At 40.3% G+C, this 144179-nt stretch overlaps 5 protein-coding genes, 2 long non-coding RNA genes and 1 other non-coding gene across 10 annotated transcripts; 5 read left to right on the forward strand and 3 right to left on the reverse strand.

Moving 5' to 3' along the window:
* Nucleotides 1-13478: 13478 nt before the first annotated feature.
* On the forward strand, nucleotides 13479-27616 carry LOC145440984 (uncharacterized). 2 transcript variants are annotated; one of them, XM_080318775.1, is made up of 9 exons: nucleotides 13479-14592; nucleotides 14652-14794; nucleotides 15697-15892; nucleotides 18919-18997; nucleotides 19055-19124; nucleotides 20030-20162; nucleotides 20421-20610; nucleotides 23554-23725; nucleotides 24268-27616. In XM_080318775.1, the coding sequence occupies exons 1-9, from the start codon at nucleotides 14585-14587 to the stop codon at nucleotides 25557-25559; spliced, it is 2283 nt and encodes a 760-aa protein (XP_080174901.1). In that variant the 5' UTR covers nucleotides 13479-14584; the 3' UTR covers nucleotides 25560-27616. The 2 variants fall into 2 exon arrangements, with proteins under 2 accessions (XP_080174901.1, XP_080174900.1); XM_080318774.1 differs by lacking the exon at nucleotides 20030-20162 and adding an exon at nucleotides 20211-20343 and having other exon boundaries at nucleotides 13481-14592.
* Nucleotides 27617-36925: 9309 nt separating this feature from the next.
* LOC145441003 (uncharacterized) lies at nucleotides 36926-60262 on the forward strand. Its single transcript, XR_013915679.1, has 2 exons — nucleotides 36926-38439; nucleotides 59999-60262. It is a non-coding gene; the product is annotated as an uncharacterized LOC145441003 (long non-coding RNA).
* Nucleotides 60263-62906: 2644 nt separating this feature from the next.
* LOC145440991 (lysyl oxidase homolog 3A-like) lies at nucleotides 62907-105743 on the reverse strand. 2 transcript variants are annotated; one of them, XM_080318778.1, is made up of 18 exons: nucleotides 105725-105743; nucleotides 90119-90266; nucleotides 89823-90003; nucleotides 89597-89754; nucleotides 89137-89333; nucleotides 88201-88334; nucleotides 87996-88108; nucleotides 84383-84572; nucleotides 83281-83468; nucleotides 80115-80270; nucleotides 79866-80040; nucleotides 79714-79800; nucleotides 78457-78619; nucleotides 73206-73334; nucleotides 66177-66242; nucleotides 66017-66080; nucleotides 64090-64201; nucleotides 62907-63226 (listed from the first exon to the last, which is right to left on the reverse strand). In XM_080318778.1, exons 2-18 carry the CDS (start codon nucleotides 90212-90214, stop codon nucleotides 63168-63170), a joined length of 2268 nt encoding a protein of 755 aa, XP_080174904.1. In that variant the 5' UTR covers nucleotides 90215-90266; nucleotides 105725-105743; the 3' UTR covers nucleotides 62907-63167. The 2 variants fall into 2 exon arrangements, 1 of the variants encoding a protein (XP_080174904.1); XR_013915675.1 differs by lacking the exons at nucleotides 62907-63226; nucleotides 64090-64201 and adding an exon at nucleotides 67523-69813.
* On the forward strand, nucleotides 68963-69036 carry Trnan-guu (transfer RNA asparagine (anticodon GUU)). Its single transcript has one exon. It is a non-coding gene; the product is annotated as a tRNA-Asn (tRNA).
* A 722-nt stretch (nucleotides 105744-106465) lies between the features above and the next one.
* Nucleotides 106466-107273, forward strand: LOC145440999 (MICOS complex subunit Mic10-like). The gene has a single exon (XM_080318787.1). It carries the CDS (start codon nucleotides 106565-106567, stop codon nucleotides 106967-106969), a length of 405 nt encoding a protein of 134 aa, XP_080174913.1. The 5' UTR covers nucleotides 106466-106564; the 3' UTR covers nucleotides 106970-107273.
* LOC145440997 (alpha- and gamma-adaptin-binding protein p34-like) lies at nucleotides 107233-109285 on the forward strand. The gene has a single exon (XM_080318784.1). It carries the CDS (start codon nucleotides 107233-107235, stop codon nucleotides 108130-108132), a length of 900 nt encoding a protein of 299 aa, XP_080174910.1. The 3' UTR covers nucleotides 108133-109285.
* Nucleotides 108224-110752, reverse strand: LOC145440996 (ubiquitin-like domain-containing CTD phosphatase 1). Its single transcript, XM_080318783.1, has 7 exons — nucleotides 110542-110752; nucleotides 110272-110452; nucleotides 109533-109747; nucleotides 108822-108958; nucleotides 108600-108716; nucleotides 108408-108535; nucleotides 108224-108348 (listed from the first exon to the last, which is right to left on the reverse strand). The coding sequence occupies exons 1-7, from the start codon at nucleotides 110693-110695 to the stop codon at nucleotides 108324-108326; spliced, it is 957 nt and encodes a 318-aa protein (XP_080174909.1). The 5' UTR covers nucleotides 110696-110752; the 3' UTR covers nucleotides 108224-108323.
* Nucleotides 110753-112253: 1501 nt separating this feature from the next.
* LOC145441001 (uncharacterized) lies at nucleotides 112254-117056 on the reverse strand. The gene is made up of 2 exons (XR_013915677.1): nucleotides 115565-117056; nucleotides 112254-112592 (listed from the first exon to the last, which is right to left on the reverse strand). It is a non-coding gene; the product is annotated as an uncharacterized LOC145441001 (long non-coding RNA).
* Nucleotides 117057-144179: the final 27123 nt, after the last annotated feature.

The raw sequence follows: 144179 nt of genomic DNA on the forward strand, positions 1-144179 counted from the left end.
TAGACGTACTGTACACAATGTACACTAGCAGAATGGCATTCAAAACCACACATGGGTAACGCATCGTGAATGACGTAATAAATGCAAAATTTGTGCATTGGGTAGGCCTACCCTAGGTGACTGTGTAACTGCTAAGTACGCCCTACCACATAAGTTCGCACAAACTACTCTGGATCAATTTGCGTATTTAACCGGGAGATGACTGTAATATCCAGTGATCTGGTTATAGTTAGCCAGACGAAGTAACGATGCATCATCGTGATCTGAAATCGTATTGTAGATTGCCAACCCACGGATAGATGCGCAAGATGTGAGTCACGGATGAATGCACCGACAAACGTACTGCAGAGCCGGCTAAAAGCAGCAAACCTTGTAGTCCTAGAGCTGGCGATCCAAGAGTCTAAATTTGATGCATCTGGTCTTTATCGTACGCTATCGATGCACTAATTCCAAAAATACAAATTAAAATCTCGTCAGGGCAATGTAACTGCTCCAAAATAGCCGTTTAAGGCCGACTGTTTTAAAAAGTGAGAGCGCCGCAGCAGCATGACCACAACAATGACCAATTACGCCCAGCGATTGTTCAGAACAATGCCGATTCCAAGACTTTCACGACTATTTTGGGATGGTACCATTGCCTGGAAATATACTTTTATTGCGGAATCAGTGCGACACTAGCTTCCGATTAGGACCACACATATCAAATTTCGACGCCTGGATCGCCAGCTATGGGACTATCAATTCTGCTGCTTTTAGCCGGCTCAGCAGTTCGCTTCTCGGCGTATTCAATCGTGAGTCACGTGTTGAGAATCCATCCGTTGGTTAGTAAGCTAATAATTGTATACAATGGCTGCCGAGGCCAGCATAGCGGTAAAAATAAAAAAAACTTCGCCCGCAAGGGCGCAGTCAAGGGCTTCCGCAAATGGATCCATCAAATTCCTTGTCGACATTTAAAGAGAATGCATTATAAGTCAATTATTTTATGTTGTGCTTGTCAGGTCTCAATAGCAATTTAATGTAATTGAAATTGTAATTGAGCAAAATTTTTGTCAAATTACAATTACAATTACAATTACACAAAATAAAAATGCTTCAATTACAATTACATTACAATTACATTGAAAAATGTAATTAATTACATTCAATTACAATTACAAATTACAATTGATCCAACTCTGCTTTGTGATCTACTTACTTATTTTTCGCTATTTTCAGTTTGTCAGGTAGAAGTAGCTTAATCCACCAATACGAAACAGAGTCTGAGCAATTTCGGGGCTGTTTTTGCGGAGTACCAAGATTAAATATCCATAAAAGTCAAGTAAAGCCCAGAAATTTTGTTGCGCTTCGCGCACAGTAGTTATGGAGTGACAAATATGTTTTCACGAAAGTATCAGTGAATATAACTCATGTACGGGATTGCTTATGGTTCCGCTAACACCGCATTGTCGCCCATATCAAATATTTCATCACAGTATAAATATGGCCCTCTATAATAACGTTTGAAACTACCGTTTCGCAATCTAGCAATTACCTATCCTGTCGTTTTCTAGCAGCCCATGACGTGTCCTGTTAATCTGGAAAATCCAGCTTTTTGGAACTTACACCTTTGGTCACCTTTGAAGCTTTATGTAGAAAAGACATGAAATATATTTTCCGCATTTTAGAAGTGGTATTTGTATTTCACTTTAAATTCCGAGTATGATACTTGGAGTATCATACTTTGGGATCTAAATACTTTCAGTTCTTTTGTCTGCAGAACATACATGTTGAAGCATAAAAGCAAGTGTAGTAATGCCTCTATTCTCGGAAAATAAAGATGCACTATATATAAATTTTACAATCCACAATATTTGTCATTAACGTATAGTAGTCGCGAAAAGTGTTGAAACCATATCCAATACAATTTCTCAGTATTGCTCTTCACCTAAACTAGGGGCCTTTAAATATGGGGTAGGGCGCCATGCCACGGTATTCTCTAAAACGGGGTCTTCTTGTAAACCAGTGGTTCTTAACCTTTTTTCTTCCAGCGCCCTCTTTCAAAAATTATCGTGCTCCAGCGCCCCCCAACTTCATATTGTAAGGAATGTAATAAAGACAATGAGTAAGAGGGAGGGCCGTAACAGCACTTCATTAACCCCCCTAAAAACGATTGCCTTGCGCACCCATAGCGTGATAAACCGAACTTCTGAGGGCTTCGCCCCCACGAACCCCATATCGTGATTTTGATGGTCAGCAAAGTTTGTGTGGCCTGGTCGCCCTAGGTACCAAAATTTTCCATAATGCATGAATGAATAGGTGGTAATTACATATATAAGTCGCTATAAACTTTTTATCCTCTCAGCCCACGTAATCAGATTTACCAGTAGCACTGAGTGAGCTGTTGTATAGGAAAATAAAGGGCACGTAATTAATAATTAAACATATTCGGGCGTGCCCGCAGGTCCAATTATTCGTTACCAGGGCCGTAACAGCACTTCGTCAGCCCCCCCTAAAAAAAAAAAAAAAACGTTGGTCCTGGGCCCCCATCGGGTGATAATAAACCAAACTTCCGGGGGACTTCACTCCCAGACCCCCATTAGGCTGTCCGCTATTTGCTGATAGCCTATTAGGTATCTACATTGGGTGTCCATTTACTGAGGCAGCTATTCTCGCCTATTCGCGCGAAGTGCGAAAAATTTCACTAATTAATGATTGAATTGGTCAATATCATCGGGAATTGCATGTAAATTGAGATCAATTTTTATCCTCTCTCTGCTCACGTAAACACATTTACCGGTAGAGCTGAGTGAGGTGCAATGTTCCCTCTAAGCTGCGCACGTGCGCAGTGCTCACACGGTCTCTGCGCACAGAAAATCTACGTTGCGCACAACAAATCCGGAGTTATTACCTTTTTTAGTCGTTACGCACTGTTGTCCAAGGGTCAGCGCAGTGAGTTGTTGAGTGTGCGCAGACTCATCAAAACTTAAAGCGAACAGTGTGAGGTTTCTTGGAAACTGTATAGGGCCCGATACTAATAATTAAACATATTCGGGCGGGCGAACCCGTTGGTATGACTTCGTTGCATGATGTTATTTCGTGACCCCCTGTCTGCAATATCAAAATTTATAGAATCGCTCAACGGGGATATCCCCCAACAGGAATATCCCTGTCGCCCAATCGTACTAAACTAAAAGACGCACACGATTTCAGATTGGTATTTCTTCACTGACATATAATTTTTCCCTGCCAGATGGAATTCGTCTTCTGGGGTTCAGATTGCCAAGACAGGAACAGGAACATTCAGTGTCAGTCATTTAGGCGCCCATGGACAATTAAACCTATGTGTATTTTGAAGGCTATATGTAACGAAGTTTTCGGCGTTAATTTGCTCTGAATACTCATTAAGGATATGTCCTATCACCACATCATCTACTGCGAAGCCATTTTTCTCCAGCGCCCCCCATACCGCCCCCCTGAGCCCAGCGCCCCCCATATCGCCCCCTGAGCGTTTCCGCCCCCCTTCAAGATCGCCAGCGCCCCCTGGGGGGCGCTGGGAGCAAGGTTAAGAACCACTGTTGTAAACAAAGAGTTAGTATCGCATTTTCATATCACTACTATAATTTGCATTCCATGATGTGAAACAATGCTTATTCAGTCGAAAATTGATTCTTTCTTCCTGGGATGCATCAATACGAGTCAAACTCTCTGCACCTTACGCATAGCTCAATTTGCAGATTTTGACAGTCCATGCAAACAAGTTAAGACTGTTTTCAAAACTACTTACTTACTTGAGTACTTTTAAAGTCGGTCAATTCTACTTCTACTTCAAGCAGTTTTAGGTGGCTTATGGAAAAAGTACTTCTACTCGTACTTGAGTAGATTTTTTTCGTCGCTACTTCTACTTCTACTTGAGTAGCTTTCTTGACTACTTTGACCACCTCTGTATGCGAACCATTCGATTTCACCTAACGCGTGTTATAAAACGTGGGTTTACCAAGACGTTAACAGGAAACTGAGCAGTCAACACCAGAGTTAGATCAATTACAATCATTCAGTTCAATTACAATAACAATTACAATTACTCAATGCTAAAAATATCAAATTACAATTACAATTACTGTTATACATGTAATTAATTACAATTATAATTACTGTTAAACATGTAGGCTAATTGACTCGGTAGAAAGGTGTTCTTTGACAACCGTAGCGACGTAATTAGCAACAATTTCAAGCTATTCATGTTTCATTCACGATACGTAGAATACCCTTCAATAAAAAAAAATCGAACGTATTCGAACTATTCCTAATCATGAGTACTGAAAAATACAAAAACAGAAAAATGTTTCAAGCTACTGTTAACTACCAAAAGTTTGAGCGACTAACAGCGAATAGGCTACAGGACAGCTAATGAAATGCAATCAAACGATTATAGGCTACTCATAACTGAGCAAGGATAGTGAAATGTAATTGGTAAGGCGTCAGCGATAAGGAAGATACCGATAAGGTGTGTAAAATTAAAATAAATGCGAAAGGAAAGAACCTCCTGATAACTACGAATTACAACATTTTGGTTCGCATCTACATTTTCCCTTGCTCGGAAACTGTTAGATTGCATTTGATGAACATTAGGATGCGAAAAGTTTCTGGCTCCAGTAAATTTGACCAAGATTGGAAGTAAGATTGGGATAACATCTCTGCAAATGCGTGATCAAGTTTGATAAAGCCTTGGTTGGAAACTTAAATTTCTTTTTGCAATTGTTGCATCAAGCCTCCGTACTGGTCAGTGATTTAAAAAAAAAACTGACCGTGGCGTAGGAAATGGTTCAGCACAGGTTTCAGAAGAGTTTATTTGCTGTTCATCCATTTTTGAAATATGAAGATTTAGTTTAGCCCACAGGTTCTTTAACTTTTTTACTCACGCCCCTCTTTATGACAATGAAATATTTCGTGCCCCCCTTATCGTCATATCACACAATGAAACCAGAGTGTTAGCAATCCTTACAAATAGTTTGATGGTATGGAAAGTTATGACTGTTGATGAGAGAATTCTCCAATATGAAATTCGGACTATACTCAGACCAATAACTATGAAATGGAGGTGAATCGCGCCATGCGAGGAAAAATTTCAGTTTACCGGAGCTTCCCGCCCCCTTCATATGCTTTCACGCCGCCCAAGGGGGGCACGCCGCCCAAGGGGGGCACGCCCCCCAGTTTGAGAACCACTGGTTTAGCCTATATTGTAATTCACAAAGTTTTCTTTTGCTACTGAAGTATGGGAAACAGTTTAGCATGGCTGAATTATCTAGTTATAACGCAGCACGCGTAGAATAAAGACTCTCTCTCTCTCTCTCTCTCTCTAGAACACCGATGTAAATAGGCTAATTTTTACAGGTGGCGACTGTGAGTCTCAAGGCCTTGCGGGCGTGCGGCCCCTCGTCGTCATCCTGGTCCGTACCGGATTTTCACTGGTGTGACGAATAAATGATTGATTGATCATTTTATGTTGTGATTGTCAGGTTTCCATAACAATGTAATTGAAATTGTAATTGAGCAAAATTTTTATCAAATTACAATTACAATTACAATTAAACAAAATAGAAATGCTTCAACTACAATTACAATTACATGAAAAAATGAAATTAATTACATTCAGCTCAATTACAAATTGCAATTGATCCAACTCAGGTCAACACAATGAGTTGACTCGGACTCGAGTCATTATACAATGATTCGGACTCGACCCTCTGTTCAATGACTTGGACTCGGACTTGACTCGGTGGTGAATTGAAAATGACTCGACTTGACTCGAGTCAAAACTATAAAAGTGAGATTGACTCGTGACTCGGAGCCTTGTGACTTGGTTACAACCCTGATATCTAGTCAGTGTCCATTATTCGCATACATTCGATACCAACCAGTATCGGTGGAATGGGGCTGCGGTGTCCGAACTTCACCTTTACTGTCGACTACCCAGTTATCGTATTCCCAAATGGTGCTTGAATTTGTGCTTCTGTCACGAGCATTACCATGGACAGTGGTTGCCATGTAGGCCCTACGTCACTTATCTCCCCAAAATATTCGTCAAGTCAGAATGTCGTGTCGGGTACGTACTGTGTCCCCTGCTTATTTGCCTACTTTCACGTTGCATTATGCTACACCAGTAATATGTCTGGTCCTTCGAATAGAGAAAATATGCTGATGTTTCCCGTGGTGATATATACTAAGCTAGACGCCAATATTGCAAGTAAAGTGTTCAAATAGCAGTGTAGCTTTCAATACAATATCCATTGTAAAATAATATTTATTAACTCGAAGACTTTTCGGGTGCCTCTTTTCAAGAGTTAACGGCACACTAAAGGGATTTGAACAGATTTAAAAGCAAAACCAAAAAGGCAAAGTATGACGCAACAATCAAAATCACAAACCATGAAATTCGCATTGTACCAATATTGTACCATTGTACCAAATAGCAGTGTTGTAATGACTCACGTCATGACTCGACTCGAGTCCGACTTGAGTCAATTTCTGTGTATTGACTCGACTTGTACTCGAGTCCTTGTGCATGACTTCAACCGAGTCATATGACTCAAAACCCGAGGTGGTCAAAGTAGTCAAGAAACTACTCAAGTAGAAGTAGAAGTAGCGACGAAAAAATCTACTCAAGTAAGAGTGGAAGTAGCCTACTTCTTCCATAAGCAACCTAAAACTACTTGAAGTAAAAGTAGAATTGACTGACTTTAAATCTACTCAAGTAAGTAGCCTAAGTAGTTGCGAAAACGATCGTATTTCGTTCGCATGGATTGTCAAAAGGCGCAAATTGAACTATGCCAAAGGTGCCGAGCTTGATTCATATTGATGCATACCAGGAGACATTCAATTTTCGACAGCATGAGCATTCGTCCGCATCATGGGATGAAAATGATAGTATTGATATGGAAATGCGATACTAATCCTCTGTTTAATCGAAGAGCACGTTTTAGAAAATATCATGGTTTGGCGCACTCCCCCATATTATAAGGCCCGTATAGTTTAGTCGAAGAGCAATACAGGAAAATTGTATCGGCTACAGTGTAAACACTTTACGCGATTAGTAAACGTTAATAAAACATGCTGGATCGTAAAAATGCCATATTGTGTAGCTTTATTTCCAGAAATTGAAAGCATTAAACTGTACACTTGCTTGCATCCTTCATCATGTATGTTCTCCAGACAAAAGAACTGATGCTACTTTAGAACTCAAAGTATGACACTGGAAATTGAAAGTGAATTATAAATACTACTTCTAAAAGCGGAAAATGTATTTCATGTCTTTTGTCCAGAAAGTTTCAAAGGTCTAACAGGTCTAAAGCTTAAAAAAATTCAGAATCCACTTTTCCAGATTATGACACACCATGGACTACTAGATCACGATATGATAAGTAAATGCTAGATTGCGAAACATCAGTTTCACACATGATGCGCCATATATACTGTGATGAACTACTTCATATGGGCGACAATGCGGTGGGAACGGAACCGCGCAACCCGCTACCTAAATTATATTCACCGATACTTTCGTGAAAACATATTTGTCATTCCATACTGGTAACTACTGTGCGCAAAGCGCAACGAGAGTTCTGGGCTTCACTTTACTTTTATGAAAATTAAATGTTGGTACTCCGTGAAACAGCCCCGAAATTCCTCAGGCTATCACTCTTATTGGGGGATTAAACTTCTTCAACTTGACAAACGGAAAATATCGAAAAGTAAGTAAGTAGATCACAAAGTATTGCGAAGTAGAAGTGGAAGTAGCGTAAATCAGATCTACTTGAGTAAGTGCCAGAAGTAGGGGTAAACTACTTGAGTACTTCGAAAAAGTAGAAGTACTTCGTTACTGACTCCCTCTGCTCAAAACTAGGACGGCAAAGACATGCAGACATTCAATCGTAATTTCGAAGATTAGTCAAGCCACCACATTATTAATATTTCGTCTAACATACTGATACTTGGAAAATAGGTCCAGAAACTGTTAAGACTGAGGAAAATTACGATGTTATGAATGCGAGCCATCTACATCACTAGAACAGAGTTGAAAGAAGTGGGTTGAACCGGATCGGGGACATCTCGAACTATTCGATGAAACACTAGTTCTAGATATCCCTGAACCGGATTAAGCTAAAAACTGAACAGTGAACAGAATGACGTGGACTCGGACTCGAGTCACAACACTGTGACCCGGATTCGATCCTTCACGCCCTGACTTGGCTTGGTAGTGAATTGAAAATGACTCGACTTGACTACCAACATTCGTCAGATTATTACCAGTGAGTTTCTAAAAATATAGATTGATTGATTTAGCTATTCCTATTTAAATCACACTAACAAATTCATGGGGTTTACACAGGGAAATCTAGATATTCCTTGGTTGACAAAAAAACTTGAAATTTTTTAAAAAATTTTCCTAATAAATTAAAAATTTAAATTGGCTGTGCGGCGGCTTATACTTTTTAGAATCGAGCCAAATTTGGTGTGCAGTGTTTTTAGGGTAACCTGACAATTTAATCAGTGAATGGCTGGAATCCGAAAAAAAAATTATTTTTGAACAACCCTAATGCTCATCTCTGGTCCTGCTGCGAGACGGACTTTCAGCATTCCCGTGGCCACTTACTGGCCACGGATAATTTCGTGGCCGGCCACAGATATTCCGTAGCCGGCCATGAAAAGTGCCATTCCATGGCCGGCCATGGTGATTTTCAGGGCCGGCCATGAAATTTCGGTATGGCCGGCCATGAAATTTCCCTGGCCGGCCATGTCAAACTCATTCTCATGGCCGGCCATGACTAAATTTCATGGCCGGCCACAGCCAAATTCCATGGCCGGCTGCAATATATCAAGTTAGTATTGATGATAAGTACTATACGTGACCCAATCGTTGTCAAAATATGATCATTTATGTACTGTTATGGGTGAACTTACTGTACGTATGTAGTGTCGATAGCAACAGATGAAAGCGAGAATGTTTTGGTCAGTTTATTAGTAAAATATCAGACAAATTACAATACAATGCAATGAAATTAAGTGAAGAAGTCGCAACGACTTGAAAAAGTCTATCAATCAAATGATCGGCCTATTAAAAAGAGCAGTGCGCGCTAAATGAAATAGAAAACTGCATATCATAAAAGTGATAAGCCAAGGCCTAGACCAAGGTGGGTGTCTGACCTCAAAGACTACTCCACGTCGTTTCTGCATCTTCCTATCTTTTCATTGTATCGCAGTTTTTGTGGTGTTTAGAAATGATGAAATTATATATAAACCGATACTGAAGCGATGATGGCAAGGCACCTTTCAGACCTTGTGTCCAAATTTCGACCCCAAAATCTTTAAACGGTGCTATTTGGCTAAGTATTGATTTCAGTGATTTCAATGATGTGTTCACAGTGGGATAAATCCTATTCATTCCGTCTGACGCTAGTCAGGGGTGATCGTCAACAACTAGTAGATAATGGAAAGAACATTTTATAGAATGTAGATATGAGAAAACCTCTATAAGTTCCAGAAAAACTATGAAATCCACATCACATTCTGTGGCTGGCCACAGAGCAGCTCGCTGTGGCCGGTGCTTCCCCCGATCTGATATCTCTTTCAAACGGTAGGATATGTAGGCTAATTGCAAAAGATTGCATAGTAAATACAGTTAGTTATCTTTTGCAGAGCTGAATAGCTGCGGATTTTAATAATTTGAGGATGATAATATCCTTCTTTTCCCACAATGATGATGGTGATGGTGATGACGATGAATCTAAGATGTGAGGTTAATATTCATATAGCCGGAAAATGTAAGGTGAAATTCAAAATCTCGTGAATTGTACCAAGAAATTTATGAATCTTATTGTATTTATGAGTACTGTAACGGCAATTCACATTCATTCACTGCAAATATGCTCTACTTGTATACTTGAGCAGACTTAACTATACTACCATAGCCTTTATAAAGGCTATGATAAAACCTTGAATATGCTTCATCTAGAGACGTGACCGAACGGTATGTGGTCAGTTTACCAGTTGTTTTGATTTTATTGTTCTCGGCACTAACTCTCGTAAGGTAATGACCGTACCCGAATGAAACAATTATGGAACCAACGAACCAAGTAGCCTATATGGAGAATCTTGTAGAAATTCCATAAAAGCTATGAGATTCTCATAACTTTCTGTGGCCTGCCGCAGAACAGCTCGCTGTGGCCGGTGCTTCCCCCATTCTGATATGATATTTTCTGCAATATAGGATGTGCAATGTGCATTTGGATTGTGCAGCAATTCCAGGTAAGTATTCTTTACTGGTAATTGTGTGATTAGACATTTTGATAGTCTCACTGATCCATATAACATTGGGTAATTGTGATTTCCTCTTAACAACTACCGCTTTATTTTTCGCAAGGAGCATCCAGTATGACATATAGCCTAATATGACGAACCAGTTGCTACACCAGCCGAGTTTTCAGGTATTTAGTTTTATAACTGAGCATTTATATCTTGAAAGTCCACGAAAGTTTATGAAGTCGAGGGCCGTGATAAGGTTTAGTGTAATCGAGTTGGTATTGATGCAATTTAACTTCTGGTAATTTGTCTTCTGTTCCAATGTATTTCAACGTAATGTGTTCTTTCAATTTTTATCAAGACGCTCTTAAATCGTCCCAGTGACGAAGGAGCTGTTGAGCCACCAGTTAAGTTCTCAGTTATTAGGATAAATTTATTGTTGTCATGTTACAGGCATATATGATTTTGATGCAATTATATGTTTCCAGTAGGATTAAAACTTAGCTAGATTCGAAAGCGACATTATTTGGTTGTGCAGCTCAAATACTTCTCCTTCGTAGATATCAAAAATCTGTGGTTATCTGACCATTCCAACAGAATAGAAGCAGTTATAGGGAATATGGCTTTGGATACAAAGACTATACGTCTACTTTCCGGACAGAAATGGCTGGACGATCAGCTTATGCGGGCAGTTTTTTAGAGGCATACTAAGATGTCCTTACGATAAAATTTGTTTCAACATTTAGATAATCAATGCTGTGATTATGGCACTTTGCGTGAGGGTGACTACAGTGGTAATGCATGTCCATTAAGGCGAAGGTTAACCTATACTTATGTTCATTTCAGACAGATGACAGAGAGATGTTCTTGAATTGCCAGTCCTCCACGTGGAACGTGTCACAAGAAGTTGGTACGTAATTCTTGCACGATACTTGCATCTACCTCGACTTCAGGTAACTGGATAGATAGGCCGATAATAGATCGGTAGATGGATTCATCCGTCACACCAATGAAAAAGGAAATATGATTAATACCCTACAAGGAAGCGACTAGCGGCCTTAAGACTTATTATTGGTGTGTTAATAATCAAATGTATTTTTCGGCAGGCGATTAACCTAAATTCAAAAACGCTCTACTTGTACGACCCCATGGGTAATGAAGATACCGAAGATGCTTGAAACGTAATTGGAAGTGAGTAACTGACTATACTGAGATATTACTTATTGTCGACACCCTGCATATCTCTATGCTCCCAGGGACTTCTGGAACTACCATACAAATAGTTCTGCCACTGAGTGGAAAATCGTATCCAGGACTCATATAGTCAACAGAATGACTTGCAATTGCGAGGTCTTGGCATTGAAGGTATCTCAAAATTTCAAAAGACTCTTCTTCTGTAATCGCAATTGCTATTTCCGTTTGCCGAAAACTTTCTGAATGGTGACGAAGAATTCGACGTTTCTGCGTGCACTGAGTGTTGCCGTCAATATCGTCGGGCATTCGGGAACAGGCTTTCAGATTTTACTGGTATATTCGGATAATATTATTAGGTTTGAAATTTCACTTATTCATATATAGTTACTTTTACCACAGAAAAGGACGTATTGCAGAGGAGACGCGCCCGGTAATGCCTCGAAATACATTTTATTGTTTTCTTGATTCGTTAATCTGTGTATCAGACTAATAAAAACAATTGGTTTGCATAATAATTGATTCCTTGTGTATAATACGTCAGTGCGGTGATAATCCCAGAGAGTTCCACTAAAAGCCGTTTTAGCGATGGGTGGGCGTGTGGCGGGTAGTTCGTTCATGATTTCATTTACTTTTCATTATATGAAACTGGTATAGGAAGGAACTTTCTGAAGCAGAGCAGGATGATTTCAAGACAAGTGGACAAGTATACAGGACGGTTTAAGGAATTTCTGTTTGGATGGTAGTACTAGGTCGCATCTCACCTGATAGTCAGAGACGATAAAATACATTTCCGCAATGCATGCAGAAAAAGGGTAAATATGTGCCGAGCCGTTGAAATTTTAGACCCTTCCCGACGACATAATTTCATAACTGGCGATATTAGTGTAATTATAGTTCACAAACCAAACCGACGCAGTGCAAATAGAGGTGATCTGCTTCAGGTAGTCACAGTGATTGAGAGAGGACAGATTCCATCAATGACCAAAAATCATTAAAGACCTTCTTAGAGGTACCGAACTTCAATACGATATTCAAAAATCATTAACTGGCCACGAACTTGTGGCCGGCCACGATGAATCAGTATGGCCGGCCATGAAATACGCTGTGGCCGGCCACGAAATACCGCTTTTCCATGGCCGGCCACGAGATTTTCGTGGCCGGCCACAGATAAATCTGTGGCCAGTAAGTGGCCACGGAAAAGCTCAGACCCCTACTGCCTGCTGCTAGTCCTACTCCGGTTTCTGAACTGGATTGATGGCGACATATCTCGTGGTCCAATAATCTCATGCGCATGACATTTATAGTTTTGATGATTCCGTTAAGTCTAACAACTTGTGTGTACCATGTTTGGTACAACTGCATAACTGTACTTGTAATTAGCTGATTGACGCGGTTGATAAATGAAAAACTCTTCTCCCTCTCTCTCTCTTCACCAAACGCTCCGCTACGCCGACGTTGCACTCGCTGCGCTGCCACATACATACTTGCTGATAGGCTGGAATACTGGCCGTATGAATTATTTAACGGAGTTATATAACTTTTATTTGATCAAATTACGTTAAATTTATACAAATTACCAAGATAATATAAAGATTACAAACAACGAAAAATACATTTCCAAAAACAGATGTTTGGACTGTCATTAGTCTCGTAGCAGTCGCTGGGCTCAGCTCAAACTTTTGAGTTTAATTTACAATAGAATTTAAACTTTGAATTCTGTCGATTGGCTGGTGGAAAATGGTGATATAGAATTATAGATTGTTTGGCAATTTTAGTGACAGATCCAGGTAAATTTAAGGGATATGTGTATGAGTAGACTTCACTAGTTCGAGTTCTCAATTTTGCAAGGGCACTCAACCTAACGGTTGTCAAATGTTACTGTGGTAACAATGGTCTTTTCGACCGGATGCTTATCACTAGGGCAATTTCTTTTTGACATGTCAAAAAAAGTCAAAATTAGGTCAAAATTGTAGCGTTAGGTCAAAATTTGTCAAAATTGTTTACAAATTGAAGCATTTTTTGACCTCTGCATTTCGTTTGTATCGTAGATTTTGCGCTGTCGGTGAACTTATCATTTGATATTTTACAGCTTGTAGCCTACTTTATAGGCCTACCGTTGTAAACGGACCATCGTCTGCTCATTGTGAATCATAAATGGTCAAATGAAACAAATAGTGACATGGTTTTATGGTCAACGTACAGCAATATCCTAGCTGAAGCAAGACTGCTTGGCCATTGCATGGTTCCTATATCAAGAAGCGCAAGCTGAAAAATTGTGATATAGACAACATTGTCAGAATGAAGCAACACGGTTTGTCACAAGCAGTGTAAACACAAGTTGAGTGTTGACAGCCAACAAATGCTGCTGTTGAACGTTCTTTCTCCGTTCTTGGCAAGCTACGTAGTAAGGACAGACACTTTCTACCCGAGAATGTAGGAAAGGATCTTTCGTTATACTACAACAAATTTTTGATTATTTCCACCAGAATACGTTTTGTAACTACTGGAATTCTTCATAGGGCCAGATTTCGTTAAAATACTAGTTTTTCATGTAAGAATCAGTCAGTTTTTGAGCCAAAAACGTTTTTTCAGGCCAATCTACTTTGTAAGGACAGACAGTTCCAACCAGAAATGAAGATAAGTAGTACAATTTTAACATTATATGCGAAAACACCTAATTTGCATACGTGAGGTCAAAATTTGGTCAAATTTCAGTTTTTTTAGGTCAAAAAAAGTCAAAATTTAGATTTTTTAGGTCAAAATCTTCCGTTTTTTAGGTCAAAAAAAAAATTGCCCTACTAATCACACATCACTCCTATGTGGATTATCGATTATAAAATCTTCGTTTGGCAGAGTACCTTTCATTCTTGTGGTAATACTCAACTCAACTAGCGGGGTTTTAGCACGATAGTAGAACCAGAACCAGCTGCATATATACGACTTGTTACATTTTAACAGCGTCTCTCACATTTCCAGGGTGTATCTGATTGACCGCTGTGGTAATGGTGAGATTGAATTTGTAGATCTGTTGATCTTTCGATACCACCATCTTGCCAAGAGTCCCCGGTTAACGTCTGTGTTGGTTAGTTTTGGGGAATGAGAACAACTGCCTTGTGTAATGTACCGGTATGATTTCTGTGAATTACAACGAAATGTGTTGTCTGGATTGGTCTTGATATTTGCAGCGTACCTCCAACTTCACAAGCAGAACAAGTGAATGAACACACTGCACAAAGCCAAGTGGATACCGGTAATCCAGCATTATTGAATGGAAATCATGCGTACACAGGAAAGGAGTTCTTGAATGGGTCCACAGAAGTTGAATCGGGTAAATTTGATTTCATCTACTTCTAATATTGATATGACAATGATTGCAAAACATGCACACTTACCACAATCAATCAATCTAGTTTATTTGTTAATCATAATATAATAAAAGAGAGAGTTGCAGCTTTTGATTAAAACCAGTCAAGAAAAATATGAGGAAGGCTATGCATAACCTCCTATGATTACCATAAATAGTTTATAAATGATATCGTTAGATATGCCATAAAGTGATACAAAGACACAAATTAGCAGTAGGGTTCCAGGCTCCAGCAGCAGCAAAGAAATGGCATCGCATTTCAGACTGATTTCTGAGGTCACATTGATCTGAAATAATATCCATCATACTGTCATTGTTTCTAAAAAAATCTATTTTCATGGTTACCTTTTTTTGACGCTGTGTTGATGCACAGTCCATTATGTACATCAGCAATCTAGTACCGGTAATGCATAAGATGTGTAATGAAATAGATTATTGTTTTTGTGGCTCCGCAAAAATTTTGGGTGGCCGAAGACTTCCACGTTAGCATAAGCATTTCATTGTTTAATATAGGCGAAGAACCATCTGCATTACGGTATTAATACAACCCTCACTGACCTTTCCTCGACTAATGATGACTGAGCAATCCTGTAGCTGAAGCTCCTGTTTGTATTCGACAATATAGCAAGTGACCAGTGATGTTGATACCTTTTTCTTTTTGGTTAATGCTCTTGTGCTCATCACCTTGGTAGCATTATCAGATTTAGTCGACCGAGAAATAGCGTGTGGAGAATTAGGCTACTCCGCTACTGTACTATAAATTGATGTGTTATGATGTATTATAGCTTGACTCGTTAACATCTATTAGCGTAAAGCTGTATAAGATATTTTGGGACAAAGCTGACTAAATCTTTCATTTTCAAAAGCATATTTCAATGCACCTGCCGAGTCTCCAAAGACCAAACGTGGCCGGCCTCCAAAAAGTAGTTCGAAATTGGCTCCGGTCAATAAGGGAATAATAAAAAAGCGGGGCAGACCCCCCAAAGTCAAGACGGAAGACGTGCCCTCGAAACAAAGCAAAATAACCGACACCTTGAAAAAGACGAAACGAACTGTAAATAGGTGAGATATGTCTTGATGCAACATTACAAAATACTAAAATTTTATTTTCCTGATTTTTGCAATAAATATTTGCTGTATTTGTGGCGTTGAACTAGTATTGAGCCGGCCTACGTCGCAAGCACAGACACCAGGATTCTGTAGTTTGCCACACATTGTAGCGATGTTGTGAAGAGAAATATTAGATTTATTGGAACCTCGTGAATTATTTCTACTATTTCCCCCCTACGATGACATGAGCTGACGTATGCAAACTTGCAGGAGCATTGGGCTATGTGCTTCAATGTATAACCGTTTGAACTAACATGGACAAAGGCACATTATATTCTGGATAAATTTGGATTACAACATGCTGATTCAATGGGCAGATCCAATGATGAGGTAGTGTAACGGTGGAGCGTTTTGCTCAATTCTATTGGGTAAATTGTTGAATGGAGCCCTGACCTTGTCCCACAAAATGCTTGCATGTAGTACTGTTACCCACTGCTTCCTTGTTACCTTACGCGTTTGCCACTCAAGGATTGTGGGCAGAGAAAAATGGTGGTGCTGACTTGTTAACCGTCCTCCACATATTCATTGTCAGGCACCTAAAAAGTGCAGACTAAAATATTTGGTTTGAAATATCGACATATAAAAAAGCTAAATCCAGAAAAATTGTGCAGTGTGATTTTGAGTGTTTGATCGATGCGTTTCCTAATTCCTATTCTCATTGAATGAAATGACATTTCACAATATTATGAAATATCTAGGCTACCTCAACATTGAATATTAGAATGATGTTTGGTGGATATGACATTACTTTGCTTGCAATATAACATAGCCGACAGCCATTGCCATTACTGTCAAAGAATAAAGCATGTAAGCTCAGATTTAAGGCACAGAACTTGTTGTGATCAGGTGATTACTTGCCTTAATGTACTTCCGTTATAATTATGTAACATTTGATAACCTAGAGAACTACCACTTGTTGAGAATGACTTGTGGGCTAGTGCAATGCAACAAAAAGAAAGAGGAAAATGGGGTAGGATGCACTGTGCTGTACTGATGTACAGGTACTGTAATAATAAATTTATTGACGAATTGCAAGTGCAGTATATCAACAACGTTTCTACTGAATGATCTGTCACTAGTTTGCCATATTTGCCCTTCTGTGCAGAATTTGTCCCATTGACCTCCCGAAGTCTGTACTTGTTCCTAGATATATTGTGTAACTAACCTTCTGTTCTGCACCATAAGTGAGAATTTCAAAAACTTCTATTTTTACATCACCTTTTGCTATATTAACTTTTCTGTGAAGCTATTACACTTTGCTCCATTATGTATATTAATCATGAGACGCATACAAACTGCTCTTGTAGATATTTTAAATTTCATGCTGCAAAGGTCAGCGATTGCATTTGATGGTGGTGGGGTTGGGACATGTTTCAATAAAATACTTATATGTTATGGACTTATGGTAATGGTAGTGTGATCATATCCAAAAGTAAATGATCCACATTGAGTTGTGTGTTGTGTTGATTGGATCATGTTGTATTTTTCAACTTTTCCTGAACTAATTTGCAATTCTATGTTTCACTAGATGCTTCTTTAAACTTCTTGCTCGCAAGCCAACTACTGAATCAAATCGCTTAGCTACATATATGGCACAGTCCATCGGCTTTGTTTTGACCATCAAATCTCACCAGGCTATGTTTATAATCCAAAACTATAGCGGACTGGCATTCTTCGGGATCCTTTCTATGTAAAATGTACCATTTTGCCTTCAACGATTCTTATGCAATTTTCCATGAATATTCCATGATATTTCTTCAAACAAGCGATTTGACCTTAATTTCGGCTCATTAATGTTGAGTTCAGACTATTTTATTTGCAATTGTCCCATTTATGCATTCATGTCGAACTGAGAGCCCTTTTATTTGAACTTATGACGATAACATACTGAGAAGGCCTACTGGACAAATATATTATTGTTACCTTGTGCTTGCTTATGCTTATGAAATAAGGCCCACTTTCTAAAATGAACAGTGATGGCTCAAGATAATATGGCAAAACCCTATCTGATGATGCTGATTCTCCTTTCTAAGACATTCTGCAACGACCTGAGACATGAGTTCCCGCTAAATTTGCTGAAATTTCACAGCAGCTGTTTTTTAGAAGGATGTTACAAAGCATTTTTGCTAATTCAGTCCATTCAACCATATCCAGACGAACAGTGTTTACTGGCGGCTTGGTATCTGTATGTGCAAGTGTTCTTGTTAGAACAGGAGTCACTGCTTATGAGTCTTAATCTGATATTTGAATTATGAATACCTGATCTTATCCCAAGTTTGAGATAGAATTGAGTTAGTAGGCCTAATATATATTCTGTATTATTTGTCACTTGGAAGTCTCCCTGTGAGATTGGCTTGTAGCATACTCTCGCAGATTATTTTGATTAATCTCTATCATAAGTGTTGGTTCGTTGTGGACTAGGCCAGATAAGAAAGCTCATTTTTGCTTGTCGTTTCTTGATCTGCTAACTTTGGGTTCCTGTAGTGGCAAGCGATTGTCTTGGTGGTTTGAATTTCAGTTAGTCATAACAAGTGTTTGTCTTCACCTTGTTTCAACCCTATCCCTTCTCAACTATTGAACGCTCTGCTAGCTAGTAGCTAATATCCCTGTGGGTGTAATTATTGGGCATGTGAGTTTTGTTTGGTACATCACTAAAATCAAGCTGAGGACAGAAGAGTGTAGTTGAGATGTGGAGATTTAATTAGCACGGATGGATAATGATTTCTTATTAATATCATTTCAAATTTTCTGTTAATTGTGAAAATTCCTGCACCTTCATCTTTTTATGTCACAAATTCTTATTATTTGACTATAGGCTATTCAGGCAGACATGGGCTTAGCACATTTTGTATTCATTGCTTATTTTTATCCCAATTAGGTTCAGGGTTGAAGTGCTTTAGGTGTTTCAATTGTTGAGGTGAAATTGCAGTAGCTTGAATGCATATTTAATGCTTGTTTGTTGTTTCATATTTATTCAGATTTAAAGATGTAACAAAGGAAGAGTTAATGGAGAGGTTTTTGCCAGACCGTATCAAACATGGCCTTGATATCTTAATTGTAAGTTTGATGCTAATGTGCTACTGTTGTAGAATGTTAACTGACATTGCTCTTCAGATTGGGATTAATCCTGGTTTATTCGCCGCTTACAAAGGCCACCACTATGCCGGTCCGGGGAACCATTTTTGTGAGTTTGTGTGTTATTTGATAAATACTTTTCTCACTCAAAATGTTGTAGCCTGTTTTGTGGCTGTGCTATAATATAAATATACGGTATCATATGTTGAATTGCTGATGCAATTCCTCATATTGAATCGATTGTGAAAAATTGCTTTGATCCGAGTGAATCCAGCCCATGATTAAAAGTACACCGCAGGTCTGACATGCTATTTATTCATTTGTTGAATTGCGGAATTCTGAATCTGAGATCGGTATTTTGCATTGTTTCGGAACGGAAGCCTGATTGTTATCGAACCAAGATAGTCATGACTGGCTACTGCTTATCTGCTCTAATCTGCTATTGACCAAGAGTGAATACTCAACTTTTCAGCCCGATTGTACCTCTCGCGAAAGTCGAATCGTTTCTGTCTAGAGGGGGTCAACATTGATACTCGAGTAGAAGTAATTTTAGGAACTACTTTTAAGTAAACCCTTAATTTGTTTTATCAATTACAAGTAGATGTAGAAAGGGAAAGGATTGAAAGTACACAGCGGGTGCTTTCAACAAGTAGATTTCTTCTAGGAGTCGCATACTTTTAGCAGGTTAACGGATGTGGCTCATTTGGAAATTTCTATTTGTATCATCCCAACCAATTCAACATGACTAATGACATTATAATAAGTGCAATCTTCGGAAATATGTTAACTTATCGAGATACGGGGGTGGTTCTTACGACAATTTCACTGATAAAGTGATGGAAACTTATCACAGAACTACTGTCCCACTTTTCAAATTGTGAGTAAAGTCGGCAGATTAGACTTAATATCTTGTTGCGTACGAGTAGAAGTAATCTCAAAACTTGATCACTTGTTGTGTTTTAAGTAGTGCAAGCGTAGTTAATATTCGTTATCCTTGCGTTGTTTTCCGTGTAGGGAAGTGCATGTTTTTATCTAACTTGATTCCGATACCGCTGACCGGCATGGAAGATTTCAAAGCCCTCGATTATGGCGTCGGCCTCACGAATATTGTCGAACGGACGACCCGCGGCAGCTCTGACCTGTCCAGGTGACTTTTCACGCAAATGTTGTCATGACAACGTCCCTTTCGCTACAGGGAGTTGCATCAACATGTCCGGCTTCGTCGACCGTAAAATGACGTCGGACAATGACCTTGACCTTCTTGAATACGGAATTGGCTTTTCCACCATTGTGCAACGAACAACACCTGGCGCGAAAGACTTGTCGACGTATGTCATGACGATAATTTGTGGCGAGCGTTAGCTGCAAGGCTCGGGGATTTTAAATTCGATATTTCATTTGACAGCAAAGAGATAAAGGAAGGTGCCCAGAAACTAGTGGAAAAAATACAGCTCTACCGGCCCAAAATAGCGGTTTTCAACGGAAAGGGCATATACGAGATATTTTCGAAAGAGATATTCGGGCTCAAAAAGAAGGATTTCACGTCCGGCTTCGCATTCGGCACGCAGTCTTACAAAATTCCCGGCACAGGCACGGTAAGTCGCTCTATTTTACCTTCCCGCTTCAGCTGTTGTATTCTCTCAATGTGTTTCGAAATACTGTGGAGCATTAATTCAGGACACGCAATACATAGATGTAGTTTCGACCGTCCAGAATTATTTATGGCTTCATCATTCACGGTCATTGTTAAATATCTAATTCTGTCTCTTTCTTGCTCCTTTACAAATTCCACTGAATTTTCTGCGTGATAAAATCTTTGATCCTATCAATGTCGGCAGGAATTGATTCAACAAGATTTTTGTAGATTTATTGAGGCATTGCCGATATCTAAAATCCTGTTTTTCTTGTTACTCTACCCAATAGTTGTTTAACAGAATCAGATATATATATAAAATCTATCCTTTAATTTAATGCATAGCTTTCAATATAAACACGAGGAGACTGTAGTTTAGTGAATAGCATGCCTCCTGGATCATGCCTGCAGGCCGTGCTTGATTGAGATGTGTCACATTTGGTCTGTTATTTACTCCTTGAGCTATCCTATTTTTGTATTATCAAGTGGTCAGTAGGGTTGTTCAGATTTGAAAAATTGTCAGGAAATTTCGATGCTTGTGACCCAAATGATGGTTTAGTACATAAAAACACATATATGATCAATTTTGGTCATCTTCGTCGTGATCTTCTATCCCCGAAAGGCCCCCAAAGATGCACGGGGCAATTCTCCTTACTGCTTGATCTGTAGTGTTGACCATGTCACCGGTTTATAGCTTTGGTGACGTTATCATTCGAAAACGGCCATGTAGAGACGAGATATTGCAATAAAATAGATATGTTTTCAAAATGTTATTTAAATGCAGTCCTGTAAAGGCCACTTGCATCTCAGTTTTGCTCAGCAAAACCTGTCTGTCATGCTCATGGTAATCATGTATTGGTTGCACCATAGACATCGGTTTGATTTGGATCGTACATTGAAGAAGCGCCGTTGGGTTGCAATTCGTGAACAAATACTGATATTCCCAGCTAGTTTTCAGCCATAAGGTATTATTCAAAGGTATGTAATGTCAGTAATACTTTTCTCAACTTCAAATCGTAAAATACCGAGTTATCTTATTTTATGGAAGACTGCAATTTAGTTGAAGAAAAATGCCTGAAACAATGCATCAACACAATGTTCAGTGCTTGCCATATAGATATTCTTGTCATATTCCATACGTTGGCACAGTCCTGCGTTGTGGTAGTTTCGAGGCAATTTTCTTTCAGATATGGCGGATATAGTAGAACCTCATCTAGAGTCGGTTACTTGGAGTGACTAATGCACTCAGATAAATATCTGACCGAATAGTGACCAGAATATCAGACCAAATAGTGGGCAGACCTGAATATTGTTTATGGTTGGTCCGCAAAACCCATATCCGCTTTGTTTCAGACATTCTTCTGCAACTAAATTGCAGTCTACCATAAAATAGGATAACTCGGTATTTTACAGATGATTTGAAGTTGAGAAAAGTATTACTGACATCACATACCTTTGAATAATATCTTATGGCTGAAAACTAGCTGGGAATATCAGTATTTGTTCACGAATTGCAACCCAACGGCGCTTCTTCAATGTACGATCAAATCAAGCCGATGTCTATGGTGCAACCAATACATGATTCCCATGAGCATGATAGACAGGTTGTACAGAGTGAAATCGACAAGCATGTGGCCTTAATAGGACTGCATTCAAGTACGATTTTGAAAACGTGACTTTTTTATTGCAATATATTATCTCTACACGGCCGTTTTCAACTGATAACGTCACAAAAGCTATAAACCGGTGTCGTGGTCAACATTACATATCCAGTAGTAAGGAGAATTGCCCCATGGATCTTTGGGGGGTTTTCGGGGATAGAAGATCACGATGAAGATGACCAAAATTGCTCATGAAAGTGTTTTTATGTACTAAACCGTCATTTTGGTCACAAGCATCGAAGTTTCCTGACAATTTTTCAAATCCCCACAACCCTAGTGGTCAGTTGCATTGTTGGAATCGAATTCTTCGAAACAAAGACGTTTGTGCTTGTGGGAAACCAGCAATGATACCACTACAGGCATTATTGGCTTCGATTAAACGAAACGTGAGAGACGCAAGACGATTTTTCTACACTTGATGAAAAGAAGCATTCGATATTTTATGTCTACGGTGAATCATAATGCTAAAATATAGAAGTCATAAATGCATATTGAATTCTGCTTTTGATCTTCCACCTCCACTCACACACTTCCTGTTGACTATTTTTATATCATACTATAATACAACCTGTGAGTTCAGTGGCCGGCTGACAGTCTTGTTTATCAAAATGACAAAATCACTCGAAGCTATTCATGACCCATCGGGTGGAAATCGATGTCATTCCGTTTCCAGGCAATATTCTTGTATTTATCCCGTGTTTGGACAATCGTACACCAATCCGTAAGAAAAACAAGCATGAACGTGCTGATGGTGCTGTGATGTGATTTTTGAATAGTTATGTCGCCAATTCCGTCTTGTTATGTCATGGTCTGCCTGTGCATCGGAACTGAATTGTTACGTGCGCGATACACCCTTATCGATCACGGCAAAGGAGCTGAATGATTGTCGTATTACAGTTGTAGTTCAAGTTTAAACGTTTGATGGCTTTGACATAATGGCTGCATAACTTGTAACTGCTTCTTTTTGTGAACTTTAGTTGACGTACGGATTAGATCATTATGAGGTTTTCTTACTACCACCGACCAAATATCGACTCTATATCGGTTACATTGGTAGTTGATAGAATTTTTGGTAGTTGGCTCTTGAATTTCGGCCATCGTACTTACTATATTTCAGGGAGGAACCCATAAGAAACTGTATTAACTTGAAAAGTAACCGACGGCTGCTAGAATATAGATTTATCACCTGTCATTGCCTTTCTTATACATGCAACTAGGGATTGACTATGCCGCTTTTTCTTCAGTATATATTTGTAATGGCGTCGTCCAGCGCGCGATGTGCTCAGTTTCCGCGAGCCCAAGACAAAGTACACTTCTACGTGAAACTCAAGCAATTGCGTGACCAAATCAAAGGTTGCCAGGCCGACGACCCTATTCGCGAAGTGGGCTATTCATTCGATTTAGAGAAAGCGACAGGTATGTTGGATCTGCGATGTCTCGGTTGTATATGTATTTCGAATTATTCTATTTCATCTGTAACCAGGATTGCCCTCTGTCCGAGAATGTGGTCATTGTTTGCCATGAAAATAATATATTTCGGATAAGAACTTATTAGCAAGATTCATCGACTGTTAGCAAATTTTCAAAATAAAGCCATTCACTCCGAACATTGAGAGATAACGTGGTGATTGAGCGTGTGGCTTCTTGATTGGTAGGGTAGGTCGTTTCAAAGTTAACCATAACCATGGCCAAGATATGACCGAAAGAAAATGAAAACTTTACACGAACATAATTCTCTTGAAATGTGTAAATTGGACTTAAGCTCGATATAGATTTGAAGTTAAACAACAAATTATATATCGATTTCGTATTTAATCTAAAGCTGCGTGCAACCCATCCCCCCATAGCAAAATTGGAGGCAAAAAATCTTACCATATCATGAAATGATTTAGTGTCGAATTGTGAAGATGTGTACCTGTACAACTCCGCCTTACTGTAATCTGAAAATGATTTCACAGAAATTGCGAAAGGCCGGAGTATCAAGCAGGAAAGGTTCGACCCGGATTACGAAGCCCTGGACTCGACTAAGAATGGGGCGTTGTCGTACCCCCCGTTCGGCCCTGTCAACGGGCCGACGAATCAAAACGATATTGCAAACGCAAAATTCAGCACGGTCACCAACGGCACAACCGCACCGAACGAACAGCCGGGTACTAGCGGCCTGCAAAATACCACACCCGCCAATCAAAACGCCATCCCGCAAAACACCGATACCATCTCGAGCCGGCACGCAAACCTGGTCAGATATCTACAGCAGGACGTAGACGAACCAGACCCAGACATCAAGAATAGAGACGGCGTTGTCATGCCGACCTCGTTAAGCCCCGGCAACCCCAAATTGCAGGAAGACGTCAGCGAGGAGCAGAAGATCGAACGTGTGGGTAACTGGGTCCGGCAGCAGCAGAATCTGGATTACGAATCCGACCCTCCGATGGGGTTAGAAAGACGAGAAGAGGGACCGCCCGGGGTTCAAGAAGGGGCTGCCCCACAGGGCGTCGAAAACGACGGTGCTAGTCAGTTGAGCGCGGTGAGCGCAGGGGTGTCCGGGTCCACTTCGGAATCAACTTCCGGATATGGTTCTATCGATGCTAGCAGTCGGCGGGTACGTTTGGACCGGGTCGAAATGTGGGTCATGGAACAGCAGCACGTACGGCGCCCGGCCGGGCAGCAGCACCAGCAGGTGTTGCAGTCGCTGCAAGCTGCCGCCGCGCAGCAGCAGATCCCGGTCACCTCTCAAAGCAGATCGTCGCCTGTCCAGGTCAACGGATGGCTGCCGAACGTGTCCCAAGTCCCTCCCGTGAGCACTGTGCCGGTAACGGTCGCTGCGCAGAATGTCGCGGGTCAGGCATTTTTGAACGCGTCCAGAAGCCGTGGCGCACTCCCTAATGTCGTGTCTGATTCGATGGCGGGGCACTCTGCCTTGGGTGGCGCGGGTCGCACTTCTCCGTACGGTTTCTTGCGCGGTCAGCGTCGCGAAGGCGACAGCAACGGCGGGTTTGGTCTGTCGATACGCCCGCCCGTGCCTTTGTTCAGCAGCTGGGGCGGCGGGGAGTCGTCTGGCGGCTCGGTGGTGTCGTCGAATGCGGTCGCGTTCCCAAGTAGTACGGCGTCGCAGTCCACGCTCGTACAGCCGTTTGTAATAGCCAACTCTGGCGCCGGTCCGGCTGCGGGTGGCAGCACCATTTTGCCCATGTCGTGGCAAAGCACGTCCGGCGCTTCGACCGTGATGGCTCCTGATTACCGTTCGTGAACGGGATTTCGTCGGAATTAATGTCGTGCTTTTAGCTGCTTTGATTCCTGTACTTTTACGAGTCCGGTTGTGTCGTGATGGCACGTAGGGCTTGGCTTGACGATTCGAGTGGTCGATCCGAATCGAGTCTTAATTATTTCGAGCGGTGGAATTATATGATACTGTCGCGGTGGAAATAAGGTAGCTTATGTCCGCTTAAAATTTTGAGATACACTTTTCAAATTGGTAGAAAATCAAGTCTGTGTAAAATTTTCTCATTTTTTTCGGCCATATCTTGGTCATGTTCATGTTTGAATATGACATTGTGTATTTTTGTCCTTTGGTTTTTTGCGGCATATACACCGACTCATGATAGACGTGCACACGATATCTGTGCATATGCATAGCATGAGTGCATGATGTGCATATGCCGCTGGACAAAGAAGGTCCAGATATAACCTTGTAAGGCTTTCTAAGTGTTGCACCACCCCTCCACGCGAACCCGGTAACCTAAGCACCAAGCGAGGAAGACATGGATACCAGTGTTACTAATCAAGGTCTTGGGTCCGACCCGGCCGTGGATCGAACCCACGACTTACCGATCAAGAAGACCGCCGCTCCCCCCTTATTCTATCCACGCTATATTGACACATTGTTTCCAAGTTAATCATGATTAAGATTCGGCAAAAAGTAAATGAAACTTTAGCTAAGTTGACTTTTTCAAAATGGGTACACTGGACATAAGCTCCTTACACTCCACAGCGACAATACCTCCTTTTCGATAAGAGTTGTGTAAATGTGTAATCACCGTGGGTTACAATGTCGGTGCTTTTTCCAAAGCTTTGAAACTTTGATTGGTCGTATCGCGGCATCCAAAACGTGTAGTTCAAATTTCTGTGGGTTAGTGAAAATGCCGTGGACAACGCAAAACACTGTCACCACAGATATAGTAGAAAAAACTACCAAATTATCTTTAATGTGGTGCACGACTGGCTTGTTTTCTTTGCGACCGCGTAAATGCTACCTATTTGAACTTGCACTTCACCCATGCTGTTATGTCATCATAAGGAATGATACTTTAATCCTCGACTCGAAGCCTTATACTCTATTCGGAATCGAGTCTCTGAAGTACGCGATTTTCCCCTGCTCTATTCGTACTCGTGCTCTAGCCTCGTCCTGCGTTACTGTAGTAAATCATTTTCTGCGCCATTACGCGGCTACTTCTGGGCGCTGTGGATGACTTTGCTACTACTCGGTAGCTTCATGCCATCGCTATATATCTGCACATGAAAATATCCCGCAAGAATTTCTCACTTATTTATGCTTGCAGAAACCCTGGCCTAGGCAAGCGCTCTCTCACTATTTAATTGCGGACTGCTTCCGCATTATATTTGTCGTTTTTATTCTGTTTGTTTCGATAGCTTGAACCATGTCTGATTCCCGATCTCTTACTTGTTTCGTGTGACTCGAATCCATTCGATTGATGAAATCAACTCTGCTGCTTTTGTAAGAGATTGAATTCTGTCTCATGCGTCCACGGTTCAAATTTCGTAACGAAGCCCTTGTGATCTTTGCGTGTCACTTTACTGGGTACGCTGTCACTTTTAAACACAGCTTATGAGTTCATATGGGATGAATATTTTTGAAATTGCATATCGTGTATGTCATTTCCATGAATTTATATAGTGTACCTCGAACCGTGTTGACTTTTAGTTATAGATGTTGAATACCACAGACGACGATCAATGTATGTTTATGTGTATGTTTGCATATCTTTTTAAATGGCTATCCGATGAAGATTATCGAGTTGACTGCTGCATTATGACAACCTCACCACTTCAATTCCGTGCTAGCTGTCAAGCTATTTATTATTCAGACTTCTATGTTGTCGGTCGTTATCGTGCATGTCTGTGTTATGTTCTTGAATGTTTGCTGCCATGCATATGTCACTTGGTATGCCCGAAACACACCCCTTGTGGACGTATGTGAGCGATTTGCTCTCACTGGCTATTTTCATTTCTGCTGGTGGTACTTGATTGCATCTTGGGTCAGACTTTTTCATAAATTTCATCAGTGGTTATGGGCGTTTTCGATTCGGGATTGGTAGTTGTCTTGTCAGTACTGCAACTTAGAGGCGGACAAGTTATAAGGGACTTGCATTGGGTAGCATCCGTTACATAATGGGAAGACTCGTGGTCTAATATGCACCACAGCTGCAAACATGCTCGTTCAGCTGTGTGGTTTTGTAGAGTTCGCTCTGTTTTGTCAGGCTCATTGGCGCACTGCGGATTAGAGATTCTAAATCCGCCCGCATGTTTTGTTGCCAAGAACTTTTTAACATTGTCAGGGTATTTTGAAGTTGCTTAATCCAAAAGTACCTGTTTTTCATGAATCAGTACTAATTTTTAGGGTGTTTCATAGTTTTGTGACAGAAATGCTTTGAATAGTTTGTTTTCCTCCGAGCCACGAACTACATGGCATAACTACATAGCAGAGTGTTAGTATTTTGTACGAGCTACGTTCAGCACATAAAAATGTCAGAAAACTGATCCGTCCGAACTCCCAACCATCCGGTGAGTTTGACATCGGAGGTCAATTGATAGGCCTACTACATATATTTAGCTAACTCGATGACCAGGCATTTTAAAGTGGTGATATCGCTACGAGGCTGTTTTTATGTTGCCTATTATTGTAAACTTTCGATATACGAATAAAAAGATCTGTCAGTCTTCAGCTGAGTCTGATGTCGTTTGGAGCATGATAGGCCTATTCTCCAATCGCATGTCAAATTTGGAAAGGAACCAGCGACATATTTCGATTTGGGCATCCATGATGATTTGTGAGCCTTTTGGGACGGCATGGTCAAGGAGAAATCGGAATTTACAGAACCAGCTGCACATGGCTATGTGATAGCCCACCCATTGGGTCACTGGGTGTGTGTGTGGTATGATTGTTGGTTGCTGGTGTGAGACTCTGCCGGCGATAAAATAGGCGTGTGACTCAACTTAATATATGTTGCCGCCGAATATTTTGAGAATTGAAAAGTCGATCAGTATTTAGATTTTCGGAATCAATGCGACAGTTACATTGGGTTAATATCAGTTATAATAAATTCTAAGCTATTTACGATGAATTGCATTATCAATGGTGAGGTCTGGACCGTCTGTACCTCATCACCTCTCGTTTCGTGCTTCATTTTCGAACAATAAAATGCAAATTGTGTGAATTTGGGAGAAAAATGTTCAAAATATATTCATTCATGAACATCAATAGAAAATACCAAATTTAAGGTTTAAAAATTTTCGCTAACAGCTTAGAGTGGGTAGGCCTATATAGATTGCTGCAGTGACCATGTTTGGCTCCACCTACGTAAGTGATCATGGGTTCTCGCATTTGAAAGAAACATCACGACGAACCTACGTTCTCGTAACTAAAGTTTCGCATGCTCAAGTAAGGCAACCAGCATGATTAGGACGAGTTTTTACAGAGAATGTGGCGGACACGACGAAACCCGTGTAGTGAGTTCGAAATCAGGGTTGCCAACTGCTGGTGGTCCAAAAGAGCCAAATTGCTCTCCAAAATGTGCCAAATAGCCCTTCAAGAAGCCAACTATTTCCGATTTCAACCAATATGCTTATAAATTACACCTAAAACACAAAAATGATACGTTGTCAACAGCCTGTGCACTTTTACATCAGAATAGAGTGAAAATAACTATTTTTTATGTGAAAAAAGGGGGTTCTTAAATCCCGACAAATGACCTGAAACTGCAATAAAAATTGACTTTAGGAAATTGCACCTATTTTCCAGCCGGCAACCCCCAATTTCTGCGCACGAGGGGGTAAAATTGCACAACTCGACAACCAATGCTCTTAGTCATGAGATGTAGCTCAAAAGCTGCCATAACATCATGTTTCTATCTGTCTTAAGAAGAAAAATTTCTCTATTGTCAACACAAAATGAGTTACAGCCAAAAAACGGTAAATATTGAAGTTAGGCTACACCCTTTGTTGGCCACGCGGGCGGGGGTGCAATGCATCAACGTCCTAAAGGGGTTCTCCCTGAGTGGGCCTGACGTAGGAACTAACTCTGGGGAGCTGGTGTGGAATCGTAGGCTTCCATGCTATAGTCCAGTGCTTTTCAACCTTTTTGAGCTCCATTCGCCACTTTTTTTGTGAAATAAATTTCATTCGCACCAACTAATCGAAAATTGTTATACAAAAAGAAAATGAAGATATGCCCACTTAACAGCATTTTTTTTCAGATGTGCAGCAAATTGGCTAATGTGCAGCTTAAGCTACCAATTGTCTCATTAAAAAGGCAACTTTTTCGCTCGTTTTGCTTTAAATTATTTCACTAAAACCCTTCTCGTCCAAACAATGTTGTTGAGAATTTGTACAAGAACGTCTACTAGTGCTTGAATGACCAGATCTTAAAATCTGTTCTGCACTCCTATCCAAAATACAGCGCATTTTTCGCGAGTGAAAAATGCTTGCTGGCAGAAATCGATTTTGAGAGCTGACACAAAGGTCCCGCGAGGCTCCAGTTTGTCGAAAGGATGAATAACCCGCATGTTTGTGTTGAGGCTTTTGTCCTATGGCTTTGGAACATAAGGTACAAAACGATCAAGGAGAGTAGGCACATTAGAGCTCGCTACTTGATGATACGTTGCTCCAACTTCTATCTCACAAGTTTATGAGAAGAGAAAATAACTCACGGTACTGTGTCTTCTACTCTTTAGCTCAATCTAACTTGAGAATTCATAGCAGTTTAATACCGGTAAAGCAGTTAGACTACCACTAAAATCTGAGTTTTTTGTGGGATCTCGCGACCCGAGCCTCACACATGAAAATGAATTTATATTTAATATTACAGTTGTATGTTACGATTTTACGGGCATGTACGACATACAGAATGCGCACATCACAATTCTACCCAACACAGCTCTTCAAAACATGACTGACGCACACAATTTTAAATTACAGCGAATTAAATTCCTCTGCGTATCGCAGTTTACTACTGTCTACTCAGATTGCAAGAACGGGACTATTCCGCACGTGCCGACAACGGGTCATGTCCAATTTCTCGAAAGGTTTGGCCATCCAGCATCTGTCATTTTTAGACCGAGGTTTTGTCGTCGCTAATGTTTTTGGCACCGCATTTTATCAGCGGTATGTTTGCAAAAACTTTACATGTTCTTGTGCCCCGACACAGAAGGGGTTGGCCTCGAAATGAGTGAGTCTCAAAGGCCTGAACTCGCGCGTACTCCCCAGTACACTATACTTCATCCCAACGGTCTTCGATCATGTTTTCCAGAAGAAAAAAAACAGTCGGACAAATCTTATCATGAAATCTCATGATAAAGCCATATTTACTGCGTGTCTCGCTTATTGGCTACAGTGCCCAACATAGTGACTTTGGATATGTAAAAACGATCGCAGGATTTTTTGCAATAAATTCAATAAATATTACATTAAGAGATAGATCTGGCACCTTGTCGACCCAAAATTATACCCTTTGCGGTCTTGGAAGGGGTAAAAATTTGGGTTACAGTATACTTGCAAATGTGAGTCTGTAATGATGCTATTTACTACTATTCTCGTGCCTCGCGCTAATCGAACACGACGAACAGTTATTACGAACATCTGATGATTGTTTAGCGAAAGAAAGCAGAAAGTCAATTTGACGTCATTTTTCTAGCCCGTCGCAGTCTCAGACGGGCTGATATACTGTATGTCTGCCACTATAGATTGTAGAGATCTCTATACTGCCACTATACACCAGCTTCCAAACCAGGCTTTTGGTTACGTAATAATTATAGTGCGGGAATATTAATTTACTACGGCTTGTAAGAGCTACGATTAGTGGTGCGTCTGCGTCGCACAGTCGCAACTACAAAAGTTACACTGATCCTAAATTTCTTATTAGGTTTATTTGAATTATTCCACGTCAAAAAAGTTAACAATTAATGACGATTTTCATTCGCACTTGATCCGTATTTTCATTCGCACCATTCGCACCACCTTCGTCATTCGCACTTGGTCCGTATTTTCATTCGCACTATTCGCACAACCTTCGTCGTTCGCACTGCAATTTTTTTCATTCGCACAAGTGCGTACCGTCACACAGGTTGAAAAGCACTGCTATAGTCTATGAAACTTGTAAATCTAATATAACCATTGAAGACCTCACAGGTAGGGGCTGGCGGGAATTGTCCTGCTGAGAGCTGACCGAGGGTTGGGAGTGGACCTCCTTGAAGGTGCCCACAACGCCCAGCCATTTCCTTGTCTGGCCCCCGACCTCAAGGTCGAGGAGTCTCTGATCAACATGTCCCTGTCTGCCCCCGACCGAACGCCTCTAGGTCGGGGGGCCTACAGATCCCTCTCGATGTGAACCGGTTGAGAGTTGGGTCGATGCTCCGTCTAGAAGGGTATACGCCGTGGAGCCTGCGGGGGGGGGGCAGGGTCGAATGCTACGTCGTCACGCAATACCCGAATAAATGACGGCTATGTGTCCGCCCGTCTGAGCATTCGGACCCGCCCACTGGTCTGAGCCCTGAAAGAGATATTGCGCCCGCAAAATCAGAAGCGGAGAGGGGGATGAGCCGAGAATCGGCGACAACTGCTGGTGGTACGCCCGCTCCTATAATTCCTGAAGTCGAAGCTCCCAGACCGAACCGGATGAGCACTTGAGCAGCTTGCTGCCATCAGCCTACGAAGGGATCTAGCCCACCCCATGTGATAGAACTGGGCAAATGAAAAAGGAAAGGACGTAGTTTATTTTTCTCCTTGATGTTTTTGCAGCATATACACCGACTCATGATAGACATACACACGATATGTACATATGCATACCATGAGTGCATATGCCGCTGGACAAGGAAGGTGCAGATATAGCCGTGTATGGCTTTCTAAGTCTTGCACCACCCCTCCATGCTATCCCAGTAATGCATGAGCGCCAAGCAGGGAAGTCATGGATACCACCAGTGTTACTAATCAGGTCTTTGGTCTTACCCGGACGGGGATCGAACCCACGACCTACCGATCAAGAAGCCGGACGTTTCACCATTACGCTATGTTGTCGAACTATTTAGGTGCAGGCATGGCTAAGGTGATTCTTGCATCTATTCGGTGTGACCAGCTTGGCCAGTGACCGTTGCCTTTATGATTAGTGTGATTTACACAAAAACAGCTAAATAAATCAATCTCATTGTTTAAAAGCTCTCCATTTTTTTAGAACAGGTCCGCGGGCGACTCATCTGGTCCTTGCGGGCTACTTTAGACCCGCGTTGGTGACCCCTGATCTAGAATATGGAGCACGAGAGAAGCACTGTCACTGCAATAAGCCGCTTAAATGATGACATAAGCCCGCAAATCCTAATATCCAAGGTTAGAACGAGAACTAAAGAAGAGCGATTCGACTTTACATCAGTTTCAATTGTTAAATAATTTTATAGTAAAATGCGCCAAATTGGAGCCAACGCGCCAAACGTCATTTTTCGTTGCCAACCGACCTTTAAAAGAGCCAAATTTCGGAAATTTGGTTCCCAAATGCGCCAATTGGCAACACTGGTTCGAATTAGTGCTACCATGACGTCAGGAATTTTCAATTGTGACGTAACAGCTGATTGACATGTATGGCAGACATGGGGTGATTACTTCATGAATGTAATCGATTGCGATTACGATTACTTCTGAATCACGCGATTACGATTACAGCAAAATCAGGAAGTAGTCGATTACGATTACGATTACATTGGAAAAGTAATCATGATTACTCACGATTACATTTATTTTGCTTCTTAGAACTAATCTCAGAACAGGGGTGGGCAATTATTTTCCTCCGCGGGCCAAATGAGAAGTAGTAAATACGTTGGCGGGCCAAGTGAAAAATTCTAGCTGTATTCCCAGCGTATTTTGATTTTATTTCTAAATTACATTGTTAATAAATGCTGCTCAGTAAATGTGTTGATGTTAGGTAATTAGAAAATGACGGTATATCTATTTGCCGTCATGATTCGAAACAATGTTAAACCTGATACATTTTTAAATCTCTTTAAACCCCTATTCACGTTCTTCTATTAAGCCTCTAAAACAGTGGTTCTTAAACTTCTTTTAAGCACACCTCCTTTTCTGATAGTAAAAAATTTCGCACCCCTTATCATGATATCACAAAATACTAAAAAGCGCAACCAGAATGCTAACAATACCAACGGATAGTTTGATGGCATGGAAGGTTATGGGTGTTGCTGAGAGAATTCTGAAATATCAAAGTCGGACAATACACAGGGCAACAACCATAAGCTGGGATTAAATCGCGTGGAGTGCGAAAAAATAATCAATAAACTTCGGCTTCGCGCTCCCTCCAGATCAGTGGTTCCCAACCTTTTTCGTTGGCAGGGCCAAATTTAGAATTTCAGAATACGGCCAGGGCCGCACGAATACCAAGGCAATGAAAGGAACCCAAAATAGTTACCGAAATATGAAAATTGGCATTGTTCCGATCATTCGCTTGACGCCATTGGCCATTGTGTTGCCGCGCTCCCGTTGTTCAGAACAATCAACCTTTGCTGCCTATTTCAGAGTAGTTTTATTGTCCTGGCGAGATTTCAATTCGTATTTTTGGAATCAGGGCGACACTTGCTTTCGATAAACACCGACATATCAAATTATTCGGACGCTTGGGTCGCGAGCTATAGGACTACCAATTATGCTGCTTTTTGCCGGCTAAGCAGTACGCATCTCGGCGTATTCAATCGTGAGTCACTTGTTGCACATCTGTACGTAAATTAGTTATCAATACACAGGGCCGTAACAGCCCCCTCCCAAAAAACGTTTGTCTTGGGCCCCCCATAGGGTCATAAACAGAACTTCGAAGCCCCCAGACCCCCTCAGGCTAGATGGCTGTTTACCGCTATTCATCATCTAAATCGGGTGTCCGTTTTAGGCAGCCTCTCTCGACTAATTGACTATAATTCATGATTGAATCGGTCAATATAATCGGGAATTGCATTGGTATCAATTTTTATCCTCTCTCTGCTCACGTAATTAGATTGACCGGTTGAGCCGAGTGAGTTGTGTTTGAAAAGGTAGGACCACTCAATAATAATTAAACATCTTCGGGCGTATACCCGTTGGCAGGAACGAAACAGCACTTCGTCAGTCCCCCAAAAACACTTAGGTCTTGAGCTCCCATAGGGTGATAAACCGACCTCCCGTCCCGTTGTTCGCTTCTGCCACGAAATCAGGATCCCCGTTTAGTGAGCCAGCCTGGAGCGCGAAAATTTTCGATAATTCAAAATAAAATAGGTCAATAACATCGGGAATTGCATATATATTGCTATCAATTACGTGTCCTCTCTGCTCACGTAATCAGATTTACCGGTAGAGCTGAGTGAGGTGTCTTGGAAACTGTATGGCCCTTAAATAATAATTAAACATATTCGGACGGGCGGACCCGTTGGTACGACTTCGTTACATGATGTTATTTGTTATTTCGTGACCTCCAGTCTGCTATATCAAGAAATATAGAATCGCCCAAACATATAATTCATATAATTCTTCCCTGCGAGATGGCAGCCTATTTGTCTCGTGACGTTCAGACTGCCAAGACAGGAACATTCGGCGCCAGTCATTTAGGCGCCTATGGTCAATTATACCTATATGTATTTTGAATATATAAAACGAAGTTTTCGGTCAGCGTATGGGCAGTCCTTATCGGCCAAGGTTTTCTCGCTGCCGATCGTTCTGGCACACTTCATGGAGTCGCATGTTACATGGCCTAAAACTTTATATGTCTTTGTGCGTCGTGGCGCGGTAATGACCAACGCCGATATTCCCACTTCTATAAATCTTGCGTATTTTATCTTGGTCGAAGAGTACCCAATAATTAAGGAACTTGGAAACTTGAAATCGCGCAGCGCGAAAAATCTTTGAAAAAGTTGCATAAAATTTCATAAAATACTCTATAATTTATGCTAATTCACTAAATAATTTTGGCCCCCCTTCGAGCTCGCCCCCCCCCATTGGGGGGCTTGGGGTGCGGCAGTTACGGTCTTGTCAATACCTATATCTATAGGTACTGCCCGTTCAACTGGAAAGTTAGGGCACATTGCATTGAAACAGCAGTGACGTAATCTTAGCAGTCTACTCACAACTTTCCTGCAATCCTAATTGAAAACTCCAGACTCCAAGCCAAGCAAGAGTATTTTATAATTATAATTTTTTTTCATAAATCGATTTCCCAATATTTTTGTGGGGGCCGCAAGAAGGCTAGCTGGGGGCCGCATGCGGCCCTCAGGGCCGCGGTTGGGAATCACTGCTCCAGATGCTTTCACGCTCTCCCTCCTAGTTCGAGAACCATTGCACTGAAGTGTATATCGATAGTACAAAGCTTATTGTCTTGGTCGCTGCATTCAGAGCAGTGTGCAGAGTTAATAGCATTGTTGTTGAGCGAATCTTGCAGTTTTTCTGAAATTTGACCTCCCTGGACCGAGTGTTTCGCGTTTTCGTCATAAAACCGACTTCAATTAAAATCCTTAATCTCGGCGACATGCTAGGCAAAAACTGAAGGGACTGGTTCACCCCGACTCCAGTATACAAATATTTGGTTCTCTAAACCAGTGGTTCTTAACGAGGGCGATTTTGAGAAACAAGGGGTGAAAATACCAAAGGGATCGACTGAGAGGCGACGGGGGCGAAAATGTTAGAACGTCTTGTGGGATATATTGAACTACCACGGCCAAAAATGCAAGCGAAGACGGCTAATTCTGCATATGATTCGAAAGTTGACGAAAAAAAAGTCAACTCAATGGAAAGTAGACGCGGAAACCGGTTTTCGGAGCACCTACTAGGAAAAATGACCTTTCTTTTTTAGTCAATTCACCAGCGATATGAGTTTGGTGAATAAATATCCCGTTGATACGCCCCGTTTATCGGATCCGTAAATACGGGGGGCGAAAATTTGTGTTGAGCTTGATAAGACGGCGATGAGTCGGAAAAGGCTGGGAACCATACTGCTCTAAACCCTCTTTGAATTTAAGTTTTCGGCTTTCTTTTTTACATGCCCGTTCACGTTCAGCCTTTATGGGTGATATATATGATGATTCATGTAGTAATCGCGAGAACTGATTGACTTGTTTTACGAATTAGGGATTTGGAAACGTATCACGGAATGCGTAACGAGACAATGACAACAAAGAAGGTTTGAAAAAATATATATATGGAAAGAATGATTTCTTGTGACCTCAATTGCTACTCACACTTTGCCACATTGCCAATATTTTGAATCTGATTTACGCACGCGAGGTACGTATAGGCAGCCTAATCGTGGCATATTAATGAACACGCTTCAAAGGAAACGAATTTCCTGTTCAGTTGATACATACATCCTATGGTTTTAGTCATTTAAAAAGCAAGTTTTATGTTTTGAATTCCAAGCAACCTTTCGCGGGCCGCACAGAATAGCTTCGCGGGCCGCACTTTGCCCATAGGTCTGTCTTAGAAGATATATTGAAGACAATGTAAGGATTGCGATGAGAAGACCTAATAATATGACACCTTTCTCTATAAATCAGAGGTCTCAAACACGCGGCCCGCCAGAGCATTTTGTGCGGCCCGCTACGACATTTTAGATTTTTATTAATTTGACAACATATAAGTGTCACATATCTTTTCAGGTTATAAAGTGAAAATTCCCTCTTAAATTGCTCCGAAAGCCTGAAGGTATTAAGTAAACTTCACTATTGCATCAAATGCAAACGCTACTATATGCAGTGAAAGATTCACTATTTCGCCACATTTCCCATTCATGATGACAAAACCTGACCCTTAAACGATTCGTGACTGAAATTTGTGAGTTGGACTTGGACGCGACCTTTCTTAGAATTACTCAGACTCGGAGTGACTCGGAATTCCGTGAATTTGTTAGAATCATGGACACAACAAACTAATCGCGTATCAGGGGAATAATAATAGATCAGTAGGTGGCAGATTGGTATTTCGCTAACTAAGCAAGTGGTATGGCAACCATTGGCATTCTGTTAGTTACATCTTTGGTCGCTAAGCCATGTTATTAAGGCCACTTAAAGGTACCGAGTACCTAATGTGGTACGCTCCAACGATGTAACAACAATGGGACGTTCGGCGTTCCGACATCTCAATAACTTGGACACATTCATTAATATATTTATATTTTTTCTGGTCCTATATTTGAAGATATTTGACCATGAGATTAATGGCCCACTTATCAGAAGTATACCCGAATCTTGGATCGGAATCACAGCTCAACCTAAAAAGGTTTTGATATCAGATCTATTTATCAATCTGTTATTCAAAATATTCAATAGTAGGTGCAAAATTTTGACCCGATAGCTTTTATGATGGCATCATACATTTGTCCGCCCATATGGTGTCTATATCTTATAATTAATATATATCAAGTACAACAACGATTCTATTCAAATAGTTATAAATGTGATGATTCTTTTCGTGCCAGGCCTGAATTAATACAATAGTAAATCACATTTTGACGATGTGCTGTGTTTACTGTCAGTCTGCTGGATCGGCTCACTTTCAATAGGACAATTCATTCCCGCCAAATAAGGCCTATACTTGGAAAGACATAGATTATCCTATAAATGCTGCGGCCCGCGGCGTTGTCAAAACTGGAAAACTGGCCCGCGAGCACATTTGAGTTTGAGACCTCTGCTATAAATGATGCGCCATTTACTTGTTACGTCATAACGTACCTATATTGCCCAACTTTATAAGGAACGATTTATCGCACCCTGCGATTTGCATTCTTACCAGGTTCGTAACTGCCGCACCGCATACTCCCAAATGGGGTTGGCAGCGTGCTCGAAAGGGACACGAAAGCAGTGACGTGCGGTCCAATGAGGCAGGTGAGGCAGTCCCTTACGAAAGTATTTCGAAAATCAACATAAAATAGACTTAATAGAGTATTTTCGAGAGATTTAATTACCTTTAAAATTTTCTTCGAGTTTCGCGATTTAATGTCTTTATATAGCTTGATTTTGAAACGCATATCTCTCCCTCCTCCAAGAAAAAAAAGCATACATCATTTATAGGAATAGGCATTTCGGTCCAGGTCATTACTGCGCCACGACACACCAAAAGACAAATACAGTTTCGGCAAACACGAGACTCCACGAAGTGTGCTACCAAAGAAGGACCTTGGCCGAAACATAAGTTATCGATTGTCAATAGCAGAGTTAGGAGGGCGTGACGAATAGTCATGTCCTTCCAATCTGAGCCCCACAATTCAAATCCCACCCGGGGCACCCACAAGGAATGAAGACAGGACAACTTGTGTGAGCGTCTCACAAAGTTTTTCTTTTATTCTGCTACGTTTTGGCGGCTACAATATTTTTTGATTATATAACAGATCGGGGGTCACAAATTAACAACTTACTATAAAATAAATTATAACAACATACCGGGTGTTATAATTATGAATTACGTACCCCAAGCTCTACCGGTAAATTCGACCATCGGGGCTATGGGAGAGGATTAAAAATTGATAGTAGCCTAATATAAAGAGATTACCAATATTATTGACACAATTCAGTCATCAATTTGACAATTGACCACCCTATGGGGGCGTAAGACCAACATTTGGAGTGAAGAGACGAATTGCTGTTTTGGTCCCTATTCTTGCTACAACTCACGCTAACATTGTGTATAAGCAGATTGCTATGGCCCAGGTCCAAATGTTGAGTAAATAATTGCGAAATAGCGATTGACCATTTCATATAGAGTCATATGAGAATTAGATACAGTGAAATGAACATAAAATTCTGCCTTCCACTTGATACAGATATTTCTTGCTGCTGTTACTAGAAACGGCAACGAACGGCTCGGTTATGATATATATCAGCAGTTTTTTATTTTAATGCTTCGTTGTAGAAATCGTAATGTTTCATGTGACGAGTACAAAATTTTAAATCTTTGTCCGGCGAACGTACGTACGTTGCCTAATTGTATGACGCATACGTAAGTAGTATAGTCGATCGCTCGTGAGGTGGGTGGGGTTCTTATGGCGGGGGTGGCATATCGCCTGGAAACCCGGGGTGGCATATCGCGCTTTTAGACCCCCCTCTCGGTCGCACATCGCCATTGGTTCTTATGGGCGGGGTCGCATGTCGCACTTTTAGATATAGACATCTCTCGCACATCGCATGGAAAACTCGTGGTGGCATGTCGCACTTTTAGATATAGGCATCTCTCGCACATCGCATGGAAACTCGGGGTGGCATGTCGCACTTTTAGATATAGACATCTCTCGCACATCGCATGGAAACTCGTGGCGGCATGTCGTACTTCGTGTTGAATATGTATCAAGTAAATAGTCATGTGATTGGTCCTTAGGTAATGTGTATATTCCAAATTACGGCGAGTACGACAATGATATATCGTTATTCTTATGGACGCGGTCGTGATTCGCACTTTCGAGTATCTCTCGCGCGGTGTTGAATATGTACGAGTCACCAACAATAACCGCACAAACGGAAACGTGGTTTGTTGCGAGGATTAAGCAGTGCGACCTATATTTCTAATGACCTGTGTGTGGAATTGTTTCACGGCCAGCCGCGTGCTACTATCGATTATTCCACTAATCCAGTAAGTACTATTACATACAGGAGTATTCAGTATTCAGCAACGACACGAAAAGCAACCAACAAATAACCGCACTCGTAAATTAACACCTAAAAAAGTGTAAAATTGATTGCAAATCCCGCGATCGCTAACAAGATAATGTCTCGGGCATAACCATTTTAGTGACTTGGTGTTACAAACATACCGATCGCGCACAAGGTAATATTTCGGTAATTAGTTTGTCACAGAGCCGTCGTAGACGGTGATTCGAAAACCAACAATTTGACGCTTTCTGGTGCTTGCTATATGTTTTGACACTTAGGAACGTGGTTGACTTTAGTTGTATGATAAGAATCATGTGAATATACAAGTAATGTATCAATTTGTCAACTTGAAATGAAACTTACTACACAAACCAAGTTGATTCGTATTTGAATGTGTTAATTCGGTACAATTCTAATTATTTTGAGAAATCTTTTCGTGATCTTTTGATTCGACCGTAACCTGAATATTACTGACGCCGACTTTCAGCCGCATCGAATTATTCGCACATTCCGCGCCGCTGTTTTCACACTTATAGAATCAATACCAACTATAACTCTACAAGAATCACAAGTATGTGCATTACACAGTTATTGTCTTATCAACTTGAAATCAAACTCTTAACAAAAACACGCAACTAATCATTTGCCAGCTCTAACATTATGAAAATCCTCGAGTCTTTATTTTTAAGAATGTTATAGTACGGTGTCGGAATCGATTCGCGGGGTGTACTAAAGCTAAATCCAGATAATCCAAAATGAAATATTTGGACTTTGACATAGTGTGACTTGAAATAGGATTGACAAACATGACTACCAACTTTGATCCAGCCACATTTCAAGATCATACTTTGAACCAAGTAATGTAACATTACAACTCTATTCACGATCCTGCTTTCCGTTTGTTAAAGAGATATTTTAACATCTTACCATACTCAAAAGAATTATTCACAACATTAACAATTGTTAAAAATCTAGTTTTCACTTACTTGATTATATCACTGCAACTCATAAATTTGAATTAATTCATCCTGGTTGTATTCGTATGCTCGGTCTTTTTTATTCAATTGTAAAGGTTGTTACTATTCTGAAGACAAACTATTTACTAATCGGTGCATATACAATTTGACTTGGACATATTATATTTTGAATATACGAGATTTGAACGTCCGAACAATAACTGAGAAATAATTTATCACAATTAAATCCGTAATATTACAGCGTAAAAGATATTGGAATGTCAGCAACTCTGTAAGGTCATAGTTACTACCACATTACCTAATTTACCCGACCAACTCGTCATGATCATTCCTGAAATCAACACAAACGTGACCACTGACTTGAGTTAACCACAAAACAGCATCAAGTTTTAAATCCACTTGTAGCTTACAGCTTATTTGAATGCGGGTTATGTTTTGTTGTAATTGAGTGTACGGAAATAGTATTACGTCTCGACATATCACCATCTTACCATATTCAAAGAGTCAACCACGAAAACATTGGCAAGTAAATCCGTTTGTAACTTACCCGACCAACTCAAGCAGTTAGCCAAGCATACACGAGTCCATACAAACACTAAAACCTAAAATCCATAGCAAGTTCGGTTGTACTCATATCCCTACGACACCTCATTTTTATTCAACTTTAAAATTCGTTACTATTCTGTAAGAAAGAGAAATTACTACGCGGTATATTCTGCAAGACAAAGTAATTATTACTCGATATATTTTATAAGACAAAAGTAATTACTACCCGCTGCAGGTGACTTGAGATTAACATAATATGTTTGAATATACGAGATTTGAAAGTCTGATCAACGTAGTTGCGACTTCATTTCTTACAATCGAACGCTGGTGTTATATTCAAAGTTATGATATCAGAAAATATTTTACAAATGTAATTGTTTCCAGTACCCAAGACTAAAGATGTAATAGTTCCAGTATTCATACATTGAACAACCGATGCAAAATGCTTTATTATCCCGATTCCCAACGGGTAATTGAAACGACTAAGTGTAGAGTCAGTATATCACAATATCGTTACTATTGAATCCAGCAATTGATACGATTTATTGTCGGAATTTGTGACAGAGAATTGAAACATATGCACTTTACAGAGTGTGAAAATATCACTTTGAGTATCGAGTACCGTTCGAAGCCGGCGATCAATTCTTAATCATTTCAGTAACTCCCCATTGTGCGTGCTAAATGTGAAATATCGCGAGGTTATACACTCTAAGACTTTGATCATTACAAAAGTAAATTGTGATATGTTTGTTAGATGCATCCAATTCAACTAGAAGTGTCTAGTGCCCAACACTCGTAATATCAAAAAAGTACTTGCTACACTGTAATTCACTAAACGTGTTTTGTATTGTTGTTCATTTGTAGTATTGATTGAAATTGTTTTTGAACCCTCAAATAATAATTCCCGACATGAAACTAAGCCACCGAAAGTCGTTACCATCACAAAGAAACAATTTGCATGATGTTTACTAAATGTGTCCTATAGTTAGGTGTGCTGGAATTATTTGTAAAACACACACACACACACACAGGATCAGAGAAATTGGAAATTTTTCCGTTGTTATTATCTAAAGTAAATGTCATCACAATACTCTGCCACTAAAAGACGTTACTTGTATGTGATTGAATCCCTAACAATTAACCCACTATTCCAAAGAAATTTTACTCACTCGACAGATATGAAACAGCGTCACTTAATCGGTCTATCGTTTTTCTAAAGGTAAATCATATCCATCCAATAGAAAACAATTTTCACTAGCTTGGTAATGAAACCGAAGTCTCCATTCGATATTTTGTTTGTGTCAAATACTTTACAATGAACACATTTGAGTGGTTGAGCTTTACATCATCAAGCTGTTATTTGTAAATCAAGATTTCGGTAAACTTGTAAATGTATCGTTTAACTAACCGACATTTAGTGATTGCTGAACATACCACTTCGAAATACTGCGTTGATCTCAATTCCCTTTATCCTGATAATCGAAGTACTTTTGTTTTGAATTCATAACAATCGGCTTTTCTATGACATGATAAATTATTGACAAGTTCCGCTTAGAAGATTGGTTGCATTTCACGAAAAATAATATACCACACATATTATTACTGTTACTCTATTCATCGATATTTTTTCCGTTGTCGATTTTCAAACGAGTAAAATTTATTACTTGAGTTGCTCTGCTTACTATATTTAAATGTAAACTCGCCCGTCTTTCAACAACAAACAATGTTAAAAAAGTATGCAATCAAACACAACAAGTTTTACGATACTAATTATTATCCCACATAACCCATTTCTTACCGATGACATATGAAATATATTCATGTTACACGAAAATATTCGCTCATGCTACAAACCTGTACAATGATTGGTGGTGCTTTCAAACTGTTTCGATACCTCAAGAACTTTATTGTCTGAATGGTTGTTCATGTATCGTAATAATCAAGTAGTTCAACACAGAACTAGTATTAACAGAAACACCAGAGTTGTTTACACAAAAGTTTGTATGTGTACAGTATACGAATACCATGTGTAAGTCCAGCACAATTGTGGTATCCATACGAGTTTAGTTAACACAATTTACGACACCGAGGTCGCGTCATCTTTCGTAAGACAACAAACCAAGGCTTCAGGATATGTCCATGTCATAGCAATAAATCAGCTACTCCTACAACAGAGTGCATATGTTTTCTAGTTACGGTGCTTACATCTTACACACAAATCAATCTACTTTGCTAACGAAAAGTGGTGAGTCGTCACAACAATACAACTATCATACAAAATGGCCGTTATAGTTTGCACACCAACGATACATCGTACAAGTAACAAGTCTCGAGAATCCAGTTATTCAAAAAACGTGAAAATATTTCTACACCAAGTCGTTATGTTGACGAAAGCGTATATTGTAATATCATGATCGATTTGCATTCGTTGGTCACAAACTGTCACTACTCTAAATAATTCTTTTTCACTCAAACACAAACGCATACTTGTCACCATTCGTTTTCATCAAGCACGAGTTCAAGAAACTTACTTACTACGACATGAATTTTTATTTTTATGTTGTGTAAATAGGTAATAATTAATTTTAGTAACACTATATCAACATCATCGAGTTGCGCGAATAGATTTACATGTGGTCTTGTGGTTTTAATCGAAGTATACAGCACGGTCTAATGTAGAGTCATCTCTACTGTACAGCAACTCGGTAATCGAAATGCATTAACATGTAAACAACGATCTTGTTTCGTCACACCAAAAATATGTTCACTGTCGCGATACTCCACACAAGACGTGCATAGCCTTTTCACACTCGTAATAGTATACCAACGTCAAGCGATAACGTTTAACAAGACCAACGACACTGAACCCACGACGTTTAGCTATGTAAAATTACCACTTTCACTTACCAGTCCATCGTTTACCTGACTAAACATATTATTTTCCTTTCGAGATCTGACGTTTACCCAGAGTAAGAAACCATTTTCACTTGTAAATATTTTTTTTCCTCGGCTAACAAACCTTTTTTCACTTGGAAATATATTTTTTCTCTGGGTAACAAACCTTTTTCACCTGGAAATATATTTTTTCTCTGGGTAACAAACCTTTTTCACTTGGAAATATATTTTTTCTCTGGTTAACAAACCTTTTTCACTTGGGGAATATATTTTTTCTCTGGTTAACAAACCTTTTTTCACTTGGAAATATATTTTTTCTCTGGATAACAAACCTTTTTCACTTGGAAATACATTTTTTCTCTGGGTAACAAACCTTTTTCACTTGGAAATATATTTTTTCTCTGGGTAACAAACCTTTTTTCACTTGGAAATATATTTTTTCTCTGGTTAACAAACCTTTTTCACTTGGAAATATATTTTTTCCCCGGGTAACAAGCCTTTTCCCTGAGCAACAAACCATTTTCACTTGGTGGTCCGTCGTTTTCCCGAGTAAAAATATCATTTTCCTTTGGAGATCCGGCGTTTACCCAGTGTAACAATACATTTTCACTTGGAAAAATACTTTTACCTAGAGTAACTAATCATTTTCTCCTGGGTAACAAACCCTTTTCGTCTGGAAACTATCATTTAACTGACTACCGATACCGTTTTCACTTGGAAATACATTTTTTCCCTGGGTAACAATACCATTTTCGTTTTGAAAACTGACAACCACACCGGCCAATTTGATATTTTTGTATATTGTTACAACGGACAGTGACAAAATATACACCAACAACGACTCCGATACATTTGTGTAATCGCATACTCACTTGCTCTGGCGCATCCCATCAAAATCGACGGTTAGCCACACACACACACAAACACAATAACAATGTGCTATTTCGATATGACTGCGATGTCCGGGTTCGTGCTTTAGATTTTCCAGAACCAATCCGTCTAAAGTTGTAATCCCCCACCTTTGTTAACTGGGTGATACACGGATAACAATCTTCGGAAAATCTAGGAACGCATACTACCCATCGTGATAACGATTCCGGGTTACTTGCGATTAATTTCCTTGCTCACCCTATACAGATTATACGTACAGCGATATGTAGCGGTAATCGGTTTGGTCGATACATATCGCCCCATTCAGTATGGAATTACAAACCCAATACAGGTCAGTTAATAACCGGATCCGGATATTCAATGCAAAGCGATAAAGCAGAACCAATGACCAAATGTAATTAAACATGTAGATTCACAACCCTTGATTTTTTTTTCGTGGAAAATGACAATACATATCGAATATATATTTTACGATGGTTCAACCCTACCAAGTATTCACGTAAATGTGGTTTATGACATTACATACAATGTATCAGTGTATCAATGTTGGGTGTTTATGCACACATCGGTATGACCCATAGACAACATCATCATACCCTCCAGGACTTCGTTATTACATAGTGAGGTCAATAAAATCAATCGGAGACATAGACGACAGAAGGCTTGGAGATCCAATGTAAAATTCAGACAAACAAACGGATATATTTGTCCATCTTGGTTATTTACTCAACTACCATTGGTGCTCTCGATACAGCGAACGGTACAGTATGCAACGCATATCATTAGAGTGATATATCCACAGGTAAATATGGGGCCTGGCCACAATAATTGTACGACGCCGACAAATCGATGCACGCAAGGTGTGGTTGATAATAATTGTTTCATGTGTCAAAGAGACAGCACTCTCTCGTAAAGGTTAGCAGATCCCACAGAAACACACCTTGGATTACATTATCAAATCGATTTTAAACTTAAACCGAATCACTGGTGTTGAGAGTAGTGATATCCGATTTTTCGAATATTCATATCGACTTAGTGAACGATCGGTAACGACACTTATCATAAACATTATGAATATTAGTAATTCCAGTCGTATCTATCTTGTGTTGTTACAAGTTGCTAAAACCATCGAGTGAATCAGTGAACGGATAGTAATCTGGGTTAAATCTCGATACAATTATTGTGGCCAGGCCCCATATTTACCTGTGGATATATCACTCTAATGATATGCGTTGCATACTGTACCGTTCGCTGTATCGAGAGCACCAATGGTAGTTGAGTAAATAACCAAGATGGACAAATATATCCGTTTGTTTGTCTGAATTTTACATTGGATCTCCAAGCCTTCTGTCGTCTATGTCTCCGATTGATTTTATTGACCTCACTATGTAATAACGAAGTCCTGGAGGGTATGATGATGTTGTCTATGGGTCATACCGATGTGTGCATAAACACCCAACATTGATACACTGATACATTGTATGTAATGTCATAAACCACATTTACGTGAATACTTGGTAGGGTTGAACCATCGTAAAATATATATTCGATATGTATTGTCATTTTCCACGAAAAAAAAATCAAGGGTTGTGAATCTACATGTTTAATTACATTTGGTCATTGGTTCTGCTTTATCGCTTTGCATTGAATATCCGGATCCGGTTATTAACTGACCTGTATTGGGTTTGTAATTCCATACTGAATGGGGCGATATGTATCGACCAAACCGATTACCGCTACATATCGCTGTACGTATAATCTGTATAGGGTGAGCAAGGAAATTAATCGCAAGTAACCCGGAATCGTTATCACGATGGGTAGTATGCGTTCCTAGATTTTCCGAAGATTGTTATCCGTGTATCACCCAGTTAACAAAGGTGGGGGATTACAACTTTAGACGGATTGGTTCTGGAAAATCTAAAGCACGAACCCGGACATCGCAGTCATATCGAAATAGCACATTGTTATTGTGTTTGTGTGTGTGTGTGGCTAACCGTCGATTTTGATGGGATGCGCCAGAGCAAGTGAGTATGCGATTACACAAATGTATCGGAGTCGTTGTTGGTGTATATTTTGTCACTGTCCGTTGTAACAATATACAAAAATATCAAATTGGCCGGTGTGGTTGTCAGTTTTCAAAACGAAAATGGTATTGTTACCCAGGGAAAAAATGTATTTCCAAGTGAAAACGGTATCGGTAGTCAGTTAAATGATAGTTTCCAGACGAAAAGGGTTTGTTACCCAGGAGAAAATGATTAGTTACTCTAGGTAAAAGTATTTTTCCAAGTGAAAATGTATTGTTACACTGGGTAAACGCCGGATCTCCAAAGGAAAATGATATTTTTACTCGGGAAAACGACGGACCACCAAGTGAAAATGGTTTGTTGCTCAGGGAAAAGGCTTGTTACCCGGGGAAAAAATATATTTCCAAGTGAAAAAGGTTTGTTAACCAGAGAAAAAATATATTTCCAAGTGAAAAAAGGTTTGTTACCCAGAGAAAAAATATATTTCCAAGTGAAAAAGGTTTGCTACCCAGAGAAAAAATATATTTCCAAGTGAAAAAGGTTTGTTATCCAGAGAAAAAATATATTTCCAAGTGAAAAAAGGTTTGTTAACCAGAGAAAAAATATATTCCCCAAGTGAAAAAGGTTTGTTAACCAGAGAAAAAATATATTTCCAGGTGAAAAAGGTTTGTTACCCAGAGAAAAAATATATTTCCAAGTGAAAAAAGGTTTGTTAGCCGAGGAAAAAAAATATTTACAAGTGAAAATGGTTTCTTACTCTGGGTAAACGTCAGATCTCGAAAGGAAAATAATATGTTTAGTCAGGTAAACGATGGACTGGTAAGTGAAAGTGGTAATTTTACATAGCTAAACGTCGTGGGTTCAGTGTCGTTGGTCTTGTTAAACGTTATCGCTTGACGTTGGTATACTATTACGAGTGTGAAAAGGCTATGCACGTCTTGTGTGGAGTATCGCGACAGTGAACATATTTTTGGTGTGACGAAACAAGATCGTTGTTTACATGTTAATGCATTTCGATTACCGAGTTGCTGTACAGTAGAGATGACTCTACATTAGACCGTGCTGTATACTTCGATTAAAACCACAAGACCACATGTAAATCTATTCGCGCAACTCGATGATGTTGATATAGTGTTACTAAAATTAATTATTACCTATTTACACAACATAAAAATAAAAATTCATGTCGTAGTAAGTAAGTTTCTTGAACTCGTGCTTGATGAAAACGAATGGTGACAAGTATGCGTTTGTGTTTGAGTGAAAAAGAATTATTTAGAGTAGTGACAGTTTGTGACCAACGAATGCAAATCGATCATGATATTACAATATACGCTTTCGTCAACATAACGACTTGGTGTAGAAATATTTTCACGTTTTTTGAATAACTGGATTCTCGAGACTTGTTACTTGTACGATGTATCGTTGGTGTGCAAACTATAACGGCCATTTTGTATGATAGTTGTATTGTTGTGACGACTCACCACTTTTCGTTAGCAAAGTAGATTGATTTGTGTGTAAGATGTAAGCACCGTAACTAGAAAACATATGCACTCTGTTGTAGGAGTAGCTGATTTATTGCTATGACATGGACATATCCTGAAGCCTTGGTTTGTTGTCTTACGAAAGATGACGCGACCTCGGTGTCGTAAATTGTGTTAACTAAACTCGTATGGATACCACAATTGTGCTGGACTTACACATGGTATTCGTATACTGTACACATACAAACTTTTGTGTAAACAACTCTGGTGTTTCTGTTAATACTAGTTCTGTGTTGAACTACTTGATTATTACGATACATGAACAACCATTCAGACAATAAAGTTCTTGAGGTATCGAAACAGTTTGAAAGCACCACCAATCATTGTACAGGTTTGTAGCATGAGCGAATATTTTCGTGTAACATGAATATATTTCATATGTCATCGGTAAGAAATGGGTTATGTGGGATAATAATTAGTATCGTAAAACTTGTTGTGTTTGATTGCATACTTTTTTAACATTGTTTGTTGTTGAAAGACGGGCGAGTTTACATTTAAATATAGTAAGCAGAGCAACTCAAGTAATAAATTTTACTCGTTTGAAAATCGACAACGGAAAAAATATCGATGAATAGAGTAACAGTAATAATATGTGTGGTATATTATTTTTCGTGAAATGCAACCAATCTTCTAAGCGGAACTTGTCAATAATTTATCATGTCATAGAAAAGCCGATTGTTATGAATTCAAAACAAAAGTACTTCGATTATCAGGATAAAGGGAATTGAGATCAACGCAGTATTTCGAAGTGGTATGTTCAGCAATCACTAAATGTCGGTTAGTTAAACGATACATTTACAAGTTTACCGAAATCTTGATTTACAAATAACAGCTTGATGATGTAAAGCTCAACCACTCAAATGTGTTCATTGTAAAGTATTTGACACAAACAAAATATCGAATGGAGACTTCGGTTTCATTACCAAGCTAGTGAAAATTGTTTTCTATTGGATGGATATGATTTACCTTTAGAAAAACGATAGACCGATTAAGTGACGCTGTTTCATATCTGTCGAGTGAGTAAAATTTCTTTGGAATAGTGGGTTAATTGTTAGGGATTCAATCACATACAAGTAACGTCTTTTAGTGGCAGAGTATTGTGATGACATTTACTTTAGATAATAACAACGGAAAAATTTCCAATTTCTCTGATCCTGTGTGTGTGTGTGTGTGTTTTACAAATAATTCCAGCACACCTAACTATAGGACACATTTAGTAAACATCATGCAAATTGTTTCTTTGTGATGGTAACGACTTTCGGTGGCTTAGTTTCATGTCGGGAATTATTATTTGAGGGTTCAAAAACAATTTCAATCAATACTACAAATGAACAACAATACAAAACACGTTTAGTGAATTACAGTGTAGCAAGTACTTTTTTGATATTACGAGTGTTGGGCACTAGACACTTCTAGTTGAATTGGATGCATCTAACAAACATATCACAATTTACTTTTGTAATGATCAAAGTCTTAGAGTGTATAACCTCGCGATATTTCACATTTAGCACGCACAATGGGGAGTTACTGAAATGATTAAGAATTGATCGCCGGCTTCGAACGGTACTCGATACTCAAAGTGATATTTTCACACTCTGTAAAGTGCATATGTTTCAATTCTCTGTCACAAATTCCGACAATAAATCGTATCAATTGCTGGATTCAATAGTAACGATATTGTGATATACTGACTCTACACTTAGTCGTTTCAATTACCCGTTGGGAATCGGGATAATAAAGCATTTTGCATCGGTTGTTCAATGTATGAATACTGGAACTATTACATCTTTAGTCTTGGGTACTGGAAACAATTACATTTGTAAAATATTTTCTGATATCATAACTTTGAATATAACACCAGCGTTCGATTGTAAGAAATGAAGTCGCAACTACGTTGATCAGACTTTCAAATCTCGTATATTCAAACATATTATGTTAATCTCAAGTCACCTGCAGCGGGTAGTAATTACTTTTGTCTTATAAAATATATCGAGTAATAATTACTTTGTCTTGCAGAATATACCGCGTAGTAATTTCTCTTTCTTACAGAATAGTAACGAATTTTAAAGTTGAATAAAAATGAGGTGTCGTAGGGATATGAGTACAACCGAACTTGCTATGGATTTTAGGTTTTAGTGTTTGTATGGACTCGTGTATGCTTGGCTAACTGCTTGAGTTGGTCGGGTAAGTTACAAACGGATTTACTTGCCAATGTTTTCGTGGTTGACTCTTTGAATATGGTAAGATGGTGATATGTCGAGACGTAATACTATTTCCGTACACTCAATTACAACAAAACATAACCCGCATTCAAATAAGCTGTAAGCTACAAGTGGATTTAAAACTTGATGCTGTTTTGTGGTTAACTCAAGTCAGTGGTCACGTTTGTGTTGATTTCAGGAATGATCATGACGAGTTGGTCGGGTAAATTAGGTAATGTGGTAGTAACTATGACCTTACAGAGTTGCTGACATTCCAATATCTTTTACGCTGTAATATTACGGATTTAATTGTGATAAATTATTTCTCAGTTATTGTTCGGACGTTCAAATCTCGTATATTCAAAATATAATATGTCCAAGTCAAATTGTATATGCACCGATTAGTAAATAGTTTGTCTTCAGAATAGTAACAACCTTTACAATTGAATAAAAAAGACCGAGCATACGAATACAACCAGGATGAATTAATTCAAATTTATGAGTTGCAGTGATATAATCAAGTAAGTGAAAACTAGATTTTTAACAATTGTTAATGTTGTGAATAATTCTTTTGAGTATGGTAAGATGTTAAAATATCTCTTTAACAAACGGAAAGCAGGATCGTGAATAGAGTTGTAATGTTACATTACTTGGTTCAAAGTATGATCTTGAAATGTGGCTGGATCAAAGTTGGTAGTCATGTTTGTCAATCCTATTTCAAGTCACACTATGTCAAAGTCCAAATATTTCATTTTGGATTATCTGGATTTAGCTTTAGTACACCCCGCGAATCGATTCCGACACCGTACTATAACATTCTTAAAAATAAAGACTCGAGGATTTTCATAATGTTAGAGCTGGCAAATGATTAGTTGCGTGTTTTTGTTAAGAGTTTGATTTCAAGTTGATAAGACAATAACTGTGTAATGCACATACTTGTGATTCTTGTAGAGTTATAGTTGGTATTGATTCTATAAGTGTGAAAACAGCGGCGCGGAATGTGCGAATAATTCGATGCGGCTGAAAGTCGGCGTCAGTAATATTCAGGTTACGGTCGAATCAAAAGATCACGAAAAGATTTCTCAAAATAATTAGAATTGTACCGAATTAACACATTCAAATACGAATCAACTTGGTTTGTGTAGTAAGTTTCATTTCAAGTTGACAAATTGATACATTACTTGTATATTCACATGATTCTTATCATACAACTAAAGTCAACCACGTTCCTAAGTGTCAAAACATATAGCAAGCACCAGAAAGCGTCAAATTGTTGGTTTTCGAATCACCGTCTACGACGGCTCTGTGACAAACTAATTACCGAAATATTACCTTGTGCGCGATCGGTATGTTTGTAACACCAAGTCACTAAAATGGTTATGCCCGAGACATTATCTTGTTAGCGATCGCGGGATTTGCAATCAATTTTACACTTTTTTAGGTGTTAATTTACGAGTGCGGTTATTTGTTGGTTGCTTTTCGTGTCGTTGCTGAATACTGAATACTCCTGTATGTAATAGTACTTACTGGATTAGTGGAATAATCGATAGTAGCACGCGGCTGGCCGTGAAACAATTCCACACACAGGTCATTAGAAATATAGGTCGCACTGCTTAATCCTCGCAACAAACCACGTTTCCGTTTGTGCGGTTATTGTTGGTGACTCGTACATATTCAACACCGCGCGAGAGATACTCGAAAGTGCGAATCACGACCGCGTCCATAAGAATAACGATATATCATTGTCGTACTCGCCGTAATTTGGAATATACACATTACCTAAGGACCAATCACATGACTATTTACTTGATACATATTCAACACGAAGTACGACATGCCGCCACGAGTTTCCATGCGATGTGCGAGAGATGTCTATATCTAAAAGTGCGACATGCCACCCCGAGTTTCCATGCGATGTGCGAGAGATGCCTATATCTAAAAGTGCGACATGCCACCACGAGTTTTCCATGCGATGTGCGAGAGATGTCTATATCTAAAAGTGCGACATGCGACCCCGCCCATAAGAACCAATGGCGATGTGCGACCGAGAGGGGGGTCTAAAAGCGCGATATGCCACCCCGGGTTTCCAGGCGATATGCCACCCCCGCCATAAGAACCCCACCCACCTCACGAGCGATCGACTATACTACTTACGTATATACCTACTGCTCGCCAAGCAGCAACGGTGATACTGCGTTTATCTAAGCATAACCAAACATCAGTACATAAGTTACTATTTGAAACTAGGCAGAGTGCTGATTATTATCCTGCTGCTGCGAGGTAGTGGCGTTTCGAGGGTATTGATAACCAGATATAGAGCATGTCGGGTGTTCTTACAATTACACTACAATGTAGCCTTCATCGAATATCTATATTCACTATGTGTGGATACTTCTTACGCAATGACGTGCACAGCTAATACGTGTGACGTAATATTCAGCAGTGGCGTTAAAAATCAGACGTCTGTGCTATCACTAACCTGTTAATATATCTTCCTTGTTCACGAATGTTCAGTTTATGTCATGGTCCTTGTACAAATAAAAAGTAATCGTTCTTTCACAAAGAAATCGATTAGATATGTGAAGTAGTCGATTACGATTACGATGACTTCGGAATTTTTCGAATGTAATCGATTGCGATTACGATTACTTGAAAATGCTGTAATCGTCGTAATCGATAACGATTACTAATCGCGATTACCCCATGTCCGATGTATGGCTCTTTGGGAGGTATAGCGGAAAAAATAAGGCCAATATGGCTCTTCGGACAAAAAAGGTTCCCGACCACTTGACTAATTGGACGCCAAATACCCATGTTAAACTGTCCATGTAGCCTACTTCTCCGGTGAGCTTCGGACGAATTTATTTATTCAGATCAGCTTACTATACGCACCGAAATCGCGAGTGGTCATATTATGAGCAGTATCCGAGATTCGTTATGGTCTCGCTAGGCGCGAAAAATTTTCAGATTCACGAATTAATTTCGTCATTGATGTTAGTATAGTGTCACACAATCCTATCAAGCATTTATCCTTTCCAGCCCATGCGATCAGCTCACCGGCATAGAGTTGATGGACGGGGGTGTTGTCGAAAATTAAGGGCAAGTTATAAATGGTGATGGATTTTCGGGTGGGCCATTGTTGTTAGTCACTTTGTTGCATGCTTTTATTTCTTAACCTTTCATCAAGATTGTCAGTATATAGTGGAAAGATAGTGAAATCAAGATTCCAAGTTGGTATTTCCATATGAGGCGCATCATTTTCCTCTGCTGTACACATCTGTACTGTGGGGATGAGATTGCAAAGGGCGCTACTGTATTGAAATTGAAAAATGAAGTCCCGTTGAATCGCGCACAGCGCGAAGAAAAGAGAAAAGTTATTTAAAATCTCTCAAAAATTCGGGAGTCAATTCGTAAATTCAGTTTGCATGTCGACGGCCGCCAACACTTACTAATTGAATTACGTGTTCACGGCCGCACAAATTCACTTCTACGGCCGCAGGTTGACCACCTCTGGACTACGCGATGTATGCTGCTAAAACATCGCGGCCAGAAAACCTTGGCTGAAAATGACCGCCGTATGTTTGCCGGGGCCTTCAATGTCTATATATATATTTATATGTCAAACTGTTCGATGCTAAGGTATGCACCGAATGTCTTGTTAATCGGAGAAAATGAAGCAAACCCATCAAGAAATGTCAGCTTGAAGTAGTGTTGGGATCAAGTCACTACCTTCGAGTCACGAAGCATTTCAAGTCATTGCAGATTTTGACTCGAGTCAAGTCAAGTCAATCGATTTTCGAAGGAGACTCGAGTCAAGTCAAGTCACTCGATTTTTGGCGGTGACTCGAGTCAAGTCGAGTCAAGTCAAGTCAAGTCACGAGTCAAAGTCGCAATGTAAGTCGAGTTTCCATTTCGAAGTATGAGGCATGCTTGAGTCATTGCATTTTGCTAGCTGTCTGAAATACAGATTTAGTATGGGCATTGATTCTGAACCGATTAACGAAGCTAGAGTTAAATATACACGCAAGAGGCCGCTGTATCGCTCACATATACGTAAAAATGCTAAACTACGTAAGTAGGCTAATTACATAGCCTCATAGTTACCGGCCAAAATAGAGAATAGATAAATGAATTGATAAGATGCAATACATTACCCATTTACAAATTGATATGATACAATACTAGCCTGCGCCAATGGTTGAGGACTATATAAACTATATTCGAATTCAATTTCAATAAAACAAGAGTTAAGGTAAGAACAGAGAACAGAAATATACATTTTGCTATTAAATTACTCAACTATACTATAGTTTGCGACAGCGTAAGCTGTAAGCTTCGATCACTTCATTCGCGGTCAATTTATTTGTGAGAGAACAATGGAGGCTCAGTAAAACGCACGATCATTGAATGATTGGTCGCTTTCACGGGTTAAAGCAACGTTTCGTGAACAATCCGACCATATGCAAGATATACAGTGATTTTATCGACATCGATTGCTTGATGACTTGAAATTGACTCGTGAATTTTGCTCCGAGTCACGAGTCAATCCACTTTTCTGATGCGCCGAGTCAAGTCAAGTCAAGTCATTTTAGCAGAGTGACTCGAGTCAAGTCAAGTCATACGAAAAATTTGACTCGAGTCATCCCAACATTGGCTTGGAGTCGTGTGCGTCTCTCGAAGGAGGTTTTTCCATTAGTTTAGTCTGGTACGATTGGGCGATTCCATTATCTTTGACTATATAACAGCGGAAAGTCACGAAATACCAACATGCAGCAGAGTAATTATCAACGACCCCGTGGATCAGGGGTGGGCAAACTATGGCCCGCGGGTCGCATGCGACCCGCAACACCGTTCTGTGCGGCCCGCGAGAGTCTAAAGAAACTTATTAAAAATATTGATAAAATGCGTACTAAAAATCGAATTATTGCTTGGACTTGATGAAACTTTTTCTTAGCATATTTTACCATGATAATTCTGACGCAGTGGTTCTCAAACTGGGGGCGTGAAAGCATCCGAAGGGGGCGCGAAGCTCAGCTAAGCAGATTGTTTATTCGCGCTTCGCGCAATTTCTGCTCGATTCGTAGTTATAGCTCGGTATTCAGTCTGAATTTCATATTTAAAAATCTTTCGACCACAGTCGTTACCTTCCATGCCATTAATATATCCGTTAGGTTTTCTAGCATCTTGGTTGCGTTTTGTGATATGATGATAAGGGGAGGGGGGCGCGAAATCTTTCACCATCATTAGGGGGCGTGTCTTAAAAAGTTTGAAAACCACTGTTCTAAGGTAAATACTTCCTATGTTATTTTTTATGTTTAATTACTGGCGCGACAGCCCGATCTCAAGGCCCACGTAGTTTTAAAGGTTTCAACTCCTAAACATCACAGAAATCCTAAACGAGATTGGCATAATTCGGATCCTGAGTGTGATTTCAGATTGGCCACATCAGTTTTAATTATTTCAGTGATGTGTTTATTAAAAACGATTCGCGCGTGTCTTAGGTAGATTCGTTCTCTGTATGCGTAGAATTAGGGCATTTATATTTTATCTACATATAGTAGAAGCGTGTTTGAAGCTAATATGGTCATGATGCTGTCACCATTGAGTGTCCTCTGGAACGGAACCAAAAGTGGAATTAGTAAGTCTATGAACAGATCGCTTTTCACAGATTTAAATTTCAATCCTGTTCTAAGAATCGGAAAAACCGACTTTCATCTCTATAGCTTTGACAAATTAGTTATTGAGGTCGACCAGCCTATGAAATCTCGCAACTGTTTTCTGACGCGTGTACGATATCGCCAACGCAATGTTTGTTTTAAATAAGCATATATATTATCTCAATGTCCTCACTATATAATCACATACCAATATTGCGTTTTGGTTTATAATCCCAATTTGATATAGTGCGGCCCGCGAGCTCAAAAGTTTGCCCACCCCTGCCGTAGATGTATGATTGTATAGTAGGGCTGTTCAAAAATAACTTTTTTTCCCCGATTCAAGCCGGTCACCTCTTAAATCGTCAGGTTGCAGTAGAAAACCTTGCTCACCAAATTTCACTCGATTCCAACCAGTAAAGCCCTCCGCAGATCCAATTAAAATTTTTAATTTATTATGGAAAATTAAAAAAAAAATTTTCCAAATTTTTCTGCCAACCCCGTGAAATTGTTGAGCTGTCTTCAAAGACGTTGCAAAACAAATTTGAGTCAATTCCGACCAGTAGAAGCGGAGTTATGTGAGTTTTTCGATGATATTTCTCGGATTATCCTTGATCGGTGGATAATCCGCGATTTATCAACGAAAAACTCACATAACTCCGCTTCTACTGGTCGGAATTGACTCAAATTTGTTTTGCAACGTCTTTGAAGACAGCTCAACAATTTCATGGGGTTGGCAGAAAAATTTGGAAATTTTTTTTTTTAATTTTCTATAATAAATTAAAATTTGTAATTGGATCTGCGGAGGCCTTTACTGGTTGGAATCGAGTGAAATTTGGTGAGCAAGGTTTTCTACAGCAACCTGACGATTTAAGAGGTGACCGGCTTGAATCGGGAAAAAAAAGTTATTTTTGAACAGCCCTATTGTATAGTTTATTAATTAATTAATTATAATGTAAGTGCCTTAGAATTTCGAAGACCCACCTCCTTCAGGTCTCGCGTCGGCTGAAAGAGGATAAAAACATTCAACTACTAATATTATTGACAAAATTCAGTCATGAATTTTAAAATTCCCGCGCCTCTGCGCAGCTAAATATCACATACATGGTGTCGCACTGTTTGTTTGTTTGTTTGTTCTGGGGTATTCATGGTGTTTGTCGACTACTATATGGTCATTTACACCAGGCCGATATTCTTATTATTTTCCGTAACTGCCGACTTATAGCCAGAGGTGGTCAAAGTAGTCAAGAAAGCTACTCAAGTAGAAGTAGAAGTAGCGACGAAAAAAGCTACTCAAGTACGAGTAGAAGTACTTCTTCCATAAGCAAACTAAAACTACTTGAAGTAGAAGTAGAATTTACCGACTTAAAATCTACTCAAGTAAGTAAGTAGTTGTGAAAACGATCCTAATTCGTTCACATGGATTGTCCAAAGGCTGAAATTGAACTATGCGAAAGGCTCGATTCATATTGATGCATATCCGGAGGTATCCAATTCTCGATAGCATAAGCATTCGTCCGCATCATGGGATGAAAATAATAGTATTGATATGGAAATGAGATACTAATCCTCTGTTTTCTCGACCAGCACGTTTTAGAAAATATCATGGTATGGCGCACTACCCCATATTATAAGGCCCGTAGTTTAGTCAAAGAGCAATACGGAGAAGTTGTATAGGATACGGTGTAAACACTTTGCGCGATTAGTAAACGTTAATAAAAAATATGGCGGACCGTAAAAATGTCATATTGTGTAGCTTTATTTCCGGAAATTAAAGGCATTACTACAATTGCTTTTAAACCTCAATATGTATGTTATCCTGGCAAAAGAACTGAATAATAATTAGAACTCAAAGTATATGATACTGGGAATTGAAAGTTAAATATAAATGGGGAGCATGTATTTCATGTCTTTAGTCCAGAAAGTTTCAAAGGTGGTATGCTAAAATAGCTCTGAAACTAAAAAAAGTCAGAGTCCACTTTTCCAGATTAGGATACACCATGGACATGCTAGATTACGATATGATAAGTAAATGCTAGATTGCAAAACATCAATTTCAAACGTTGTGATGAGCCATATATACTGCGATGAAATGTTTCATATGGGCGAAGGGCGACAATGTGGTGTGAACGGAACCACGCCAACCAGCAACCTAAATTATATTCATCGATACTTTCGTGAAATCATGTTGGCTACTCCGCATCCACTGCGCGCGAAGTTCGACGAAAATTTATGGGTTTTACTCAACATTTGTAAAAATTAAATGTCAATACTCCGTGAAAACAGCCCCGAAATTCCTCAGGCTATCTTTCTGATTGGAGTATTGAACTACTTCTACTTGACAAACTGAAAATAGCGAAAAGTAAGTAAGTAGATCACAAAATATTATGAAGCAGAAGTAGAAGTAGAGAAAATCAGGTATACTTGAGTGAGTACCAGAAGTAGAAGAAAACTACTTGAGTACTTCGAAAAAGTAGAAGTACTTTGTTACTGACCACCTCTGCTTATAGCACGACCCACCTCTAGGCTTTTGTAAGACACCGCTGACGCGGATGAGGTGGCGAGGAGGAGCCTAGGTAAACCTTCAACACTTAGGTATCGGAATTCGGAAGTCGACCTCGGTCGGACTCGAACCAGCACCCATTGGTGTTGCAGCCGCGGATTATACCACTGCGCTATCTCGCCACATGGTGTCGCACTATATAACAATAAAGAACTCGGGATTTCGAGTAGCCGTGAAAAGGAACGTCTGGGGAACGGGGAACCCCACAGAAGCTTGGTTGATCACCCTATGGGAGCGGAAGAACGACATCTTTGGGGGCCAATGAATTGCTGTTTCGGTCCTGGTCACTCCCTTATCGCCATCCAACCATGCATCGGCATCATCATCAGATTGAAGATTTTTCCGTTCCTGTAGTTTTCATATAGGGATGATGGGAAGCGAGTGGCGCAGTGTGCTAAGCGACACCGCCACGACACCAATGGTTGTTGGTTCGAGTCTCGGCTCTACCCAGTTTCTATGTGTCGGAGGTTTATCTGGGCTCCTCATCGCCGACCTCACTGCGATTGCAGTGATGACTTGAAAAGCCCAGAAAGTACAGTAAGCCGTGCTGGAAAGTCGTCAGCAAAGATCCGATGAATAAATGAGTGTGGAAGAGGGAGAGACTGAATCGTGGTAGCAAGAGAAGTCGCCAAAAGAAGAAAAAATGCATTGAACTGATGAATTGCTATTGTGCCATTGTCGTGGAGCCCAAAGCCTCATAAGGCTATAAGCACCACTGTCTTATCTCATCAATACAATACAATATAGGGATGATACTTATATCTGTAACTTTTTGGCTCCGGTTCGCGAAGGCGATGTTGCGTGTTCACTGTTCACTCCAATCACGACATTATAGGTGCCTGTGACATCGAGGCAGGGGTTGGGATCAAGTCACTACCTTCGAGTCACGAGTCATCTCGAGTCATTGCACATTTTGACTCGAGTCAAGTCAAGTCAATCGATTTTCAAAAGTGACTCGAGTCAAGTCAAGTCACTCGGTTTTTGGGGGTGACTCGAGTCAAGTCGAGTCAAGTCAAGTCAAGTCACGATTCAAGTCAAATTGAATTTTCGAAGTATAAGTGATGATGCAAAGTCATTACATTTTGCGAACTGGGTGAAGGACAGATTAATTGGCCATTTATCTTGAATCTACTAATGAATATAAAGTTAAATATACATGCAAAACGGTGTTGTATCGCACACGCACACGAAGAACTGCTAATAAAATACACGAGTAACTGAATAGCTACATGCTACAGTCTGTTATTATCAGCCAATATAGAGGATCGAATACGAAGCCTCGAGAAGTTGAACAAATTGATGTGGTACAATATACTACCCATCTACTCATCCGTGAGAATATAAACGCATATAATATATATTCGTCCGATTTAAATCATACAAGACTGTTGGTAAAGGTGAGCACTGCGCATTGTAAGCATTGAGCACTCTAAAGAAACAAAGATGCGTTTCTATGAGATTAATCTATCGGTATTACGACAACGAAAACTGTGATCGTTTCGTTTGCGGTCAAATTATTTGTGATATAACGATGGAGGATCAGTTAAACGTACAATCAGTGAATGACTGGTTGCTCTCACAAGTGACACCGGCGTACAACCCGAACATACATAAGATAGCGTGATTTATTCGACCCCGTTTACTTGATGACTTGAAATTGACTCGTAAATTTTGCTCCGAGTCACGAGTCAATCCACATTTCTGAAGCACCGAGTCAAGTCAAATCAAGTCATTTTTGCAAAGTGACTCGAGTCAAGTCATAAGAAAATGTTGACTCGAGTCTGACTCGAGTCATCCCAACACTGCATCGAGAACAAATTCCAAGAATGGCAAAAAGTGCACACTCAGTTCAAATTTTATGGTAAAATGGAATGTAAGGAAAAGTGCCACTGCGAATCCGTTGCATGCAAGTGGTATAAAGAATATGGTAGTTACACCAAATACAATACAAATATGTGTGGTTGCGCTGCTGTATACTTCTTTCTGATTCAAAAGGTCACCGGACTGCGTGGAAACCTGAATGCTGATGCCGATTTAAAAAGACCTGACCATCGCCGTATCACGACTAAAACTATAATGAAGCATAGAAATATGCCAACTTAGGCTATACATTCGTGACTCGTCCTCGCCATCTGACGCTCGTGAGCGGTGTCTTAAAAAAGCCTTGGAGTGGGCGGCGGTGGGTGGCACAATAAGGAGTATCGCCCTTGTGTAAATTACCATTCTGGTCGAAAACACATTGGATACAATAACAACAGCAGCAATAACATATTAGTGACTCGAATGTTAGATCCACCTACTTTTTTATTGGTTCTTATAACTAGAGGGCGATTTTTTTGACATGTCAAAAATAAGTCGAAATGCGATCAAAATTAGGTCAAAATTGTTTACAAAGTTAAAACTTTTTTGTAACCTGCATTTCGTTTGTAATCTAGATTTTGCACTGTCGGTGAACTTATCGTTTGACATTTTACAGCGTGTAGCCTACTTTATAGGCCTGCCGTTGTAGAGGGCCCATTGTCTGCTCATTGTGAATCATAAACATTAAAATGAAACAAATAGGTTGACATGGTGTTATGCTCAACGTACAGCAATATCCCAATTGAAGCAAGACTGCGTGGGCATTTGGGCATTGCATGGTTCTTATATCAAGAAGCGCATTATGAAAAATTGTGATGTAGACACCATTGCCAGAATGAAGCAACACGGTTTGTCACCAGCAGTGCACGCACAACTTCATTGTTGTCAGGCCACAACTGCTGCTGTTGAACGTTCTTTCTCTATTCTTGGCAAGCTACTTAGTAAGGACAGACACTTTCTATCCGAGAATGTAGGAAAGCATCCTTCGTTTTACTACAAAAAAAAATCCATTATTTCTACCATAATGCGTAATGTAACTGCAGGAATTCGTCATAGGGCTAGATTTCGTTAAAATAAAGTTTTATCATGTAAAACTTTGTCAGTTTTTGAGGCAAAAAAGTTTTTTTTCAGACCAGACTACTTCGTAAGCACAGACAGTTCCAACCAGAAATGAAGATAAGTGTGGGAAACACCTAATTTGCATACGTTAGGTCAAATTTGGTAAAAATCAAGATTTTTAAGGTCAAACTATGTCAAAAGTTTGATTTTTTAGGTCAAAATCTTCCGTTTTTTTGGGTAAAAAAATCGCCCTAGTTATAACAGTATTCAATCGACAGTTCAATCGATCATACATTTTTTAGCCATATTCCGTTGTATGTGTCTTGCTAGAATAGATCCTCTATGATTAGTGGTAGCCTATTATCTATAATGTATAGAATTGATATTGAAGCTTTCCAGTGATAAACAAAGGTATGGACTGGTTGTAACATTTTGGCATGATATGACTAGTCTAGCCTGCAAGCGATCAAAAGGCTTGAATCTGATCCTTGACGCAAATTGAGTTTGCCACCACTGGTGTGAAAATATATTTTCTCCCAGATAAAAATCGCATATCATATAGGCAGTCACGAACATGCAGTACAGCGGAATCTGATATGAAATCTTTAATCACCCATTGTTATATGTTCATGATGTCGGAAATGAGCTGGCAGTAAATAGACAATGAAATTCTCTTTCAAAATTCTCTGCCGGCCATATATTGAACTTGGTTGCGTTCGCATGTAGATCGCGCGTTAGGCCTATCCTAAAAATAGCGCACTACGGATAGATGGATTCCTTGTAATATTTTGCAGCCACCGTCGGGTCAAAGTCGTCTCCTGAAACGTAAGAATTAGCGGTGAGAACACTATTTGTAAATGTGCTACTGATGAAAACTATGCCTTAGCTTAGTAAACGGTCCCTCATGCTGAAAAATGAAACTTTTCGGCGGTCACTTCGCTTACTGTCGAGACAAATTTAGCATGGTTTCGACAATAAAGTGACTTCATAGATACCCAATCACTCAAGAGCGATTTATGCACGCCTCCGCCCCTACAGTGAAGTCACAACCTCATTCGAATCTAATTATGTCGTAAAAGCAGTCTCACAAAGTACCAAAGGCTGGTGGTCCGTATCCACATTAGGGGCGGTGGCCTGCAGGTTACTATTTTATTCATTTCCAAATTTTTCGACTGCTATAACTTCGCTTCCACTGGTTGGAATTGAGCCAAATTGGGTGAGCATCGTTTCTATGGACAATTTTGAATTTTTTTATATACATTTTTAAAATAAATAAAAAAACTGTGTTCTCCTGTAGCAATGCGGCTACCGGTTGGAATTGAACCAAATTTGGTGTGCTGCCTTTAATTAGGTAACCTGACAATTTTATCAAGTAGCCAGTACAATTTGAGAAAAAAAAGTCATTTTCGAAGACCCCTGATCCGCATTCCGCTACGGGCTGCTTGTTAGTTGTTGTTAACAAGCACTAATAGCTGTTGAAACGTAAATTATTTGCGAATTTTCAATATAGGATACAAACGAGCATCTTTCATTTCAAAACAATAACTCTAACTTTGGAAATCATGTGCTTCTGATATATAAATAATAATATTTCGATAGCAGTATTTGAGTAAGAGATTGCGTTAGGGTTCCAGTCTCACCCCGACACTTTATACGAAGCAGAAGAGAACAGTTCGCTCACCTATATGGCAATTCCACACCCATACATTTGTTTGGTCGTACTTCATGTTGCATAATACCTCGTTATTCAGAAGGTCCGACTCAGGCACAAGATGGTTAGGATTGACGTGAATCTGCGATAAACGAAATGTTTCGGATTTAATTGCAGACGGTGATGTTCGAGAAGAAGATTCGTTCCGCCCTATAGATTCCTGGTCACCGTCCAGTCCAACAGTGTCATACTAGCACCCGACCATCTGGTTTCCCATGATAATTTGAATGTACATACGCGCGCCCACACTCTCAGCGAAAAGAGTGTTTATTCACACCCAAAGGGTGGTAGACGAAAACATAACCTAACTCAGAATTATATGACGGTTATAACCTTCCTATACGTTCCTACGGGCAAGCGTCATTTGGATTATAATTATGTGTTTGTTTTTTGCTGTGGCGTAAGTCTGACGTAGGTTCTGGTTTATGTAGCATGGGTGTATATTCTCACCCGCTGATAGTGTTAAAAAGAGATCGAGTGGATTCGAAAATAAATCTAGATTCAAGATGACAATGAGCCTATGAGAATGAGCCAAACTGTTACATTCCCTGGTTTCTAATGAGAGAGATGCAAAATGCAAGAGAGAGAGAGAGAGAGAGAGAGAGAGAGAGAGAGAGTCTATTTTCATCCAACCGTAATACATAACAAATAGCTAGACAGCATCAATGATACAGAATAATAAAACAATTTGGTATCATATCGGATCGATAAAGCAATGTTAGGGCTACCTAGTTTTAATATGACCATCAGACGTTATCAAGTCGTTCTTTTTAAAATATATCATACGAAAATATGATACTAATGTTACTAATGTATTACAATCATATATCATATGATAAATCAAAAATTGTAAAGCATTAGTAAGCAGATTTTATGCTTTGCACAATGTACATATATCCCGAAACAAGCGCCTTTGCAATCCCCAAACCGTGTTTATTAACGAGATCAGAAATTCGCGACCACTGCACAATGTTAATGGTTGTTGAATGTTTGTTGAACCTCAAGCTCAAGTTTCAAATACGTTTATGCATGACGAAGATAGCCAATTGGATTTTGTACAATGGGAGTCCAGTACCGACTTTTCGCGAAATATTTCGAAATTCGGTACGAAATGTAAGTGTCCTCGTACCAGTTACGTACGATTATTTATACAGCAAAGTATTCAGCAAATGTTGCCGGTTTGTCGCCATGTAATAGAAGTGTCGTGCGTTGAGCAAAATCTTGAAGTAAACATATTAAAACTACTCTCTGAGTGGGGATGGCTGTAGGCCTATACGATTCGAAATCAATTGAAATCATTACCTATTGCATCTGGTTCGAATAGAATCAATTCGTTTTAACTGTGAATCGGCTGATTTGAAGTGCGGGAAATACAATACGAATTAGTTTAGTTGGTTTTGTATGCTTCGTCAAAAATCGACCCACCCACCAACGCTCTCACTATAACTTCTTTTTTGGTGAGCAAGAAACATCAATTTCCCTAGGCATTGGGAATCGGTGCATAATTCGGTTGCTTTATAGTTCTGATATTGAAATCTTGGATTTGAAATTACCAAATTCAATTTGAATGAGGGTGATGTATTCGAATCTGATTCGAATGTACTGTGATTCAATTGTTCTTCCTATCGTTTGGTTATTAGTGTGACACGCCGGAGTCAATTAAGTAAAGCAGAGGTTTTCGATCAAGGTGCGTCGGAATTCGTTGAAATGGATATGTATCCGACATTAGAACAAATAGGAAAAGCTAAAAAATAGGACATGGATCCCTCTGATAGTATACTTTTCTCGATTTCAATCGGTCAAATCTCTATGCAGTGACACCGTTCAATGTCTTCATTTATATAATATATATTATAAGTGCATTTATCATCATTTATCATCAACCTGCAAATCTCACCCGGAATAAATAGTTTCCTGCCGTTAAGTCCGTGATATCAATCCATTGGCAATCGATGTTGTACCTGAGACAAATATAAATACACGGACATGAAATTCAGTCGCAAAATCTATAATTCTTGGATCTATAACCAATAATCCAATAATTACTCAGTACTTACAAGTAGGTGTCAGCACAACCCACTGATATACCTTGTGTCCCGCCTCCGGGTTGATCACAATCGAATCTGTATAATTGAATACATATATTTCACTACAGCTATGATTGTACGGAAATTACTGCTTGTCCTGTATAGTTTAGCGAGTGATGATGCAACCAGAGCTACCAATCGCTATACAATATTTTTGCGGTCAACTCTAAACCATTGATATTTATTCAGCATATGAATTTGAATGATTGCGATCCATTGACCTGGCCTCGAAAAGTTTTCTTCTCAAAGAGACGCTGGTCTTACCCCTTGTTTGCCTATAATGATACTACGCCATAGATCAGGGGTGTCAAACATACGGCCCGCCAGATGATTTCATCCGGCCCGCGAAGCAATTATGAGTATATTGAAAAATTCTTATATTTTCCAGCGCATTTGTAAAAAATGTTGAGATTTTTTTACAGGAAATACTTCCAAGTTCATAGACCCCATTATAACTACTCGACTACGACGCTGTGGTTTCACTCTAGTTATTACAAGTAACAAATCGGTGAAATTCACATCCAATTTTAGAAGGCAAAAAGTGCGCACTAAGTCCAGAGTTTAATACAAATACTGATCAAAAAGTAGTAATTCACAGAAGCTAAAACGCCAATGCGGAACCGTTATATGCAGTCTATATGGAAAATATGTTATTTCCACAAATATGTAATTGAATTATCTATGGTCGCGCCACTGTGTCAATTTCGACCCAATAAATCCCCAGACATGAGAGTAACCGGACTCGCGATTTAATAAAATAAACCAAATCTCAACGTCGGCGTTTCGAATAAAATATCTTGTAATCCTCACAACCAGTGACGTGCGGTGAGGCTCATGGCTGGTGAGGCACTGACCCCCTCCCCAACCCCGACACAGACACACACGTAACGTACCTGATAAAGATACACAAATACGTGAAAATCAACAGCAGCAAGAGAAGCGGATAGGCAAGAGCGTTTTCTCTGCATCATGTTTGCCGTTGCAATTCTACATTCTACAATACATGTTTAAATTTTTTCAGTTATTCAATACAGATTGCTCAACGAAAAGGATTAAACGAAAAATATAAACAATATTTTATTTAAGGTCCTAATTTCGGTTTTATAGTCTCTATTGCCCTTTGCTCGTCCAATCTCAGTTTTTACAGGATTGAAATGAACAGTGGACATTCTGTTAGCAAAACTAAATACGTCATTCACTAACAACAAACTTGGTTGAACACGTCATTCGGACTGTGGAGAACCAGAGTCAGATTCATGATTTTGAATAGGAATGCCGATTTCCTTGATTAAGATTCGCAAATATATAAAACTTACAAGGTTAGCTGATTGAGTTGGCGTCCTGTTTCTCATCACATTAGCCGTTTTCACATGCAGGCTATGTATAGGCTACTCAATACTCATCGCCATCTGTTCCATGTAAGCGTTGTCTTACAAGAACCTAAAAGTGCGCCGCGCTACAAGTTGGCAGATATGGAATCAAACATAGAATATCGGCCTGGCGTCAGTGACTATCACAGTCGAGAACACTATAAAGACCACTAACAACGACAACGCCGGCTATGTAAGAATAGCTATCCCACACCACCATTTAAGGTTATGGAAATACATATCAGCTACGTCAGTAAGGGAGTATATTTTCTCCGCATTACGCATTGCCGATATTGGCCGTCGCTACTATACAATTCCTACAAGATTGTTGGTTTCCGAAAGCGATAGCGCGTGTCACTGTGATGGTATTGTCCGATTGTTAGCGAATAGTGCATGAGACAAATTCGTTTGTGCCTCACCTGGCTATTGTTTCTCCGCGATAGCATTGTCTGTAATAGGGCCGAATGTCACACTCAGTGGCGATTTTGAGGGGGTTCTGTTGCTCTGACACTGTTATATTTTGGATTTTCAGAATCAGTGCGAATAGCATTTGATTGATACCAGTTATTATTAATTCCGATTTGTTTATATTGAATTGCATTGTCGCAGGTGGGTCGTGCCTCACCTCGACTTTCGTGCTGTAATTTTGATTTATAATCATGCAAAGTGATGATGGTTGGTGAACAAATGTTCAAATACAGCTAGTTACGAACATCGATGGCAAATATCAATAATCATCGAGGGTTTTCACAATTTTCTCTTACTCACCCTAACGACAGGTGAGGCACTGCCTCACTTGCCTCATTTGACCGCACGTCACTGATCACAACGCATATTCAGGGCTAAAGCCAGATTACGACTTGCGACTTCTGTTGCGACTTGCTACTATTAAACCGTATGATCCGTGTATTATTTATCTATGCTTTGAAGGTATTCAGGTGAAAAGCAAGAGCACGAGGTAACATTTTGGAATCAGTTGACTGGTCCGGTCCGCGACGCAATTTGAGTTTGACACCCCTGTCATAGATAATAGGCACAGAAGCGGGCGCAAGTGCAAGATATTTTCATGAGCAAACAACCTGCTCTACAGTGCTAATAATCATGATCACAAGAATTATTATTAATCTGTGAGGTACAGATTTCCGTAAATATTTCTCGTATACTTCAGCATAATCTTCAGCATCTTCAACACTTTTGGTTCGAAAAACCGAGCATAACAGGTGATTATACCGCGTAATTCTTCGTCATAAGTAGCAAAATTCCAATAAATCGAAGATACCGTCGCCAACCTCATACCAATCATGAATCGTAGCAAAGGAGAAAGTGAAAAGTGAGAAAGAATAGCTCAGTAGAATGTTTACAACAGTTGCTCTCGGAGCTGCCGTCGTCTCTGTGGCGCAATCGGTTAGCGCGTTCGGCTGTTAACCGAAAGGTTGGTGGTTCGAGCCCACCCAGGGACGCATTCTTCTTTGTTTTTGTATATAGCCCACCTTGTCAGAGAGAGAGAGAGTCTTTATTTTCATCCAACCAAAATACATAACAAACGGCAGTGATGGTGGTACAGAAAATATGCATGCACAGTATTTGGTATTAGATAGAAATGATCGATAAGACCGTGAAGGTCATCTAGTCTGATCACACCAGCATCAAACAGGTACACTTGACTCTGAACAGTCTGGCTTTAAAAATGTTTAGTTAAAAAAGGAAAATAGAAGAAAAATTAAACGATGGTAGCAAATGATTAATGAAGCAATGTCTGGGCGAGGTAGGGCAACAGTGGTAGTAATATAACGACAGGAGGTGATCAAGTAGGTCTTTTTTGAATCTATTATAAGGCAATTCACCGATATGTGGTGGTAATGCATTCCAGATGATAGGTCCCGAGTAGTCGATAGATCTCTTAGTTAGGTTGCTATTGGGTGGGGGTAAGTAGATATTTCCCTTCGACGAGGATCTCGTGTAGTGGGAATGGACATTTTTAGCAGGTATGAAAAAGTCATCAAACACAGGAGGCAGACTATTGGAAAAATATTTGTGAACAACTTTTGATACTTCGAAGCGATATAGTTCATCAACTCGCAAAATTCGATGCTTACGGTAGTAAGGCGATAAATTGGTACGTAAAGGTACAGATGAGATCAGCCGTATCGCACGGTTTTGCAGGGTTCGAATTCTGCACAAAAATGTTGTCAGCTATTCATTCTTTACACTTCTTTCACCAATACATTCTCTCTGCACTAAAAAATATCATGATGTCGTAGCACACAAATACGTTTTTAGTATGGGTCATCTCTGGTTCTAATTTTTCATAGATCATGTGATATTGATAGATTATTATTAGCGATGAACGTCATACTACATTTTTCTGTCATTTTCCGACTATATTTAAATACTAGAGCAGTGGTTCCCAACCTATTTCGACCCATCGCCCCCTTTTCAAGGTCAACACCGATCATCGCCCCCCAAATTTTGTGTACCGAAAATTGGGCTTACAAACTGTAATCACCGGCGGGTTGACTAAAAAAAAAGGTCAAATTTTCGGCTCGATGTCTAATTTGACACACTTTTGTAACTAAATTTCCGTGGGTTGACTGAAAAAAAAAGGTCAGCCGTTTTGACGCGTCATCGCCCCCCTATCGCCCCCTTCGCTATTTTCGCCCGCCGTCGCCCCCTTTGTCCATTTTCGCCCCCCTGCCGCCCCCTTCGTCATTTTCGCCCCCCTAGACCGCCAAATCGCCCTGGGGGGCGATATCGCCCACGTTGGGAACCACTGTACTAGAGTGTGATCAAGGTGGTATATTAAAATAAAGTCGTCACCACGGCCTACGATAACAAACACGTTTACTGTTTTCTATTTTCTATTTTGACTGAAGGTGCCGGCAAAATAATCTGCTGAAGTTCGTAGATTATTTTTCCCGACAGAAGAAGCATCGTCGCAACGAGTCACCAAACGCTTATAGTACGACTACGGTTGCAATTTAATATAAGGCGATTTCTCTGCGTGCGTACTGCTGCTTTACAGTTCTCTGAATTTGAATAGTAAGATCTCCAAAATCGCACAATTTGTTCATTTCGCAAAATTCAAGATCCATTGAAAAATTTGAATGGTTCGGAAGAAGTGTAAATGGATGAAAAGCTTATATGTATCGACTTCGTTAAAAATGTAGGTTCTGTGATTATACTGTTGCAACAAGAGACATCGCGGTATCAATGGAGGCTTGGCTGCGCACCTGCACGTGCACAGCGCACAGGCACATCGACATGGTAACTTGAGATACTGGAATCGTTGGCGAATTGTCCCGGGTAAAACGCTGCGGAGAACCTCGCCAGATGCTTGCTTTTTAATGCAAGTGCGGTTATTGGTGGATATAATGTTACTTCATGGTGAAGTATTCTTAGGTGCGCCAAAACATGACATATATTCGGAATCGTCCCGTATGCGGCAATATCGCCGCTGAGTAATTGGGTAACTGTCTCCCTTGATACCCCAATAGCACCTTGGCTACGGTACGTCTTAGGGATGGTGTGAACCTCTGAAAGGTTCAGGTTCGTGTGAACGCGAACCTTTTGAAAGGTTCTGTGTGAACGCGAACGTGAACCTCATGACGTCACGTGACGTCATATTGATAATTTCAACCCTATATTTCGATGAAGTGATAGCCTATATTAATGTACTTGTACGGACACAATAAATATCGACGCATCGAGCCACATAAATTCCACCATGAAGTACATATTGACGTTTTAAACGTCGCTAAATGCATCAACTGAGACAATCAAAGGATCCCATAAAATCAATATCGTCCGTCGCTTTGCCAACAATTTCGACGAGGACTTGCCAGAGAATATAAGCTTACGCCTTAACTGTCTAGTCCATACCGGACAGTGTATTCGGCGTCTGGGTATTGCTACATGAAGATTGAGCAGAGTGCTAAACGGGTTACTATACTTGCTACCGATATTATACAGGTTTAGCCAACACCGCAATCGCACGGATTTGGCTTTTATGATAAGTAAACATGTGAAGTCAAGATTGACCCCGTACGCGTGCTAGATTTTTACATCAAAAAACGATATCAATCTCATTGATTGGTCGAATAAGCATCATTCGCTGACTATGTAGTGTATTTCGCTCTTGGTGTTGTGTAATTGCGGGTCAAGCAAATATTCACAAACGGAAAGATGGATATATCAAACAAACTTTTGAGATTGTCAAGGTGCATGCTCGTTTAATGTTGATTGTTTATGCTGCCAGCACCATGCATATTAAGTGGCCCGCAGTTGAAATGCAATAAATTTGAACCAAAGATGTTATAACGACGTGAAAATTGTAATATATGAAAAAGGTTCACAGTGCAGAACCTACCAAGGTTCTGTTGTGAACGCGAACCTCAAAATTTCCGAGGTTCACACACAGAACGCGTTCACACCATCCCTAGTACGTCTAATCACAGTTGCATAGCTCCCTTCTCTAACAAAGTCGAGACGTGATGTTATTGTTCCGTTTGCCCCTTCTTTCGAACCATTCTAGTTTTTGAATGGGTTTTGAATGCCGAATATATTTTGTGAAATATTATGCAGGAAGCTGTAAATCGGCAGTAGGCACGCAGAGCAGTGGCCTTGCAGTAAAGTGTAGCCAGGCTGTAGCTTATGACTTGCTACATTTTTGTAACGTATTGGTATGATTTTTTCAACCTTTTCATATGTATTTGTCCTGAATTGACTATTCTTTACGATTAACTTTGCACGTGGTGCACCAGACCTTTATCGGTGATATGCCCACTTCATTTTTTTCCATCTATAATAATAATAATGACTTGCTACAAGCGTCGTGGTGACGCGATGTTTGTCTAGGGACAAAAAGCTACGAACTTACTCAAATTTTAGATGTAAAGTTATTTTGCCAACTGAATGTAAAGATTTTTTGCCTGCACCGTAGTGCGGCCCGCGCTCAGATTCAAATTATGAATGCGGCCCACAGGCTTTGCAATTTGTTAAAACTGTTCGGAGTAGTCCGAATGAGGGTGAGTTTGTGGAAATTAGCTGCACAATATTTGTTCGTTCTAAAAATTTAGTCGCTATATATTCAGTATACTATAAATTATATGGTTGTGCCAGCAGATATTATTACATTTTGACTCTTCTACGCTGATGCGGGTTCTTTTGAAACAGCAACGCACGTTATTGGAGTGCAATGAAATAGGCAGGGATGAATAATACCAAATAATCTTTAATGTGATGGAGAACTGTCATTATATTCGTTGTGGTAGCACTAAAGGTGCATATTTGAACTTTTCCACATCTTTCATACCGTTACGACGTCATAATGAGTAATAGTCGTAGCAATAACCGATTCTGTCCAGTCCTACTCGCAATACCAAACGGAGATGTCCAGTCCATCTAGGTATAAATTTGAGCCCTTGAATTTTTCAAGGAATCGACCGCCATTAGTAAATAATTGTCATATCTCTCCATAATGCAGCAATCCGGCCAGCTGTAGTGCGGCGTTTTGGGGCTAACATGATTTATCGAGTGAAGTCCGATAATTGCCACTTACTCACTCACTATATCTATTAATTATATTATAGATCGTGGAAAATAATATGCTTGTGTAACACATTCTACTTACCTCGGAGCAACGCCTTCATCACAGTCTGAATCTTCCAAACAGAAACTAGCTTTATGCCCCTCCGCCATCTTTGTTCTGTTCAAACTCAGTATATCATAGTGCGTGAATTCTCCCATACTGTGGAAATGTCTGCAATTACAAGTACATTGTAATACAAAGAATGAGTCTCGTAGACTCGTCCTCTCCATCCCCACCAGAAGAAACTCACAGCAGCGAAGAAAGGAAGGGGTTATGTCTGCACTATCGAGGTGCTTTGACGATGGAGTTTCGAGCGGGAACCGTTGGTTCGGTTATTGAGTCTGCACCACCGACCGAAATCATACTTTGTCATTCCTACAGATGTGGTGAAAGTAGCGAAGAATTCTACTCACGTACGAGTAAAAGTATAGCTTTACATAGCAGTCCAAAACAACTTCAAGAAGAAGTAAAATTTGCTGGATTTACAAACTACTCATCTAAGGATGTAGTTTTGAAAATCAGTCATAAATAAGCTCAGTCAAAAGCTGGCAACTGACGAATATGCGGACGATGTAGAGAGCTGGGTTCGTATGAGGCCTACATCTCAGGTTACATCGGTTGTCAATCGCATAAGAATTCGGGCGCATCATGTGATACAACTGACAGAATTGCTATAGAACAGCGGTTCTGAACCCATTATTTATCTTAGTATACCTCTTTTAGACATATCACGTATTGGCGCCGTACCCCGTATCACAAGGCCCGCAGCTGATAAGCAGACATGGGGTGATTACTTCATGAATGTAATCGATTGCGATTACGATTACTTCTGAATGACGCGATTACGATTACGATTACAGCAAAATCAGAAAGTAGTCGATTACGATTACGATTACACTGGAAAAGTAATCACGATTACTCACGATTACATTTATTTTGCATCTTAGAAGTTATATCGGAAGACAATATATGGATTGCGCTGAAAAGGCCTAATGAGATAACAATCTTCCTTTAAAAAAATATGCGTAATTGGCTTGTTACGTCATGATGTACCGATTGCCCATTTTTATAGAGGTCGATTTATCACACCCAACGATTTGCATTCTTGCCAGGTCCATAACCGCCGCCCCCAAAATTTCCCAATAGGGTGAGGAGCCAGATCGAAGGGGACTCAAAAGTATTTCGTAAACCAACATAAATTATACAGTCATTTCGAGAGATTTAATTAACTTGAAAATTCTCTCTGGATAGCTTGATTTTGAAATGCATACGTCTCCTTCTAAAATAAAGGATACATAATTTATAGTAGGGTTGCATTTAAAACAAATGGTTGTTTAAAACACTTTGTTTAAAACATGTTTTAAACGGTGTTTTAAAAACAAAGGCTTTAAAAAAACTAAATTGTGTTTTTAAAGTTGTAACATTATGCCATAATTGTGTAAACACTTTCCAAAAAACATATTGTATGAGCATACGCACAATTACCACCCGATTTGACCTGCGTACATCGATATGGGATGGTTGGAACCCTCAAAACAGTCTGTTCAAGAGTTATAGTCCAGATATTTCGTCAAATGAGCTATACTTACCCTATATTTTCAATTGTCAATTTCAATCCACTAGAACGTCACAATTTTATATTCGTGACGCCGTGGTTTGAAAAAAAACATTTTTTAAACAAGCGCCTTGTTTTAAACATGTCTGTTTTAAATTGATTTTTGTTTTAAATGCAACCCTAATTTATAGTAATAGGCATTTAGGTGCCAGTCAATACCGTGCCACGACCCACCAAAAGATATACGCAGTTTCGACCAACATGCGACTTTACGAAGTGTGCTACTAAAGAAAGACATTGGTCGAAACTTTGGGTATGTGTCCATTGTCAATAGCCACGCTTGGTGGACGTGACTAATAGTCCGGTCCTTCCAATCTGAGCTCATAATGCAAATGCCACCCGGGGCACCCACAGAGTTTTAAAGACATGACAATGTGTGTGTGCGTTTCACCAAAGTTCTTGCGCCACTTCCATATCTTTTAATTATATAACAGACCGGAGGTCACGAATTAACAACATAAACTAAAGTAAATATAACAAGATACCGGACGTTGTAATTATGAATTACGTGCTCCCGGCTCTACAGGTAAATCTGACCATCGGGGTTGAGAGAGGATTAAAAATTAATAGTAATATAATGCAATTACTTATAATATTGACGAAATTAAGTCTTCAACTTGAAAATGCCACCCTATGGGGCCAAAGACCAACGTTTGGACTGGGGGACGAATTGCTGTTCAGGTCCAAATTCTAGCTACAGCCCACGCTAACATGGTATAGAAGCCCATGGCCATGGCGACAGGTCCCAATGTTGAGTAAAGAATTGTGAAATAACGATTGACGCTCGTTTCAAGTAGAGTCATATGAGAATAAGATGAAGCCGGGGCCCGATGAAGCGAACATAAAATTCTGCCTTCAACTTCATACAGATAATGTACTGCAAGCTGCCGTTACGAGAAACGGCAAAGACGGCTCGGTTATGATATATAATATATATCATTAGCAGTTGATTTTTAATGCTTCCTTGTGGAAACCGTAATGTTGTATTTGGCGAGTACAAAATTTCAAATCTTTTTCCATAGGCCTACTGCTCGCCAAGAAGCAACGGTCAAATTGCTTTTAGCTGAGCATAGCCAAACATCAATACATAAATTACTATTTTAAACTAGGCAGAATGGAGATTAATTATCCTGCTGCGAGGGAGTGACGATGGAACGTGTTGATAACCTGATATACAGCACGGCGGGTGTTCTTACAATCACACTAATGTAGGTTACGTACATCGAATATCTATTTACTGTGGATACTTCTTACGCAATGACGAGCAAAGCTAATAGGCTACTTCTGACGTAATAATGAACAATACCATTTGGAAATCAGACGTGTGTGCTATCGCGAACCTGGTATAATATCCAGGCCGTGTTATTTTTGGCATTTTAGGAGCCAGATGCCAAAACTGCCAAAAATAAGAATTTGAAAATGCCAAAAATAAGCAATTTTTGGCATATGCCAAAAATAACACGGCCTGCCAATAGCGTAGTTCGTTCATGGTGTTAGGTTAACGGGACCGCGATACAAGCGAGAAAAGCGTGTGTGAAGGGCAGGTTTCTTAATCTGGGTCCAGCACACTCATTAGTGGTGAAAGCATGGTGTCCTAAATGATGTGGGTACAGCGAGATTGAAGGGCTGACTGCATTTGGTTTACGTCATACTTTCCATTTGTCCAAAGGCAATTTTACGACCATTTTTGACCCGCTTGCCGAGCGCTAAATTTGATAAAACGGGTATCAATGAAAAGCTGCCGCTGTACTGATTACTAAAATATAGATTGTATTCTGCTCATGGATCTGGAACCTCCAAAATCAACCACGATTTTTGCATTGTCATCGAGTTGAACCTTGTGACGCAACAAACTGTCTGGCTATTCTGAGCTGCAGTCTCGTTTTGACAGATAGTGTCTTGTTGCGTCAATGTTCTTAAACAAGCTAACACTCCCAGGACTCTTCCATGTGAGTTGGTGGTAATATTAAAGCCACCTGACGTGACAAAAGTCCTCCGAAAATATCTCGATAGACTGAAGGAGATTGGATGGTCGGGCTACAAAATAGAATGTGTTGAGAGACAACACAGAAAACTCCTGGAAAAGTATTGGGAATAAAATTCTTTCTGCGATGAGATCGATGTCACTAGCGAAGTGATTTCTTTTCATGATGCTTGAAAGCCGGTTCGGCTCTCCGAAAATTTTCAAGCTCTGAAAACCTTTTTGGAGGACTGGCTACATTCTTTCCCTGAACGGCTACTGTTGAAGCCGATATTTCCCAGATTCGACCTGACTTTGGAAGCACTGTTACAGTGCAGACAATATAAGTCTATTCAACAGCTATAGCAATCAGGTGTTGAAAGTGTTTGTTAGGCTTCTCTTTCTCATTGCCTATTGGCAACGATTCCGAGATGATACTGCAAATTTTGTGGTTTAGTTTGATATTAATAAGCTATGAAATCGCTAGGTTTTTTCATCTTCTTATTGTTTGTTGGCACTGATTATAAGTGGATGCTGCACATTTTGTGGTTTCTTTTGATAAACTGACCCAAATAAAGCGTTTCTATGACTAATTCGAGCCTGAAACTATCTATTTGGAGGGCGATGCCAAAATTGCCAAAATATAAAAATTGAAAAATGCCAAAAATAAGCTATTTTTGGCAGTTTTGGCATATGCCAAAAATAACACGGCCTGATAATATCTCTTCCTTGTTCACGAATGTTCAGTTTATGTCATAGTCCTTGTACAAATAAAAAGTAATCGTTCTTTCACTAAGAAATCGATTAAATATGCGAAGTAGTCGATTACGATTACGATTACTTCGGAATTTTTTCGAATGTAATCGATTGCGATTACGATTACTTGAAAATGCTGTAATCGTCGGAATCGATTACGATTACTAATCGCGATTACCCCATGTCTGCTGATAAGACGTTGAGCGATACGGATATTTGTGTTGGATACTACGCGCGAATAGGAAGGCAAATGGAAATATGGTAGATTGAATGATTGCAAACGTTTTGCTGAACCATAACTTCAATTAAACAATCATATGGACGAATAAGCGGCCTGAAATTGCGCAAATGAATCACGCAACCGCTGTACATAAGTGATATTGATCTTATTGATCACTCCGCACATATATTTTGCGCGAAGCATGACGACAATTCTGGACTCTCCGCCAAAACAGTCCCAGAATGTCACTCTCTTGTCCTCTTTCTCCCTCTTACCGGAGGAACATAATACGTCTACTTGACAAACTGTAAATAGCGAAGAGTAAGTAAGGAAGTCACGAAATATCAGGAAGTAGAAGTCGCCGAAAATTTGATTTACTCGAGTAAGGAGATTAGGAAAATTTCTTGAGACTTATAAAAATTAGAATCACTTCCTTACTGACCACCTCTGTACTTCTAAGGGTTTGGCTAACGCGGCAAAGTCATTCTCACCTCTTCAAGTGTTACGTTTTCAACATTACTGCGTAAATCCCTATGATGTTGATCCCGCACGTGGTAACATGGATCTACACTTATCCTTAAGATTTGGGCCTATCTAATCAATAATGATCGGTGTATTCAGATCAAATATAAAAAATATCGTCGCTGATTACAAAATCGACTATATATTGTTACAAATATCAACTGTAATCAATATTAATAATAAAATACCATTTTAGCTACGTATAATAAAATCTTTTTACCCGTGACAAGCATGCCAAATCCAATCGCTCGGGGTTAGCGCCGGTCTGAAGTCTGCCCGGCCTCTGTTCCATACTCTAGTAGTGAATCTCAGCAAGGTTCTGATCCCGTAACTGTACCTCAAATCAACGTCTGCCGCTGACGACGACAAGCAATTTTCCTCCGCTGATAAATATATTGGAACGTTATGTGCAGATATTTCTCGAGAGCAATTCATCGACAGAGAGGAACGGCGTCATGAAAAAAGTGTGAGTTCGTATGTTTGTGGAATTCATGGTATTTGTCGACTACTGTGGTCATTTACACCAGGCCAATTTTCGTCATTTATTAATCCGTAGCTGCTGACTTGTAGCACGGCCCTCTTCTAGGCTTTTACGGGACACCGCTTACACTGATGAGATGGCGGGGAGGAGCCTAGATAAACCTCCAACACTTAGGTAGGAATTCTGGAGAAGACCTCGGTCAGACTCGGAATCGCAACAGCGGGGGTATAGTGGTGTCTTTCATGAGAATGCCAGCTCAAGAGTTGGAGGTTTATGCAAGGCTTTTTATCGCTAGCCGATCCGCTTCAGCGGTGTCTTGCGAAGAGTCTTAAATGAAAGTAGGTCGTGCTATGTGCCGAGGAGGTCAAAGCAGTTAGCGTTGTTACTAACGTAGAAGTAGGAGAAATGCCGTAAATTTTCCCTAATTTCAAGTAGAAGTAGCGATGTCGAAGACATGCCAAAACTACTCCAAGTGGACTACTAGAAAACTACTCCAAACGAAGGTATAAAAAATCAAGTACGTAGTTCGGAATTACATGTCAATTCAGTTTTCGTGACACTTGGACTATTTCGCCTAGTTGCTATGGTAATTTCACTTTATTTATGCATACGTATCATAAACCTACTTTCTAACAAACCCCAAAGTGTAAAATGTAACAAAAACTGTTAAGTAGAAGTAGAAGTAGTCTAATTAAAACACAACCACTTGAGTAATAGTACAATTGGAGAAAATCTTCTAGAAGAATCCAAAAATGTACAAGTACCTCGTTACTGACCACCTCTAGCTAATTCGGCAGCTAAAAATAATCAATAAGAATACGGACTGGTGTTAACTGATCACAGATACCAAAATATGGGTACTTGAATGACAACAACATCAATAACAAGGACACCGCACGAAGCCTGAAAGTCAGTGCGATTTTATCCGCCTCTGTTCTTCTGGTCTGATAAGTTCATTTCATAGCCAACATACATCTTAATCCAAAGGCTACCAACCGGCGCATTGTAATCGAGAAAGACTGACAGCTTCTAAATGCACAGAATCAGCTAGAGTCGGAATGTCCAATATAAGGTCCGGGGAGCCTGTTATGACGAAATAAATCGATCACTATTCATAAGTATTTCTTGTGTGGAGACGTTAATTTCACCATCGGAGCATACCACGCCAGCGAAAGGAGTCATCGTTCTACGGGGATCGCCACATTTCTTGTGTTTCTTTCCATCATGAACACAAAGCTGCAAAGCGATCTCGTTCCCCATACATTTTGCACCAGTCATTATGATTTCGGTTGCATTCACGGTTCCGTCAAAGTACCACACATCCTATGAGAACATGCGAATCACGTTTTCGTTACGCATGTGCATCGTGCGAATACAACCGTGGCTATGTAGTCTACCTTTACGGCTTGAAGTGCATGTCCATATCCCAATTGCCTGCAAACGACCATTGCCTCTGCCGCTGTCCAGTGGTCGCTGCAAACCGCTCCCCAGGTACGCCCGATTTGTACTTCCACCCGTCCCTCCATTGGATTTCTTCCTCCAACAATTCTCACCTGAAGAAAGAGAAAAGGAGAATCTTCATTCAGATCTGACATATTATGATTCGAATACAGTAACTTCACAATTATTACCAGACATAAAGAGAACTAAGGCGGTGGTTATCGTGTAAGCTGATCAATCTATACCTAAGACCAAAACCGCATATACTAATCATATTCACCAATTAGTTGTTAGAGTAGCGATCTGCTGGGTTGACCAGTTTCGCAAGAAAGTCCATGACACGATTTATTAAATGCGTAAACCGGTTATACTGAAAGAGCTCGAGATCGCCATGACGCTTTATTTCCCCAGCAAGTCATATGCCGGGGATACTTTTTCATACGCCATGCGTATTGGAGTCATACGGAAAGTGCAGATAGAATTATAGCCTATTTATACGACATTAGGGAAAAGGTGGCCAAAGTATTCAGAGCTGCAACGAAAGTGGAGATAGAAAATCTAGGGACTGAAAAGTGCTCAAGTAGGCAGTTTCAAAAGTATGTTCGATCGAGGGCTCGCATAGTAGCGATATCGCAAGTGCTGTAATCCACAAATGCAACACCAATGGATTGTGGGTTCGAGACCGACCGACTTCGCGTCCAGAATTCCTACCCATCAAGTGTTGAAGGATTATTTAGGCTCCTCCTCGACATCTCATCCGAGGAAGCGGTGTCTTAAAAAGCCTAGAAGTATGAGCCGTGCTACAAGTCCGGCAGTTACGGAATCGAAAAATAAGGAATATAGGCCTGGTGTAAATAACCATTGTAGCCGACAAACACCATGAATACCACAAACAAGAAACAACCACAACCTGGGGGCTCGCATACTTTTAGCGGTTAGTATGAGGTAGCTACTTTCGAAATTGCCAGTAACAAATGACAAATGTCACTGTATTTCCACATTAAAGATGTTACACGACAACGTCACCTAACTCAGTATTATACCGCGGTATGAATCAAGCGCAACATTCTATTCCAAATGATCCTTGACAAATTAGAATAAGCACAAATGCAGTGCAAAGAAACGTGCACTTTGTACATATGCACTTGTGCACGTACACTGTAAATTCATGGGCGGAAAATAGGTGTATTTACAGGATTTCCTCAATGGCGTTGGTGAAAATCAAGTAAACGACACTTCTGGTACCAAGTTATGCCTTCAAGCTGACCTTTTTGGCAGTTTATGGGGCGGTAAACGCAGACAGGACCCACTAGACACCCTGGGACATATCTCCATAATTAGGGTGGGGAAGCACAATTTGGTACCTGATGATGTCTTTTACCCTTCTGCGAAAAACACGAGATTTTCGTTGAAGGATTATATCCAGTCACCGTGATACTGGGCTATTTCACCTCGGAATCAAAAGCGCACAACTACTACGCACTCGCGTTCTCGAAGAACAACTACCATATGATCAGGACGGACTACAAGACAACGCAGTGCTCTATCAAGTATGCCGGACATTTGTGTGGAACAGCATCTCGCCGACTATCGGACAGTCGTCGAGCATGTTCTTATTCAAATCGAAATACAAGCAATTTTTACTGAATCAATACTAGTCTGCCCTCAAGATTACCGGACCACATACCAATTTCTTTGACGCCTTTTCCCAAACTAACGCTACAGACTTCAGTACTGGTAGCGCAACATCATGAAGATATGTTGCGACTAACGAACAATTTCGCTCTCGGAACGTTAGGCACGAGAGTTGATTCGGTAGAATTCTAATTCTAACGAATCACTACATTCTATGATATCAGATAAATGTTTAGTTGAACATAGAATTCACTTATTCGAAACAGCATTTAACAAAACGCATCGTAACTGCATATACATAGCTTCCCATATACTTTGTACCGGAGAATAGGCTATTGTTATTGGGTTACGCCGTTACGGGGATTAATTTTTTACTAGGGATGGTGTGAACCTCTAAAAGGTTCAGGTTCGTGTGAACGCGAACCTTTTCGAAAGGTTCTGTGTGAACGCGAACGTGAACCTCATGACGTCACGTGACGTCATATTGCTAATTCCAATCCTACATTTCAGTGAAGTGACAGCCAATATTAATGAACACGATACCTAGCAACGACTCGGGCCGTTTAATGCCACAATGCTGAAGCTGATGTAGCCTACATATTGACGTTTTAAACGTCTCCAAATATATCAACTGGGGCAATGAAATGACATAATAATCCCATAAATCAGCATCTTCCGTTGCTTCGCCAACCATTTCGACGAGGACTTGCAAGGGAATGTAAGCTTACGCCTCAACGGTCTGGGCCAGGCTGAACAATGTATTCGGCGTCTATGTATTGCTGCGTTGATATTGAGCAGAGTGTAAAACGGGTTTCTATACTTGCTACCGATATTAACCCAATATCAAGTTGTACAGCAACAAGCAACAAGCCAACACCCCAATCGCACGGATTTGGTTTTTATGATACAATGAGCATATAAAATCAAGATTGAGCCCGTACGCCTGCTAGATTTTTTTACATCAGATAACGATATCAATTCCATTGATTGGTTGCATCATTAACTGACTACCTACATGTACTGTATTTCGCTCTTGGTGTTGTGTGATTGCGGGTCAAGCTCACAGCAAAGACTCATGAATATTCACAAACGGATCGCTGGATATTTCGAGCAAACTTTCGTAACAGAGCAAGTAAAATTTTTGAGATTGTCAAGGTGCATGCTCGTGCTCGTTTAATGTTGATTTTTTATGCTGCCAGCGCCATGCATAGAGTGGCCCGCAGTGGAAATGCAATACATTTCAACCAAAGGTTTTATAATGAAGTGAAAATAGGAACAAATCAAAAAGGTTCACAGTGCAGAACCTACCAAGGTTCGTTTGTGAACGTGAACCTCTAAATTTCTGAGGTTCACACACAGAACGCGAACGTGAACCTCACGTTCACACCATCCCTATTTTTTACGAAATTCAATGTTCCTTCAAATTTTCTATATTATATTTCTTCATATGTTACAGTAAGGGGAGCATAATACGAAATGTGAAAATACCCGTCTCGCTAAGCCCAAGTCCGGCACGTGACACGATATTCCGACTTCGCCGTAATGGGTGCATCCTTCTGAGTCGTCAAAGGAACGATAACCAGAATAGTATTCAGATAAACGCGTATGCTCGCAGTCATGTAGTCGTTTCTCATTACCGTTGCATGAAACGTCTGTCATCCATATCGGACCATGTGCTGCAGAGTGAAAATATGTATACATTGTATAGAAGCGATGTGCTAAGTGCAAATGGCCTATTACTGCATTCTCAGTAGACGAATGATAGAATTCGTCATAAAACGTTTCTAGAAAAGCAGTCTACCGCGAACTACAATTGATGCACCGACGAAAGACAGCAACCCACATCATAATCTTATGCGGCAAATGCACTTTTACACCATTCTTCACTGTAAAGTAAAATCATATATTTCGCCGATTTCCGCCATATCAAAGGTGAAAATCAGACAAACAGCACATTCTGGTACATAACTTAACTTTTGCAGCCATTCCAGCAGTGGCTGAAACGTGTTGAATACAATAATCCACTTATATATATATATAATTATATCCTCGGGGTGTAGTGGATTTGGGATTCGTAAATCACCCCAACAAGACGCAAAAAGGTGATACGCGTAAAAAAAAACACTGCAGCCTATGATGTATCTCCATTCTCCATAAGAACTGATGTATTTGACATGATTTCATCCAGTGTTGTAGATCGGAGCAAAATGTCGCAGTTGACCCGAGTCAACGAAATTGCGATATCCATTATGTGAAAGACTGATATTGGTGTGGCTCTTGAAACAAAGGATCAACCTGCGTAGCTCATCAAAAGGTTCTCCGAGGCCTAGAAAAGTTTCTTTGGTGTCATGGCAATGTTGACATCGACAGGACATATAGTGTCTTGATGACAATTTCACTGCGGGCCAAATAAGTCGGCGGTGGGCATTTATAAGGCATTAACAATAGAATGGACTGAATGTTTTGACTCAAGCGCCATCGCAAAAGAACTCCGTCTATGCTGAGTGTGGCGCAAGAAACGACCACCGGTTAAAAGAACCACTGTTCTCATAATGATAAACTACGACGTAATCTATTCAGTAATACTCACCCATTCCGTAATATGAATGAGTCACGACTCTCTTTGCCGTTCCAAATCCAAGTTGTCGACATGCTACACTCGCATCCCTCATGTCGAAATGATTGTGGCAAACAGTCCCCCACCGACCATCACGCACGATCTCCAATCTCCCCTCTCCGATGGACGGGCCCCCTTTTAGCCGGATAAGCTCGTAGGGTTCCTGAAACATATCATCAACTAATTACGCGAATGTGATGTCGTATATATGACATGCATGCAGTACATCAGGAGTGCTCATGACGTCGATCGCGATCTACCAGTAGATTGCCAGATTCTTTCGGCAGACTTCTGATCATTTGTCATAAGTAGACTGGAAGCAGAAGTAGAGTCGTAAATATCTACTAGAACTGTGGTTCGCAACATTTAGTGACTCGCGGACCGGTAAAACTTGAAAACAACTGTTGCGGACCGGTAAACCGTCAAAAACAAAATTAATCCTAAATTTACTTACGACAAATGTATTCAGCTTTAATGTAACATTGGAACATAACATAACATAACATAACATAACATAACATAACATAACATAACATAACATAACATAACATAACATAACATAACATGGTTGGATTATATTTTTGATCTGAACAAGTCACACACAATGTACAATGCGATAAGACACAATGCGATGTCATGAACAGATAGGATGTAGAACGACACGCATCAGTAGCGATCCTTTACTCTAACATCCACCTCGGCCTAGAGTGCCCGATGTCACAGTTCTTTTTCGATGTTGATCTCTTTGAAGCCGCGGCCCTTTCTACTAGTTCTTTTCCATTCATTGTGAGTGCTTTCTTCCGTCTTGTCTTTTTCTGGGCTTTTTTTGTCGCCGTAAGAACGGCAACGGCAGGGGAAGAGGAGCCCAGATAAACCTCCGACGGGAATCGAATGCGGTTCGTCTGCGTGCTGGACGCTTATCGTAACCACTACACCAGTGGTTCCCAACGTGGGCGATATCGCCCCCCAGGGGGCGATTTGGCGGTCTAGGGGGGCCAAAATAACGAAGGGGGCGATGGGGGGCGAAAACGGACGAAGGGGGCGATAAGGGGGCGATGGCGCGTTAAAATAGCTATATGGAGTCAGGACCGTAACTGCCGCACCTTAAACCCCCCAATTGGGGGCCAAAAATTATTTCGTGAATTAACATAAATTAAATAGTAATTTTTTAGAAATTCATGCAACTTTTTCAAAAAATTTGTCGCGCTGCGCGCGATTTAATGTCGTCATATATATTGATTTTGGGGTACCCTTCCCCCAACAAAAATACGAATGATTTAGGGAAATGGAAACTTCGGTGTCGGCCATTACTGCGCCACGACACACCAAGACATATGAAGTTATAGGCCATGTAACATACGACTCCGAGAAGTATGCCAGAACGATCAGCAGCGAAAAGACCTTGGCCGAAAAGGAATGCCCTTGTGCTGACCGAAAACTTCGATATATGTAAAATATACACATATGTTTAATTGTCCATAGACGCCTCAATGGCTGGCGTCGAATGTTCCTCTCCTGGCGATTTGAACCCTACAGGAAAATGCCATCCCGAAGAGAAAAATTATTTGCCAGTCAAGAAATACCAATTTGAAATCATGTGCGTCTTTTAGTTTGGTACATTCTGGCGATTTCCATAAATTTTGACATAGCAGATATAGGAGGTCACGAAAAAGCATCATGCAACGAAGTCAATACAATAACGGGTCCGCCCGAAAATGTTTAATTATTATTTAAGAGTCCTACCTTTTCAAACACACCACACTCAGCTCTACCGGTAAATCTGATTACGTGAGCAGAGAGAGGATAAAAAATTGATGGCAATATATATGCAATTCCCGACCATATTGACCGATTAAAACATGAATTAAATAAATTTGTCGTTCTTCGCGCGCTTAGCCGAAATACGGTGACTCACGAAACAGTACATGAAATAGGGTATAGCTGATATGTATCGACAAAAACCCCACTGGCTGAGGGGGGTCTGGGGTTTGGTTTATCGCCCTATGGGGGCCCAAGACCAACGTTTGGGAGAGGGCTGACGAAGTGCTGTTACGGTCCTTATTGGAGTCAAGTTGGAGAAATGACTTTTTTGTAGTCAACGCACGAAAATTTAGCTGCAAAAGTGTAATTTCTAGGTCGAACCGGAAAGTTGACCTTTTTTCATTAGTCAACTCGCCGGTGATCCCAGCTTGTATACCCATTTTTCGGTTCCCCATATTTGGGGGGCGATGATCGGAGTGGAGCTTCAAACGGGGGCGATGAGTCGAAAAAGGTTGGGAACCACTGCACTACACTATCTCCCCCGCAAAAACATCACTTAATGTTGCCTTTTTTATATTAGATATTTATACGTGGTTGTGTTAAAGTTTCTGCAAGGCAAAGCTCGAGAAGGCCTAAAGAATACGAACTTGATTGTGATTGTTCCGTATCCTTTGATAGAATTTTGGACTTTGGCGTTTGTTATGGCCTCTATTATACCGCCAAGTGTCGCTAAATTGCACTGTCAGAAGTTAATGAAGTAGTTTAAGAGTATCCGCAGCTTTCACATATAAATTGTCCGAAACAAGTTGCAGGCTACTTTCAAGCAGTTTCGAGCAACACCTTCCCCATTATGACGGACTCCCAAAGTAGATTATAAATACTCTATTACGACACCATACAAGTATACGTTCAAGATCCGTTGAAAATTTGATGTTTTAATTCGATAATTTCCGGACAAGTGACTAACTTTTTGCATTTTGTTGCAATATAAAATTCTGTTATATTCGGCAGCCCTGCAGAAAACTTGCCGCGGACGGGCGGTTGACAACCACGCTACTAGAAAACGTATCACTACTTCTGGTGGAAGTATAAAAAAGGATATGTCTGTAAAGGACTCAAGTAGGGTACATTTGTACATTTGGTTGAGGGGTAGCATATATTTTAGCTGTCAGTCGGAGGTGGCTAATCTCGAAATTTCAAGGTGGAGCTTCACGATCAACAAAAACACTGCATATAGGTGCAATCTTCGAAATTATCTTCAGATATAATAAGATACACGGGTTGTCTCACACAATTTCTATGACAATTTCACTGATGAAAGTAAAATGAACTTATCCCAAAATGATTTCTACTTTTCAAAACTGAAAGCGTAAAAAGTAAACCATTTTGCCTACAAAATTTCCGAAGCAGAAGTGGTCAATGGAAGTATTCGGAAACCATAAACACTTGATTAAGTGTACCATGGTACCAGGAAGCAGGCCAAACCTATACTTGAGTATACTTAAGAATTACTGACCACATCTGGTCACAACCGATGAAACAGGGGATAACAATGCAAATTCGTGGTTTTCTACACAAAACATACCATGATTTAAGCAAAAATCAGGTCTGGGCGAAAACATTAGGACTGATGAATTCGTGGTATCGTCTACTAGTCGGTCGTCGTCTAGTGCGCATCGGTTGAAGAGCGTTATCAAGTCAAAGAGCGAATAGACGTAAAAAGTTTCTGTCGTGGTGTACAAGGTATTGTTAGGTAATCAAGGCTACTGTTGTGTTGTATTCAATGATAATATTCCCCGGTGTAACTACATGGATTTGTACTTACCGTGAATTTTTTAGGAATATGGTGATGCAGACGGTGTCTTCTTTTCATCTTTTTCTTCATTGTCGATAAGGTGTATGGATCGCCGGCAGTGCATCGGATATAAACAGCTTTTGCTGAGATAAACAAAATATTTGTTAATTGGATACCATAGGGTCGGGGAGTTATTAGACCCGTAATAGCACAATCGGCATTGAAATCCCGTTACCTGTTGGACATTTCTCTTTGATTGTAAAATTCAGAAAGTTGAAGTGACATTGGTCAAGCTGGGTTTCATCGCCAGAGCACGAAACATTAGTCAACCAGAAACTACCTTTCCTCCCAGTTTGATGCTCTGTCTCGCTGAAACAAAACGTCAAGTTACATATCGGCATATTGGCCGTAATCGGTCGCTACGCGCCATATAATCAGGCATCGGAGCTATTTATTTGATTATACTTACGAGGTAATAGTAGGGCTGCCATATTTTGGAATCCGGAAAGGAGGAATCATAAAAGGCAGAACTGCTGATTCTTAAATTTTTACTGGAAATCTTGTTGCGTTGACACATATTTAAAAGGTCATTTCTCCAGTTCTACTCCCGAACCCGCTCGAACGTCCGCATTACAGGTTTCGCGTCATTTATGGCGTTTTTTAGTTGAGCCTATCCATTAGTCTGGCTGTCAAAGCTATAAAGGAGGACCTACGATATCGTAGGCCCCGGGAGGACAAATTTCCCAAACGGAGTACATTTAGGCGTACTCGGAGGACGTTTTAGATTTCCTCAAATGGAGAACAAATCCTCCTAAATGAGGACATATGGAAGCACTAGGTAATAGTAGATAGAACAGGGACATTACTCTCGCATTGATCATCGTACGAATACTATAGAGCTGTGGTGATATTTAAGTGAAGATAACTCTATAGGCCTAGCCTACTCGATGATCTGCGAGGCTTTACCATATTACGCAATTTAATGTTTCAAATAACCTAATTCACACTGTGTCTTGGTCGATATACGTGAATTTTTGAAAAATATGAACATTGACACTAATATATTTTATTTGTCTATTAAGGTTGATAACAATAAATGATACAGTTAAAAATAAATCCTATGAAATCTAAAGAATAAGACAGAGTCAGAATTCTTGCGTGTGTATTTTACCCGATCTCAGTTGCTCCCGGAAAACCAAGTTGTCCGCATACTACTTTGGCATTTCTTTGATTCCACCCATCCGAGCATAAGACGCGCCACTTCTCAGCATGGAGGATTTCCAAGCGTCCGAACAAATAGGGTAGACGCTTTCGGACTGCTCGCGGCGGCTTTATCCGCATATTTGTTAGACCTTCACTGGCCGTCACCTTAAAGAAGGAAACAGTAAAACCCGTAGTACTTGATGAGTTGAATAAACTGGAGATCAAGTCTCTACTAATAAAAATAGCCTATACTAGGTTTTCGAGTACGAGGTCATAGACACCACACCACTATGTATAGTCCAATTTTTATCCATGGCGATATGGCAAGATTGGAATAGTTTCAGCAAATTCTTAGTTAACAATCAGTAGATGAATACGATATCAATTTCAAACAAATATGGTCCACTATTAACGTTTGAGAAGCTCACCCAGTTCTTCAGCAAATAATGTGGTATCTTCCGTTGGTTGCATTTCACTCCGGCGTCCTCATGATGCGAGCAGTCATTCTCACCTAACGGACGATGCTTGCAATCTATCAGAGATTTCTCGTCGCCATTGCAGTCCACATTGTCGAGTAAGATAGCGCCTGGCGATAGCAGACATCTTTATGATTATGTTCGCTGTCTTTACCGACTCACTTGCGAAACGTGATACCTTCTCCTGGACCAAATCCGCCGCTATGTACAAAATCGATAGCCCCGTCGAATCCCATCATTCGGCACGCTACTTCTGCGCCGCGCAAAGACCAATCGTCATCACACACTGTCCCCCACTCTTCGCCAAACTTCACTTCTATTCGTCCTTCAGAGGCCACTTCACCGCCTCGCAACCTAATCTGTGTGCGTGGTTTCGAAAACATAGTATATAAGTCTCTTATCATCATTGAAATTATTAATAATATAGTTTTCAACATGCTTATAACAAACCGGTTGTTGTAATTGAATCCTCACCTTCAGAGTTTCCTCGGCATTTTCTTGCTCGGACGTAGCCTGGGACTTGGAATCGGTCACAAATAATAATAGAACTACGACAAAGTACGGCGGCATCACTGGCGATATTTTTTAATCTCAATGGTAACAAATTAAATACCTAACTGCACTGTAATAAAATGCAAAATTAGTCAATCACGGATATGTAGCATAAAAGGCAAGGTATTAGCAATAAAACTATGAATTACAGGAAACAGCCATTAGGCCTATATACTTGGATCTAGGCTAAGCGATCACTAAAGTTGCTTTTAAACGGATTCGGTTATAATGCTTGGTACCAATCTCCGGTGCTTTGGGGGATCGCGGTGATGTCGAATATCACAACGATAACGCAATCGTTACGAGGCTCCGCGTAATTTATCATCGTGAAGTGCAACTTGGATCATTTGTCGTGACAGTTAATGCTTCTATCTACCTTCGCAACACACTTTAATTTATTATCGCCATTGGATGTCACCTGCTAATGGTCATTATTGCTTCAATAAGAAATTCCGTTACGTATCCCTCTGCCAATTAAATGAATATGAGTATGCGATCGCAGTCACGTATGCAACAATTCTCTTTGCGGCCTACGCAGATAACATGAACTCTACAAGACTACTCGCCACAAGGCCCACTGTATTGAAACCTCAAATTGGGTAATTATTGCATTGTTCGATCAATGAATGAGTTGAATAAACCTAATAAATTTGACAGCGTATTAGGTAGTTGTAGAGGCTAATATACTTTGTGTCAATCCATGTTGGCGCCGCCTGATTACATTCCTTGCCTTGATTAATAAATGTGTCTATTCATACTAATCATACCGCATTCAGATTCATATATCTTCTATCATTTAGGAGATGTGCGTACAATAAATTGTTTTGGTTACCTGGCACGCAGGGATAAAATGACGTAAACATGTATGATTACACGCTCGCTGTCTGACTAAGTGATTAGACATTCCTCTGATCCGACAAGCATACATACTTCCGAAGTCGTCTTGAATATAGCAGGTGCATAGACGGCACTCGCTGGTTTCCTCGAATATACCAGCACCCGCGAATATAGTAGCCTACGAAAAACACGACAGATATTCTATAACGCATAGACAGTTAACAAGTTTAGATATGATACAAAAGTATTTATTCTCGTGGTAATCTGAATCCTATCTAGGAATAAGCGCTCGTATGGATAAATACATCATTACTAGTTATGCAATAGATATCGAACTGATAAACACCATATCCTCATGTCACCTCACGCGAAAACAAGTGCACCTACTACTAATTCAGACTATCTCCTCTCCATACACTCTCCAGCGCATTAACCTTTCGAAGTAAAGGAGCATACATTTCAATATCGCATATTTCGATCTCCCCTTCCTTATTCGAAAAGTATACCCGACTGTTCTCCAACCGGCATTAGGAGGTGGAATGACTCTCCAACAAATCTGACGCGCGCCGGTAGACGCAAAACAAATTACTGGGTTTAGTTTTTAAATATATACCAGGTAAAAGTTAGAACAATTTATTGTTATAGTTAGTCGTAGCTGAGCGCGTAACGACTCACGCAAGCGTCACATATTGACACCGACTTATCAGCCTGAAACTAACAAAATGATGCTCGATTTCTTCAAAAGCATTATAGTCGCGGAGTCGCAGTTCTTGATATATCTTGTGCACTGTGCAGGTTGTACCGATAAATGGTATAACGATAATTACATCGTTAGTCGAGATGCCATGCTTATGATTACCTTTCAAGCTTCTTGCTTCGCGGTGTAAAAATTTGAACTATCATAATTCAGGCAGTCATATATCTTACATTTAAATATCACTGCATGATGCATGTGTCGGCGTAGGTAAATAATGAGAACAACTTATAGCTGGGACCTGGATATTCTCCAGAGATATCGCTTCTATAGGTTTCATGGTGAGATACTGAATCGCTTTGCGTGAGCGACGGTGAGAGTTCGTATTATGGTCAAAAATATAATCGTAATTTAATGTAAAGTTACCGGTTACCGATATGGACCTAAATAGAACTAATAGAACTTACATAGAACATGCTATGCTCCGCTTCCCGCTTCATTAGATTCCTATTTCCAAGTATGATGACCCGCAACCGTATTTTCAATGAGGGGCTTCATCTCGTAAAATTATGCCATGATACAGTTCAGTTATTAGCCGAAAAATTCGCCTTGAACCCTAATATTAATTAGTTTTACCGCGTTTTCAATGAGGGGCTTCATCTCGTAAAATTATGCCATGATACAGTTCAGTTATTAGCCGAAAAAATCGCCTTGAACCCTAATAATAATTAGTTTTACCGCGTTTTCTGCTATGCGCCACTTCTCGCTTCTTTACATCCCGATTTGCGCGTAGTTCGACCGTTTTCCGAATGAGTACGCCTTTATATTGATCGGTAATTATCCGCTAAAGTCGCACGATTGACTCTTCCGCTGTTTCAGCTTTCCGCTAATTCAGATTTTTATTTCATGTTCATAAATCCCATTATTTTCTTCACAAGCCCGTTGTTCCGCCGAAATATTGATTAGTCATTCTCATTTAATCCTCCTCAAGTTTGATTCTCTGGTGTTTCCACGTTGATATGCGCAATTGCGCATGCAGGTAGGGTTGCATTTAAAACAAACGGTGTTTTAAGGCCTTTCAAAAAATTGTGTTTTTAGTAAGTTGTAAAATTATGCCATAATTGTGTAAATACTTTGCAACAAACATGTTGTATTAGCCTACGGACAATGTGGGATGGTTGGAACCCTCAAAATAGTCGGTTCAACAGTTATAGTACAGATATTTCGTCAAAGGAGTTATGTTTATCCTATATTTTCAATTGTCATTGTCAATCCATTATGACGTCACAATTGAATATTCGTTACGTCATGGCTTGAAAAAACAAAAAAACAATAAAAAACATGTTATAAATTAGGGCCTTGTTTTAAACATGCTTGTTTTAAATTGATTATTGTTTTAAATGCAACCCTACATGTAGGCCAATGGCCGACGCTGTTGGTTGTGTCGTCTTCACTTTTCGGCGTTTTGGAGATTGAGGGATGACAAAATCATTAATGTATGATTTACAAACAAATCGAACTCATTATTATGAATATTCATTGAAAATAAGTGTGATTTCTGATGTCTCCTTTCAGACGCCAGTTCGGAAATTTGTGTTTTTTCACCCTGGAAAGTGTTATCGTATTGATCGGTCGAAAGGCAACAGCGTGATACCATTAGCTAAAGTCCGAATGAGATAAAAATATTGGAGAAAGAATTGGCATTTTAGAAGGAACGGGATTAGATTTCGTGTCCCAACATCTCTTGCGTGCGTCACTGCAATTCGACTACCGATCGCGCTTAGTATTGCCTGTCGGTAACCAAATGACCGGCAACCTGTCGTATGCAGCGTGACAAAATATCAAAAGTTGTAAAATATTACCAACTGACGTGCCAACCATTTTTAATTTTGACCTATTTAACGTTTCAAGTAAGGAATCACACCAACCACCTATCTGTAGCTGGCAACGGCATCGGCTACGTCAGTCATTCTTGCAGTATTGGTCGCGAAGGGTATAAATTTTTGTCGCTACCGCACTAGACCTATACCGCCCACTGAGGTATATGAACACCGCCTGATGTACGCAATGTGTACACCATTTAAATTTAGTCGCGTGATGATCGATCTTCTGTGGTTGCCTTGGTCGTTTCCAAGTATACTGTGTTCGGTACCATAGCCAATAAGTGACAGGCCCAACAAAGATTTCATGATGAGATAGCCTGATGATAAAAATGTGCCGACCCCTGCAAATCATTTTGGAAACGCACACAGCGCATGGAGTCGCATGTTGCCGAACGTGTGTCTATATCGTGAAAATGCCCTGGGCCAAAATGCTGGTTCCTATAAAATATTCGCGATCCCATAGGCTGCACACTGCACAACTGCACATGCACACTCCTAGACTAAACCATCCGAACGATTTCATACGATATTAGGTTGCCGTATATATATTTTTGTGGGTTTCCCAAACTCAAGAAATTGTAGGTCACGGTAAATCGCGCGGAGCGCGAAAAAAATATCTAGGATAACTAAAACCTGCCCCACAAGACTCTGAATTATGTTGATTTATCAAATAATTTTAGCTTTTTCCATTTTGACAACTTATGTGATATGTTTTGCAACAAACATGGTTATCATATGTCGTGTTCGTCAAATCATTTGGCGCGCCATGAAAAATCATCTCGTGTGCCGCAAATGGCACGCGTGCCGGGGTTTGCCGACTCCTGGCGTAGTGGTATAATCCACAGCTGCAACACCAATTAGTTGTCCGAGCGAGGTCGACTCCGGAATCCTACATAAGTGTTGGAGGCTCATCTATAGGCTCCCGCCATCTCATCCGTATTAGCGGTGTCAAAGACTAGAAGTGAGCCGTGCTACAAGTCGGCGGCTACGGAAAAATGAAGAAAATTGACCTGATGTAAATTATCATAGTAGTTGACAAACACCATGAATACCACAAACAACAGCAACAAGAACTTACGCTAATCTATAAGCAGCTTCGCAGAACCCCAAATTATCCGGAGTTTCGTAACTGCATGCTGCTCTTTCATCTCTCTACTGCGGCTCTCGTCAGCTTTGAATCGAAACGTCAAATGAAGACTAATTGTCAAGATTGGCAAAGTTCGCCGCTTCGCCACGCCGAACATCGTCTTCCAGGGATACTACTATGATGCTCCATTTCACACTATTGCTGGGTTACCATATTTTTGTGGCACGAATTCCCGACGCTCGTTAGCGTCCACTAGCGGATTTCAAAACGAGATATGAGCACATGTTGATCAACATGACGTTACACCAGCAAAGCTTTGCCTATCGACTAGAGGTGGTCACGATTCGGTTCAGGAGTATGGGGTTGTGTGTCGTAAGTTGTAACCAGGGCCAAAGCCACATGTTTTCAGCCCCCTCCTGCCCAAATAAACACTGATCTTGGGCCCACCGTAGGGTAAACGATGCAACTTCTGGGGACGTACTATATGCATCTGGTTTCTATATGCATCTGGTCGTTAAATGATTTGAATGAATTCTGTCAATAATATTGGTTCTTCCATATATTACTATATAATTTTGATCCTCTCTCCGCCCACATGATCAGAGGTAGCGGTAGAGCTGGTGGATGGAGCGTAATTGTGCTGTACATCGTCAAGTCACGTTCATGTCACACCAATAACATTATTTCAGCCTAATGCTGGTGAGCACTGCGCACCACTGAGCTAAATAAACACCGCACATCCGGTGGTGTCCAATCTTTTATGGTCACGACTCCATTCCAATTTGAAAATGTTCCGTGGCCCAGCTCAAAATTTGATAAGCTGATTACTAATAAAACGGCGGCACCTTTGCCCAGACTTACTCACAGCTTATTTTGGAAGCTGATTACGTTCAACATCTTCGTGAACCCCAACATAAAGGCAAACGACTCCCATAGATTAGCACCGGTATCTTTCAATAAAACATCTAAATACCTAAACCGACTCTAGGAATATACCGTTCTCCTATAATTGCGATAACAATTATACTTATTTCTTTAAATTACGGTTATTTTTATTTATTTTTGATCGCTGTTTTTGCGAGGGTGGTAGTCTCTATATTAAAATCAATAGACGTAATACTAAATCGCGCGCAGCGTGAAGAAAAATTTCATGTAGCATAAATCTGCCCAAACATAATTTTGTTTATGTTGATTTACGAAAAATAATGAGCTTACTTCAAGCCTTCAAAATTCCGGACATTTAGGGATATTTTAAAAATACCTCCCGGACGCAGTTTCAACAGTGAAATTCCGGACATGTCCGGGAAATTCCGGACGTATGGCAACCCTACACTATTGCGAAGTCAACTTAGCATCGTGTTGTTGAGGTAGTGTAGTATTGAACTTATTTAAAACGCAGCATTTTTCGAGTGATTTTGACGTGCTGCGGAATCAGTAATAATTTCACGGGCGTTCCGCATGTGAGTCACCACAAACGACTCGTTTACCCAATTGCCGGGTGACGATGACTTGGAAATGATTTAGCGAGATCTCGGGTGCATCTGAAATTCTGTTGACTGCACGTTGTGGCACCGTGCAGGTGCGCGATTTGTTAGCAGGTCTACACGACACGCTAAATAGGCTAAATAAACTTGTCAAAGACGAGATACAGTAAAGGGATTCTAACCTATTGTAGCAACATCATATTACGATATTACTCGGAGTTTTGCATCGCAATTAGGCACCAAATGAAGACTATAGTCAGCCCGCAAGCGCCTCAAGATAACCGGACTACCAATCTGACAAATCGATCTCGCCTACCTACACATATGCCGCATTCATTTTCGTCGCTTCCTTGTGTATGTTTGCCTTTCTTAAATCTAGTGTGCAACTATGCATGCCTCTTACATGCTCTCTAGAGACAGTCAAGACTGCAGGGATCAACCCAAAAACTACTTCATAGGTAGCCCCCTATACTGATTAATGCTATGGCTTGGCTACCAGCTACATCCCGCCTTTATCTGTGCTAGGTTGGCTTCCTTCACTTAGACATTCAGATCACTGGACAGTATTTCCGCTCCTTACCATGAAACGATAACTCTCTACAGGACTCACACCCAGAGGTGGTCAGTAACGAAGTACTTCTACTTTTTGAAAGTACTCAAGTAGTGTTCCTCTACTTCTGGTACTTACTCAAGTAGACATGATTTTCTCTACTTCTACTTCTACTTCTTGTACTTCTACTTCTAATATTTTGTGATCTACTTACTTACTTTTCGCTATTTTCAGTTTGTCAAGTAGAAGTAGTTTAATCCCCCAATACGAAATAGAGCCTGAGCAATTTCGGGCCTGTTTTCGCGGAGTACCAACATTTGATATTCTTAAAAGTCAAGTAAAGCCCAGAAATTTTGTTGCGCTTCGCGCACAGTAGTTGTGGAGTGACAAATATGTTTTCACGAAAGTATCAGTGAATATAACTTATGCACCGGATTGCTTATATGGATCCGCTCAAACCGCATTGTCACCCATATCAAATATTTCATCACAGTAAATATGGCCCACTATAATAACGTTTGAAACTACCGTTTCGCAATCTAGCAATTACCTATCCTGTCGTTTTCTAGCAGCCCATGACGTGTCCCGATAATCTGGAAAATCCAGCTTTTTGGAACGTTACACCTTTGGTCACCTTTGAAGCTTTATGTACGAAAGACATGAAATATATTTTCCGCATTTTAGAAGTGGTATTTGTATTTCACTGTCAATTCAGAGTATGATACTTGAAGTATCATACTTTGGGTTCGAAATACTTTCAGTTCTTTTGTCTGCAGAACATACATGTTGAAGCATAAAACCAAGTGTAGTAATGACTCTATTCTCGGAAAATAAAGATACACTATATATAAATTTTACAATCCACAATATTTGTCATTAACGTATACTAATCGCGAAAAGTGTTGAAACCGTATCCAATACAACTTCTCCGTATTGCTCTTCGCCTAAACCAGGGGCCTTAAAATATGGGTTAGGGCGCCATGCCACGATATTCTCTAAAACGGGGTCTTCTAGTAAAAAAAGAGTTAGTATCGCATTTTCATATCAATACTATAATTTGCATCCCATGATGCGAAAGAATGCTTATTCTGTCGAAAATTGATACTTCCCGGGATGCATCAATACGAATCAAGCTCTCTGCACCTTCCGCATAGCTCATTTTTCTGCTTTTGACAGTCCGTACGAACGAATTAAGACTGTTTTCAAAACTACTTACTTACTTGAGTACTTTTAAAGTCGGTGAATTCTACTTCCACTTAAAGTAGTTTTAGGTGGTCTGGAAAAAGTACTTCCACTCGTACTTGAGTAGATTTTTTCGTCGCTACTTCTACTTCTACTTGAGTAGCTTTCTTGACTACTTTGACCACCTCTGCCCACACCACCATCTTCGAGTTCAGTTACGTTGCTGCAGTGCTGCGCGCAGAAGCGCCACTCTCAGCGTCGAGGTTCGGGAATGTTAAGCGGAGTTATTTGAGTTTTTCGTTGAAAATTCTCGGATTGTCCTTGACTGGTGGATAATCAGAGAATTATGAACGAAAAACTCAAATAACTCCGCTTCTACTGGTTGGAATTGAGTCAAATTTGTTTTGCATCGTCTTTGAAGACAGCTCAACAATATCATGGGGTTGACAGAATTATTTTTATGTTTTTAAAATTTTCCCTAATAAATTAAAATTTTTAATTGGATCTGCGGAGCCTTATACTTGTTAGTATTGAACCAAATTTGGTGTGTAGCGTTTTTTTAGGATAACCTGACAATTTAACAACTGAATGGCTGGAATCCAGAAAAAAAGTTATTTTTGAACCGCCCTACTGAAGGCCTATAATGCTATTTCACTACTTCCTAAATTTCGTTTCTGACCAATGTTTATTAGTGTTGAGAATGTGTGTGCTTGTAATCAGTATAGTCTGTAGTGAGAAAATCAGTAAGTTACATCTCTGTATATTAGTTGCTGACTTATACACAAGAGCTACGCTTCGATAGGATTGAATACATGTCATGTTTGAATGATTCATACATATTAGGATATTAGAGAGTCCATGTTAGAAAAACTTATAAAATATGAAAAAAAGGATATTTGGGAATGCATTCTTTCATGTTAATGGCATAGTGAATAATTCGAGCTGTGCCACATTGACACAATTTTGCATGCCATCGTTAATGATATGTTTGCATATGTTTATTGGTTGATAGTCATCTAAGCGTCACTGGGGCATAGAAATTTCGAAGTAAATTGGTAATACTGTTGGAGTCGGAGTTGGAGTCAGTATATTGAAAATGTCTGGAGTCGGATTCGGTGGCAAAATTTACCGACTCCACCGAGCGAGATAGTATAAAGGTGAGGCTTCCGGCTTCTCGATCGGTAGGTCGTGTTTCGATCCCCGGCCTAGTCATACCAAAGACTTGGAAATTTGTATCCGCAGCTATCCTGCTAGGCGCTCGGCAACCACGGATAGTATGCAGGAGAAAATACTTGGATACAGACTAGGTGACTTTACGGTCGTACCGCATCTCCGTCTTCGAAACCATTTCGATGGTGCAGGCGAAAAAGAGTATCATCCCTCTCTCCCTCTCTCCACAGTCCTGACTTTGACATCAGGCCCTAGGTCGATGTGGACGCCTCATCTTGGTCGTTCGACATCCTTCTATTGGTCCATTACTTCGCATTGTACATTGCGTTTGCTTGATCAGATGAAAATATATCTTACGGTTCTTGATATGCACTAGATATATTTTGAATGCTGTGATACGACCAGGAATATCTAGAACTACAGGAGTTCTAGATATCCCTGGATACGACGAATAGAGATTCCAATAAGGCTTTCAGGATGGGATCGAAATTATAAGTATAATTGAAATATAACTGGGACGTATGGTTTCAGTATTCGAAAAAGCGATTCTCACTTCTGTCATTGCAATCTATAGTCACTTTTGATCATGCCTTCCATGCCCCTTGCTTTCGTGCACGGAGCATACTTTGTACCCGAGCATGTACCCCTAACATGTACCTCTGGTTATGAACTCCTGGCCTAGAACATGTAAAACATGAGGCCGGAGTAGAAGGTATATAAAATGACATGCGATTAAAATGAATGTGGCATGTGTGAGTTACTACAGTTAGTAGTTGAAGTCTGATGGCGGTCCGGTAATCTCGAGAGCGGTCTATAGCAGTGGTTCCCAAACTTTTTCGGTGTGAGGGCCAAATTTAGAATTTCAGAGTACGGTCGGGGCCGCACGAATACTACGGCTATGAAACGGACCCAAACAGTCATCGTGGCTATTTCTGAGTAGTTTTATTGCCATGACGAGATTTCAAAACTGTACACTGTTAACCGCTACTTATCTGCTGCATAGGGTGTCCGTTGAGTGAATCAGCTTTCCTGGCCTTAACGCGCGAAGCGCGAAAAATTTCTTCAGTTTCATGACTGAATTGGTCAATATGATCGGGAATTGCATGTATTGCTATCAATTTTCATCCTGTCTCTGTTCACGTAAACTGATTTACCGGTAGAACTGAGTGAGGTGTGTTTGAAAAGGTATAGGCCCCCTCAATAGAAATTAAACATCTCCGGGGGTATACCTGTTGGCAGGAACGTAACAGCACTTCGTCAGGACTCCAGGTTCCCATAGGGTGATAAACTGACCCCGCATCACGTTGTTCGCTTTTGCCACGAAATTAAAGTTGTACTGTTTAGTGAGACAGCGCGACGCGCTAACATTTCGATAATTCATGATAAAATCGGCGAATAAGACCGGGAATTGCATGGTTGTCCTCTTTGCACACGTAATCAGATTTACCGGTAGAGCTGAGTGAGAAGTGTCTTTGAAACTGCCGACCCCGTAGAATTAAACATCTTCGGGCGGCGGACCCCTAGGTATGACTTTTTTACATGATGTTATTTCGTGACGTCCTGTCTGCTATATCAAAAAATGTAGAATTGCCCAAACCTACTAAACTGAAAGATCACACGATTTCAGATTGGTATTTCTTCACTGGCATATAATTTTCTTTCCTGCGGGATGGTATTTCTCTTGTGAGGGTTCAGATTGCCAAGACAAAAACATTCGGCGCCAGTCATTTAAGCGCCTGGATGGACAATTAAACCTATATGTATTTTGTATATATAACGAATTTTTTGGTATGTCGAAGTTTTTGGTCAGCATAAAAGCAGTCCTTTACGGCCAAGGCTTTCTCGCTGCCAATCGTTCTGACACACTTCTTGGAGTCACATGTAACATGGCCTAAAACTTTATATGTCTTGGTGAGTTGTGGTGAGGTCATGGCCAACGCTGATATGACCATTTCTATAAATCTTGCGTATTTTTTCTTGGGGAAGAGTACCCAATAATCAAGATATGAGGCGAATTGAAATCGCGCAAGGCGCGAAAAAAATTTGAAAAAGTTGCAAATTTTCATAAAATACTCTATAATTTATGCTAACACACGAAATAATTTTGGGCCCCCTTCGAGCTCGGCCCCCTCAATTGGGGGGTTTGGGGTGCGACAGCTACGGCCTGACTATAGGACTACTAATTATGCTGCTTTTAGCCGGCTAAGCAGTATGCATCTCGTCGTATTCAACCGTGAGTCACGTGTCGCACATCTAGTTATCATAGGGTTACCAATTTAGGGATGGTGTGAACCTCTGAAAGGTTCAGGTTCGTGTGAACGCGAACCTTTTTGAAAGGTTCTGTGTGAACGCGAACGTGAACCTCATGACGTCACGTGACGTCATATTGCTAATTCCAACCCTAAAAATCAGTAAAGTGATAGCCTATATATTAATGAACACGATACCTAGCGATAGCGATGACTCGGCCCACATAATGCCACAATGTTGAAGTACATATTGACGTTTTAAACGTCACCCAATGTATCGACTGGGTCAATGATATGATAAAATAATATCATAAAATCACCATCTTCCGTCGCTTTGCCAACAATTTCGACGAGGACTTGTAAGGGAATATAAGCTTACTCTTACGCCTTAACGGTCTAGGCCAGGCGTCTGATTGCTACGTTGATATTGAGCAGAGTGTAAAACGGGTTTTCAAACTTGCTACCGATATTACCCCATTACCAAGTTATACAGTAGTAGACAACACCCCAATCGCACGTACGGATTTGGTTTTCATGATACAATAAACATATGAAATCAAGATTGACTAGTACGCCTGCTAGATTTTTTACATCAGACAACAACATCAATTTCATTGATTGGTCAAATAAGCATCATTCGCCGACTACCTACATGAAGGCCTAGTGAATTTCGCTCTTGATGTTGTGTGATTGCGGGTTAAGCTCACAGCAGAGAGTCACTAAATATTCACGAACGGAAAGCTTGATATTTCGAGCAATCTTTTGTGACAAAGCAAGTAAATTTTTTGAGATTATCAAGGTGCATGCTCGTTTCAGTGTTTATTTTTTCATGCTGCCAGCGCAATCCATAGAGTGGCCCGCAGTTGAAATGCAATACATTTCAACCAAAGATGCGGTTATAACGAAGTGAAAATTGCAATATATGAAAAAGGTTCACACTGCAGAACCTACCAAGGTTCGTTTGTGAACGTGAATCTCTAAATATCCGAGGTTCACACACAGAACGCGAACGTGAACCTCAAGTTCACACCATCCCTAGTTACCATACGTCCTCTTTTAAGATGATTTGTCATCATTTTCGATTTTTTTAAAGTGTCCTCGGAGGACGCCCAAATGTCTTCTTTTATGATGATTTGTCTTCTTTTTCGATTTTTTAAAAGTGTCCTCGGAGGACGCCCAAATGTCTTCTTTTTGAGATTGTCTTCTTTTTTGAGTATTTTGATTACATATAGGGCCAAATTCGACTGATATACATTAAGTCAGCACTGTGGGGACGCTACGGCGACTATTCCGGGAGCTGAACCGGAAAGTTGACCTTTTTTCAGTCAACTACCTGTTAATATGAACGAAAAACTGTATCTTCCGGGAGTTGAGCCTCTTTTTCTTTTTTAGTCAAGCGACCACGAAGTGTGAAAAATCTACCATTTTTCAGGATTTTCCCCCGGCTTTGAAAGTTATCAATACCTATTTATATCAATAGCTACTGCCCGTTCAACTGAAAAGTTGAATGGCACATTGCATTGAAACAGCAGTGACGTAACGTTAGCAGTCTATACTCACAACTTTCCAGCAATTCTATAATTAAAAACTACAGAGGCCAAGCCAAGCAAGAGTATTTTATAAATATAAATTTTATTTTTTGTCATGAATCGATTTCCTAATATATTTTGGGGGCCGCACTTGGGAATCACTGGTCTATAGCATTCATTCAGCAGAAACTGCATATACTTCGACTTAAATGTGGACTTGGACATAATCGACGACTGTCTGATATCCGTCGAGGTAGTGTTCCGCAATTGTTGCCCGGCACACTGGCCGAGGCTGAATTTTTGTTAATAATTATATAGAATAATTATAACTTAATCACTGCCAAAATATAATATTACATCGCTGCACAGAATTTGAACCCTGCAAAACCGTGCGATACGGCTGATGTCATCTGTACCTTTACGTACCAAACTATCGCCTTACTACCGTAAGCACCGAATTTTGCAAGTTGACAAACTATATCGCTTCGAAGTATCAAAAGTCATTCACAAATATTTTTCCAATAGTTTGCCTCCTGTGTTTGATGACTTTTTCATGCCTGCCAAAAATTTCCACTCCCACTACACGAGACCCTCGTCTAAAGGAATATCTACTTACCCCCACCCACAGAATGTAGAATTATTTGCCCCCACCCAATAGCAACCTAACTAAGAGATCTATCGACTACTCGGGACCTATCATCTGGAATGCATTACCACCACATATCCGTGAATTGCCTTATAATAGATTCAAAAAAGCCCTACTTGATCACCTCTTGTCGTTACACTAACACTGTTGCCCTACCTCGCCCAGACATTGCTTCATTGATCATTTGCCACCATCGTTTAATTTTTCTTCTATTTTATTTTTTTTAACTACTGTAACCTTTTTTACAGCCAGACTGTTTAGAGAAGTGATTCCCAAGTGCGGCCCCCAGATAGCCTTCTTGCGGCCCCCAAAATATATTAAGAAATCGATTTATGACAAAAAATAAAATTTATATTTATAAAATACTCTTGCTTGGCTTGGCCTCTGTAGTTTTTAATCATAGAATTGCAGGAAAGTTGTGAGTATAGACTGCCAACGCTACGTCACTGCTGTTTCAATGCAATGTGCCCTAACTTTCCAGTTGAACGAGCAGTAGCTATAGATATAAATAGGTATTGATAACTTTCAAAACCGGAGGAAAATCGTGAAAAAACGGTAAATTTTTCCCACTTCGTGGTCGCTTGACTAAAAAAGAAAAAGAGGCTCGACTCCCGGAAAATACAGTTTTTTTTTCTTCACATTAACAGGTGGTCGACTGAATACAAGGTCAACTTGCCGGTCCAGCTCCTGAAATAGCCGCCGTAGCGTTCCTACAGTGCTGACTTAATGTATATCAGTCGAATTTGGCCCTAACTGTAACCAAAATCCTCAAAAAAGAAGACAAAATCTCAAAAAAGAAGACATTTGGGCGTCCTGCGAGGACACTTTGAAAAAATCAAAAAATAGGACAAGTCATCTTAAAGAGGACGTATGGTAACCCTATGATAACTAGATGTGCAACAAGTGACTCGCGGTTGAATACGCCGAGATGCATGCTGCTTAGCCGGCTAAAATCAGTATAATTGGTAGTCCTGTAGTCAGGGCCGTGTCTGCCGCACCCCAAACTACCATATTGAGGGGGGCCGAGCTCGAAGGGGGCTTAAAATTATTTCGCGAATCAGCATAAATTATAAAGTATATTTTGAAAATTTGTGCAACTTTTTCAAAAATATTTCGCGCTACGCGCGATTTCAATTCGCCACATATCTTGATTATTGGGTACTCTTCCCCAAGAAAAAATACGCAAGATTTATAGGAATCAGCATATCAGCGTTGGCCATGACCGCACCACAACGTACCAAGACATATAAAGTTTTAGGCCATGTAACATGTGACTCCAAGAAGTGTGTCAGAACGATCGCAGCGAGAAAGCCTTGGCCGTAAAATACTGCTTTTATGCTGACCAAAAACTTCGAAATACCAAAAAATTCATTATATATACAAAATACATATAGGTTTATTTGTCCATATAGGCGCCTAAATGACTGGCGCCCAATGTTCTTGTCTTGGCAATCTGAACCTCACAAGACAAATACCATCCCGCAGGAAAGAAAATTATATGCCAGTGAAGAAATACCAATCTGAAATCGTGTGATCTTTCAGTTTAGTAGGTTTGGGCAATTCTACATTTTTTGATATAGCAGACAGGACGTCACGAAATAACATCATGTAAAAAAGTCATACCTAGGGGTCCGCCCGCCCGAAGATGTTTAATTTTACGGGGTCTGCAGTTTCAAAGACACCTCTCACTCAGCTCTACCGGTAAATCTGATTACGTGGGCAAAGAGGACAACCATGCAATTCCCGATCTTATTCACCGATTTTATCATGAATTATCGAAATATTCGCGCGTCGTGCTGTCTCACTAAACAGTACAACTTTAATTTCGTGGCAAAAGCGAACAACGTGATGCGGGGTCAGTTTATCACCTTTTTTTTTTTTTTTTAGGGTCTGGAGGGACCGCAGCCAACCTCCCCCTGTAGGGTTTGCCAGGGTGTCTATGTGGTACACATAGACACCCATCTCGTTTTGCTTCAGTTTCTCTCTTGTTACTGGTGCAACGAGTCTGCATAGCCAGGCTTTGAGGGGCTTGAGTCTGCGGCCACAAGCTTGTCCTCGCCACCATGGCTATGCATGGGATACTGCCCCGTCAAGCGGTTTCAGATCCCGTTCAGGAATATGAAGGCCAAGGGCCATACTCTTCCTGGATGTGATTGGAAGTATTGGTTGTACCGCTAGGGCTTCGCATCCCCCAGCGTCCAACAAAGGGATGCTTGCCTTAATACAACCAAATACTCCAGTTTATCACCCTTTGGGAGCCCGGGGTCCTGACGAAGTGCTGTTACGTTCCTGCCAACGGGTATACCCCCGGAGATGTTTAATTACTATTGAGGGGGCCTATACTTTTTCAAACACACCTCACTCAGCTCTACCGGTAAAATCAGATTACGTGAACAGAAACAGGATGAAAATTGATAGCAATACATGCAATTCCCGATCATATTGACCGATTCAGTCATGAAACTAAAGAAATTTCTAGCGCTTCGCGCGTTTAGGCGAGACAAGCTGATTCACTCAACGGACACCCAATGCAGCAGATAAGTAGCGGTAAACAGTGAACAGTTTTGAAATCTCGCCAGGGCAATAAAACTACTCCGAAATAGCCATGATGACTGTTTGGGTAAGTTTCATAGCCGTAGTATTCGTGCGGCCCCGACCGTACTCTGAAATTCTAAATTTGGCCCTCACACCGAAAAAGTTTGGGAACCACTGGTTTAGAGTCAAGTGTAGGCTACCTGTTTGATGCTGGTGTGATCAGACTAGATGACCTTCACGGTCTTATCGATCATTCCTATCTAATACCGAATACTGTGCATTGTGCAAGCATATTTTCTGTACCACCATCACTGCCGTGTGTTATGTATTTTGGTTGGATGAAAATAAAGACTCTCTCTCTCTCTCGCTGGCATCGCCGTAGGAAATGCTGACATCGCCGACATAGCTAACATCGCCATTTATATCCACCCGACCTTGAGCACTTCGTTGTTGATGTGATGTGTAGTTGTGTATTGTGTGATTGTGCGTTCCTTGGTCGGCATAGTTCTACTTCGTTCGAAGATGGCGTCCGGATCTTTACCAGCCCTGGGATTAGAAAGTGAATACGGAGAAAAGGTAGACAGATGCATAGTTGACACGCTCTTGAAATCCGCCTCAGGTCTGATCATCGGTGGTGTGTTTTCATTTGCCATATTCAAAAGGCGTACCTGGCCTGCCATACTCGGAACTGGAATCGGTCTTGGAGTCGCTTATCGAAACTGCGAAGATAATCTGCGTAGCCATTACTTGAAAAAAGATGAGGAAGTCGTTCAACTCACGAAGATGGTACCTGCAATTGAGAAAGTGAACTCTGACCATTGTGACGAATGTGAACAAGAGCCAGCAGAGGTGAACTTGGACGAAGTGAAAAATATGGCCGAAACTTTAATGCCTGTAACAAACGATGACTCAATAGAACAGGAGTGATGATTTGACGTAATTTTATCGTTTTTCACTTAGGCACATACGAGGAAATTTAATACTGGTATAGTGATAATGATAATGAATCAGTCGTAATTGAATTTATATTCATGTCGAAATGAACCCGAATATTTTCAGCTGACAGGATGTCAGGGGTAATCGTCACTAACTAATAGAGAATTGGAAAGATTGTATATCAACCACCGTAATCATTTCTAAAATTGAATTGCATTCGCCTGTCTTGTTTCATGTTAAATGACTCTCTCTGAATGCCCTTACTTGAAATATTTGAATTTTGTTCAGTGATAAATTCGGTAAATAACATGGATTCACAAAAAGCAGTTTTCATTAATGCGATGGATTGTACCGACACCAAAATCATGCAACACATTATCAATGAAATTCTTTTCGACCAAAGCTGCCAACCAGAGCTGAGTAACTCCGACATGGATCTGTTCCTGTATGCCGCAAACACAAAATACTACAATGCCAAGATCACACTTTCTTTATTAAAGACAAAATCTATTGTAAATGAAACCTTCGCTAGCGGAATTGAGGCAGTAATCCTATACTTTGATAGCAAGAAAGAGCAAAAGGGATTTAAAAAGCTAGAATCATGGCTGCCTTACGTTGAAACATGGAACCCAACGATCAAGATCGTTGTCTGTGATAGGTGCGACAGAGATGGAAGTAACGCCGTTAGCCGAACAGACGCGCAAAACTGGTGTTTGGACAAAGGGTTTGAACTTGTTGAATTAGAACCAGATCCCGAAGACTATGATGAATTTGAAGACACTGGTACCAAAAGAGTAAAAAATGCTCTTTTGGCGCATATATGGCCTAACATAACGATGAAAGATTTGACAAATGCTACCAAAAAGAATGTCGACAGCAAGACAACGCCGCTGGTTCCCGACTCACGCAAGTACTTCGATCAACTACTCGGAAAGGAAGGAGAGTTTGATGACATCATCGGCGAGGAAAATGAACAAGATAACTTTGAAAAGCTCTTCACTAAGTTAGCAACGCTCAAGGATCAAGCTACTTCACTTCCTCCTGATCAAAGAAAAAAATACGCCGAAAATACTGTGCGCGCATTCTGGACGGCGCTGGGTGGCGATGAGGATGAATTCTCCGGTTCATCTTCAGATGATAATGACGCCGGCTAAAAAAGGATACTAAATTTCTGTCCGCGATTCATAAATTGTTGGCTCTACTGTAACTGGCTCGAGCTTGTTCCTGTAAGCTGCAGTCCCAGAATTGGTGATATGAAACTGTGTATTGTGTATTTCCGCTTGGCACTGCACATGTCAAAAGCAAGGTGTGAAAATATATGTATGCATCATGTAATGACGAATCATCATATTCCCCTTTTCTGCAAATATCTGTGAGAATAATAATTGCTCTTGTAGAAACGGAAGATGAATTACAGGTTAATACCTACCTTTCCCATTTTTTGTGATCTAATTTCGAGAAATCATCTAGTTTGGTAATTGCGTTCAAGTACTTGGATAGCTGCCTCAGTTCGATGTCACTACCACGATTCAAGTGTGCGTTCTTGAAAGGCCGTATCTAAATTGAGTTGTACCATTTTGAACATTTAAGCATTAGTTCGATAAATAATCTTCACACTTACCTTCAGTCCAGACTGCGGGTTCATGAGAAAATTACGCCGTAAATCATCAAACATGATTGTATTCTTAGATGAATAGAAGTCGCTGTATTTTCCCCATATTACTCCTAGAGGTTTGGTCTAAATGCAGTAATTTTTATAAATATTAATAATTGCACCCGATAACTGGGCAGAGGATTGGTATTTGATGTCACATATGCTAATCCCTTTATAATGGATACTCACGTCAACGACACCATATGCTGGAGTGTGTACTGTAATCATTGCACCATGATCCATGAAAAACGCGATTTTGTAATTGGCATTTGTTGTTACACCGAGTTCCCGCATTTTCACTTCGATCCATCGCATACTTGTAGCAGCTGAAAGTATTGCAGTAAAACAAAACGTTTCAGTGATATATTTCTTGTCTTGGTTTCCAGCTGGTTAATGACTGTTAGCTGCAATTGGTGGCTTGAAAACATAAGCTTTGTATTAATGTGCAGGGACTAGGCGGTGTTGTCAAACAACACATATATTTTGAACTGAAAATACTGCATAGGTGGAATACCAGCCGCTTTTCAAGTTGAATTAGAAAATGCTACATAATCATGAGATATTATTGTGGTAATGCATTTGTGTTAGAGCATATCGAGTTCTAAGTTTTGTATTGTTATATTAAATACGAGAAATTATTGAAAAATCAATAACCGGGCTGCAGTAAATGGATACGAAATCATCATTAGTCAACAGGAGTTTGTAATCTCAATATCTACTAGTTGCTATTCATGTCCTTGCAATCATGCTAGTTAATATCTATGTCCAAGTAGATATTTTTTGTTTATATTTAAAAGTTTACTCCAGTCACAAGCATTTTACTATCCACAACATCGAAATAGCCCAGCGCAGAATGCTATAGTAGCTCTAGAGAACTAGATAAAAATAGGTCAGACTTACACCATATTACGATGTCGTAATTCTTGTATGCCTCCGCTAAGAAATCATGCAGATACGGTCTCATTAGCTCCTCTGCTCTCTCTGCATTTGATCGGTGGTCAAATAATGTGTAGTCGACATCCAATACTAAAAGCTTCTTTCCAGGTCTGGGATCGTTGAGTTTCTTGACTTCATAATCCTTTACTCGCCTTTGAATCTTTGCTAAGTGTTCTTCCCTGGTTGATAGATATGGTTATGTGTTATGAATTAGAAATATGAAGAGATATAGATGTAGGTTATAGACCTTGATGTACAATTGAATAATATTTCATATTGAATATTTTCAGCGAACACTCGTCGGGGGTAATTGAGAGCAACTAGTTGAGAATTCAAAAGAACTTGGTATATCGATAGTCGAGTCACCAAATATGACGTCACACACAGGCATAGAAGAAATCAAATAAATTGAGACTTGGGCTCAATGTACAATTTTTAGATTGTATGTGAAATCCTGCTGGTACAAATTAGGTTGTCGGATGTTGTTGACTCTTATGTAAATATATGGAAGAATAAACGGCCTCTTTCTTTATGCTGACGAGTGTCAGCCGAAAAGATTCGGGTTTATTTCAGTATGAATACATTATTCATCAAAAAGCTCCATATGAACTTGATATACATATCAACAGGAGTGTCAGTACTGTCAGTTATGTGTGTATGATAGGCCTATAGATGTCATACATTTGATAGGTTCTTGACATACCTGTCTTTCAGTTCAACTTCTGCTTCGTCGCCGATGTCAAAATCATCAATTACGTCTCCAACATCTGGTGGAGGCCCCAACACTTCCTCAAGATTCTCTTCTCTTGTACCCATCATCATGATTGTCATCTTGGGCTTCAGATTTAAATCTTCCAACTTTGCGTCGTCACTGGCTGGCTTCCCTAGATAGAACATCAACTGTGTGCTCTGTGATGATCATGCTCCATGCACTAAACGATTATGCACAAACATGTTCAGCCAAGACATATACCTTTGTGCTTCAGATTCAAGAGTTTTTGTCTCTCTGGAAGAACACCCGTCTTGTCTTTGATGATATTTTTAAAATCACTAACTGTGGTTCCCGGGTCGGCGTCAATTTCATATATGGAACCACTCCATTTGACTTTTAGGCATATTGAGCTCATGGCGGCAGTGGATTGGTTAGGTATGAACTGAAAAAAATTAGAATATTGCCATTGAGCGAAAGGAAGTCTCCTTGAAACTTAGCGTTCATAATTTCTAGCGATATCTACAAACACCGTTCAATGAAGATCCCGTCTGACGAACCATTTTCTGACAGAGCTGGCACCGCGTCGCTTTTAAGTTTGCTCATTTTGCTGCAATTGCAGAATTTGCGTCACTTTATTTGCTACAAGGGTGCTTTTAAAGCGCAAATGATTACAATGCACAGTCAGAGCAGTAGACAACGGATCTCAAATCACGACTATGTTAGCTGTTCAGTTCAGTTCATGGCAGTGTTGTGATCAAGTCACTATCTTTGAGTCGTTGCACATTTTGACTCGAGTCAATCCAAGTCACGAGTCACACATTAATTCAAAATGAATTTTGAAGTACGAGGGATGATTCAAATTCATTACATTTTGCTAATCTGAATCATATAACGATAATTATGTCAAATATACATACAAAGGGGCTTTGCATCGCTCACACGCACACGTATAGCTGCTATCAATACAGTCTAGCTAGCATAGCATAATGGTGGAGCGTCCGGCTTCTTGATCGATAGGTCGTCGGGTTCGATCCCCGACCGGGTCAGACCAAAGACAGTGTTGGGATCAAGTCACTACCTTCGAGTCAAGAGTCATTGCATATTTTGACTTGAGTCAAGTCAAGTTAATCGATTTTCAAATGTGACTCGAGTCAAGTCAAGTCACCCGATTTTTGGAGGTGACTCGACTCAAGTCGAGTCAAGTCAAGTCACGAGTCAAGTCACAATAGACACTTACGTGACCTTTGACACGAACCAATCAGGTTGCAGCAGGATGTAAACAAAGAACAAGGCCGGGCAAGCTTACTATGAGCGCTTATGGAAAAGGGTTGAAAAGTGAAGGTTTTTCGCAAAATTACATTGAATTGGGAATAGCTGGCTTTGGTGAATGGTAATAATGTAGAGCTAGTATGTATTTGCAGTGTTCTAATCTACAATAAACATGAATGGTGGCAAGCACTCATCAGCATGGTATGTCCAAATGAATGGATTTCTGACAACTTTTCTGATGAAGCAACTATTGCTGTATTATCCTTAGTCCTTATAGTCGTACACAATAGGATTGTCGTACCGAAAGCATGTATTAGATTAATCTTGAGTCAGGATATGTGGGGTATTCATTATGTGGGCTTGGCGTTATAAGCGTTCTATTTATGAAATCGTATATAGTACAGTCTACAGTCTGCATCATTATCTAGCAAATTACTGTTACACTGGACACTTGTCTGCATATTCAATGATCATATTAATATGATATATGTTAGGCAACATGATCCGTTCCCAGCTGAAATCGTCATTTTTTTGTTCTAGCTCATGTATTGAATCAATCAGGACAAATGCCGGATAACCACTGCGCTAATAGCCTGTGTAACTTGGAGATGGCTACCCAGTCCGTTCCTGGTGTGCGCTTGTAACTTTCCCAGAGCCAATAACATGCATGGAAGAATGCAAAATCTGGATAAAGGCATGTGGAATTCCTTGTAGTCATCTGAATTCTCATTTTATTAATAAAATGACATATCTATTATTGTAGGCCTACCAAAAATACGGAATCGTGACATAATTTAGATGAAACAATTCTGTGTTTCAAAATGAGTCCAATCTGAAATGCAGTCACACTTGATGCCACAATCGACTTGGTGTGTGTCTCGTTTTATTCCACTCCAGTTTTGCAGCTTGATGGTGTGTAACGGATTGAAATTGTTGAGAGCAATATATTCAATAATGAGATGAATAGTTGAAATTGGTAGCGGTGATATGTTGCATGAGTCGGACGAGTACGCCTTGATAGGTGCCTGCACAGCAGTGTTGCTCTGTAAAATAAACATATTATATATTTTGTGCAGGCTTGATGGATATCTTATATGAAGCTGCAGAAAGAGGAAGTCGATGGATAAATCGCAAGAAAATCAAATTTCTGGATGAAGTAGAAGCACAAAACAGGAAACCCGTCCAGGAAAATTACAAATTGACGGACAATTATTGCTAGCGAAGTTCAGTTCTCAGAGGAGCATCATAATGTCAAAAGATGCGGAGAAGCTGAAATTTTATGCTAGACTACATTAAATTCTTTCTGAATTGCCCGACTTATCCTATTGACGTCAAATTTATAGTATTGCTGTAAGTATAGTATTAAACCATTGGGTCAACCGTATATAACTGCTTCATTAGATTTCGATTTGACCATGTAGATATGTGGTTCTTAAAAAGACACCATTTGAATTCATTCATGATTTCTCAAAACTAGAATGATTATTGACTGTCAATAAATCACATACAACTTCGAAAGGATTGATGGATTGTGGTGCACTTACTTTTGTGCAGGAACTGTTCACAGGGACCATTTCAGATTGAAATATGTGGATTCGACAAGAAAAGTAAGACAATGATGGAGTTCAGCTATGGTGAACCAGGAAATGCTATCATGGCAGAAAAGAGATTCACCATTGAGTCTGAACAGGGTTGTAATTAGAGCCCGACCGATATTGGATTTCTGAGCCGATACCGATAAGACCGATATCCAGTACCTCCACCGATAACACCGATATATTCAGCCGATATTCAAAAGATATGGAATCTAGCTAAGGTCCATATTTAACACATCAGAGTATTTCTTTCAACAACTTTACCACCATTGACATGATTGAACATGAAATAAATGATCCAGGAACTATAAAAATATATCAAAAGCACCAATCCAGCAATTGCAGATTACAGTTCACGAAGCACAAATTCTCGGAGTGAACTTCTGTGTTCTTCCATAGATGATGTATATAGTACTAAACACATTGAGCAGTCTTTCACTTGGTACCATAGTTAGTGGCACAGCAAGAATTGGAAATCTTTCTTCATTTCGGTTCCACCGCTCCATTGCAGGGGATCTTTCCTTCAATGGTTTCACCATATATTGATATTAATATTGATATTCTTCTGGCAATGCACCTGGAGCCTTCAGCAAATCATTAACAAATAGCTGAAGAGAATGTGCAAAACAACTCAAATTGTCCACGTCTGCAACTGCTCCAACCATTCCCCTTGGGCCTTGACCATGACCAGCATTTCAACAATCAACATTTTACGCTCTTTTGTCAGAATTGGCCAATGTCATCATGGAATCAAAAATTTTGGTATCAATTATTGGCTTTACTCCACGTTTGCTTGATTTTCTTGCCCTCTATGCTTGCATATTTCCTATCATGGTGGCCCCGCAGGCCTCAGTCAGACGACTTCATACATTACTGGAATAATTAGCTCTGTTGGTACCGAACCGTGATATGTTTCGACGCGACGCTTTTCTCTGTCATTACGAGGGTCAGTCCAGCATGATTGAAGTTCTCATTTCTCTTACTGATTGAAATCTTCGGCAGACAACTATCCATCATCCAGCTGCTCTCTGTCGTTGGTGATCGATTACTGCAGGGGGATTCCCACGAAGTCAGTGGGGCATAACGGTGGTTAGTTATCTATAATATTTTTCAGATAGGCACGCCTACTGCCCTGTATGCAGTATGCACTATATGCAGCTTGGCCATTTATTTTTATAATTTACCGTCCTCACGTCTTCTATCGACTTCTCTGACTCCCTGCCACCATGTTGTGACGTCACGAAAATGGCCGATATTTTTTTACCTTCAATGGCCGATACCGATATTTCTCTCCGAGCGTGATATCGACTCGATATTATCGGCGAGCCGATAATCGGTCGGGCTCTAGTTGTAATGACTCGAGTCATGACTCGACTCGAGTCACGATTTTCTGATGACTCGACTTGACTCGAGTCATTTTCTCAAAATGCGGAAATGACTCGACTCGACTCGAGTCAATCTGTGTATTGACTCGACTTGGACTCGAGTCATTGCGCATGACTCGAACCAAGTCATATGACTCGAGACGCAGACGTCCAAGACCGATATTTTATCGTAATTCCGAAGTATAGTAAAGTAACCACCCTGTTGGGATTTCGTTTATTGTTACTAGCACGTGAGAATGCGACCAGAACCTGCTAAAAGTGAGGAAAATTACTATATTATAAATGCGAACCATTCAAAATCACCAAACAGAGTTATAAAAAGTGAGTTTAACAAGATTTTAGCTGGGAACTGAGCAGTCAACGTATTGACTTGGACTCGACCCTCTGATCGATGACTTGGACTCGGACTTGACTCGGTGGTGAGTTGAAAATGACTCGACTTGACTCGAGTCAAAATTATAAAAGTGAAATTGACTTGTGACTCGGAGCCTTGTGACTTGGTTACAACCCTGAGTCTGAAATCAAGAAATTGAATCTAGATTTAAATATTCCTGCACATGATTTGGCACACCGTCAAATGCCTGAGCCAGACTGTTCCACAACAAGAAAGATGGCAAGAAAACGTATTCATATTGAACAGCTGATCGGAAGAATCAAGGAGTATAAAATTTTTTCTGGTGTCATACCATGCAGCATTGTGTATCAACTAACCAAATATGGACTAATTGCTTACTCTAATTCAAGATTGAAAATTAAAAATGACCGACGCAACATATTCGGCAATTGTGCAAATTCATTTCCATTGTGAATATTGTTATGCCTAATAGCATGCTACGGATCGTAATTGCGCGGTGACATGGTCAATGTGTACCAACAGTGCATGTCTATTCATACTATACTCCAGTGGTGTGCATTGAAGCTCATTTAGAGGCCCAATTTGTTGAATGAACAATTCTCCAGGTGAAAATGTTCTAGGACTATTTGTGTTTGGTGGAATGTTATAAAACTGAAGACACCAGATACACCAAAATCTACCTTGAGGCAGGAGTTGATCGGTTGCGCGTACGGTCGAGAGATTGATTTTCAATCACGATCGAGCTCACTGATGCTGATGCAAATCACAATGTAGTCCTTGTAGCTTCAGGTGCTGGATTGTCTTAATCAATGCATATATGCATGGGATCATACATCAGAACCTAATGTGAAAATAAATCATGGTTACAATATCTATTGCAGGAGTCTCTGAAAAAATGTCTTTTTCCTTACTTACCCTGTCTTACAAGTTCAAGACGAATCAATAATGGATTTTCTGAGAACGTGTATTTCCATTGAGTATGATATCTCACTTTTCCGCAAGTTGCGATAACATTAATTGGCTGTTCACTAGAATATTGCTTCCACAAAGAGTGGATTGTCTCCTCAATCTTTGTCCCTAAGTCGTGTACGTAGCGCTCCATGAAATATTTCGTAGCTTTCTCCGCGGTGTTAGAAGAAGATGCTGTTCCACTCAAATCCAGAAATTCGATAGAATCTCCATAGCTTTCAAGTTTCATAATCAATACACCAAAATGGTGATGTGTGACAATACCTGTATTTTATAGCATATATTTCTGAACATGAGATATGCTTGAAAATTTCGCTCGAGACCGGCAGCCTAGGAAATCGACAAAATATGAATTACAACAATCCTATAGTATAGTATACAACAATCATCGCTTAATCCGAAAAGTTGTCAAAAAACCATGCATTTGGACACAGCACGCTGATGCGTACTTACCACCATTCATGTTCATCCTAGACTAAAAGCTGCAACTACATACTAGCTCTACGCTATTACTATTTATTAAGGCCAGCCATCCCCAATTCAACGTAAATTTGCTCAAAACCTTCATTTTTCAACCTTTTTCCATAAGAGCTCATAGTAAGCTTGCCCGGCCTTGTCCTTTGTTTACATTCTGCTGCAACTTGATTGGTTCGTGTCAAAGGTCACGTAAGTGTCTATTCAATTCAAGTAGCCTTTTCGAAGTATGAGGCATGATTACGTCATTGCATTTTGCTTGCTGTCTGAAATGCAGATTGAGTGGTCATTGATTTTGAAGCGATGAACGAATATAGAGTTATACACGGAAGAAGGCGCTGTATCGAGAGAGAGAGAGAGAGAGAGAGAGAGTCTTTATTTTCATCCAACCAAAATACATAGCACACGGCAGTGATGGTGGTACAGAAAATATGCTTGCACAGTATTCGGTATTAGATAGGAATGATCGATAAGACCGTGAAGGTCATCTAGTCTGATCACACCAGCATCAAACAGGTACACTTGACTCTAAACAGTGTGGCTGTAAAAATGGTTACAGTAGTTAAAAAAAATAAAATAGAAGAAAAATTAAACGATGGTAGCAAATGATCAATGAAGCAATGTCTGGGCGAGGTAGGGCAACAGTGTTAGTGAAACGACAAGAGGTGTTATCGCTAGAACTGCTAACTACGTAAGTAATTGCATAGTCTCAGTTTATAGTTACCAGTCAAAATAGAGAAAGGAATTGATAAGATACAATACATTACCCATTTACAAATTCATATGATACAATTCGAGCCTGCGCCAAGGGTTGAGGATCGATCGACTGTATAAACTATATTCGAGTTTAATTTCAATAAAACAAGAGTTAAGGTAAGAACAGAGAACAGAAATAGACATTTTGCTATTAAATTACTCTACTATACTAGTTTACGACAGCGTCTAAGTTGCAAGCTTCGATCACTTCATTTGCGGTCAATTTATTTGTTAGAGAACAATGGAGGATCAGTAAAACGTACGATCATTGAATTATTGGTCACTCTCACGGCTTACATCATCAGCGTTTCGCGAACAATCCGAACATATGCAAGATAGAGTGATTTTTATCGACATCGATTACTTGATGACTTGAAATTGACTCGTAAATTTTGCTCCGAGTCACGAGTCAATCCACATTCCTGATACGCCGAGTCAATAAGTCAAGTCAAGTCATTTTAGCAAAGTGACTCGAGTCAAGTCAAATCATACGAAAAAGGTGACTCGAGTCAAGTCATGACTCGAGTAATCCCAACACTGCAAAGACATGCAGTAAAACTGGTATTTCCGGTGTAACATCATAGTGTTCTTAGAACACTATGTTAGCATGACATACCGGGATAGCATGGAGGGGTGATGCAAGACTATAAGAAAGCCTTACCAGCCTTACCGCCCTTGTCCAGCGACTTATGCAGATCATGCTCTCATGGTATGCATATGCGCAGTGTAGGTAAGCCAGGGCTTTGGAGCCGGAGACGGAGCCCCGAAGCCGTGCATTTTTACCGGAGCTGGAGCCGGAGCTGGAGCTCTATATAAAATTCAGCCGGAGCCGGAGCCGGAGCTGGAGCCAGTTATTTGAGGGGTAGCTCCGGCTCCGACGAATTTCATGAGATGCCATTATATATGCAACAATTATATCTGCTGAGTTTACATAATTCAACAGCAGGCCTTCGCGAAATTAAGAATCTTTTCCTCTTTGGCGCTACCTTTTCCGACTAACCATGTTCCTGGGGATTTAACAGCAGAGCAGTCGTATGTTCAATGTTCAATTTTCATACATTAGTGCCGAACCTCGGTATGCGAAATATGCCTGTGAATATTGGGTATTCAGCATACCCGCAATTTCATCATCAGCACAACCTTGTTGGCCAATTGTATACGGTGCGAAAATAATGATCACTATGTATTACGTGAAATGGGAGAGAGGATGAAAACGTGATTTCGTTGCACATGTCGATATGACGAGCACGAGGCGAGAAATTCCATTTCATCGTTGCTATGAATCGGATGAGCAAATACTCGTTCTTTCGTGATAGTTCTTTAATCGGGCTGCGAAGTTGGACAGTGTTATTGAGTATGCAATTATGCATGCTAATTGGAATTCATTACCGCGCATCATCGTCATTCACGCCAATAAGGATTTTCGAGCGTAAATAGGGGATGGCAGAAGAGTAGCCCAAAACCCCATGGTATTTAATGTTGGAGGCAAATTACTGATTTGATACGCGATTTACAATTTGTAATCATCTGTTTCGTAAACTTGTAAATTAGTCCTGTAGAATTTTGGATCAACCTAGAAAAAATTCTTATAAAGACGTATTATATACCGTTGGAAAGATAATTTTATCAGCTTTTCAATGATGGGTTTTGTCACTTTTTTTACCTTGGAGAAAAAAAGTTATGACCATAAACGTGCCAGGGGATTAAGCACTATTTTGCCTAACATTAAAATACAATTATAAGCTAAAATACGATACATTCGTATCAGAATACAACACCATAAATTGGAATATCACCCCCAGTAAAGCAAACTAACAATCGAACAGCAAAACAATGAAACATAACTTTATTTAAGAGGTATTTATCATACGTTAAGGGGGCAAAAGTTGACCGAGACTGAGATAACACTGGTTTACAAATTTCGAAAAAAAATTAGCGTGAAAAATTTCAGTGAGTTATTTAAGCTAATTTATGGTTGCTGAATCCGATTCTGTGCTAATAATTTCGTCATCACGTCAGATTGTTTCCGTATCAATTTTTCTCATTTTCATAAATTAATCAAATTTCAGCTTTCGTTAGTGACATCACGGTTAGCATACAATAGCAACAATTCAAATATTGTTATTGAAATCATCTATCATGAAACATGGGTTGTTGTAATACAGAATGAGTGAGTTTTCGGTGAACTTGAATACAGTGATTCTCTATCATCGTTCAATCAGAAGCTCTTTTCGACCCATGAAATTACACTGGTAAACAAATTCAAAAACACACACCAAATACCATATTGAAACAGAGACAGAGATGTTTTTAAATGGTATCGAGGCTTTTTGTTTGTGTTTTGCAATATTAAACGCCAATTCTATATACAAAAAGCTTTTCATTTTTGACGGTTTCTGATTTTCCGTAATATTTTACTATGAACTTGAACAGTGGTTCTCAACCCTCTTGTATTCGCGGACCCCTTTTGGACCCCCCTCCCGAAGTTTTAGTTCAAATTTAGCTCAATTATCGTACAATCGTCATCTGTCTTGTACAAGTGATAACTGTAGGCTAGTGATAAACAGCAACAAAATTACTTTTCTTGAAAATAACAGCATTCTATTTATGTAGAAATCGGGTTGACTTTTATTATTTCAAAGCTAGTTATTCAACTGCTTTTTTTCAAATACGTGGTCGTGTCTTTAAAATCTGCGCCTTCGATTTCTTATCAGCGAGTGCTAAAAATCCATTTAGGCAAATAAAGGTGGTGGCGAATGTAATAATAAGGCAAAACGCTTCTGACGACACATCTGGATATGATAGGAACAATGATGACACCAAAATTGACAAACTATTTCATATTGAACATATAACGTCAAGCCTGTTAATTTATAACTAGCAGCTCATCTTGAAGTTATTATGGAAATGGTTATGTAGGCCTATCGCAGGAGAAAACGGATTTTTGCGAACATTTCAAAGTCTCCGTGAATGACTTTACTTATCCAACCATTAATTTTAGGCAATGCCCAGCAAAACACCTCTACACAGCCAAATATTTGTATCAGTGGGCTATTGGCAATTTAGCAACTAAAATGAGTCCACACAGCAGGATATTCCATCTCAGACGGCCATCCTGTTGATGTGAGTTCTACTGTAATGAAGCTGAACTGCCTCGGGATTTTCCTAATTTGAAAAACATAAATTAGGTTATCAACTATTTTGTAAATCCACTTCGCTTCGTGGACCCCCTGAAAATGCTTCACGGACCCCCAGGGGTCCGCGGATCCCCGGTTGAGAACCACTGAACTATAGTTTGTAGAAGTGATTGGCGTTGCTACTCAAGTAGCACAAGTAACTCCCTATATTTTCTACTCACTTAGCAGTATAAGTAGTAATTTTTAAGACACGTGAAAACTACTTCAAGTGGCAGAAATATCAAAGTATATTTGGTCGGGGGAGGGTGGTCGCATACTTTCGACAGTTATGGAGGTGGCTACATACGAAATCGCAACATGTATCTTCTCGGCTAACGCAAAATGTTTATAATGAGACAATACCCATTGGTAGAATATTCGAAAATATATTCAGTTACCACGCTTTAGGGGCTGTTAAGGCTACTACATTTATGAAATCATAGGCAGCCAACATCGTCGCGGAGCGGAGCTTTGTTTGGAATTCATTCGTGTTAAAATTAATAACTGGGTGCAGTACCAAATTCAATGTGGGCAGATATATCTCCATGACATTCCCAGTTGATTTACTAGTCACACAAAGCACTAAAACAAAACCCAATACAATTATTTTCCCGTATTGCCAATGACAGATGGAAATTCGGATTGCGTAGGGGAGATGTGGTACCGATGGATCACTGGGATAGAAAATACTTGAAAAATTCTCCATGATGATTCCATGATTACTCTCCGTGACTTTGTCTACAATTACATGCTGACAGAATCTTTCCTCATATGCAAAATAAAAAATCGACCTGCGTGAGTTATGGGGTCTGTGACGAATGATTTACGTTTTAGGGGGTGTAAAGTAAATTTGGATCGACATTTGCATTTTTCTATATCACCTTTCAGACTAACAAACCCACCATCATTTTTGATGTGAAGTATAGGGCTTGTATCAGGGTGTATAATGGCGCATATTTTTTTAATCAATACCATCCTCGAGTGGACTATTTTCAAGATAGACCCACTAATCACTTAACAACAGAAACTCGCCTACATTTATATAGGCTGTAAATCATAGTTACCTGTGGTGTTTTATCGCTATTACGAGGTATTTGAAAGTCAAAATGTTGATTTGCGGGTAATATGTATGTGGCATTAATTTTGTAACTTTAGGCGTAAATCAAAACATGATTTTATGCCAACATTGTAGTTGATATAATCTATTTATTCTTGAAGGTCGCGACGAAACATTCTTCATTGGCTTCCTGTAGCTTAGCTTATAGTACACAAAAAACAAGTTAACAAATTTGAGTTTTTGAGCGTATGTCTCATAGGTCCCATGGTCGTGTGCCTTTGGACCCACCGGGTGGGGACCGATGACACGTTCGAGCAACAAACTTTAAACGTTTATAAATATTTTTTTGAAAAGGCGGATATTCATGTAAATGTCCGCGATAGGTAGAGCTTGTATCGAATTGTTGAGACAGCAAAAGATCTGCTATTCTCGGCTGAATATTTGAGGGCCAGGGATCATTTTGCAATTTTTGATCCATCGGTACCACATCTCCCCTACATCTGGTTCGAAGCACATTGTATGAGCCCTTCCCCGATGGCTGTTATAACAGCCTTGATTTAACTACGAATATACCACATGCAATTAATATTTATATATGCGATTGAAGCGCAAAATATTTCCAATAGTAAAATCTCAACCAGTAAACAGCGACCGGACTTTGACCTCTTACCAGGACCGTAATTGCCGCACCAGAAATCGTCCAATTGGGGGTCGCGATCTCGAAGGGGACCCGAAAGAATGTCGGTGAATGTACATAAATTATTTATACATCACTTATCGAAAATTTATGCAACTCTTTTCAATTTTTTTCGCGCTGGTCGCGATTTCATGTTGCCGAATTATTGATTATTGAGTAGGTCTACCCTTCTTCCAGAAAAAAAAGCATGATTTATAGAAAATAAAAATAGGCATTTCGGCGTCGACCATTACCACGCCGCGATGCACGAAAAAATACGAAGTATATTTGCCAATATGATACTCTGAAAAGTGTGCCAATATATCGCCTGCGAGAAAACCTTAGCCGAAAAGGATTGCCCTTATGTTGGCCGTGAACTTCGAAATAAATATAAGCCTATCGTAGGCCCCGGCCTATCTAATTATCCATAGCTGCCTAAGTGGCTCGTGTCTAATTATTCTATCACGGCAATCTGAACCCCACAGGTCAAATACCATTTCTCAGAGAAAAATTATTTGTTAGTGAAGAAATACCAATTTTCGATAAAGTCACCTCAAACGTTTCTTGGATCTCGCATGGTTTCTCGATAAATTACGGCTTGGTGTGTGGATGTACGTAATATGGCCATTTCCTTAATTTTTCTGAAAAGTTGCGATCAGCGTTTCGCAATTCAGTTTCAAAGCATGACCAATTATAGTGTCCAAAGTAGGGTTGCATTTAAAATCAACGGTGTTTTGAAATACAAATTGTATGTTTTCAAGTTATAAAATTATGCCATAATTGTGTAAATACTTTCAAAAAACATGTTGTATGAGCACACGGTCAATTACTACCAAATTTAGCCGACGTGTATCGTTATGGGATGGTTGGTAGTGGAACCCTCAAAATAGTCGGTTCAACAGTTGTAGTACAGATATTTTGTCAAAGGGGCTACATTTACCCTATATTTGCGATGGTCAATTTCAATCCATTATGACGTCACAATTGAATATTCGTGATGTCATGGCTTAAAAACAAAAAACAAGAAAAGATATGTTTCAAATAAGGGCCTTGTTTTAAACAAGTTTGTTTTTAATTGATTTTTGTTTTGAATGCAACCCTAGTTAAAAGGGTGTGTGGTACTATCACTCAGAAATAAGCTCCCGAATGACACAGTGAATCACCAGTCCGGTAGCTGTTGCTACACTTAGCTCAAATTTCTGTTTCTTTTTGACTAAACACTATCTAAAACAAACAAGCAAGCAAGGTAAATGAAACAGACCATAGTAAGTAAACAATAACACAATGAAGTTATAACGAACAACGATAGCTCTACTTGCGCCCCCCCCCCCATACCCATGTCTTGCTCACTCTTACTCCCTGAAACAGATACATAATTCTATTTTTATTTTCATATATTCCTTTTGCATCTATATCCTGCTTTTCTGTTGATAATTCATTAGTTTATAGCCTTTTGTTCATATTTTTATGTTAATATTTTCCCTAATTTGAATTTTCACCCTTTGGCACGTTTTTGGTCATAACTTTTTTTCCCCAAGGTAAAAAAAGTGACAAAACCTATCATTGAAAAGCTGGTAAAATTATCTTTCCAACAGTATATAATGCGTCTCTATAAGAATTTTTTCTAGGTTGACCCATTTTTAGACCAAATTCTACAGGACTAAATGTGAAATGTGCATACTGCATAGTTAGATTCGTTATGGGCATGGCGCAATGTGCATGGCACAGTGTTTAATTCGATTATTCGATTCGTTTCAACGGGAAAATATTATATTGTGGCGACACCATGCGGCACCACCACTGCGGTCATCGAAGCGTGCAGTGCTTTCGTTTATTTTCATGTCGCTTTATATATAAAGCCGTTGATTGCGCTTTTGGTTCAGTTCGCTCAAGTGCTGCTTACAATAAACTTGTTGCCCGCTTAACTGGTGACCCCGCGATCCAGAGAATTCTGGATAGTTCACGCAGCAAAATGAATCCAGAGAATCAGGCAGGTTTAGATACACCAGCGGAGAACGCAGTGGCTATCAAGCTTCCTGCCTTTTGGGCCGCTCAGCCGCGCACCTGATTTTGCCAGGCCGAGGCCCAATTCCAGATTCGACGAATCACAACAGACAGCACAAAGTTCTACTACGTGGTCTCAGCATTAGACCAGGAAACAGCAAGTCGACTCGTCGATATTTTAGAGCAGCCTCCACAGGAGAACAAATACACAGCAATAAAACAACGCCTTCTTGACACTTTCGACATTCCACGACAAGAGCGCGCAGCGAGACTAATTAGCATCCCGCGTTCGAGCAATCGTAAGCCTTCCGCACTCATGGACGAGATGCTCTCTTTACTGGGTGATCATCAACCGTGTTTACTATTCGAACACCGCTTCTTGCAGCACATGCACGAGGATATTCGCCTCGCACTCGTCGAGCAAGATATCACAAATCCTAGGGAGTTGGCCAAGCGAGCCGACTTGCTATGGCACGCACGTAGCACACACGCGGAATATGCGATTGACATATCAAAAAAGCGCCCAAAACAAGTTAATACAGATAGCAGCAGTACTTATGCGGACATGTGCTACTATCACAAGACTTTCGGCGACAAAGCACGCAAATGCTCTCCTCCTTGTTCCCATCAGGGAAACACGATGGCCGGTTGCCCTTGATGGCTGGAGCAACCGGTCAACATTCTAGCCTTTTTTTAGTGCACGATCTCGTCTCCCGAAAAAATTTCCTCATAGACACCGGCGCGGAAGTTAGTGCACTACCGCCTACAAACTACGAACGCCGATTCAACGAGAAACGCGCTCCGTTGCAAGCAGCTAACGGCAGCATAATAACCACATACGGTCACAAAAACGTGACGCTCAACATCCCCGCGGGGACATTCACATGGAAGTTTATCCTGGCCGACGTCTCTCGACCACTCATCGGAGCCGACTTCCTGCGCGCCCATCATTTGCTGATCGACATGCACAAGCAGCTTCTTATCAACCCAGTGAGCAGGTACGCTCAGCCTGCACCACAGCTGAACACGATAGCTTCTCCGTATGACAAGCTCCTTGCCACGCACCCCCAACTGTCGGTACCCAAGTTCTCTTCGTCGTCAACGAGACATGGAGTAGAACACCACATAGTGACTTCAGGACAGCCAGTACACGCACGGGCAAGACGTCTTCCACCAGACAGATTAGCTATTGCCAAAGCGGAGTTTCAACGAATGATGAGTTTGGGAATTGTCCGGAGATCATCCAGTCCTTGGTCGTCACCTTTACACATGGTTCCGAAATCATCAGGGGGCTGGCGACCCTGCGGGGACTATCGGCGTCTAAACGCTGCAACAACACCAGACCGCTACTCCATTCCGCATATCCACGACTTCACCGCTCGCTTAGCGGGGAGTCGCATATTTTCGAAAGTTGACCTCGTCAGAGGATACCACCAAGTCCCGGTAGCACCCGCCGACATTCCCAAAACCGCGGTTATCACACCTTTTGGACTATTCGAGTTCCTTCGCATGCCATTTGGTCTGAAGAACGCTGCCCAGACGTTTCAACGACTAATGGACACCGTCTGTCAAGATTTGCCATTCGTGTACGTTTATCTTGATGACATCTTGGTGGGTAGCCCGAACTTCGAGACGCATCTCGAGCATCTTCGCACTCTCTTTCAGAGACTGTGCGATCACGGCTTAGTGATCAACAAAGAGAAGTGCCAATTTGGGAAGGACAAGCTTGAGTTCTTGGGTCACATCGTGGACCACCGAGGAATCGAACCTTTGCCCACAAAAGTAGACGCAATCACGCAATTTCCGCCGCCCAAAACCCTCAAGGCTCTGCAAGAATTCAACGGGATGATTAATTTCTATCACAGATTCATCCCTGCAATTGCCGACATCATGAGACCCCTTTATCGTGCGCTGGCCGGCAAGCCACGAAACTTAGTCTGGGGCCCCGAGCTAGAAAAAGCTTTTAATGCAGCGAAGGAAGCGTTAGCCAACGCAACAATGTTGCACCATCCAAGATGCGCTGCTAACACCGCCCTCACTGTCGACGCTTCACAAACGGCAGTTGGGGGAGTCCTAGAACAACTGGTCGACGGGGAATGGTGTCCCCTTGCCTTTTTCAGTCGGCAGCTTCGTAAGCCGGAGACCAAATACAGCGCTTTCGACCGAGAACTTTTGGCGCTACATTTATGCATCAGGCATTTCCGATATTTCCTAGAGGGGCGCCCTTTCACAGCTTTTACAGACCACAAACCACTCACCTACGCATTCACAAAACCTTCGGAGCCTTGGTCAGCACGACAACAGCGGCACCTTTGCGCGATTTCCGAATATACCACTGATGTCAAGCATATCAAAGGAAAAAACAACACGGTCGCGGACGCACTTTCGAGACCAACGATCGCTACTACCGGCCAACCGCCGACGCTTTTAGACCTAAACCTCGAAAACTTAGCTAAAGCCCAAGAAACCGACGAGGTACGGGCTTATCGCACTGCGGTTACAAACCTACAGCTCAGAGACATTCCTATCGGAAACTCTGCAGTCACGCTGCTATGCGATATCTCCTGCGGACAACCTCGTCCCGTGGTTCCCAAACCTTGGAGAAGGAAAGTTTTCGAAACAATCCACGGTTTGTCACATCCGTCCATTCGCATAACGAAAAAACTCGTGAGCTCGAAATTCGTTTGGCACGGTATGCAGAAAGAAGTGGGGTTGTGGGCCAAGCAATGCCTAGCGTGCCAGCGTTCAAAAATACATCAGCATGTTTCTTCGCCGGTTCAAGATTACCCAACACCCTCGGCGCGCTTCAGCCATATAAACATTGATCTGGTAGGCCCTTTGCCTCAATGCCAAGGCAAAACCTATTTACTTACAATAGTCGACCGATACACTCGTTGGCCAGAAGCGATCCCAATTGAAAACTCCACAACTATCACGTGCGCCAAGGCGTTCATATTTCATTGGATTTCTAGGTTTGGTGTTCCCTACCATCTGTCTTCCGATCGTGGGCCCCAATTTACATCGGAATTGTGGTCAGCAATCAACCAACTTCTAGGTATCGAACTTCACCGCACTACATCTTTCCATCCACAAGCAAACGGTTTGGTGGAACGGTTTCATCGGCATCTGAAAAGTGCGTTAATGGCTCGTTCGACCGATGCAAACTGGGTCGACCACCTTCCATGGGTTCTGCTCGGGATCCGGACCGCTCCCAAGGAAGATCTAAAGACTACATCAGCCGAACTGGTTTACGGGACTACACTCAACGTACCTGGCCAGTTTATCTCCCCGGAAGCCACACAAGAAGCAGAAAAGTTTATGCCGTCGCTGCGAGAAACGCTTCGCAAGTTACTGCCTACGTCAATGTCCAGGCACGGCAATACAAGAGTATTAATTCCAAATTGTTTGACAGATTGCAGTTACGTGTTCGTGCGGCGAGATACACACAGACCTCCACTGACGAAACCGTACGACGGTCCCTTCAAGGTCCTCGAAAGGACCACAAAGACATTCAAGCTTCAAGTTGGGGGAAGGGAAGAGACGATTTCTATCGACCGTTTGAAACCGGCGCACGTGGACCTCTCCATGCCAGTTCCGGTAGCTCAACCGAAGCCACGAGGAAGACCACGACGTCACACTCGGCCTCCGCAACGTTACCAGGCCTGAACTGCCCGCTTCTGGAGGGGGCTATGTGGCGACACCATGCGGCACCACCACTGCGGTCATCGAAGCGTGCAGTGCTTTCGTTTATTTTCATGTCGCTTTATATATAAAGCCGTTGATTGCGCTTTTGGTTCAGTTCGCTCAAGTGCTGCTTACAATAAACTTGTTGCCCGCTTAAATATTCCGATAAACTTGATCGACACCGGATGGACGGGTAACGATAACGAGTGCACCAATATCGAACGTCAAACCATTGGCCATTTGGTACAAATCAAATTTCTATTGATCACATCGTTATATCCGCCCATATTGCTCTTTCTACAGTTATAGTTGAATAATAATCGCACGTTTAAAGATTGAATTGAGCTGTATGGCTTAATGTTAACGAGTACAGTTCAAGTGTTAAAACGCAGCATCAGAATTTTAATGCTGCCACAGCAGTGGCACGGAGTAAAGTGTTTTCTAGTGCAACTATGATGTTATCGACAATTGACAAGTATTCATTATGTCGTCACAAGCCAGCACGGCGGCACCTATGTCTTCGTTGCTGCATCCGATGTTACAGACGGCTGACAGATTCTATGCTTTCCATTGCCATTGCTCTCTTACATATATCATCAAACAGGGAGTTCGAGAATATATAGATAACTAGCCTACGGGTCAATTATAGTAAACTATATAGACCAGAGGTGGCCAACCTTTTCGGCTAAAGGGCCACATGAAATCGACGAACGAGTGCGTTGCCCACTAGCCGCGCCAGGCGCGTAAAATTTTCAAAGTTAATAATAATATTACTTGGGTATATTGCGGGTCGAATGTATACCGCCCGCTGGGCACAGTTTGCAAGGACAGGACTATTCGGCATCTGGACATATCGATATCGAAGATTTCCGGTAATATACGACAATCATTTCGTGCCTACATTTCATCGTCGACGATCTTTCTGCGAGCGCAAACGCGAATATACTTTTTCTCGTAATTGCTAATATAGTTAGACTCAATCGGCTAAATCAGGCGTTTTTTAATTTTCAGGTGGGGGTGGGCTACAGAGAAAGAAATCGTGTGACAATTAAACACGCGAAGCGTGAGGAAAAATTTTACTAGCTTTTTTTAGTTTATTATAATGTAGGCCTACGACAATTTACTAAAAATGTGACTGCTGGACCCTGGATCTGCCAATGCGTCGGAACTGACATTTTAGTCATCAACATCCCAAGTGTCGCGGCCATACTGATTATATTTTTGGTTGGCCTTGCAAGTTCACAATCTGAGCAATTCAATTTCGATAATATAACAGAATTTCGATAATATAATGGGAAATTAGCTCGCGGGCTACTCAAAACCTTCTCGCGGGCCACATATGGCCTGCAGGCCGCCGGTTGCCCACCCCTGATATAGACAGACACATTCGATAGTTTTCAGAGCCGGAGCCGGAACTGGAGCCGGAGCAGTGGTAATAATGCGGCTCCGGAGCTGGAGCCGGAGCTAATGTATGATAGAAGAAAGCTCCGGAGCTGGAGCAATGCAAATTTACGGCTGCTCCAAAGCCCTCAGGTAAGCTATGAGTCAGTGTAGGCAGTGGTTCTCAACCTTTTTTTAGACACGACCCCCTTTTTGATATTGAAAAATTTCGCGCCCCCCTTATCGTCATATCACAAAATCCAACCGGGATGCTAGCAACCCCAACAGATTATTTGGTGGTATGGTCGGTTATGAATGTTGATGAGAGAATGAAATTGGGTCTATGAAGAGAGAAACACGCGTGTATTGGAGGTAAATCGCGCAGATCGCCAAATCTTTTTTCAGGTGACCGCTTTTTCGCGCCCCCCTTCAGATGTTTCACGCCCCCCAAGGGGGCGCGACCCCCGGGTTGAGAACCCCTGGTGTAGGCTATATGCCGCAAATAACAAAAATATATACCACCCACCACGGCTTATACGATGTAAAGAAGAAGCATGTAATTCCACATTAAGGCTGTTAAAATATAACTTTTTTTTCAGATTCTAGTGATTCACTGATGAAATTGTCAGGTTACCCTAAAATCGATGCACACCAAATTTGGTTCAATTCTAACAAGTATATAAGCAGCCGCAGAGCCAATTTAAATTTTTAATTTAGAATGAAAAATAAACTAAAAAAATAAAATCTATGTCAACCACATTAAATTGTTGAGTTGTCATCAAAAACGATGCAAAACAAATTTGACTCAATTCCAACCGGTAGAAGTGAAGATTGCAGTTGAAAGTCCTGGATTTGTGACTATAGCATTGTCGCTGAGTAATCCCAGAATTTTTGATGAAAAAGAAGATAACTCCACTTCTATAGGTTGAAATTGAGTCGAATTTGTTTTGCATCGTTTTTGAAGACAATTCAACAATTCCACGGGGTTGGCAGAAAGATTTGAACTTTTTTCCGTAATAAATTGAAAATCTTAATTGGCTCTGCGGTGGCTCAATCCACAACTAAACACGCGAAACGTGAGGAAAAGTTTTACTACTATTTTATTTATTGTTATTGTTTATTGCCAATGTGTTGGAACTGATATTTTAGTCATCAACATCACAAGTGTCGCAGCCAGACTAATCATATTTTTGGTTGGCCTTGCAAGTTCACAATCTGAGCAATTCATTTTCTATAATATAACAGGATTTCGAAAATATAATATGAAATTACCTCGCGGGCCACTCAAAACCTTATCGCAGGTTGCCCCCTGATATAGACAGACCCATTCGCTAGTTCCCAGAGCCGAAGCAGGAACCGAAGCAGTGGTAATAATGCGGCTCCGGAGCTGGAGCGGCAGCTAATGTATGATAGAAGAAGGCTCCGGAGACGGAGCTGGAGCAATTCAACATTTTCGGCTGCTCCAAAAGCCCTGACCACAACAGCGTCTACAACCACTTCTGATTCACCGCTAACATCCCAACGCAATCTCCAATGGTCTAGCTGAAACGATACTATTACCGTTCTCTCATAATCGAGATGACAATTAGACTCATTACAGTATTTTTGTTCTTATTTTTGGAAGGAGTGCTCATATTATAATCAATAAAGCTGGTGACACTGAGTCGTGCGAAGAAGAATTTCAAGTCGAATAAATCTGCCCCAAATATGCATAGACTAGACCAGGGGTGTCATGCATATAGCCTGCGGGCCGCATCCGGCCCGCGAAGGAATTCTGAGTAGATTGATAAATGCATGTAATATTCAGCACATTTCTTGCAAATGCTGAGATTTTTAGAAAGAAATATTTCCATAAAACGTCCTTCAATACAGAACATGCCGAGTATGTTTATAGGCCACATTATAATAATAGCCACCCGACTGCGGTGTTGTGGTTTCTAGCCACCACTAGGAGCAGGTATCTGACATTTGACACCCGGCCAATTCCGAGGAGGTAATCAAGTGCGAATTCATTTAACTGACCAAAAACAAGTTATTCACAGAAGCGAAAACGCCAATGCGAAACCCTTATATGCAGGTTACATTGAAAATATAATAGAGGTCCCAGGGTTGATGCCATCATATCACTAAAACGAAGGGCGCATAGGATTACGCCAATTTTTGTCATCGTTAGAGCCACTGTTTTATCGGTTTATAATTGTATTCAGCCGTCCAATCGTCGTATTATTGTCAATTCCACAGTTTGCGAATAAAGGTGCAGCTAAGATGGAACCCCAATGATCCGTAGTATAATGCAATATACTATTGTGTATATAGGCTGGTTAATGAATTATTCAAATGAAAAACAATAGCATGAATTTTGAGGTATTTTGGGATTGAGGAATTCTGGTGCGGCCCGCGATCGATCTGAAGTGTTGAATCCGGCCCGCGACGTCAGTTGAGTTTGACACCGCTGGCTTATTCTTTATGGTGATTTACAACATAATTGGGCTGTATTCGGGCTTGGGCTCTCAATGGGTGGATTTGGGTGCGGAAGTAGAGGTCGAAATTCTATCACACAAAATCGAGGGTACTGACTAAAGGTTGAATGTGACGTACACAACGGAGGTATCAACAAATTGCGGAAGCAAAGGCGGGCCCGGATTTGCATACTCACATACAGTAGAAAACTGTGAGGGAGCTCTCACCATGCGAAATTTCTTACGGATTGGCCGTCGCAATCGTGTCCAAAATTATATTTATGATTGGTCTAATGCAGTGCTTTTCAACCTTTTTGAGCTTCATTCGCACTTTTTTGGAAAATAAATTTCATTCGCACGAACTAATCGAAAATTGTTATACATAAAGAAGGTAAAGGTAGGCCTACTTAACAACATTTTGTTCAGATGTGCAATAAATTGACTACTATGTAGCTTAAGCTATCAAGTGTCTCATTAAAAAGGCAATTTTTTTCGCTCGTTTTGCTTTCAACTATTTCACTAAAACGCTTCCCTGCCAAACAATGTTGTTGGTTATTTGTACAAGAACGTCTACTAGTGCTTGGATGGCCAGGTCTTATAATCTGTTCTGCACTCCTATCCAAAATACACCGTATTTTTCGCGAGTGAAAAATGCTTTTCGGCAGAAATCGTTTTTGAGAGCTGACTCGAAGATCCTGCGAGGCCCCAGTTTGTCGAAAAGATGTTTGTGTTGAGGCTTTTACCTTATGTCTTTGGAACATAAGGTGCAAAACGAACAAAGTACATTAGAGCTCGCTACCTTATGATACGTTGCTCAAACTTCTGTCTCTATGTGGTTTACTCTTCAGCTCAATCTAACTTGATAATTCATAACAGTTTAATAACGGTAAAGCTGCTTTTAGACTACCACCAAAATGGTATTAATGGCATCTCGCGACCCGAGCCTCACAGATGAAAAGGAATTCATTTTTAATATTACAGTTGTATGCTACGATTTTGTGACATGTATGACATGCAGAACGTGTACACCACAATTCTACCCACGACAGTTCTACAAAACATGTATGACGCACGCGATTTCAAATTAGGGCGAATTAAATTCCTCTGCGTATCGCAGTTGTACTATACTGTCTACTCAGATTCCAAGAACTGGACTATTCCGTGCCGACAACGGAGCATATCCAACCCATCTCGAAAGGTTTGACCATACAGCATCGATCATTTTTAGACTGAGGTTTTGTCGCCGCTTATATTTTTAGCACCGCCATTTATCAGCGGTTTGTTCGCCAAAACTTTACGTCTTCATGTGCCCGACGCAGAACGGGTTAGCCTCGAAATAAATGAATCTCATAGGCCTGAACTCGCTCGTTGAAAATCCCTACAGTGCTACACTAATTCATCCCAACGGTCTTCGACCATGTTTTCCAGAAAAAAACAGTCGGACAAATCTAATCATGAATTCTCATGATAAAGCTATATTTTCTGCGTGTCTCGCGTTTTGGCTACAGTACCCAACACAGTGACCTTGGATATGTAAAAACTATCGCAGGATTTTTTGCAATAAAATCAATAAATATTACTTACATATTAACTGATAGCACCGTGTCGACCCAAAATCATGCCCTTTGCGGTCCATACTTTATTAACCCATAAAGAGGTAGAACTTTGCGTTACGCAGTAACTTGCAAATGTCAGTCTGATATGATGATTGTTTAGCGAAAGAGAGTAGAAAGTCAATTCGAAGTCATTTTTTCAGCCTGTCGCAGGCTCAGACAGGCTGATATACTGTATGTCTGCCACTGGAGAAATTGCAGAGATCTCTATATCGCCACTAAACCAGCTTCCAAACCAAGCTTTTGGTTACGTAATAATTATAGTGCGGGAATATTAATTCGCTGTACGGCTCGTGAGAGCTACGATTGGTAGTGCGTCGTATTAAGTTTTACAATTGCGTCGCAACTAAAAAAGTTACACTGACCTAAAATTTCCTAGAAGGTTTATTTGAATTATTCCACGTCAGAAATGTTGGCAATTAACCACGATTTTCATTCGCACCATTCGCACCACCTTCGTCATTCGCACTTGATCCAGATTTTCATTCGCACTATTCGCACCACCTTCGTCATTCGCACTACAATTTTTTTCATTCGCACAAGTGCGAACCGTCACACAGGTTGAAAAGCACTGGTCTAATGTATATATTTCAACGAGATATGCAATAGAAATCACGTCAGATAACTGATAAAAACGATTTTGTATGCGACTTTTGACCATTGCACAACGTATCAGCATGTGAACTCTATTTGTGCCTAATTTCATCGAGATCAAATGTCCCAATAGGGTCAAAATTCACCCTCCCCTCCCCTCCCCTCGCCCCGTCCATCACCGGATTCACGTCAGATGAACGACTTCTGACTATTGCACAAGATGTAACAGAGTGTGAGCTCTACTATTTCATGGATATTCAATGTCCCAATAGGTCAACCCCCCATCATTGGATTCACGTCTGATAACCGAGAAAACAATTTTGTAACCGACTTGTGACCACTACACAAGATGTAACAGCGTGTGAACTCTATTTGTGCAAAATTTCACGGAGATACAATGTTTCAATAGGATCAAAATTCACCCCATCACCGGATTCGCGTCAGATCACCATAAAAACAATTTTGTAACCGACTTCTGACTCTTACACAAGATGTATCAACGTGTAAACTCTATTTGTGCCACATTTCATCGAGATCCAATGGCCCAATAAAGTCAAAATTCGCCCACCCTTCTCCCCCCAACCCGAATTTACATCAGATAACCGAGAAAACATGTTTGTAACCTACTTCTTACCATTACACAAGATGTATCAGCATGTGAACTCTATTTGTGCCATATTTCATCGAGATCCAATAGGGTCAAAATTCTCCCCCCCCCCCCATCACCGGTTTTCCGTCAGATAACAGAGAAAACAATTTTGCAACCGACTACTGACCATTACACAAGATGTATCAGCGTGTGAACTCTATTTGTGCCAAATTTCATCGAGCTTTACCGAGACCCTAACCCTAACCCCTAACCATCGCAATAGGAATGCTGCTATTTGACAGGGCACAACTTAATAAATTTAAACGACGTCCCTAGTCGCGGCGTGATTCAGAGCAAATATTATCGAAATATCCTCATATTCTCATTTGTAGTTCATGTCGAAAAGTACACCGACTTTGTTTTGACACCTGCTATCCTCCCACGAAACGAAGTGCACTCGTAAAATGTAGTACATTTTTCATTATATTTACTCTCTGACATCAAGTTACTTACCACTTGTGGGCGGGAAGAATTCTGTTCTTGCTCCAACAAACTTAGCCTCATATCCAAAATTTTTTCCCTGTTGCGGTCAAATCTCATCCGGCGTAAGTAAACTTGATTCCTTCTCTTAGCCTTCCTGGATGTGTCTTTGTAGATTTGCTCGTGGACGGAATGCCACATTGACGTGTCGCTGATCTCTTCTTCGGGATATTTCGTCAAAACCTTGACGATATATTCGTTCCCCCATTTTCGTTTAAAAGGCATTGTTTTCTAATTCTGACTCTATACCGCGATCTGTTCTCGGCTTGAGACACTTTTTTAACATTGATAAAATCCGGATAATTTCCAAACGGAGTTTTGCAGCGAACCTATTCAACGAAGTTTCGTAGGCTACTGCACGGCAGGCAGTCGCCACGTCGAATTTGCAATCGTGGAGATCAAATCCAAATTATACCGTATGTAAGCGGGAACTGGGTCGTTCATTAGTCATGGTTACTCTTCGTAGCTATTAAAGTGAGTTAGTTAGGCCTTCCCGATTTCAGGTGCGCTGGTGCGTAATTCATAATGCACCGATCATGGAATAGATTCAGAAGCAGACATTTAATTATGGCGTGACAATGACCGCTTACTATTTCGACTGTGTCATTATTAGGGCCATTTAAAGTCATTAAAGTCATATTTTTTTCTATGCATCAGTAAGTCGTGAAATCCATTTTAACACAAAAACCGCATCCCTATGGGGTATATTAAGAAAGTTATAAAGTCATATAAAGTCATATTTTGCTGGTTAGGTCATAAAAAGTTATAAAGTCATATTTTTAGTATAGTTTAAACAAAAAGTACCAATTTAAGCGGTGAAGCAATCAAGCACTAAGAAACTAAGGCAGTTACTCGTTGGGGTAGCTGGTCGAATGCTGCTCAATATGATGCCGAGACGTAGGAAGGTGAAGTTATTGCAAAGAGCATCAAAAATTCAGTCAACGATCCAAAGTTGACTATTCAACCAATTTGCCTTAACTATAACAATATTTCAAACTTAATACTGAAAATGGAAAACTATAGCCTACGTACACCGTCAACCTGATGTGATGTTGTAATGGAAAGTACACGCCCATGCTGATCTAAATGCCCTTGATTTCGGAAAAGAGCCGCTGGAGCTCAAAAATTACATTAAGAAGCAATTGGACAAAAACGATGTGAAAAAAATTATGGAGCTACAAAGACGAGACATTTCACCATCGCTTTATGCAAAACTGCAGAAGTGTCAATCCATATCAGCGTCTGTAGAGCGCTCATTCTCCTTACTAAAGTCATTTTACGTCCAAATCGTAACTTCAAAGACTCTAGCATTCCGCACTACATAACTGTACTACAACGGTGGCTTCAAATAAAAATGGATGTGTTATGTTGCGTATGTTTTACTCTTTAGTTCCGTGAGTGACGTTGTTCGCATGTAAAAATACACGATTTTCACATAAAGTCATATAAAGTCATATTTTCCGTAAAATAAAGTCATATTATGGATTTTTTAAGGTCATATAAAAATGGCCCTAGTCATTATATTGACTTCCATGTGGTGAGTGCTTACTTATCAGCTGAAAACAGCTATTGTTCAAGAAAACTTAATTGTTTGTTGCCACTGTTGAATTACGAATTACACGGTCTATAACTCTATATCCAGGGTTGCCATACCGTCCTTATTTCTAAGATTTGTCCTTATTTTGAAGGGTCACGTCTTATAAAACTCAACTGTCCTTATTTCTAAGAAATGTCCTTATTTTCGACTTGCGTCCTTATTTTGTCTTATTTTCAACTGCTACAGAACTTCGATCGCTTTCCTCTGGTATCTGTGTTGCATAATATTCTAGAATTATGCTTTTTCGTCGAGATTTTATGACATCATAAATGAAAGGAACTCTCGTGACGTGCACACCACAAGATTTGACTTTTAAGTGGTGAGATAGCTAGGCAGTGGTGAGTTAGCTAGGGCAGTGATTGGTGGTATAGCAGTTTCGTCTGTACCAAGCTACCGCAACGGACGTCATTTTAGCAGTAAACAGCAGTACCAGGTTCCTGCTGTTTGGTCTACAGCAGAATAAGCTCAAGCTGTGGGGAAGGCAGCATTTATTGCGTAGTGAAAAAAGGCGCAGTGCAGTCGACACATTGGTTAGAAAGTAGTAAAGCTGTAAATCATTGATAAATTTTTCTAAATTATATTGCACTTGCGCATATAGTTTTAGCTGCAAATAAGGCTAAATCTGATTAGTTTAAATGAACAGACGTAAAAACGTTTTTCGTGACGATTATGAGAGAGAATTCAAAGGTTTCTAACGAAGCTTGAAGGGCGAGTGTTTCGCACATAGCAACATCTGCAATTGCGACATTAACCTGGAGGCCATAGGAAAGACCGCTATTTCAACTCACATTGATACCCGAAAACACAAAAAAGTGTGCCATGATGGTTAATTTGAGCCAGTCAATGAATAATTTTTCCACAAGCCGGTCAGCACCAACGACCACAGACTACAAGGCAGCTGCTGCTGAGGGTACCTCGTACCTGGGCATTCCATACTTTCAAACACCAGCAATCATTCCTCACCAACGATTGCACATCGCAATTGTTGAAAGCAACATTCCCCGATTCCAACATTGCAAATAAGTTACTGGAGTTTTTGCTCCAGACGCTCAAAAATGATTTTGTCTAAACTGGATGTACGGCCTTTTTCCATCTTGGTTGACGCCTCTAACGAGGTGAAGAAGTTTGGTTTATCACCCTAGAGGGGTGGGCTGACGAAGTGCTGTTTCGGTCCTCAGTAAAGGTAAACCTAGACCTGAGCTGTCGTGAGATCCGTGAAGCACTTTCTAATAACGAAGAGTTGCTGGAGCAGATCGTTTCTGGTGAAAAGTATGGAATGTGATATGCCACGGGTCGTATAAATACAAAATATGCACAAAAACGCTTTTTCATGCTAATCTAATTTTTCGACTGTCCTTATTTTTGGGTCCATGTCGATGGCAACCCTGTCTATATCAGTTGATTGCTCCAGTTGATACATTTGGCGACGTTTAAAACGTCAAGATGTGCTTTAGCATTATGGCAATAAGTGGGCCGAGTCGTCACTAGGTATCGTGTACAACTACTGTACATAGCTTTCAATACAATATCCATTGTAAAATAATATTTATTGAACTCGAAGACTTTTCGGGTGCCTCTTTTCAAGAGTTAACGGCACACTAAAGGGATTTAAACAGATTTAAAAGCAAAACCAAAAAGGCAAAGTATGACGTAACAATCAAAATCACAGACCATGAAATTAGCATCGTAACAATGGCAACAATAACAAACTATGAAGTATTCGGACATACGGTACTATAGTAGCAACGCAATTCATAAATAAACAGTTATACATGCACGAGACAACACGCACTAATGGAAAATTTGTACATTAATACTGTACTGTACTGTACTGTACTGTACATTAATATAGAGACACACTATCACTTCACTGAAATGTAGGTTTGGAATTAGCAATATGACGTCACGTGACGTCATGAGGTTCACGTTCGCGTTTACACAGAACCTTTCAAAAAGGTTAGCGTTCACACGAACCTGAACCTTTCAGAGGTTCACATCATCCCTAGTTGACAGGAAAATTTGAATTTTTTTTCCATAATAAATTAAAAGTTTAAATTGGCTCCGCGGCGGCTGATACATTGCTAGATTTGAACCAAATTTAGCGCACAGTGTTTTTTAGGGTAGCCTGACAATTTAACCAGTGAATCACTGGAATCTGAAAAAAAGCCTTATTGAAGAGCCCTGTTGTACATTGTTCGCTGAGCGAAAAGTAATAGCAGCGAACATAAAAGGACAAGTGGTAAGTCAAATACCGTAGGGTGTCCTTTTATATATAATCTTCTTTTATTTTTCATTCAGTATGCATCCCTTCTCTTTATATCACCTAGGATCATCGTAACGCAGTCTTCTGGTGTTTTGTGAAATGATGAAACTGTTATTAAAGTGATGTCACAACAGCATCAAAAACGACTTTCGATTCACGTTTCGATGCTATCACCCACACCTCTAACAACGCGGTCTCAAATGGTCCAGCTAAGGCGATACTATTACCGTTCTCTCATAATCGGAAAGACAATTAGACTCATTACAACGAGTACTTTAAATATTTTTTGTTCTTGTATTTTATTTTTGGGAGGGGGTGCTCATATTATAATCAAAATAGCTGGTGACACTGAGTCGTGCAAAGAAGAATTTCAAGTCGAATAAACGAGCCCCAAATATGTACTTGTACAGCCTATACGTTATGATGATTTACAAAATAATTGGGCCCCATTAGAGCTTGGGCTCTCAATTGGTGGGTTTGGGTGCGGAAGTTGAGGTCGTGACCCTGATAGACAAACTTGTACAGAAGAAACAGTTGTATCGTATCCATCACAGCAAATTGTGCGTTCTTGTTATTCATTCATCAAATTGGTGGTACACGATCGAAAAGTTTGAGGAACACTGCTGTAGTGAGTAAATTTGTCCGATTCTCGGAAGTAAGGCGTTACGAAGAGTCGGCGGTTTAACTGACCACTAGTTTTTACGGTGTCTTTACAAAAAAGCCCAGCAAAGGACCCAATACTGGTAGCGTGTTATGCGCAATAGCCCAAATGAAAGTCTCATTAGTAACTTTTTCATCGTTGTTAAGCAATAATCCACCCTTGACTTCCCATTCTCAGTGCGTGAATTAGGCATCACTTTATGTGCAGAGGAGTTACTATTTAGTCGACTGACGGATTATTGCTTATTAATCACCCTCTTAATTCAATGACTCTTCTTTAAAAGCTGGAAGTGGTCGATTTAAATCGATTTGTTGTTATTATAGTGGAACAGCCTTGAATGCAACGGAGTACAATCCGTATAAAATGGCTTCCTGGCCTACGGAGGATGAATCGACCAGAATGTACTACGCTAATATGACATTAGTGAGCACAACCAAGAATTATCAATTATTCCGAGAACGTTCAAGGATTTGTGAGGTTCAATTTCATAGTTGTAGATGTTTTATTTCCTTTAATGTTTCCCGGGCATGCTTGGCTGGCCAAGAAGGGACAATAGTCAGTATCCTCTACCAAATCGAAATATATATATTTTTCAATTAGTTTATGCTTCATAACATCTTAGTCAACTATTTTCAGGCGATATTTTTGCCCTCAAATGGGGAAGATGGTTACAAAAGCTTATTGCATGGATTTTAAAATGCTGAGATCTAGACTGGTATATATTCGGAGTTGAGGCGCAAGCAAACGTAATGAACGTCAATGACGTTGCAATCAGTTGATTTCCATCGTTGATTTCTATAGATCAACAGTTTTCCGCCTAACGTTCCCACCCTAAATGATTGCGTGGATAGAAAATATAATGTCTATATTGGACTGCAAAAATAGCGGTGCGGCTTCAAATCTTGGAAAGAAAGATGAACGATCCATAGAAACTGCCTATATAAGGATGGGAAAATCAACTCACAGTTGAATCGAATCAGATAAATAAAATTTGGCTGAAATCGAATCAACACAATGATATTTCATAGATTGAACTTTGAAGCGGGACATTAGTCAATAGAAACGAAATACGTTGAATAACTAGCGTCACATAAAGTGACGGAATCCAGCAGCGGAATTATAGTTTCTTTCAAGGCATGTAGATAGCTGAAATTTGAGAATTCGTCTAATTGACAGGCCATGAATACTTTCCCATTCCCAGGACAATATTTATCAGAGGGTTGAGATCAACCGGATGAGCATCTGTGACATCGACACCCTCACGTTCATCATTTATGCTCGATATTCAGGGCATCGCAGCAATAGCATTTTAGGATGAATGAACATGTCTGAATGAGCGCAATGAGTGCTAACACAATGAAGTGATCTTGCGATGCCCTCCAGCTAGTCACTTACCAGTTATAGCTGCCATTTGGAGCTGCCAATTAAAACTGCTTGACAATTATATGGTTATTCCTGTTGATTCGATTCAACATCACTGATTCGATTCACATGGCATGGCAAATGGTTCGATGCAATTCCAATCAGTGCCCACTACCCATCCCTTATAGCTGTCTCACAAAAATAAGGTATTGATGAATTGGGTCAAAATGGACCATTTTACATTTCAGGGGGACAACGAGCGAGGAATTACAGGGGAAATAGCAGAATTACATGGTCACGTTCGAGCCGAGCATAAATACATTTCGCGCGATAGTATTTTCCACAACTTCACTCCGTCGCACTGCAAATCGGTTCGACAAGACTTCGGCGCCTTTTCGGATGACAGTGCATTTGGTGAGCACAGTTGCTTTGGATTAACGCAGGCCTTATGTGCTCACAGAGTCATCTATTATAATTTACAGAGGGAAATTTTCACGAAACCTTTGTCAACGAACGCGTTAAAAAGGATAATCACAACAGAAGTTCGTATGTAGTTTGATATCAGCCCATATAGTTTATTCTATTGACATGTACCTATACTATATATCTAACCCAGGAGTTCTCAACCTTCTTTTGGCCTTGGCTCATTTTTGGGATTGAAAATGTTCTGTGGCCCATCTCTTATCCTAGATTCATAGTCTTGTTCCATGTGTGGTAATCGCCGCCGCCGATATGCCTATTTCTCTAAAATATTCACATTTTCTCTTACTAATTACATTTAAATACATGCCTTAAGGGACATGAAATCGCGCCAAACGTGACGAAAGTTTTCAAGTTCAATAAATCCACGCAAACAAACAATCAACAAAATGATTTTGAGATCCTTCGAGCTCCCCCCGATTGGTGGTTCGGGGTGCGACAGTTACGTTTCGCGAAGATGGTATAAAACTCTTGTTTACGTCCGCTGTTCCACTCACGTCGTGAAACCCAATGATCCAATCTCTGTATCCACTGTGGGGGTAACGAAAATAGGCCTGCTAAGCTCACACCTCTGCTATGGTAATTGTTTGATATTGAAAACACCGTTAGACGTACTCTGTAACATATGGGCAACTTTTACGTGCGAAGTTCTGTTGCAATTTTCCCGGCTGAAGTTAGAACTTAACAGAACCCATGTTTGAACTTAACTCAACTCAAGTCAACATGCGTGCATGTATGACTAAATCCACGAACTGTCGAGACGACGAGCGGTACTTTCGTCAAGGTAGGTTAAGTTCGAACTTGTGACATATCCTCGCAAAGGCCCAGATTTTACAGAGAACGTTGAACAATGTTTTCAATAACAGTCAATTAGGTAAAGTTGATAGGGCAATTTGTTGAAAACCTTATTTTAAACTAGCAATTCGGCATGTTTCATGGCTACAGTAATTTTTTGAAACAATGTCTCGCCTAAGGTCTTGTTGAAAGTATACGCAACTAACCGGAAATGCGAAAAAAGAATATTTGGACCTTTTTGAGCGTACTAAGAGGACCATTCACTTCTCCTAAGAAAAGACAGCAAATCACCCGAAAAGAGTATATATCGAATGCCTAGACCTGGTCATCATTATTGCATGGCAGGCAATAATGCGCCAATTCTGGTCGAATTGTTACTGCTGTGTTGGCATGTCGTATGTAGGGCTGGGCAAAATCAAGTAGGCCTACCTGAGTGATTCGATTCGGAATCACGTAGAGAGAGAGAGAGAGATATGGTATTCTTTTTCGCCTGCACCATCGAGATGCTTTGACGACGGAGATGCGATACGGCCTATATAGTAAGGTCATCTAGTCTGCACCCCGGTTTTTTCTCCTCCATGCTATCCGTGATTGCTGAGCGCCTAGCAGGATAGCCGCGGATACCAGTTTTCGAGTCTTTGGTCTGACCCGGCCGGGGATCGAACCCACGACCTACCGATCGAGAAGCCGGACGCACAACCATTACACTATCTCGCTCGGCAAAATTTGCTACGAGTCGCGTAATCGAGTATCCCCTATTATGACGCCATAACAGAATGTGATAAGTTCCTGATGTATTTTCCCTAATTGAAACCTAGTCACGTAATCCATTTTATCCTGTAATATACATAATGAGTAGCCACTTTTCCAGAACAACTTCAAGATGAGATGCTAGATAAAAATGAATAGGCTGGACGTGATATGCTCATTAAAAATATGTTTCTTCATTTTGGTGTCATAAATGTGGATGTCGTGATCACATCAAACGTGTCGTCGGAAGCGTTACACATTAATATTAGCCTTCATCTATCTTTGTGGAAATGGATTTCTTCAAGAATTACAGCTGTAAAATTAGCTTTGAAATATTAAATTAAATTTCTACATAAATAGTAAGATGTTATTTTCAAAAAAAAGTTGTTTTATTGCTGTTCATCACAAGCCTACAGTTCATACATGCACAAGACAGATGGCGGTTGCACCATAATTGAGCTAAATTTGAACTTAAACTTGAGGGGGTCCGCGAGGGCCCGTGACGATCAAAAAGGGGTCTGCGAAGCCAAAAAGGTCGAGAACCACTGAGCTAGAGTATTGTATTAGATGTGTAAGTGAGATGTCATATGTGGTAAATTTCTATTTCTGTGACCAAGCGAAAATTTTGGATTCCCCGAAGGCTTGCAGATTAACGTCATGGGTTCCCAGGTTATTAACTCACAGAAGTGAGTTGAACCTGACTTGAACTCGATAATCAACAGACTTGAACTCAGACTCGAGTCTCAACCACATGACTCTGACTCCACGCGTTGCTCCCTGACTTGGACTCGAGCTTGACTCCGTGGCGAATTGAAAATGACTCGACTTGACTCGAATCAAAACTGTAAAAGTCAAATTGACTTGTGACTCGGAACCTTATGGCTTGGTTACAGCCCTGTTCAGTGCCTCAACCGTCGCATATATTCAAGTGTGGTGCAATATAGGCGTACTGCACTAATAATAATGTGACTTATCCAATGATCTTTTTCCTAGGCCACTGGTTCCCAACCGAGTCAACATCTGCGCGGTCGTGAAACAAACATGCTAAATTTAGCGCAATCTTGTCACAACGACCCATGTTTTCTTTTGCTTTCTTCAATTTCCAGGCAACGGTACATCGAGTGTTAACTATTAATTGAGAGGGAAGTGGCTAGTAGCATCTTATCAAAGTGTAATACGGCCCGGATTCAAAATATATTAGTAGTCTCTCTCCTAGATCTTTGAAGCCGCAGGGTTGCATTATTTCGTCAACAGATGCTTGCACGGGAAAATTACCTTTTTAGTCACCGGACTGCTCTTTCGTAGGGAGGTTATCGGCTCAAATATCGGCCTATGTGGTTCACAAGGTAAAATAGGTTGGGGACCACTGGTTTAGGCTTTATTGTGGGTAAAAGTTAGAATATATGTCGAATAATC

This window comes from Botryllus schlosseri, chromosome 6 (assembly GCF_051294905.1).
Source record: "Botryllus schlosseri isolate E-star chromosome 6, Bs_hap1, whole genome shotgun sequence".
NCBI lineage: Eukaryota > Metazoa > Chordata > Ascidiacea > Stolidobranchia > Styelidae > Botryllus > Botryllus schlosseri.

Coding starts and splice junctions, on each gene's coding strand:
- LOC145440984 (XM_080318775.1), top strand. Junction 14,795..15,696: donor GTCCACAGAAGTTGAATCGG/GTAAATTTGATT, acceptor CATTTTCAAAAG/CATATTTCAATGCACCTGCC. Junction 23,726..24,267: donor CGATTTAGAGAAAGCGACAG/GTATGTTGGATC, acceptor ATGATTTCACAG/AAATTGCGAAAGGCCGGAGT.
- LOC145440991 (XM_080318778.1), bottom strand. CDS start 90,214: ATGCCGCCGTACTTTGTCGTAGTTCTATTATTATTTGTGACCGATTCC. Junction 78,620..79,713: donor TTCTCGATTACAATGCGCCG/GTTGGTAGCCTT, acceptor TATATTTATCAG/CGGAGGAAAATTGCTTGTCG. Junction 66,243..73,205: donor GATGAAGGCGTTGCTCCGAG/GTAAGTAGAATG, acceptor TCAATTATACAG/ATTCGATTGTGATCAACCCG.
- LOC145440999 (XM_080318787.1), top strand. CDS start 106,565: ATGGCGTCCGGATCTTTACCAGCCCTGGGATTAGAAAGTGAATACGGA.
- LOC145440997 (XM_080318784.1), top strand. CDS start 107,233: ATGCCCTTACTTGAAATATTTGAATTTTGTTCAGTGATAAATTCGGTA.
- LOC145440996 (XM_080318783.1), bottom strand. CDS start 110,695: ATGAGCTCAATATGCCTAAAAGTCAAATGGAGTGGTTCCATATATGAA. Junction 108,717..108,821: donor CAGCATATGGTGTCGTTGAC/GTGAGTATCCAT, acceptor TACTGCATTTAG/ACCAAACCTCTAGGAGTAAT. Junction 108,349..108,407: donor GATCACAAAAAATGGGAAAG/GTAGGTATTAAC, acceptor TTATTCTCACAG/ATATTTGCAGAAAAGGGGAA.